We start from the raw sequence: 144179 nt of genomic DNA, 5'->3' as shown, positions 1-144179 counted from the left end.
CCGATCGTGAATGGGATCGATTCAGTCAGTTCACGGTTGGGGCAGTATTTGGACATATTTTTACAGCCGTTAGTCTGCAAATTGCCTGCGTATCTACGAGATACCAAGCAAATTATCCAAATTCTGAATTCAATCAAGTGTACATCTGAAACGATATTGGTGACAGCTGATGTGGGGTCTTTGTACACCATTATAGGGCACGATGCAGCCCTTACATCGGTTGCATGGGCTCTGGATTCTACTGATCTAGATCCCGAGCATGTTCGTTTTCTTTTGGATAGCTTGGAATTCTGTTTACTTAAAAACTACTTTTGGTTTGATAAGCAGTTTTTTCTTCAGCGTTGCGGAGTTGCAATGGGGGCTCGTTTCGCTCCCAGTGTGGCCAATCTTTTTATGGCCCACTGGGAGCGAGATGCGATCTTCCATGACATGCCACCTCAGCTCCGCTGCTATCGTAGATACATGGACGATATAGTACTTATCTGGGAAGGTGACATGTCATCTTTGAATGCCTTTATGCTTAGGCTGAATTCCAACCAGTTGGGTATAGTCTTGACTTGGACCGTTTCTACGGAACAAGTGACCTTCCTAGATTTAGAGATATCCAAATCTGAGTCTAGATTGGTGACAAAAAATCATTTTAAGATGGTAGATAGGAATGGATACATCCCATTAAATAGCTGCCACCATAGGTTGTGGCTGTGTAACATACCTCGTGGCCAATTTGTAAGATTGCGAAGAAACTGCACTAGGGAATCGGATTTCCTGGTGCAGTCTCGCGAGCTGGCCACTAGGTTTGTTGCTAAGGGATACTCCAAACCTTTGATAGAGCAAGAAATAGAGAAAATCAGGATTGCAGATAGAAATCTGATGATACAAGATAATCCTCCCAAAGATGATCTAGTGAACAATAATTTCAAGATGCTATTGGATTTTAATGTCCAACACAAAGCATTTGAAAAAATTGTTGCCAAATATTGGCCGATACTAAGGGGAGATTCAATTCTTGGCCCTGCGCTTCCCTATAAAAAAGCACCGTCTTTGAGAGATAGATTGGCCCCTGGAGTCACTGACCCTCCTGTTATTCCTCGTCCCAGGCTCTTTAATTTTTTGTCAGGGTTCTATGCCTGTGGCAGATGTGCCACATGCAAACATGCAAAACTGAACATTAAAAAACGTAAAACTTTTACTTCTAATGTAACCCACGTAGAATATCCGATAAAGCAGCTAATCACCTGTGCAACAGAGGGTGTAGTCTATATGCTCGAGTGTGATTGTGGGTTACAATATATAGGGCGCACCTCACGTGAGCTGCACGTGAGAGTGGGCGAGCATGTGAGCAACATTAAACGTGGCATCAAGACCCATAGTGTATCTAAACACTTTAGAGACCATCATCAAAGAGACCCCAAATGCCTCAAATTCTGGGGTATAGAGAAGGTCTCTAGACACTGGAGAGGGGGTCACTACATTCGACAATTAAGTCGTCGTGAATCCTATTGGATCTATGAGATGAAGGTTTCAGTGCCGTTGGGATTAAACGTTGAGTTTGATCTCAACTGTTTTATATCTAATCGTTGAGAAATTTATTGGGGATTTTTATATATATATTTTTTATTTTTATATATAAATTTTTTGTGTATAGATTCTAATAATATATCTGTATTTTATCTTAAATGTTTTTATTGAATTATTTAATTACTGCTTGGTTCTTATGATGATGATCATGTGATAATTGAGGTCTGGAAGAGGTAAAGGCGGCTGACGTCTAATTTATATATTATTTATTTGTTTGTTTTTAATTTTATATTGCCTGGCTGATGTACATTAGGATTTATTATCCTTTGTCTGGTGCTTTTTTCTTTAAACACTAGATGGCGCCAGCCTCAGGCTAATTGTATTGTAACTTTTTGGCCCTTAAATATTTTATCTATCTTGTACTCTGCTGTGTGGACACAAGATGGCGCTGGCTAATTAGTCCCTGTGAATGTTGCTATGGCAACCACATGGTATATATTGCGCTGCGGGACGCTCACGGAGATCCCCGCCCCACGCTGATGAAGTCCCGCCCATTTTGGGACGTAACGCGTACGAGGGGGAGGAGCTACGTCGACGTCATCCGCGTTTGCCTCACAGAGACCCAAACAAGCCGTGTACATTGATCCGGACGTTCGTTCCGGTAACTGCTGTTATACCTGCACTCGGTCTATGAGTGCAGGACTATGTGAGTTTTATATCTTATGCTTTTAATTTCATTAAACGTTTTAAGCAGTTAGCACTTAGAATTGTCCTTCTTACTCCTTTTTCGGTCCATGTAATTGCTGTATGGGAGAGTGTTGCCTTGCTTATTGCCCGCTGGTGCCATCTGGTGGATTCTTTGGAATTGAACCAATGTAAAGCTGATTACCTATCTCAGGAGATTTTGCTTCTTGCCTTTTGACCTAGCCACAGGTCGAAGTATTGAGGTGAGAGGCCACCCTTTACTCTTGGTGGAGGTTAACCCTTTCCTGTGGGTCACGGATCTGTTGAAGATTACTGCACTTTTGATCACCATTGATTTTTTGGAGCACTTTTATCACTTTGCACTTTATGGACTTTACCAAACTGATTTATTGATTTATTATTGTATTTACTGTGTTATTTGCGCTGCACTATTTTTTCTACATAACTGGAAACGCGTCGGGTATTGGGGATTACTACCTACTGGAGAGTACCTTTATCATTTCACATGAATTGTCGCATTTAGTTTTTTGTTGTTCTTGTTATATGTACACCCTGTTAGACGTTTGACGCTTTTTAAACCTTGATCATTTATGTCTGATCTGGAATCTTTTTTATGTATGAATACAATTTTTCTACTCATTTCCGCGTGTGTGACCTTTAAAGTCCCATTAAAGGGAAATTTTTTTTTTTGTTCTATATTTGGTCAGTGATCACAAAGGATCCCTGCCACTGTGTTTATATTCCAGCAGTGCTAGGGATCTGTCATTTGCAAATGGAGCATTGCTGCAGGAGGTTCATCAGGTACAGCAGGTAGTGGTATCTTTGGATCAAGAACACTGGGGCTTAGCTCATCATAATCAAAGTGTTTCTACATTGCTGGATAATGTGATTGAAGTTTACATCAGGGGACATTGTTTATTTATTTATTTTTTCAAAACACTTTTTTAGTGGTCTGGATGTATTTATTTAGTTTTCCTTCATTTTGTAAATGGGTAGAAGCGGAACTATGTACCCTGTACTCATTTAAGTGGACTTCCAGATTCTAAGTCATACCTCTACAGACAGGATGTGAGGAAGAGGCCCTTGTCCCCCATCAACATCGTGATAAGGAGCCTTGCAAAAGCGGAGGCCCACGTTGAGGGCATGTGACCTGGTATATTTCAGGAGGCAGAACCACACACAACTTGACATCCAGGCTGCATGCTTGGATACAGGTCTTTTATACATTTTTAGGGGGACCCCATGCTATTATTTTTCCTTTAAGGGACAGTAGACATTGATTTCAAATGTGTACTGTCCTGTTAAAAAAACTTAAAACGTGTTAAATTTTCCTCAAAATTCATAAAATGCGACTAACTATACTACGTATTCACAAAAAAATAGATATGAAATAAAAACACCCTCAATTTGAAAAAAGCCCTTTATTTCCATATGTCTACCAGTTCTGTTTATAAATAGAAGGTGGTAGAAGTGGGAATTTAAACACAGGTGGGAGTGGAAGCAAACTTTAAGGTGGAAGTGATTTGGGTGCCTGTAAAGCTTCCCTAACACTACTACCGTTCACCAAACGTATCCCCCCATACTCATCTGCCCCTACCTGTATCATGGGTTCTGCTGTCCCACCTGTAAACCCAGGAGCAGCATGATGGGTGTCAGCAGGTGGAACACAAGGAGACTGGGTTTAGCTGTCACTTTCCCAGGCTGCTGTAGCTGGGAAAAAGCTAATGAAGCATGGCCTGGAAGTCGGTTGAGGTATTAGGAGTCGAAGAGAGAGCCAGTAAACGGCTAGTGTAAAAGGGGACATCTGCACTGATAATCAGGGCACTGATTATCAGTGGAATATACGGTACAGCGCTCAATAAGATTGAAGAAAAAAATCTGACTGTGAACAGATCTTGTGTATGGCTATAATAGCTAGTGAGTGATGAGAATTATATTTCACAATAACAAATTAAAGTGAAAAAAACAATTATGTGACACAAAAAACATAAAAACATGAATGAATATGAGTGCAAAAAAGGTTAAAGGGAAATAGAGAAGAAAAGTCCCACTACATAGAATAAGTGAAAAACGATGTAAAAAAATCAATCCTCATGGGATAAAGATGTCCTTATGAAGTTATTCAAATGTTCATCCAAAAAAATAGGTAGAAGGATAGAGCTTCATCCACCAGAAAAAGGCACCCAGGAGTAGTATTGCAGTCTCCTTACCCTATTTAAGTGACCACTGTTACAGTGGTCTCAGCAAACATGGGGATTTTAGGTCTCCCTCCTGACCTTCTATGGTATGTCTGAGGCGATGTCCATTTATCTCGAATGATCAGAGAAGAGAGAAGACGACCATAGCATAATACCAAAGTGTAAATTTTAATGGGCTAAAAAGCTATGCACTTACAAGACCATGGAAATCAAATAGCGATGTAAACAGATCCAACTGTGATGGAGGTGCGGCGGCTTCACCTCCTTCTCCTGCCTGTGTGTGCTCCGTGCTTCCTTGTCTGGAACGGCGTGATGACGTTGAATCTGCAAGCCACACCTACGCATTTCGTCACCACGGACATCGTCTAGGATTGGCAGCCAATTAATTAGGGTAAGGAGACTGCAATCATATGGGTGTTTGCTGTTTTTTTCTTTAAGCGGGAATCCAACAGAATGATGTGATTGATGAAGGATTGATGTAATTTTTTTTTAAATAAAGTACTGTGCCAGTGTCTTTATTTACTGTTCACTTTTTTATGAAAAGGTAGGGGTACTATGTATACCTTTCTCATTCTTATGGGGGGAGGTATCTGGGGATTGCTATACATCCCCCACAATCATTGGGCCTCATCAACATGAGGTCAATGCCCTCCCATGGCAAGGAATCCCCCATATTAAAGGGCATGTGGCCTAGTATGAAAAAGAAACAGAGCGGCGCCTTCTAAGCGTAGTAAGTTGATATTTTTAATATATGATAAAATTAAATCACAAAGATGTGTACTCACAAAAGGAGCGTTACATAAGGCATCTAGCATGTAGCATGTCAGTTCATCCGCTTGGGGTCCCAGGGAAGACGTTTATCACTCGGTGTCCTGTAGACTTGAACTAGCGAATTCCCTTGCCTCGAGTGGCTGCGTCGGTGGGGGCCGAACGCCCTCTGAACCTTGGAGAAGGGGAGCTTGTTTCCCGAGTGTGCGGCTGTACGGTGGTCACTTCCGGGTTGGGGTTCAGCGGGGAGGTGCGCGCGTTCTTCAAGCAGGGAGCCACACACTCATCACACCTCATTCTTTAAATAGGGGTCTGGTATGGACTTTAAGGGGGACTCTATGTTTTCTTTGTGCGGGGTTCCCATTTAACCACTTTACGCCCAGGCAATTGACAAAAGACGGCCACAAGGTGGCTCTCAATTGCCGGGAGGACGTCTATGGATGTCCTCGGCTTCAGCCTGCGGAGCGCTCGCTCCCGTGGCATCACTGAAGTGCCGATGCGCATGCCTGGCGGCCGCGATGTCTGCCAAGCACCCGCGATCGGCGGAAACACAGACAAGGACATGGATCTGTGTGTGTAAACACGCAAATTCACGTCCTGTCAGGGAGAGGAGATCGATGCTGTGTCCCTTGTACATAGAGACACAGCATCGGTCACCTCCCCCAGTCAGTCCCCCCCCACACACAGTTAGAAACACTACCAGTTTACACATTTAACCCCTTCCTCGCCCCCTAGTGTTAACCCCTTCACTGCCAGTCACATTTATACAGTAATCAATGCATTTTTATAGCAGTGTTCGCTGTATAAATGTGAATGGTCCCAAAAATGTGTCAAAAGTGTCCGATATGTCCGCCGTAATGTCCCAGTCCCAATAAAAATCGCCGCTATTACTAGTAAAAAATTAATAATTAAAAAAAAAATCCAAATTTTCTCCCCTATTTTGTAGGCGCTATAACTTTTGCGCAAACCAGTCGCTTATTGCAATATTTTTTTTATAAAAATACGTAGAAGAATACTTATCGGCCTAAACTGAGAAAAAAAAAATGTTTTTTAAAAAATAAATTGGGATATTTATTTTAGCAAAAAGTAAAAAATATTGTGTTTTTTTTGTCTCTCTCGACCTCCATTCCAGACCCTTATCAAAGATAAAGGCCTGGTATGTATTTTATGGGGAACTCTTTAAAATGTATACTACACCCTTATTTGAAAAGGGAAACTGCCACTCTAGGTGAGTGCTCTCAGCAATCAGTGACTAAGCGCTGATACCCCTGTGCGAAACGTGTCAGCTATCCACCCCACTGTCTGCTGTGACTTGTAGTGCTGTTTGCATTTTTTACAATTAAAAGCTTTTTAAACTTTTTAAGAATTTCGTTGAAGTGCGGCTGTCTAGTCTTTTCTCCGCTTTACACCCTTATTTGGGTTGAGGTTGGGAGTAAGCAGCCAAAAACTGTTGTTCATAGGAGCACCACTTCACAAGCAGGTTCAGGTCTCCCCCAGTCAAAGGAAGTATGCATTTTAATGTTGCCCTTTAAGTATGTGGATTGATTGGGGATTGTCCAATGAACAGGCTGGAGGAAAGGAGGAGACAGGCTGAATTTCTAGAATAGGAAATAAATATATTAGCTGACTGGATGTATAGTGTGGCACATGTATAGTTAAGCCAACAAATACAAATTACCAGCTCCCAGGATGCACTGTTAGATATCCTTAAGGTGTTTTAAGTTTTAATAGCAGCTCCCCCAACAGCCCCCTAAATACTCAACTGAGCTTGATCTCAGTCCAATGCTATGCACGTCTGCAGAAGCTCTTCTTCCCTATCCCAGCTCTCACAGGCTTGTCTGAGAGCAGCGGGAGCCATCAGTCAAAAGCTGTGAGCGAGGAGCGAGGCCGAGCTGGGCTGTTTGTCTTATTAGACGCAAACAGCCCCACTCAGGATTGCACATGTACAAGGGCCCCCATAGGAAGCTGATTCCCATGAGAGTGACTCAGAGGAAAGCAGGTGTCAGGAGCGTCGTTGAAGGACCCCAGTAGAGGAGGATCAGAGCTGCTCTGTGCAAAACCATTGCACAGAGCAGGTATGACATGTTTATTATTTTTATTAAAAAAAAAAAAGTTAAGGCTTTAAAATCACTTAAACTGCAATAAATATACGTATAGTTACCCTTAGTAGAATGACTTATATTTAGTAATATTAGGTTGTTTCAGACACTGATGCTGTGCTTATAAAAAACACTGAACAAAACTACTCTTTTAGCCAAAATTTTGCATTATGTAAAAAAAAATTGAAGATTAGTGCAATCCAGAAAATAGAATTTAGCTGGATTAAAAAGCCAGGACATTGAGTGTGTACTAATCCAGTGGCTGCTTTGCTGATCCAAGCCATGTCCCTTCCAGCTATCAGTATCTCTTCTTGCTTTGATTGATAATTACTCATGCTGCGTCAATGACCATCCATCACAGACGTCTCCCTGTGACCATGGTTTTCTGTATGATCCAATACTCAAAGCAATTAAGTCTAGAGTGAAGCCAGCTTCATAGGTTTATTGTCTATTCTATATGGAAATAGTAAACTCAAAGTCTATCCTGTTCTCATTAGAGGTCGCAGGCAGGCACTCAATACACTGACACTTCTTTGCCCTTAAGTATACCACACAAAAGTGCTGCCTTAATACTTTTTTATATATATATATATATATATATATATATATATATATATATATATATATATATATATATTTATATTTATTTATTTATTTATTTTTGCGTGTTGGCAGCCTCCATATTACCAAATATTATTTTTAAAGAATTTTGAATGTTATTTTATTCTACTTCACTGCAAGGCCAATAGATGTGAAATGCAGTTTATCCCAGCGTCTGTAAAATTAAGAACATGCAGTTCATACTTGTATGTCTGTTTAATGGGAATAACCAAGGGGTATGCACACTTGTCTGTTTTTATACAGCAAAACTCATGCAGTTTTCAGCAAATCCAATTCTTTCCTATGTGGCTAGTTCACATCTATGCACTGCAGTTTAGTTTGAGAGAGAAAGTAAAACGATATCAGCTTATTCACACCTAGTCATGTGTCTTACAAAACAAGCTGCATGCACATAGAAAAACGTGAATCAAAGTCTGACTGCAAACCTTGCCGAATCTATAGCAGGCCGGTCATACATAGGCCAATCTTTGCAAACAGTCAATTTGATCATCACTTAGGATGTTGTCAATGTATATTAACTCTCAAGGGATATCGAGTATTCATAAGCATTGTAAATACTCATTATCACCTGCAGAGATTTTCCACCCTGTTGGAAAATCTCTTTGATTGATCAACAATTGTCTCTACAACGAATTTGCTGTTTTTGCACCAAATCCTCAGGGTCGGCAAGCTCAGGGAGAAAAATTTAAGTGGATTTCAGAAGTCTTTAGTATTAGTGGTGGACAGTTCTTTCAATACTTGTTTTGTTTGCAAATTCTTCTCATTTATGGATTGCCTTACTGAGGCTACAGTAAATATAATGTAAATATAATGCAAAAGGGATTTTATTGTAGTAATAAAATTATGGAAATAATGGTAAGTCGCTATTAACCTCCTGGGCGGTGTTCCCGAGTCTGACTCGGGGTGAGATTTTTGGGCTAGGATCGGTAACCCCGAGTCAGACTCGGGCTCGCCTCGCTGGATGTACAGGGAGTTTTACTTACCTTGTCCCTGGATCCAGCGATGCCACCGCGCTGTGTGAGCGAGCGGGACCTCGCTCGATTCACACAGTGCCTCCGTGTGACGCCGATCTCCGTTCCCTGCGACGTTACGACGCACGGGGACGGAGAACGGCGCCAAATTCAAAAAAGTAAACAAACACTATACATACAGTATACTGTAATCTTATAGATTACAGTACTGTATGTAAAAAAAACACACCCCCCCCTGTCCCTAGTGGTCTGTCCTGTGTCAAGCATGTCATTTTATATAATAAAAACGTTTCTTTCTCCCTGCAAACTGTAGATTGTCCATAGCAACCAAAAGTGTCCCTTTATGTCAAAAATAGTTTTAGATCAGCTAAAAAACAGCGATAATAAATTATAATCACTTGCAGAATTGTGCGATAGCGATTTGTGGGGAAATTCGTCATAAAAAAAAAAAAATAATGACAGCAACAATTCTGCAACTGAGCAAATTTCAGTAATTTTGATTTGATTACATTATTGAATAATTTTTATTATAATTATATTATTATTTGTTATAATTATTTATAATTATTTATTATATTATAATTTATAATTTTGTTTTTAAAAAAATGTCATACCCGGGATGCCTATTAGAAGCTTGTTTGGTCAGATTTAAGTGAGTTATTTCTAAAAATGACAGACCTACAATATAAAACGCCAAATTTCCTTGCAAATAATGGTACCGCTTTCAGCATGTTTTTTCTGAAAGAATCATACCGCCAGGGAGGTTAACAGTAAAAAATACATGGTTAAATAATAACTTCAGTTAGGAAAAAAAACATGTATTATTAAGTAATTTTTACTGAAGATTTAAGCACCAGAGCATGAAAATTAGCTGTTTTATACACTTCTTTACATAAAGGACTTAAATGTTATTCTTGGGTAATATGTAAAAGTTTAGAACCATAAATATACTGCAATGTAAATAAGAACATTTAATGGAGAAGGATGTGCACTGGATAAACCTATAATGAACAAAAGCAAAATTGTTCTGACCCAATAATAGCATTCAAGTGAAAAAGCAGGGATGTGTGGAGTATTGCCACACCCTCCTTCTCTGTTGTATCATAATCCTGTATATGATTCTTCATCCTGACCTTAACTTCATCATCAGATTTGTCTTTACACTTACCACCATGAGTACATCAGACCCTGAAAGATGCTCTTTCAAAAACAGAACCTACTGGTGGGATCATCAACACCGCAGAAAACCAACACTTCTGGAACTTTTATGCTCCCTCAAAAAAGAGGTCCTGCAAAAATTTGATTTGCTGCAATGTTGATGATGGCCTTTTAATAAACATCTTTTCCAGAGATAAAGTTGGTGAGCTGGTTAAAAAAGTTTTTATGAATGTTTATGGACAGTGGAAAATGAAAGCATGGATTTACTTCTGAGAAGATTGTGTGCAGTTGATGCCTTGTTTGGAGAAATGATCCTTTTGGAAGTTTGTCTAAATAGTGGGAACATCATATGTGTGCTTCTCACCATTAACTACTGGCATGGTAATCTTCGGTCCTTATGCTTTGGTATTTTGGTTGGTATGTGCTGTGCGCATCACATCTTTCTCACTGACATACTGAAGTTCATAATTACTATTATACGTTTTATGGAAATGTACATTTGTACATGTACATGTACAAGCCTAAGAAATTGAAATATTTGGTATGGATATGAGCTTGATAATTCTATAAAATTAAACGTTTACAAGACATGTCTATGTCTAGATAAGCAGGTCCACCCAAAACTATGGTCCATCTAACCAAACTTTGAATACATTACTGTGGCAGCAGGCAGGTTAAATTCCCTGCTTGCATCCAGGATGCAGTGTATATATCCCCTAGGTTCAGGCTTTATGCCAGTTTATACCTCTAGGGGAGTGCTGGGAGTCCTGCTGGGAGGACTTGATGAGCCCAGCTGAATTAGGTGGGCTCATTAGGTCCTCTACAAAAACTCCCAGCATGCAGAGAGATAGGCTCCAACCTGGAACCAGATCTGTGTGGATAGTCTGGAGAGTGTGATGTCTGTGCGGTGAGACCAAGCCTGTGTGGCTATTACTAAGAGACTTAAACAGCAGGGCGTCAGGTACTGGGGCAGCACAAGGCTGTACCCAGTTGTTAGTTAGGGACACCAACGTTTATAGCGAGCAGGTCAAGTTGACCAGGATTTATTTTTGTATTTCTTTTGTTTTCTGTCATATTTTTATTTGTATATAGTTCAAATTAAACCACAGCTTTTTGTTTTCCTCCTACCTCTGTCTGCTGTGCCTAATGTTTTTTTGTGTGCTGAACCCTTCCAGGGGGTCACACACACCTGCTGCCGGGCTAACCCCGCACATTACTTACAATAGTATAAATATTTGCAATGTTCTATTTAGTCATTATGCCTGGCATTGTCTTGTCTTGCTTTGACTCTGGATCATTTTAACCATTGCCTGGATACAAATTATTCTTCTGATTGCTGCTTGTCCTGACTCATGCCTGGATACTAATACTCTGGCATTGACCCTTGCCTGAATTTTAATTGTTAGTTACCATGACTTCTGCCTCGATATAGATACTCTTCTGATTGCCCTGCCATGGCTTTTGCCTAGATATGGATACTACTCTCATCCCTTGCCGCTATAAGTGACTACACTACTATGTGCTGTCAACTCAGACACCTGCTAGATCTCTGACCCACCATTCTTAAGCCCTGGTCATAAATGCACAAAATATCTACCTTCAGCTTTACCAAATGACATTGGGGGAGATTTACAAAAACTGGTACACACAGAATCTAGTACAACTATGCATAGTAACCAATCAGCTTAAAACCTAGAAGCTGATTGGTTTCTACGCACAGCTGCACCAGATTCTGTGTGCACTAGTTTTAGCAAATCATATTCATTGTATTATAACTGTCTCTCTGGGCTTCTGGTGAGTATCCCAAATCTGTGCATATAGCACTGCACCTTAAGGATCCATGCACACTGGAAGCTAAAATAATGTTATAAAAACGCCAGTAGCTTTGCAGTGAGTCTTTCATTGTTTTTTGACATTTTTTTGACATTTTTGCAATAGCGTTTACTAGCGTTTTTCCGCATTAGCGTTTTTTTCAAAAACAAAAACATTAAAAAACGATGGTGAGCCACATTTTTGAGCATTTGTCGCCATTTATCAGCATTTATGAGTGTTTATGAGCATTTGGCGTTTTTTTGTGGTCAGAAAAACGACTCCTGAACGTGATTTTAGGGCAGTTCAGAAAAATCCACTGCTGATAAACGTTCAAAAACATCCATGGGCACATTGGATAACATAGAGTGGACTTTATGGGCTTTTAAATAAAACACCCAAACTCCAAAAAAACAGTCGTTTAGGAGCTACAGTGTGCATGGAGCCTATTGCTGGCCATACACTCCACGAAAAATCATCCGAACGAACTTTCGAAAAACGAACGTTCAGTAGTGAGCACAAACGATAGTGCCATCATGTAATGACCGATAAATCGTTCAGTGGACATAAATAACATTTTTTTTTTTTTACATACTGTATACCTAGTGCAGAAAGTTCGGACGGGAAACACATTAACCTTCCGATTTATCGTTCATTCGGCAGAAAATTTCCAAACTTGTCCTTCATTTTTTCGGCTCAAAAACGTCCCAACGATTATCGATTTTGTGCCCATTACCTGTACGAAAAACGAACGAACTGTTGGAACGACCGATTTTCGCCCGATTTTTCGTATAGTGTATGGCCAGCATTTGTCCTAGGGACATTTAAGTACTAGCCTTAACGAAAGGTGGCTGCTATAGGTGAAACTACACTTTTCTGCAGAATAGAATGTGAACCAGTGAACTTTACAGATACAAAATGTAATCAAGTGCTTGCTAATTGACATAGGTATCACTTTACAAATGCTTTGGGATCCGCAGGTTCACCTTGAATTTACTTTACCTTAATAAATAAAATAAACAGGGACAACACCAGACTATTGTAACTACTGACCTTAAGTCTTAAAACTAAAAGTAAGATTAATATTACAAAAAAAAAAAGAACATGGTTTTGTCTTACCAATACACATATATTTTAAATACAGTGCAAATAATAATTGTAGACGGTGGACCAGCAAGAAAAGGTATTTTTTCCCTTACTTCCAGGTTTTAGCTGTAAAGAGAACAGCTGACAGCCTTTAGGTCAAATCAAGCAATAATGAAGTACTTTCTGGTGACTCGAGCACAGCTCAAAGAAAAAACAAAATGAAGGAAAATGTCAAGCACATTCTTTGTAAACCCTTAAAAATCTTGCCAGAAATTCATTGTGTCTCCAAACAACTGTACATAACACTTGGCTGCAGTGGAATAGGGATGTTTAATAAAACATCAAAGGTCTTTAAAAACACAAAGCTGAGAAAACAAATACAGTCAAGGCTATTAAGGATCAATATTATTCACATGGCAGAGAGAGAGAGAGAGAGAGAAAGAAAGAGTGAACATTGTTTAAAAAAGACTTTCGTCAATTAAAATTCCAAGTGGTAAATTACATTGTAACAAAACGTCCACGGATGGATGCCTTTAAGTGTGGTCGACACATGCTAGGTGAATGTTTCTATTGACTTACAAGCTGAATGCGTGTGTCAAAATGCAGTCCAGTATTTTGGTAATAATAGCTAGCAGTCATAGCTGTAAATTATTTATAGGGACTATTCAGTGTGAACAGGTTAGTGTACATATCGTCTTCTGCTTGACTGGCCTGATTCCTGATCACTCATACTTTCAACTCCTCCGAGACTTGCTGTTATCACTGCAATCCCTAAAAAGTAACACAACTACCGTCACTGTGACAACTCAGGATGGCCTCGCAATTTGTTCACTTTTTTCAAGGTTCATTGAAAATATGCTTGTCTTTTTTCTTTCAACAAACCTGTTGTTTTCTTCATATGTTTACATGATATAAGAAATGCTGAGAGCTATTCCTACTATTGAGTTGATGTTAAAATATTACTCCATTTCCTCAGCTCTAACTGGCAGCAGATGTCATTGTTGTTGATTCTAACAGAAAGTGACAGCTGGCTAATGGTGTGTTACCTAAAACTGAGAACTAGTGAAAGGGTTCTGATGAGATTGATTGCTGTTTTCTGGATAATAATCAGATAAATATTTGAGTGTGGGGCAATATTTACATCATATATATCATCCAATGATGCAATTTGTTGTGTTAAAAAATACAATAGCAAATGTTCTACCTTTTGAGGCCCATTAGGCGGCATTTGTAAAATTGGAATAAATGTTAAAAGCTTACATTTTTCATGTAATAAATATATAAGAGAGAATGTTGCAATGCAAGGCCTCGTACACACGATAGGTTAAACAGAGGACAACGGTCTGATGGACCGTTTTCATCGGTCAAAACCGATCGTGTGTGGGCCCCATCGGTTATTTAACCATCGGTTAAAAAAAAGCCAACTTGTTTTAAATTTAACCAATGGATTCCTAACCGATGGCAAAAAAAACGATCGTTAGTAGGCACAACCATCAGTTAAAAATCCACGCATGCTCAGAATCAAGTCGACGCATGCTTGGAAGCATTGAACTTTTTTAGCACGTCGTTGTGTTTTACGTCACCGCATTCTGACACGATTGTTTTTTTAACCGATGGTGTGTAGGCGCAACGGACCATCAGTCAGCTTCATCGGTTAACCGATGAAAACGGTCCATCGGTCCGTTCTCATCGGATGGACTGATCGTGTGTACGCGGCATAAAACTAGTTTCACTCTAGGTGTTGCCATGTCAAATTACTGCGGATGCAGATTCCAGACAGAGGGTGGTGATGAGACATGTGGCTCCTTGCAGATCCTTTGCAGATGACAGTTTGCTTTCTACAAATCTTTTTTTTTTTTAATCAACAATTTTTATTAAAAAATAAAAAAGCAAGTTTTACAAATGGTATAAAGCTTAAGGCTGGGTGCACTCTATTGCAAATTGGATGTGGTTTTCTCTGCATCCAATTTGCATGTCCAGTTCTGTATGGAGTTGGTTCACACATCTCTGAAGCGGCTCTGGGGCAAATTGCCCAAGAGTCCTTCGCGTCTTCTGGTCCCTTTCAGTTCCAAATTCAGCCAAAAATTTGGGCTGAAATCAAACCAGAAACAGTGAAGAGGGACGCACTGGACACCTGCTGGGAGCTGCTCCATGCTTCAGTGTGAACCCAGCCTTAGGCAATAAGCAGTATATATTACATTAGTGTAGAGAGCCTCAAACAGGGAAACAGGGCAACATGGTTACATTAATTCAGAACAGCATTTAAACTCACCCACTTGCTATATTGTGGTCTCCAATGTAAAGCATTTACTGAAGAATAGCACCGGGTCCATCTAAAGAACCAAAGTAATATTTTAGCTTTTGAATACATATGAAGTTTACCACAGCTCAATTTAAAGCTATTCTCAGAGGCTAACCACAGCTGTAATGACTTGTACTGCAAAATATTGCTATGATGATTTGAATATTCAAACAATAATGTGGACTGATTAAAAAAAAGGTATAATATCCACTTATAAGAACCAATTAGAACATAAAAAAACAAGAGGGGAAAGATGAGAGCGAAATAAAGAAAGAACAGACTACATAGCCCTAATTCTGCATAGCTGAAACCTAGCTATTAATAGAATCTAAAAAAGGTGTAGAGTCACGAAGACGCTACACTTCCCAGATAGCATTATGTTTTTCCAGCTGAATTTTTTTTTAATAAGGACACTTACCTGACCAGGGAGCCCGCGATGTCGGCCGCCCGAAGCCAATCCGTCCATCAGATCTGGAACCGGCACCACCATTTGAACTAAGGGAAACAGGCAGTGGAGCCTTTTTTATGTATTTTAAGGAGCCCATTTATGTGATTTTCTTTTTTAGGGTGGACCTCCGCTTTAAGTCTAGCTGTAAGCAATTCCATAAATTCCATATCCTTGATTCTTGCTTACAGAGCAGTTGGGGACAGAGGTTCCCTCCTCTTCCAGTTAAGTGCAATGAGGCACTTTGCTACTGTAATAACATGTCTTCACAGCTTTTTTGGAAGGTTTGAGGATGAAAAAGCCAGTAGGAATAGCTTAGGCATAAATGTAAGCCTAAGGCTTCATTTCCACCGGCGTTTTTTCAAGCCACTTGTATTAGCCTTTTTTACAGCTTAAAAACGCCTGTCCATGTTTATTTTGTAAAAAAAAAAAAATTGTTTTTTTGTGAGCTGGAGCTCAAAAACGCAGCGGTAGCGTTTTTTAGCGTTTTCGCACGTTTTTGAGCGTTTTTGAGCATTTTTTAACGTCTGGCGTTTTTACAGCTCTACTCTGGAGCTTCAGAACGCCCTGGTCCTGCGTTTTTTTTACAGCTCAAAAACGCCTATGCCATTTGAAGCTCAAAAACGCCTATGTGGGCATGATGCCATAGAATAACATGGACAGGCGTTTTTAAGCTGTAAAAAACGCTCAGAAAAGTGGCTGTAAAAACATCAGTGGAAATGAAGCCTAAATGTAAGCGCTAAATCGAACTATATTTACAAAGGTTTATGCACCATCTTCCAATATGACCCAATTTGTGGGCACAACCATAATATGTGATATAGAGTACCACAGGCTTGCTGGCAGCGCCAACAACAGCTGATTTTACTTGGATGAATTGTGTGAAGAAGATCTGGGGTGAAGTACCAGAAAACAGAAGTTTATAAGTATTCTCTTTATATAGGGCGCAAAGAGAACTCTTTTGCTTTCTACAACTCTATAAGACACCACTGCTATTAACTTCTGATGCTGATAAAATTGTATAGTTTGGTTCTTGTAGAGATGAAGTGGAGATTCTGCATTTTTATCTGAATTGTAGTTGTTCACTCCTGTGGTTAACACTAGATATGGTGCAAGTGTGAAATACAGCTCCAACCAAGGCTGTATATTTTGATGTTTTAGAATAGGGAAGGGTTAGAGACTTCACCAGCTTTTTTTTTATCAACTGTGTCCTTATTAAGGAAATTTACAGAAATTTCCCATTACTTCCTGCCAAGACAGAAATCTCTAGTAAACACAAGCAAATTTTTTTTTTAGTAAAATGGGAGTAGGAATTTTTACTGTTTTTATTGCTCTCTGTAGATTCCTGCCCTAGTATCAACTGTTCTCCTAATTTCTTGCCCTGTTGTCACAGGAAATTAGGTAACATTTCCTTAATGGATTCACAGACAGAAATAAAAACCTCAGAAATATAACTCTTCTCTACTCTATTTCAGGACTAAACAAATGTGACTGAAATTAGGTTTTAATCTCTTCAATAAGGATTTTGCTTTTTCTCATTCCATGCTCTAAGTTTAATTACTCTAACCCACTGAGGATTAAAAACTCTAATAAAGGCACTCCATCTATAAAAATAGACACCTCAGGGTTTTAAATGAGTCGTATATTGTAAAATTGTCTCCTCTCTGTTTCTCTTTACAAATGTTAATAGAAGATGGCTCAGAAAGTGGACATTTCTCTCACAAAGGAGTCAATTTATAGGTCACTATTTTACATTCACAGAAGGTCAGTGACAAAACATTTTCCAATAATGAAAATATCCCAAATGTGTGCTTTACCTGCTGCGAGGATATCATATTTTGTCAAAAGTGAAAACATTTCCTAATTATTGACTTTCATTGAGCAATTGCAGCAAAAGACAGGCATATTCCCTACCACTTCTCTTCACACCCAGACTTTATTAAAGTCTATGGGACCCAAACTTGAAAAATCAAAATTCCCCATATTGAAGGTTTTTGACTATAAAAAAGGATATGGGAGCCCGGATACTGCCCCTGGGAACATGTACCAATGCAACATTTCTTTGTTTTAAATATTGTTTTTAAAGGAGAAGTGATTTTAATTATGCTTAACCACTTCCCATCCTGCCTATATTCATATGACATCCACAAGGTGGCTCTGCCATCCCAGGTGGACGTCATATGATTTTCTCGCGCCTCCCGGCCGATAGGGGGCACGCGCCCCCGCCACATCACTTGGGTGCCAATGCGCGTGCCTGCCGGCCACCATGTCTGCCAGGTACGCGCAATCGGCAGTAAACACCGAGATCCACATCCTGTCAGGGAGAGGAAACCAATGGTGTGTCCCTTGTACATAGGGACACCGATCAGTCACCTCCCCCAGTCAGTCCCCTCCCCCTACAGTTAGAATAACTCCCATTTAACCCCTTGATCGCCCCGTAGTGTTAACCCCTTCCCTGCCAGTCACATTTATACAGTAATCAGTGCATATGTATAGCACTGTTCGCTGTATAAATGTGAATGGTCCCAAAATAGTGGCCGATTTGTCCGCCGCATTTTTGCAGATAACCGCCATTACTAGTAAAAAAAAAAAATTCATAAATCTATCCCCTATTTTGTAGGCGCTATAACTTTTGTGCAAACCAATCACTATACGCTTATTGGGATTTTTTTTTACCAAAAATATGTAGAATAATACATATCGGCCTAAACTGAGGAATATACATATATATATATATATATATATATATATATATATATATATATATATATATATATATATATATATATATATATATATATATAAATATAAATATAAATATAGTGACTGGGGGGTTCCCTTAGTATGCCTTTAAAGTGGCACATATGTACTGTGTATAGAACCTGCTGCAGTAAAATTGACATATATAAAGAAAAAAAAATATGTTTAAATAGCATTCTTTATTTTGTAAACAATGGCTAAGGGGAGCCAGTCCGTATGATGAGGCCACATTTTAGTGCATGTGCCTGTGTATAGCTGAGTCCTCAACAATGATTGAGTCATCAACTGTTAGCGGGCTTCCCCACTGACCGCTGAATGAAAAATGAAAACATTGCTGGCAATACAAAAATGTGAAAAAAAAGGCGTGGGGGTGCCCCCAATCCATACCTGGCTCTTTGGATCTTTGGGGCCCTCCCTACCCTAAAGCATCTTGAACCCATTTTGATGGGGACAAGGACCTCATGTCTGCAGGCAGGAGGCTTAACAGAAATTTTTCCCGGGTCCGGCGGTGCAGCTGGTGTCATGATTGATAATGGATCTACATCGGGGGACATTGTTTTTTTATTTTTAATAATGAAATGATCAACAACTGTGTCTGTGTTTTTTTTGACAATGTACCCCATACTCATTCACATGGGGAGGCCAGGATCTGGGAGTCCTTTGTTAAAAGTGGCTTCCCGATTCCCTGTCCACAGACCCCCACAAACGCTGCTCAGGGTTGTTGGGAAGAGGCCCTTGTGCCCATCAACAAGGTGGTTTTGGGAGGGAGGGCAGAGCACCCCTGCCCAAAAGCACCCCTCCATGTTGATGACCTGTGGCCTGGTATGGTTTAGGAGGAGGGGCACTCACTCGTGCCCCCCCTTTCCTGGCCTGTCAGGCGGCATGCTCGGATAAGGGTCTGGTATCGATTTGGGGGGGGTGTTGTTTTCATTTTAATTTTGGCGTGGGGTGCCTGAAATCTGACTTGTATCTTAGGCAGACTTCTGGGAAAATTGGTGAGATAATCACACAAGCAGGAAATTATGTTTCTGGGGGTGGGCAGTACCCATTCTGTGTACAGAACAACTCCAGGTAGCTATATTGCAATGCATTCTCAAAATATTGCAGTGGCTGCAGATTGAAAAGGAAAGGTCATTTTTAATAACATTCAATTACAATATGACTTGTGTCACAATTGTATACGCTGTATTATGTTTTCTTTATTTGCTTTTTTTCCCCCCACGAAAGTGGAGTTACCCTTTAACCACCTGCTTACTGGGCACTTAAACCCCCCTCCTGCCCAGACCAATTTTCAGCTTTCAGCGTTGATGCACTTTGAATGACAACTGCACGGTCATACAACACTGTACCCAAATTAAATTGTTATAATTTTTTCCCAAAAATAGAGCTTTCTTTTGGTGGTATTTGATCACCTCTTGTTAAAAAAAGAAGACTGAATTTAAAAAAATATATATATTTTTTAATATTTTGTTACAAAATTTAGCAAACAGGTAATTTTTGTCCTTCATTGATGTACGCTGATGAGGCTGCACTGATGGGCACTGATGGGCTGCACCAATAGGCACTGATGGTCTGCACTAATGGGCATGATGAGCTACACATAACCGATGGGTTGCACATCAGTGCCCATCAGTGCAGCCCATCGTGCCTATCAGTGCAGCCCATCAGTGCCCATCAGTGCAGCCCCTTACTCAGATCTGTGATCACCCAAGTCTCAGTGACTCAAGTGATCACAGCACGCGCCGCGCGCCCTGCAGGGACACGTGAGGAGCGCGCAAAGGGGAGGATGTCTATTGACATCCTCCCGGCAATTGGGGTCCGCGCTGTGGCGTCATTCGGCTATAGCGCGGGCCCCTAGTACTTAAGGTAGGACCCTCCTACAGAACAATAGTAATCTTCAATACAGTATAGCTCAAATTTAATATAGTTATAAAGCGCTGTAGCATATGGGAAAAAGCAAAATGCAGCAAAGCTTGTAAAGCTAAGAAGAACAGGTAACTATGGACTGCTAAACCCTGATGGTATTGTATGAAGAATGGTCTGTATATAGTGGGGTTGATTTACTTGCACTGGAGAGTGCAAAATCTGGTGCAGCTATGCATAGAAGCCAATCATCTTCCATTTTTTTCGTCAAAGCTTAATTGAACATACTGAAGTTAGAAGCTGATTGGCTACCATCAGTAGTGTATTTAGGTTTTGTGCTGCCCTAGGCCTGACTAAACTCGTGCACCCCCTGATTTAAATATGACCCACCCCTTTATGTCAAAACCACACCCCTTTCTGTTTAAGACCCACCCTGAATTTTTTGAGTGCTGGCTGAGAACCGGGGGGGGGGGGCAATGAATTCCCTTAATTTGCATAGATATTTCTCTCACTTCCTGTTTGGCTATGGGGCAGGAAGTGAAAGGAAATCTCTGCAATGGGACAAACATAGTAAAAAACTGGCAGGGGCTATAACCCTCCCTTACTCTATCCAAAATGAAAAAGAAAGGTGTTGCCTATAGTTCTACTTTGATGGAGAGGACTAAGAAGGTATAACCATGCCAATGGTGCAGCAGAAAACATATAGCACAGTGAGAAAGGTTTGTGGTCCAGGATGATAGGACAGTCAAAATTAGCACCCCCCCTCCACCACAGTTGCGGAATGCCAGTCGCCCGCATAATGGAATCAGTGCGGCCACTTTATGGGGTGCTAGCCTAATTTGCTTTTCAGACCAGTCCACCCCATAAAACTGACACTACACTAACAGTGTAGCGCAAGCCGGCGGGGACTCTTTCCGTGCTGCCCCCTGCAAAGTGCTGCCCTAGGCCTGGGCCTTGTTGGCCTAGGCCAGGATACAGCATTGGCTACCATGCACATCTGCACCAGATTTTGCACTCTCCAGTTTTAATAAAGCAACCCCAGTGTTCTCAGGAGCAAAATAGTTATGTACTTGAGAGTGTAGATGTTACAGTTCTGATATTAAATCAGGTGTCAAGAGGTCATTGATCATCTCTGAGGAACTTTCTGGAATAACATAAAGGTTAGGGAGAAAAAAACATGTGACATGAGAAAGAAAGGAAATAAGGGAGGCGAGTAAAAAGGGGCAGGTTTGTGTAGGAGCCGGTTTTAAAAACAATTGACCATTCTCCTCTGTTCAGATAAGGAGTACATGTAACCTTATGTATACAAGTGTTAGGTTGCTTGATTATATATGCAGATACATATTCAATTCCAACTTGTCATATAAGGCGGAATTGTGCTTGAGTATTTTGAGAATTTCAGATATGTTTCATTATTGTTTCACCTCTAACAAAGAAACAGAGATTTTCTTTCATGCCTTTACTATAATATCCCTTACAAATAAAAAAACAACCAAAGAAAAAAAACTGAAGCTTCCTACTTTTTCTGTAATTTGGTAGATCAGAGGTCTTGTTTCCATTTTAAACATACAAGTGGGCATTGTGTGTTGAGCCATAAATTAAGAATATCTAAATCTATAATTTTTTTTTTTAGTTTTGCACAGAACAGAGAAAAACTATAACCCCAGTTAGGGACTAGCTTTTTTTTCTGTCTGTGTCACCACTTGGGAAATTCACCATTTGTCTCGATGACCACTATCACTGGAACAGAAAACAATGGTAAATTCACCTAAACAGGAAAAGAGGAGGAATCTTCTAACTGAGAACATATTTTGGTGAGGACTTCTCCTCATTTATCGTGGTGTTTCCAGGACTTGTAGTAATGGAAAAACTCTGCAAAAACTCTGCAAAAACTCTGCAAATGGGCACCAGAACTCTATGCAACCCAAAACGTAAAAAAATGGCTTTAGATATACTGTAGTGGCTAAAACTGTCCATAGATGGATAGAAATTTGTCAGGGCTTAGGCCCCGTACACACGACCAGTTTCCTCGGCAGAATTCAGCTTCCGACCGAGTTTCTGGCTGAATTCTGCCGAGAAACCCGGCCGTGTGTACACTTTCGGCCGAGGAAGCCGACGAGGAGCTCGACAAGGAAATAGAGAACATGTTCTCTATTTCCTCGTTGTTCTATGGGAGCTCTCGCCCCGCCAAGCTCCTCGGCGGCTTCAGGGCTGAACTGGCCGAGGAACTCGATGTGTTTGGCACGTCGAGTTCCTCGGCCGTGTGTACGGGGCCTCAGTTGAATGATGATCCATGTATGGCCCCTCTGGTACTGATCAAGGTCTGTACGACCGCCCTGCTGGTAAAATTATTTTTGATTAGTGCTCCAAGATATAGTCTGCAGCGCTGATCAGTGGATCAATGTATTCTGATGGGCGATGAAGCCTCCCCACTGTCAGAATACAATAACACAGCAGGGAGAATTCCCCAACTCAACTCAAATGTGTAATTTAAGAAATAGGGTCATCTAATGCCAGCTTAAATTCAGAAAATAAATCAACTCAACACTACTGAGTATATGCAAGCTGTCCTACTATTGATTTTAAGTTATTAAATAAAACAAACTTTTGCATAGTGTTAACTTATTTGAGGATTCAGAAGCATAAATTTGATAAGTAAAATCGCATAAATACTCATGTGTTTATAAGGTCCACAATGATAACAGTTAATAACAGACTTCAATGGTATATAGTTAGTCATAGAGGAAATGTCATAAATTATTATGAATGCATTAGATTAAATTTGTTTGCTCGAAAACATTACCCTATCACCACTCCATACTGCATATTATATTAGGGGATTAACAAAATAGAGGATTGTCAATATCAGGGTGTCTATAGTAATATGGTTACTATTCTGTATTTCCAAAAAGAACCATAGTTCGATTTTCAGTGGGAAAAAAAAGGGAATAAAGCTTTCGAGGTAAATGTGCTGTATTTATCCATCTGATTTAAGTGGGTCCAGGTGCTATGGAAGTCATTTGAAGATGATAAATGTTTTAAAAGCCATTGCTTGCAGTTGGGTATGTGCCATTTAGGATTATGATTTATTAACAAAAAAGGTATTTTTCCTATACCGTTTTCTACCAGAGGCTGACAAAGGTAAATTTGTAACAAAGTATCAAAGTGAAGATCACTTGCTTAGCCCAGAAGATTTTGATAAGTGGATATGCCGTTTGGAGTATTAGCATTAGGGAAAGGTCGGAGGATGTAGAAGTTGTGGTTGAGAGAAGGCCAAAGTACAATATAAGTGTAGCCTCTATCTGCATTTGTTCTTTAAGGAAATACAGTAAAACAATTATGTTATGTTAATATGCTTTAAAAAGAATTACAGTTTTGAACAGCACACACCATAAACAAGTGAAAAGCAGCAACAAAACACTCACAGTATATACAATGTACGGCATGCGCTTCCATAAGACACCTAAAAGAAGTTGGATTTTTCTATCCAAAAATATCAAATAAAAACTGTCTATAAAGCAACACCAATAACTAATTCTTCTCTCTATCGAGCAGGTAGGCATTCTATTCTTTTTTTTCTTTACTATGTTTTACTATACTTTTTTTTAATTTTTTTTATATATATTTTTTTTATTAGATCAGTATGGTTCTTCTCCTAATTCTATAAGGAATTTTCAGGTTTATATACTAATTTACTGAATTTAAGTCAGGGGGTTAGACTTTGATTTAATATGTTTGTATAATATTGTGTACGTGTTTGAGATTATAATAACATTTGAGCTAGGCATCGTAGGATGTCAATAATGTCATATTTCTTTTCTTACTTAGAAGTGTGTAGAAGATACTGGTAAGGAGAGAGGGGACCTCTCATTCTTCCTTGGACACAGCGTGATCCCTTTAGGGGTGTCGAAGGGGGAGTGGGGCTCTAACTTTTCTTAGATTAGTAATGTTTATACTATGAAATGATATTGACTCAGTCAATATTGTATTTTATTTTTCTTAATTGATTCTTTCTTGATAGTTCTTAATTGATACAGAAGTAACTAACAGCATTTGGAACCTTCTTATGATTCCTCTATGAATTATATTGTAATGACTATTATACAATGATTATATTGTAATGACCTTTTTTTATGAAAATAAAAACTTGAATGAAAAAAATAAAAATGTCTATAAAAGCATCAGGCTAATGTTGTCAGTTCAAACCCCTGCCTCTATATTCAACCTTCTCCCAATGCAGTTTTGCTAGTTTACAAAAACAGGGGTAGAAAAGAACTTGGCAGAAAGGGAAGTGATAGCCACAGGTGATATCTGGTAGATGGATATTTGCTCCAGTTGGCAGCATTGTACAAGGCAGGACCAGATTAAAGGCAGCTGCCATCTTTGGCTCTTTATATATTCTGTGGGCCCTTAAAGAAGTGCCAATGTCACATAGCGGTTAATTGAGCCCTTGCTTGGAGCACACTAATCTAGCATGTTGACAGGGGCAGATGTCTGAAAGAGAACATGCAGCTTTCTAGAATGGCAGCTAAGGCCAAAAGAAGTACTTTTCCAGTTAGCTTATGTGTAAGAGGATTAAAGAGTGCATAATTATGAAAAAGTATCAAACTTAAAAAAAAAAAAACTTTTGGAGAATGTACAATCATATTTACTTCAAGTAGATAATTTACTGTACAAACTGTGCAATGTTTTGTTATCTTTAATCATTACTTATACGTATGAGTGTTTTACAGTTCAGTCTGCCGTGGTACTGTGATTTACAGTAAATGGTTGGAAGGGAAGCGCTGCTTTTAGGGTCAATTTTTTTAAATGCTGTTTCTTCTCCAACAGCCAACAGCCACCTGTTCCCAAATGCCCCATTATCCAACTCTCCAATGGGGTGTCTTGGTGGCTTATTGGAACATCATGAGAAGTGAGATTGCATGTGTATGTGTAGCCCATAGTGAAATGTGTATAAGGCCTCGTACACACGACCGAGTTTCTCGGCAAAAAACAGCAAGAAACTTGCTGGGAGACATTTTTTTGCCGAGGAAAGCGGTCGTGTGTACATTTTCGTTGAGGAAACTGTCGAGAAACTCGATGAGCCAAAAAGAGAACAAGTTCTCTATTTCCTCGACGGGAATGGAGAAAATTGGCTTGTCGAGTTCCTCGACAGCCTAACAAGGAACTTGACGAGGAAAACGATGTGTTTCGCTCGTCGAGTTTCTCGGTCGTGTGTATGAGGCTTAAAGGGGTGGTAAAGACAAAAATATTTTCCTCTTAAATTAAAGTCTGACAGTAGCTGAAAAAGTAAAAAGTAATGTTTTGCATTATAACTAGTTTGTTACCTGTTGAAATCGAGCCGTTTAATTTCACCTCCAGCACTCCTGAATCATTATTCTCACTGACTTCCTGGTTTGCGATGCGCATTCATTCTTGCTACATCACGGCCTAATGGGAACTACAGTTCCCATTAGGCTTAGCCTCCATGCCTGTGAGGGATAAGAGAGCATCTTCACGCAGGGCTGTAGTCATAGGGAGGGGGTGAGCACATTCTGCTTTCCACCATGCAAAACGGCTCAGATGCTGGTGGAAAGCAAGAAGAGGAGTGACAGGAAATGGCATTTTCAAACCTGGATTACTGTATTTTGGAGGTCAAAAGGAAAAACGAGGTAAGTGATATTTAAATGCTCTAGCTTACAGCAATCAATTGATCTAATAAAAAACAAACCTTTAGTGTTCCTTTAAGGCCCAAACTGCTGGGTCAGGAAGGATATAAATGATATTTTTTCTCTTATAGTTCTACTTTGCATTACGCTTGTGTATCTTGTGGTTCTTTATGTATTTTGGCTGATGCTTTAGGATCATGGGACTTATTTTGATGACTGAATGTTTGCATGAAATTTCCACTTTAAATGAATTCTGGTGGGAATTAAATCATGTATTTCATGCATTTAGAGGAAGGGCGCGTGTTTAATGCTTTGGGGAATATTCATATTTGATAGAGAGCTCTAAGAAAATTATTGTAAATTGTAGTATAAAATAAATAAAAATAAGTAAAAGAAAATTACAGTATATAAATTATATAAATTAGTATTTGTAAAACCACAAATGATGAGAAACCGAAGAAGAGACGACATTAAAGAATGAAATCATGAGCAAGTCTCTTGCTGTGGTGAACTCTGAAGTGGTTTTAGAAAAATAAAATAAAAAATTGTAGTATACAACATTATACATCCTTGCTTTTGTTTGATTGCAGGTATGTATGTGGGATAAACATGTTCAAAAATGATTATAATATCAATATAATGGTGTACCAGATACTATACACAAGACCTACCTGCAAAGCTCCCACTAAAAGATACACCCTTATTTTTTAAATTCGGATACGTCAATAATTAATGAAAACATATTACAATAAATATATTAACCACTTACTTACTGGGCACATACACCCCCTTCCTGCCCAGGACAATTTTCTGCTTTCAGCGCACTGTTAGGCACTGATAAGGTGGCACTGATGGGCAATTAAAGATGACACTGATAGGTGGCACTGATGGGTGGCACTGATGGGCATTCATAGGCACTGGCACTGATAGGCACAGGTAGGTGACACTGACAGGCAGCAGTGATATTTGGCACTGATGGGCACTGATTAGCAGCACTGATGGGCTCTGATAGGTGGCACTGGTGGGCATTGATATGTGGCACTTAGAGGTGGCACTGATAATGAGGCACAGATTGGCGGAACTGATGTGCACTGATAGGTGGCACTAATGGGCGCTGATAGGTGGCACTGATAGGCAGCACTGATAGTTGACACTGATGGGAACTGATAGGCACAGGTAGGTGACACTGATAGGCAGCACTGACAGGTGGCACTGATGATGAGGCACTAATGGGCACTGATTGGTGGCACTGGTGGGCACTGGTAGGTGGCAATGGTAGGCAGCACTGATATGCACTGGTAGGTGGCACTGGTAGGCCCTGGCAGGTGGCACTGGTGGGCACAGATGAGGCGGCAGTGGCTCTTCATGTGTGGGACCGATGTCCATCTGATAGAAGCCGGGTGATCAGCTTTTTTTTTCCCTCACGCTGTAAGTGTGAGGAAAAAAAGACGATTACCGATCTTCTGTTTACATCACGTGGTCAGCTGTCATTTGCTGACTGCTGATCACATGGTAAGGGGCTGGGATTGGACCCATACCACAATCTGTGATCAGCCGAGTCTCGTTGACTCAGTGATCACAGAGCACGCGGGTAGTGCAGGCAGCTCATGCACGGGAGGACTTTCATGGACGCCCTCCCAGCTATTAAGGCCCGCGCTGTAGCTGTCGTACGGCTATAGCATGGGCGGGAGGTGGTTAAGGTATAAATATAAAATAAGATGATGATTCCCACTTGGCTGCTTTCACACTGCTATGTTGCAAAAACACATATGCATTTTTGCTGTCTCTTTGCCGCCTTTTTGCTGCTGTATTTTGCATTTTTGGTACTTTCTTACTGCATTAGCATTGCCTTTTTAATCTGGATACGTAACAGAACAAAGCACTTCCCACATGTATGTTGCGTTTTTGATGCCTTTTTGCTGCTGTTTCTATTCATTTCAATCGAGAGGTGTGTTTTTGGTTCATTTTTTTTTAAAACACCAAACATGCACCAAAAATGCAGCAAGCAGGATTTTTAAGGGCCCTTTCAAACTGATCAATTTTTGATCAGTTTTTCAGCTAGAAAAAAAGAAAAATGCATGAAAATGTATACCTTTAAATACCTTGCATTTCAGTTGTGTTTTTAAAAGTACTGCTTGCTGAATTTCTGTGCATATGCAGTGCAGTTAAAAAAGGCACCAAAAATCTCTTCATTGAAATAAATGAAAAAAAAAATGCAATGTACTTATGGAAAGTGCATTGTCCAGTCAAATATCTAAGGGAAAAATGCAACGCAAAAGTATAAAAAATGAAACGCATCATGGCAAAAATGGAGCAGTAAGAAAACAGCCCAAAATGCAACTGAAATGCAAAGGACCGGTATGAAGAGTTTCATAGGATTTAAAGGCATGCATTTTCTTCTTTTTTTTTACAGAAAAACTGATCAAAAACGGATCAATGTGAAAGGCTGTGTTTGGGCTGGATGAAGGTGAATCAGTTAGGATCTCTGATTCATAATATAACAAATGAATCCGAAACTAGTTTTTTTCGGTATGTTATGATTAGGAGATTCTGATGAATCCACCTCCATCTAACCCAGAGTGCAGAAGTATTATAACAAATTAACACTTTAAGATGCATTTATTCGCCTTCCAAAATTCGAATTTGAATCACATCAAATATTATAACCAAATCCGAATAAACAAACCAAATGTCAATATACCAAACAAATTCTGAAAGTGAATCATTCTAACATAATGAATTTTAAATTTGACTAAACAAAATTATTTACTTAAAAGAGAAGTAGGGTTTTTTTTTTTTTATTCCTACTTACCTAGGTGGATGCAACATCGGTTTAATGCTGCATTTGTCCCCCGGTGCCTCTAACACTGAGAACCGAGCAACTGAACACCACCGATCACTCGGTTCTCACAGCTCCCCGAGCTTTCTGCTCTGCCCCCTCCTCGCACACTAGAGCACTGAGCTGTGGAAGGGGCGGCTCGCTGAGAGGCTGAGCCGGGTATCGGTCCAGGGATCTGGCGGATCCCGACCCATGGTCGTTATGACGCGGTTCCTGGACAGACTGCTGTGACTTCAGCAGACAGCGGACTTCAGCCTGCTCTCTGCTGAAAACAGGTCACAGGAATGGAAAACTAATTGCAAAAAGTGGATCACAGGAGTGCAAAACTAATTTCACTCCTGTGATCCACAGGAGAAGTACAGCCAAATGAGCTTTGGCTGTACTTCTCCTTTAACAAACTAATTTGAAACAAAACTAAACACATTTTTCTGCCGTGCCCATCTCTAGTGGTCACTGTCACTTAATAAAGTGAACTATGACTTTGGTTAGACGAGATGCCATATTTTCATGGCTCAATCAGGTTCATCCAACATCATCACTAACAGAAGGGACATTCACACCTATGCATGTGTTGACATGTGTTGCATTTAAGTGTTTCTAAAGGCAGAGGGTTCTTGATGCATTAATTCAGCATACAGCTTTCTCCCTCAGCCCCACTTATACTTACCTGAGCCTGATCTCAATCCAGCAATGTGCAGGATAGCAGAGGCTCTCTCAACAATTTTCCTCATCATTGGCTCAGACACAGCAGCGGAAGCCACTGATATTACACTAAACTTGTAGGCAAATGGGAACACCAGAACATTTGCTAAATGAAAGAGTGGGTTCAATATTAAAGTTGGCAGTACCTCAATCCAAGACAGGGCTTCTGTGAACAGAGGGGATTCGCTTCCTGGGAAATTAACCATTAAACTGATCAAAGTAGAACTATTGCAACCAGCATATAACATTTACTATAAGTAAATAGATGCACACCAATTTAGAAATAATACAAGCCTTATATCCGGTAGGAGTCCCGGTGAAACTGTGCACATATACCCAAGTATATATAGTTATTATTAGAGATAACTCCAGATGAATGTTACAGCAAAGTCCAGTTGCAGGGACCCTTAAGGATCCAGCCTGGAACAGAGCTTCTCACTGTGGCAGGGACTGTGGTATGGCACTGGAGCTCGGAGTCACTCTGCACTTTAGTCCCTCCCTAATATTTTCCCATCCAAATCTGTTTGTCCCAAGGATTCAGATATACACTGAGCAGCTGCAGCTGAATAGTTGCATACCAGTCACTTATGGTTTGGGGTTTAACAGCATGGGCAGGCCATGTGACTGAGACCTTCTGTCTCTCTCTCTCCACTTCCTCCTTCTGGGGCTTCAAAGCCAACATTTTATGTTTGCACAGGAAGTGCAAACATAAAATATTTATAGACTTTTACAAATTCAGACAGCAAGGTAATAGATCCCTACATTATATTTAAAAATGTAAACATTTCTGACACCAAAATTACTTAGACGATTTTACAATTCAAATATATAAATACACACAGATATTGTAGAGATATGCAGAGAGGTAAGGTGATATGCTAAACATGACTAACTGATCTGTAATAGAAATAGGGCACACCATGCAGTATTGTATATTGAGTATTCACATACATATACATAAAACATAGGGCATCAATGTACCTTGTTCTGAAATTTAGAGAACTATAGAATCACATCACATAAAAGCATAGAAGGAGTTTTAATAAAACTGGAGCAGTCAAATATGGAGCAGCTGTGCATGGCAACCAATCAGCTTCTGGCTTTCCTTTTTAAAGCTTAACTGAACATGCTAAAGTTAAAAGTTTATTGATTGCCATGCAAATTGGTTGTTCATTCCTTGTGATAGAATTAAAGCTGCAACAACAATAAATTAAAGGTAAAGTGTAAAAAACGCATTGAAATAAAGTAGATAATAATAAAAAAAAAATGTAAGTGCCCTCCCCATGCTCACACACAAAGGGGAACATGCACTGGATTCAAGTGTAAACGGCAATCACAGCACACATGTGAGGTATTGCCACGAACGTTAGAGCGAGAGCAACTATTCTAGCACCAGACCTCTGGTCAATGCAATTTTAAAGTGTGACATGTTGGATATGTACAGTATTTACTCGTCAATCTTTATATTTTATTAGAAAAAAGTGGGTATTATATTGCATTTGTGTGCACTCAAAATTCAATGAAGTGTATTTTTTACAGAAAATTTGCATTTGACAAATATCCTGCAATATAAAAATTGCAAAAACTACAATTTTATTCTCCAGCTCCTCTGCTCAATAAATATATAATGTTTGAAGGTTCTAAGTAATTTTCTAGCAAAATAATGTAGATGTTTACATGTATGAGAGAAATGTCAGAATTGGCCCAGTTTCAAAGTGGTTAAACACATCTAAATCCATCACCAGCTCCATTTCTGGGATTGGGGGACCAGTAATACAGTGCTAAAGTTGTGCCCATGCTGACCATTCATGTTGGTGTCATCACCTGAGGACTCACTCCTGGATCCTGAGAGGAGCCCAGCACTGAACAACTAATAGCAAGTATCCACATCATGCAGGTGTTGATATGGACACCCAAATCACCCCACCTCCTGTGCTCAGAAGAAAAAAGAAGACTTAATATTGGAACATCACATGACTATTGATTTGGCTAAAAAGGGGCAATTAGATAAGGTTTTTTATGTTGTATGCCAGAGATTGAATAAAGGGCATTTTAAGATCAGCTTGGTGTACAGCTTTAAAGATTTTGCAGAATGGGTATATTGAATATATCATATATCTGTTATCTTATTTTTTGTGTTATTTTGTGTATAAAAGTCAATTCACAAACATTATCACATATGTTATTGCTCTTGTAAAAAGCTCAACTTTTAGCTGAATAACAGTTCAATTGCGGAGAACAGAAATCGTCAGCGAGGCAATAAACAGATTTTTATTGAGTGACAGTTACATGTTCGGCTAAAGTATTCTACACCAATGTGATATTTATTTTGGTAATACAACATTTCTAAAAGGCGAATACTGTTATGCGCTAAAATGATGAATGCATGTAAAGTAGTTCATGATGCGTTGTGCATTGATTCTTTTGAATATTAAACCTAGGGGGACTCCATGGGTTTCATAAAAAGAGTGTGGTGCAATGTTTCTACAAGGTAACAAGCAAAGACACGGTAGCAATGATCAAAAGTTAAGGAGACTTGGCTGTAGCTCAACATTGAGTCTTGATTAGTGCCTCTCCCTTTATTATGTGTCAGGAAAGGTTCCACCTGCTGGTAATACTATCTGATATTTGGCGTGCAGTACTGATATCCACCAGCAGGTGTCTTCTGGCAGTTTGGAACTGTCAGGAGAGCCTTTCCCTGCTGGTGTTATGTGATCTTTGGGCCGCAGTACTGGCATTCACCAGCGGGTGGATCCTGGCAGTATGGAGCAGATATCTCCTCCTGTAGTTAGGAATCACCTGAACCTGATAGCAGGTAATGGTATAAAAACCTGACAAGTTCAAACACACTTTGCCTTGGCTTCGTCTTGTGCCCTGATCTGAACCTTGATCCTGAACCTGAACCTGACTCTGAGGCCCCGTACACACGACCGAGAAACTCAACAGAATCCATCAAGAAACTTGGTGGGAGAGCTTTTTTGCCGATTAAACCGGTCGTGTGTACGTTTTTCATCGAGGAAACTGTCGAGGAACTCGACAAGCAAAATAGAGAGCAAGTTCTCTTTTTCCTCGACGGGAGTCTCAATTTGCTCGTCGTGTTCCTCGTCAGGCTGGTTTTCGACGAGAAACACGTTGGTGTGTATGTTTAGAAACCCATGCACCGTCGGTAAAAGTACTGTTTGTAATGGAAATAGCACATTTGTCACGCTGTAACAGACTGAAAAGTGCAAATGTCTCTTACCAAACTTTTACCTAACACACAGTAACATGAGATTAGCAAAAGCAGCCCCAAGGGTTGGTAAAGTGGAATCCAACCTTCCCCTGCCATCGTATGTGTTGAAGTGACCGCGTTTTGAGAACGAAGAGATTTGGTCTTGACTGTGTGTACGCAAAGACAGCTTGTCAAGTTTCTCGACAAGCCTAACAAGGAACTCATCGAGGAAAACGATGTGTCTCGCCCGACGAGTTCCTCGGTCGTGTATGAGGCCTGACTCTGACTCTGATCTTGACTCTGATCCCAAACCTATTTGTACCTGTTCCTGTCAGTCCTGTATCCATTGATCCCTGCTCTGTCGTCTGATCCCTTCTACCCTCTCCCTGTCTGTTGCTCCTTGTCCCCCATCTGCTGATCTCCTCTTATGACCCTGGCTTAGCTGAGACTATGATTTCGGTATCCCCTTTTGGCTATATATATATTCGTCTGATTGTTGTTATTTTGGGGTGTTGTCTTATATTGGTTTGTTGTGCACTGTGTGATATTGGAGGTGGTTGCATTTACATATTATTCACATTTCTTAATAAATTATTACTTTCTTTGCCTATATACGTCTGGTTCACTTATGCAGTACACATAGTTCTGATCACATCTGATTCATGACATTATGTTTTCACTGCCTGCTTTTATTCCCTTACCTCATTTTTGAAAGGCTGATCCAGCATAGTGACTGATGCTACGACACAGAAATACACCAAAACAGGGAAATATCAAGAGGGCTGGATTTCATAAGCATCCCATTTCAAAATCTAGACTGTGGTTAAGAAAGGAGGATTAAAACTTCTCTGAATAATTATTTACTATTTCAAAGCTCATATATTGCTCCACAAAATGAGGGCCTGCAGATGAAAAGTAAGCCCATCTACTAAAGTGCCTATTTATGTTGTAGACTATTTATGTTGTAGACTAAATTGAGCCTCTATGCATATTAGGCTCGATTTTCTAAAGAAAATAAACAACAGGGACAATTTGGCTGGGCACTTAAAGAGGACGTACCTGTACGTGCCATTCTCCTGACGTATATGTGCAGGAGGTGGTCCTTAAGCGGTTAAAGGCTTAGTCTACCTTTATGGTCATGTTTCATAGTTAGGGTGTAACATGAAACGTTGTCACATTTCCCCACAACCCACCCTCAAACTGCCCCACCACTTACCAAAATCACATTGCTATTTCTCCATATATATATGTATATATATATATATATATATATATATATATATTTAGCTCTGTCCACACAGCCACGTTATCCATTTATAGGGATCTGTAAATGGGAAGACAAGTCCCATTCGCCACCATGGCAGAGGGACTCACACATTGTATTACTTTTCCCAGCTTTATAGAAGAATGTACATTTGTATGGGCCTGGGGCAGGGGAAAAACAAAGTCGGAGCCTGTGCATTGTAACCATGATGCAATGATTACAGTTGCAATGTACTGAAATCTTAAATGCAAAAATGTGTAATAAAAGTCAATATTTTTATTTTATTAATGTGGGTGCATTTATTACGTTTTTGTAAAAGGTGGACTATGCCTTCCTTACTGGGCTAATTCTGACAATTCTCTAATATATGTAAAAATGTGTGTTTTTTTGCTGGAATATTACTGAAGCCTCGTACACACGACCGAGAAACTCGACAAGCGAAACACATCGTTTTGCTCGTCGAGTTCCTTGTTAGGCTGTCGAGGATCTCGGCGAGCCAAATTTCCCCATTCCCATCGAGGAAAAAGAAGACATGCTCTCTTTTTGGCGCGACGAGATCCTTGACAGTTTCCTCGTCGAAAAGTGAAAATCAGGGCAGGTGAAAATCAGGGCAAAATCGCGGGTGCGCGGTATATGCCGATACCCGCTTTCCCGCCACGAGTTTGAATACTGCGCCGGCATATACCGAGCGCAGTACACTCGTGTATCTTCGGGCAGTCTCGGCACTTCTCGCGCTGACGTCCTGAGCGTACAAGACGTCAGCGCGAGCCTGCCCGACGATACACGAGTGTACTGCGCTCGGTATATGTCGGCGCAGTATTCAAACTTGGCACGGGAAACGAGCGGAGAGGACGCGAGGACGCCGCGAGGACGCCGCGAGGACGCCGGACCCAATGAAGAGGACACCCGAAGCCGCAGACGGACCCCGGACCCGACAAAGAGGACCCCCGGAAGCCGCAGAAGGACCCGTACCTGACGAAGAGGACACCCGAAGCCGCAGACGGACGCGGGACCCGACGAGGCCGCCGATGGACGCCGCGCAAGACACCAAAACTGTAAAACTTTTTTTCCACAGGATTCGGGGCAACATTAGGGGTGCGCGGGAATATACGCGGGAGCGCGTTATACCGCGATAAATACGGTAGTTGGTAAATTAGTAAATACATGAAAACACATTTATTGATTTATATATAGAGGTAGAATCATAACACAATGCAATGTAAAACTAGTTATGTTGAGAGCTTATTATTATTTAAGAACCTCAGCCTACTGCAAAAGATTATTCATAATTATAAAAAAATCATATATATGGTCAGACATATTTATGTATATATAGGTTGGATCATAGCACACTGTAACATATAATAATAATGTTAAGAGCTGATTGTAATAGTAGATATAAATCAACAGATTGCAATAAAATATTCATGGTTACAAAGAATTCATGTATATGGTCAGACATATAAATGTATGATTGTAGTAAAAAAGAAAAGAAGACGCTTGATGCGTTCTGTGGAATTCGCTTCACTTCCTCAGAAGTTTTCCTACACTAACCGGCTTGTATACAATTTTGAGGCAATTTTTAGGCATTTTGCCAAGGCACACCTGAAGAAACCTTTAGGCACCCTAGTAGAAAAAGGCTGCCCTAGAAAAAAAAATGACGGTCATTACAATTTTTTATGTAAAACGGTATTCGCAAAATAAAATTATGTTCATTGCAATTTTTTATGTCAAACGGTATTCGCTCAGCGATTTTCAGCTGTTCACATGTAATCAGATCCAGGGCAGATCATCCAAAGGAAATGGCTGCAAGACCAATTACATGCAAATTGGTTAAAAATGGCCAAAGCTGTCCTTAGGAAATCCAGCTGAATCTCCCACAAATCATTGTCAGCCCCAAATGCATGTGTGAATGAGACCTATATTCTGCTGCCCTACGGTATAACCTGCCTTGCCTTTCCACAGATCCTTGCTCGATTATTTATAATATATCTTTCTATCACTGAATTATTATTTGCAGTATATTACTATAACTATACAAATCTCCTCCATTTATTAGAAATATACAGCACACAAACAATATTTAAGTGTATACTGAATATTCTTTAGTATGTCACTATTGAGGTAAATAACATCTAAAATGTAAGACTTACCAGCCTGTCAGTATTATTGGATGCTCCCATTGACTTTATTGACATGACCTGAGTTCAGACTTGGTACCTTTGTTCTGTTGGTCCAAGCTGCACTCTTCTGTCAGCCTCTGCAATTCTAATACATCCAGAAGGGTTAAGAGGCCTGTCAGGGACTGTATTTCTGTCAGTTAAAGAAGATGCTCCATGACCCTGCATCTGAGTGATCTCAGCAAATCAATTAAATCATTGAAGTAAACAGATCTGTCCCTTCGGCTGTGTAGAAACTTGATATTCCTTCCTGTTTTTACTGACACAGTGAATGGAGAAATTATACCTCCTGACATTTTGCCATCTCATTGACTGAACTAACGACTATTTTAAAGAGAGAACAGAAAAATATAAAAGATGCTAATTTTAATGATTCAATTTATGAAAAGAAAATAAAAGTTCTGCCAGTGCTTGCACATTTTATCTAAATAAACACAATATAGAGTAACAGAGAATAAGCATGGAGCTGTTGGTTAATTTTATATTCTGGATCTTTACATTGTAAGCACAAAGTTATGTGATCTTTCAGCCCTGCCTCTAACAAGAAATGTCAGTAATATTTATAAAATAATGCTAAAGTGAAAGTTACTTTGTTTAGGTTTTTACTAAATGGCATCTTAAAGGAGAAGTACAGCCAAAGCTTATTTAGCTGAATTCTCCTGTGGATCACAGGAGCCCAGTTCTCTCTGGACTCCTGTGACCTGTTTTCAGCAGAAAGCGCTCGGGCAAAATCGTTACAACAAAGATGGGATCCATCCACATGCTTGGACCAGCAACCCGCTCAGCCTTTCAGTGAGTGTGGGGGGCAAGGCGGACAGTGGTGACTGACAGTGACCAGCTCTCTGCTCAGGGAGCCCTGAGAACTGAGCGATAATCAGTGTTTTTAAGTTCTCAGTCTGAGGCCCCATACACACCATAGAATCTATCCGCAGATAAATCCCATCAAATGGGTTTCTGCAGATAGATTCTATGGTGTGTACACTCCGTCGGATATTTATCCGCAGATAAATCTCCCCTGGGATGGATTTCCAGCAGATGGATATTTGCTGACATGCTCAACAAATCCATCTGCTGGAATCCATTCCAACGGATGGATCCGCTCGTCTGTACAGACTTACCGGATCCATCCGTCCAAAGGGATTCCCCGCACGCGTCATAATGATTTGACGCATGCGTGGAATTCCTTATATGACAGCGTCGCGCCCGTCGCCGCGTCATAATAGCGGCGACGGCGCGACACGTCATCGGCAGAGGATTTCAGCGGGGATTTCAATGCGATGGTGTGTACACGCCATCGCATAGAAATCTTCTGAAATCCTCGAGAGGATTTATCCGCGGATACGGTCCGCTGGACCGTATCTGCGGATAAATCCTCTCGTGTGTATGGGGCCTCAGAGTTGGTGGGAGACAGATGCAACAAATCAGACTGATGCTGAATCCACCTAGGTAGATATGAAAGAAAAAAAAAAAAAGAAATATACTTCTCTTTTAAGAAATAGTAAATCATGCTTTATACAGTATATAGTGTTTTTGGGAGGGGATTTAGGTGAACCAAACCTAGCTGGTTCAAGATTGACTCATCAAACAAATTGGCCCAAATGGGCCAGTTTGTTCACCTGAATCTCCAACTGAGGTCATGGAAACAGTCGGGGGTTCTTGGGTAACGTCAGTGATCGAATACCATCAATGACAGTTTCCTGGCACTGTGTTTACATTACCGAATATCCAGGGATCTGTTTTTTAGCAATAGAATTATGTTGGTTTAACATTGTTGGGAAGTAGGTCATCAAGATTGATGAGGATTACATTGCTGGATATTGTGATTACCGTTGATCACATTACTGGATATGATTGATGCTAGATTATAAAAAGGATGTGGGGAATTATAGAGAAACCTTGAAGTCCCCCTTTTTGATAAGGGGGACCTATATATCTGTCTCCTTCTAGGCTAATAGGTAAAGGGGTACAGTAATACCCCTTAGCCACTTTCAAAGTGTTAAATGTCCCCAATCAACTTTCATTGTTAATCCCGTCATTCAGTGATGTAAATTTATCATCAATTATGGCACCCATGTCAGTCATAATGACCCTACGCCTGTGGATGTTCACTCTTCAGATCCCTGGTGCTGAGGTAATGTATACAGCAACAAGGATTCCAGGTGACATCAGTGACCACACATATTCATGAGCACATTTTTTTTCGTCTAACTCTTTGTAATAATGGGTAAAGGGTACTAATGTACCATACATTTATTGCCCAGAAGAGCATGGATATTTGTGGACCAAACTATTATAAATTGAGCTTCTATGAAACAAAAAATAAATAAATTGAGCTTCCATATACCATTATAGACCCCCCCCCCAAAAAAAAACCATTGAATTATTTAAAGGATCTGTGCATTTTTTATGTCACCCTTTAAGCCACAAGAAAAGACTACCCAAAAAACGGTATATATTTTTATTTTTTGCATTGGCACATATGCCCCATGACAATACCAATTCCCTCAACAATAGCTATTAATTAACTATTAACTTTGAAAAAGGCCAGAAAAACAGCTAGCTTTGTCGACTATAGACTTTGGATTCAAGACTTTTTGCTGGATTTGTTGAGCCCAAACCTAACCTTGCCAGGTTCACTCACTCCTAGTGGTTTTGTGTATATTTTCTTTTTTTATTGGGTAAGGATGGATTTTTTTTCTATATTCTGATACATTTAAAATTTTAAATGTGAATATTTTTTTTTTTATTATTTAATGCCAGCAGGTATAGATAGACAATTCCAATTTACCACTTGACCTCTGGAAAGTTTCACCCCTTCATGATCAGAACTTTTTTTCTATTCAGCACTCTGCTACTTTAACTGGAAATTGCTTGGTCATGCAACACTGTTTTCACACAAATATAAAGCTTTCTTTTGGTGATATTTGATCATCACAGTTTTTTTTTATTATATGAAAAAAAGGCAGCTATATATATATATATATATATATATATATATATATATATATATTCTACTTTCTGTTATAAAACATATCCAATAAATTAAAATGTAAAAACCACAGCGTTATGAAACAAAAAAAAAACATGACTTCATGCTTTTAGGCAAAAATGTATTCTGCTACATGTCCTTGGAAAACAACAGTCCCATGTTAATTGGTTTGTGAGAATGTTATAGCGTCTACAAATTATAGTATATACTGTATACTGGAATTTACTCAGCTATGATGCTATACTAGTAATGGTGGTGAGCAGGGACTTATAGCGGGACTATAGTAAAGTAACGGACAACCTGGCGCTACCAGACCCTCACTGGGAGGTAACAAACTAACTGAAACTGACATTATAGTGAAAAAATATATAGTAAAATGTGCTGCACTAAGTGTGATATACATAAATTAAATACAACTCAACATAAGTGCTCCAATTTACATGATCCTGCATATGCAAAACAAATCATATATGTGCTAAACTATATATATATATATATATATATATATATATATATATATATATATACAGTGGGGATCGAAAGTTTGGGCACCCCAGGTAAAAATTTGTATTAATGTGCATAACGAAGCCAAGGAAAGATGGAAAAATCTCCAAAAGGCATCAACCTTGCCCCAACAATCAGCACCATGGGTTCTTCTAAGCAGTTGTCTAGAAAACTGAAACTGAAAATAGCTGACGCTCACAAAGCTGGAGAAGGCTATAAGAAGATAGCAAAGCATTTTCAGATGTCAATATCCTCTGTTCGGAATGTAATTAAGAAATGGCTGTCATCAGGAACAGTGGAAGTTAAAGCAAGATCTGGAAGACCAATAAAAATATCAGACAGAACAGCTCGCAGCATTGTGAGAAAAGCAATTCAAAACCCACGTTTGACTGCACGATCCCTCCAGAAAGATCTGGCAGACACTGGAGTTGTGGTACACTATTCCACTATAAAGAGATACTTGTACAAATATAGTCTTCATGGAAGAGTCATCAGAAGAAAACCTCTTCTACGTCCTCACCACAAAAATCAGCATTTGAACTTTGCAAATGAACATATAGACAAGCCTGATGCATTTTGGAAACAAGTTCTGTGGACCGACGAGGTTAAAATATAACTTTTTGGCCGGAATGAGCAAAGGTACGTTTGGAGAAGAAAGGGCACAGAATTTAATGAAAAGAACCTCTGTCCAACTGTTAAGCATGGGGGTGGATCAATCATGTTTTGGGGTTGTATTGCAGCCAGTGGCACAGGGAACATTTCACGAGTAGAAGGAAAAATGGATTCAATAAAATTTCAGCAAATTTTGGATAGTAACTTGATGCCATCTGTGAAAAAGCTGAAGTTAAAGAGAGGGTGGCATCTACAAATGGATAATGATCCTAAACACACCTCAAAATACACAGGGGATTACATCAAGAGGCGTAAACTCAGGCCCCATACACACGAGAGGATTTATCCGCGGATACGGTCCAGCGGACCGTATCCGCGGATAAATCCTCTCGAGGATTTCAGCAGATTTCTATGCGATGGCGTGTACACACCATCGCATTGAAATCCTTGCCGAAATCCTCTGGCGATGACGTGTCGCGCCGTCGCCGCGATTATGACGCGGCGACGGGCGCGACGCTGTCATATAAGGAATTCCACGCATGCGTCAAATCATTACGACGCGTGCGGGGAATCCCTTTGGACGGATGGATCCGGTGAGTCTGTACAGATGAGCGGATCCATCCGTTGGGATGGACTTCAGCAGATGGATTTGTTGAGCATGTCAGCAAATATTCAATCTGCTGGAAATCCATCCCAGGGGAGATTTATCCGCGGATAAATATCCGCCGGAGTGTACACACCATAGAATCTATCCGCTGAAACCCATTCGATGGGATTTATCTGCGGATAGATTCTATGGTGTGTATGGGGCCTGAAGGTTTTGCCACGGCCTTCACAATCTCCTGACCTCAACATAATTGAAAATCTATGGATAGACCTTAAACGAGCAGTGCGTGACAGACAGCCCAGAAATCTCAAAGAACTGGAAGATTTTAGTAAGGAAGAATGGGCAAAGATACCTCAAACAAGAATTGAAAGACTCTTGGCTGGCTATAAAAAGTGTTTACAAGCTGTGATACTTGCCAAAGGGGGCAGTACAAGATATTAACTCTGCAGGGTGCCCAAACTTTTGCAGACACCATTTTTTTGTTTTCTGTAATTTTGAAAGTGTAAATGATGGAAATAAAATCAAACTTTTTTTGACATATTATAAGAATGTCTAATCTGTAATTTGATGCCTTTTGGAGATTTTTCCATCTTTCCTTGGCTTCGTTATGCACATTAATAACATTTTTTACCTGGGGTGCCCAAACTTTCGATCCCCACTGTATATATATATATATATATATATATATATATATATATATATATATATATATATATATATATATATATATATATATATATATACCCCTATACCCCTGTGATATGTTTTGATGAATGGACTGTAATATAATTATGTTATCATACTTTTGTAATATATTATTTTTTTCTGATTCAGCCTGTAATTCAATCTATACATCCATATCAGCTTTGTAAATAGGGATGGATCCTAAAGAAGCATAGTGAAACAAGTTGATCCAGCATTCCTGCTTGACAAGATCTGTATGATATAAACTGATGTGGTTTGAAATATCCCAGCATGTTTTACTATAACTGTGGCTATGATTTATTGATGTGGCCTAACTTGATGTGCTGCACGGTTTATATTGTGCGTTTTTAATCTTTGCAATAAAGAGTTTGAATTTTATTGGAATGGTCGTTTCTTGTTCCTATTGAGGCACATGTAAAGTCCCTTTTTTAGCTATTCCTTTCCCCTACGAGGGTGCACTAGGAATATAATTCTGTTTTGTCGTTTATAACAGGGATGGTGCCTCCATAGGAGTGTGTTTCAACTTCATCCACAATATAAATGTATTAAGTACTCCATTCCTTGTCATGCTCAGATGCAGATGTGGGCTCTTTTTCTTCTTTTTCCACAATCTCCTGGGCTCCCACAAGCTGCTGAATTCTTGGACATGCGCAGAGGATATAGATTTCCTTGTTTCCCACCCTCAGCAGCTCAGAAGGGCAGCACCCGAGGAGACAAAAATGGCTGACCTGCAGTCATGTGTACATTTCCCCACTGTTGGTCCTGACATGTGACCATCCGTTATGGAGTCCAATAATGCAAAGCTTTGACACAGATCCAGCCACTGCAGAGTGCACTGCATCAATTGTTTACAGAATATTGTTTCTCAGGTGGGTTGGTCCTGTGCCTGCAGAATAAACTCCTTGTCACTCACCAGTGGAACCAATCATGCAATCTCTCTAGTCACTCACCTGGACTACCAGACCTAGCCTACCAAACTGTGAGTGAGATGCTGTCCACTGGCAAAGATCAAGTAGCAGTTTTTACTTTACTATACAGTTTACTGAAGTAATGTTTATGCTCTATATTCTGTTGCTATAGTGCAGTGGTCTCCAAATTGTGGCACTTTATCCAGCCCTAGGGGCACTATTCCTTCCACTGATATAAGGCACTGTTCCTCCCACCGACCACCACTGATCTATTGACACAAAAGATGGGGCACTGTTCTTCCCACTGACACCAATGATGGGGCACTATTCCTTCCACTGACACCAACAATAGGGGACTATTCCTTTCACTGACACCAATGGGGCACTATTCTTCCCATTTCTACCAATTATAGGACATTATACTTCCTTCTACTGATCACAGGTGCTACGTATTGTTCTTTGCTCCTATTGAACACCAAGTGAGAGGCATTGTTTATTCCTACTGACACTGGGGCCCCTAAGGTCTAAAGGACAGTAAACTGACCCTTTGCTTGGAAAGTTTGGAGACCCTACTATAGCGTTTCAAATTAACTGCACCGTATTGCCACCGTATGTCCTTACTGCGTAACAGAGACATTGCTTTTACAGTAGAAGCCTCTGTTTGCACGGCTACATAATCTGTTCAACATGGTTCTATACTAAATACATACTCTTTGCTCTTCTGACACTATTTGTATAGGACTGGTAAGCTGCAATATATTATATTTGTGTTATTGTGTTTAGAATCACTTTAAGAAAACAATTAATTTATTACACTCATGTGACCAATGTGCTGACAAACCCAGTGTTTAATAAAACGGTCTGCAATGGGTGTCAGTTCATTGCTCACAACAGTGTGTTTGCCCATTTTGGATCGCACGGTACAGAAGTACCATACAATTCCATTGCTCTTCATTACATGTACTACGTTTGCTGCAGTCCAGTGTGATTTCAGCCATTCAAATAAATCTTAAATATTTCAATAAAAAAATGTTTCTTTCAATTACAACCATTTTATATGATATATGTATTTAGCTCAACTAAAATTTAATTCAATAAAAATGTAATTTTAAAGACTGAAGTAGCCGGTGGAAAATAGCAAATTGTTCATAAGTAACATGCAGAAATTTAAAAAAATGACAAAAAAGTAACTAAAAGGTAAATCAATTAAAGGTTAAGGGTCAAATAGGCATCTGCTCTTCCGTGATTTTGATTTATAGGTAAAACCATCAAGTAATACGAAATAGAGAAATCTAAAGATAAAGATACTTTATGTGCATTTAATGCATATTTTCTATTTTGCCTTCAAATTGAGAACTCACAACAAAATGTCTATAATATTTTCCCATTATTCAGACAGTGTTTAAATCTTTTTTACAACTGATAATGAGACCTACCAGCGCAGTATAGCCAGGGTCTTATTATGGCAAACAAAGCTCCAAGTCCCCTTATAAATAAAAAGAACTAAGTAAGATTTTCAATGCTGGAGTTATCAGAAAAGAGCATTTAAAGTGGTAATCTGTTTTTATTTAATTTTTTTTTTAAAGGATAAGTTTACCTTTGGTAACATGTATAGCATGTAAGATGTTACCAAAAAGCACCTGCCTGCACACTTCCATTCCCCCACTGTGACAGCGGATGGGGGATCTTCTCCATTCTACTGTCACAACTTTAACCACTTCCCGACAGGCTCCTGTACATACTGTGGCAATATGGCTCTCCTGCGCGAATAGCCATATATGTACGGCGGCTCCACAAAGAGCCATAGCAGGCGCACGCACGTGCCCGCCTCACAACGGGGAGTCCGATGCGTGATCACATCCGTCCACCCGCAATCACGGGCACAAGAGCTAGAACAGAGATTTGTGTGTGTAAACATACAAATCCCTGTTCTGACAGGGGAGGAGAAACTGATTGTCTGTTCCTACTAAGTAATAATAATGATCTGGCTCCTCCTCTTGTCAGTCCCATCACCTCACAGTTAGAAACACACCTAACCCCTTGATCGCCCCCTAGTGTTAACCCTTTCCCTCCCAGTGACATTTAAACAGCGATCAGTGCATATTTATAGCACTGATCGCTGTATAAATGTCAATGGTCCCAAAAAAGTGTCAAAACTGTCCTGCTAAAAATCACAGATCGCCGACATTACTAGTAAAAAATACATAAATAAAATGCCATAAAAATGCCATAAATCTATTTTGTACATGCTATAACTTGTGCGCAAATCAATCAATATACGCTTATTGCGATTTTATTTACCAAAAATATGTAGAAGAATATATATTGGCCTCAACTGATGAAGAAATTTGTTTTTTAAAAAAAAAATTGGGGATATTTACTATAGCAAAAAGTTAAAAAATATTGTTTGTTTTTTTTCAAAATGTACGCTTTTTTCGTTTATAGCCCAAAAAATAAAAACCGCAGAGGTGATCAAATACCACCAAAGGAAAGCTATAATTGTGGAAAAAAATGAATTTTGTTTGGGTACAGCGTTGCACAACTGTGCAATTGTCAGTTAAAACGACGCAGTACCATATCGCAAAAAAATTCTCTGGCCATTAAGGGGGTAAAACCTTCCGAGGCTGAAGTGGTTGAAATATTGCAGCCATGAGAGACTCCACAATTCTACCTGAACATTCCCTGCACAGATTTGTCAGCTTCCCCTAATCGGCCAGCTATAAGGTAAAAATAGCTGAAATAATATATTATCTTTTGAGAAGAGGCATTTGGGGGGCAGTAAGATCACCCTGTATAATACATAAATAGTCCATCTGGAAGAAAATAAGTTTACATTCTGTATATTAAAAGGCTTTTTCACAGGCAGGAACTGAGTCTGGCCACCTAGATGCATTCCTAAATGCACAGACTATAACTAGCTATTAACATTTATAAGTAATAACAGAGATCAAGGGAATATCTAATTGCCTGAGAGGATCAGGAATGATTTTATTTTTACCTGTTGGAGCAAACTGGACCAGGCTTTATATGGGTTTTCTGCCTCCCTCTGGATCAACTGTGGAGATAAAGGGGGGAGGGGGTACATATTTCCCCAGTACTGACTTTCTTATTATTAACACATATTTAATGATTTTGAAAATAAAGAAAATATGCCCTGCATTTCTGACAATTTTACAAAACTAAGAGACATGTCATGCATTTTACTGAAATGGAATCATATCAACTGCACCAGGGCACTGTCAACCCTTTGTAACCCTATTTCCCCCCAGTGAACTGACAAAGGGGCTCTTTGTGCAAAAACGGTTAAAATTTAAATGAAGGTGGTGGGGTAAAATATATCACTAAATAGAAAAAATGTAAAACTTCCGCCCAACTCCAACCCACTCCTCCAAATCTGTAAATGTAAAAAAAAAAGAATTAATAACTGGGGGGGATTGTAATTTGCGCATCTCTATCAGCTGAAAATTGTGCTAGATCCATTCTTAGGCCAATACAATGCCATGAAAGAAAAAGATATGTATAAATATATATATGTTTACATATTTTTTTCTTTGCAAATGTAATACAATTATTGCTGATAAATTTTTTGGAAGATTTCTTACTACTAATTGAGACATGTCTTCATTTGATATACTTATTATATAGCCAGCACCAGCCACAAAAAATCATCTCTATTTTTTTTTTTTAAACAATGTTTATTTTCACTTACTTTAATGAAAGTATTATCCCATTATTATTTGTACATTGGTATGCAATTACATTGTAATAAAGACCTTTTATTAAAGAATATGGCTCTTAATAACCATAGAAAAGTCTCTGTATACGCACAGGCTACTGCAACATCACATTTCCCTTTAAGCGCTTTGTCAGGCTGACCATGCCCTTTATTTATCTGCAGCACAACATGCTTATTCTACTCCTATTCACTCTGCAAATTTATGATGCCCTATTAATCTTCGGCCCTGCTGACTATCCCTGTTACAAAGTGTCAGCAGACTTTTGTACCTTGCTAATGTACAAAGGGCTTCCTATGAGTAATATCAGCATTTTGCCTTTTAATTGCACATATAATTTTTAGGTCTTACAGCTAATAAGGGAATTGAGACCACAGTTCATCACTGTCTCCAATGGTACTCCAGGGGTGTAGGGACTGTTGAAGCTCATACCAGAATATAACTGCACTTGTTTCTCTTACATAGGCTACAATGCCAGATGAAGTGAGCTGTATTCCGTACATTAAGTTCCATTGGAATTTCACTGGAATACATAAATAATCTATTTGAATTTACTAACCCTTTTAGAGGACTTTGCGGGGTAAATCAACTAAATTACATCCTGATATAAATTCTTCATGAATTAAAAAAAGCCTATGGCAACATTTTTATTCTTCAATGTCAAAACTGTTTATGAAATGAAAGTTAATTTTTTTTAGGTCTCTGCATGATCAAGGAGACTTGTAATACTGTACTTAAATGTCAATTTTATGCAAAAGTAACAGCTAAAGCACTGGGGTAAAATCTGTGGGAACTTGTGGCAAGGCTGGTCCTTACTTGCAACTGATTTTACATTATATATATTGGTATGCTGCCAGGTGTTTTCTTAGGCCTGGGGCTGTGACAGTTCATGCAACAACGACCTTGAAAATCCATTAGGGAGTCCCACAATGGGAGTTTCTCAACATAGGAGTGACCCCTGCTGTCTTGCCAGTCTCTTAAATGTAAAAGTTCATGAATTTTACATTTAAGGTTCTAAAAAGATAGAGTAGGCCCAAGGACATCACTTTTGTCATAGGTTGTATTTCCTGTAATCTGTATATGAGCAATATATGACATGTGAGCTCAATGGAGAGCCTGTCATAAGAAAGAGCCTCAGGGCTGGTGGAACCCCATCACCATGGCTTCAGAGATTGTGGAATGCTCATCAAATCATTACACAAAAAATGACAGAAAGGAAGAATAAATAGACCACATGCTTCCCACTGAGCTATGATTAATATAGAACTTTGAAAAAAATTATAAAAAATGTTCATCTGCACTTACAGTTGCTCTTAGTCCCCCTCCGAAGTCTCCTTTGGAGGGGGCTATGTCTGACCTCCTTATTAACTTTGGCTCCTTGGTTTAACTTTTTGGTGCTTGGCTCTCTGTTGGAATTGAAAGTCTCACTAACAACTGTTGAACCTGCCAATGAAGTCCAGCTAATGGAGTTTTCTTTGGTAGGGTGATAATAATGCTGCACTGCTCCCAAACTCAGGGTAGCATTGTTATCCTCACATAGTGTTATGTACCTGGTGGAGATCGAGCAGTAGAGGTGGCTCCTCTTGTACCTCCTGTCCAACGCCCCTGGTAGAAATTGCCAGGGAGTAGAGGACACAGAGTGGCACGAGGGCCGATGTAGTAGATGACTTTGGCTGGGCCTTGGCAGAGACCTGATGGCTGGAGATCACTGGGCAGTTACTGAAGACAGGAACTCTTTGTTGCTGGAACAGCAGGTGGAGGTGTAAGCGTAACAGAAGCCAGGGGGTCGTCAACAGCCGAGCAGAGCAGGTACTGAGACATGAGGCAGAGTCTAAGTCAGGATAAAGACCGGGTCTGGTACACAGTTGGGCAGCAAGGTACAGGAACATAAGGCAGAAGCAGCGTCAACACAAGCTGAGGTCACAGGTAGGCAGGCAGAGATCCAAGACAGGTACAGATGAAGCCGGGTCAAACACAAGGAACAGGAACAGGTCTGGTAACAGGAAACAAGCTAAAAGACCACTCAGCAAGGTGTGTATGCCATTGCCTGGTTTAAATAGGTGCACAGGCGCCAATGCGCGCATGAGTGTGCGTGCACGTGCACCAATGCATGCCGGCTCGCACTCATGCATGCGCCATTGCATGCTCTTTCTTGTACACATCCTGATATGCCCATGCCTGTGTGCCAATGCGCACTTGGTACCCGGGTTTCTCTTACACATAGGCTATGCCTGCATGCAATACAGTGTGATGAGACGTAATTGCAGGAAGTGTGAGTATTAATATTTTTATTATATCACAGGATTTATATAGCGCCAACAGTTTGCACAGTGCTTTACTAAGGGAAAACAGTACAGTTACACTACAGTTCAATACAGGAGGAATCAGAGGGCCCTGCTCGTTAGAGCTCACAATTTAGAACCAGCATTCTCACTGCTTCGTCAAAAGCTTGTATCTCACCAAACAGTAGCTGGCAACGCCTAGCACTAACTGCTTTCTGGTTTGATAGCGCTGCCACCGCTGCTAAAATCCTCCCATTGGGCTGCAATGTCTGGAAGAGTGATCAGGCACAAATAAAAGATGATTTAGTGTACTTAGATGAGTTAATGGAAGTTTTGTTTTACATATGTGGATTGTGCATAACATACCTGGATTTGGGATCTGTTTAGAGTCACACAGAATCTTTTAGATTAAACACCCCTAAATGTTTTAAAAAAGGGCTAGTTCACTGTCCACCACACTGTTTGGAGACCAGACTGTGATCGGTGGGAATAAAAAATCCCCATGTGTCAGTGGTTGCTGACCGCAATACATATACATACAAAGGTTAGCTTATATAAGGGGAAGAAAGAGAATTCCTCTCCAAATATAGGGATTTTTACGTGAGGTGTGTTGCTCTTAGTATCGAAGGTAGGCGCACAAAACACAAGGTTTTTAGATATCAAAAATAATTTAATTATATAAATATAAAGTTTCACATTTCATAAAATAAGTTAGCAAAATGAAATATACATGATCACGACCAAATTCACATGATTTATACAAAAAAGGAAATAGGGGTTATAATTAGAAGAAAAGCAGATGCGATATTGCCAACTAGTTTCGCACTAGATGTGCTTCATCAGGGCTTGCATGATACTTCTGTTCCTTAATTACATGTGATGGTCTGTGTATGACATAAAGGTTCATCATTAATGCAGGTATGATCAATTAAATGTCTTTAAACTTTGTAAATAAGTGTTCAACACATGTACAAATAATAGAATATAATGCGCTTACCAATTATGTTTAAAAAGCTCAAAGAACCTGGCAGAGCAAAAAGAGCTGCCAAGAAAAATAGCGAAGGCGAACCTGATGCGGACAGGAGATATTGACTGCTGCACTTTCAATCAGTGGAGGCCAGATCCACTTGATTTTAGCAGGTGCGGACAATGAGATGTATAGAGGGGGTTCACCACAGTTAAGGAGGAAGAGATACAGGTATTTGTACGTTGTATCTATTTCTCTCCTAAAGAAGAGGAAACAAAATTAAAAATGAAAGTATGAAAAAAATGATGAATGAAGAAGTGAAAGAATAATAATAATACAGCAGATTCAGGAGGTATCCATATATATTTATAGACATTTTTAAGTAAAGTAAATATCTTGTATTAAATGGACATAGACAGAGTAAATATCTATGTATTAAATGAGTATGGATAAAGTCTAGAAAATATATATAAATCTAGAGAATATTACCTCAATAGTAGTGAAGTTTGAATATAGGGTTAATACTACCAATAGAGTCCAGTGAAGTTCATACTGAATTCATAGTAAGTTCTATAAGTAAATAAAGTACAGAATGTGTATGCATATAGGTATATAAATGAATTCAATTTAATTTAAAGGACATGAATTCAGTAAAAATGACTATTGCATTGCAACGTAGTACCCGTCTATTAGAGAAGGATATAATAGAAAGGGAAGAGAGTTTACCTTAGATGGTTAATAACATGGAGTATATAGTAATATATGCTGTTGTCCTAGGGGGATATAATATCCCAGTAGCATTATAATCAAAGACAATGCTGTCAGAATAGTCCAAGGGCAGTTATATGTGTTTCAATTCCGATTCTATAAATAGACAGGATAATAGATAGGTTAAGTTCGTGCATATGGCAAGGAAAGCCTGCGTAGAGCACTAAATCTTAAAAAGATGGACTGGAAAGTAATTACCTTAGTTGAGTCGTGACAACATAAGGCTAAGTGAAGCAGCGTCCCACGTGTGGTGTGATGTCCTCCCTCAAGCCGTCCAAGTCAGCGTCTGACATACACTGTGTCAGCGCTGGCCTTAAGAGCAACATCTCCACCGGAAGTGAAAAGAGTCAAAATTGACCCCTGGCATCATATCCGGTCCACGTGTCCCAAGACACTTGCGCGCGCATCCTATGCGCTCCAGCGTGATGACGTAAGCTGGAGCGCATAGGGAGGAGACATGTACTGACAGTCTCAGACCGGCCAGAAACGAAAAAGTGGCCGGATGTGCGCGCGCGCGTCCCATCTGTTGTTAATGATAGGGACGGGAGGCGTCAAAGAAAGCACGCCCCCTGTGTTGGGACCTGTGATTGGCCACACCAAGGCTGTGCAGAGTCCGACCTCCCCCCGCATCAGGAAATCCTCCACATGTTAGATCGAATAGTTCAGAGCTCAGAAAACGCAAAAAGAAAGTTTTAATAAACACTAATAATAAGTTATACGCAATAAAACGTGTGTTTAACTATAAAGAGGTATATTAGAATATACTACTGATTTCTCTCAGCTAGACATCCAATGGTTTATTTTTACATTGTCTTATCTGGGGGAAGGTTAATGGAAAAGACATCTACAGTAGTAAGTATTTTTTAGAAAGTTTTCACATTTTCCAATTATTAATTCATAAAGCAGAATATAACAGAGCAAAATGAAACAAAACAAAATACAATCCAAGCAAGATAAAACAAAAACAAAACAAAACAAAACAAAGCAAGAAACAAAAGCACAAAAGATATATATCAGCCAGTAATAGAGGGCGAAGCAATCTAGCCATAGATTGTAAGGTTCATATCATATATTTATTAATAATGATTCATTAGATATATATAGGGCTGGTATATAAAGCAAAGACATAATTAGCCCCGACAGGGTGACCTATATTAAAGTATATATACGGTTTATAAATTGTATCTCTGTGATTTGAGCCAATGGTAAATGAATATATAAGGTGTATTCTAATAGAGTTTGATGATGATCAATCACGGCCATGACATTTCCCTATAAAAAAGGTTTGAATGACAGGGATGTGTTGAGCCCTGGTACATAGGTGGCTCGTTGGTCAAAAATCCAACGAGCCTCACGTTGGAGGATTTTTTTATCAAAATCCCCTCCTCTTTCCGGAGGGGAGATCACTTCTAATGCAAAGAAAGTGATGAAAGATGGATCATAGCTGTGGTGCAACCCCACATGTTTACAGATAGGTGTATAGAGCAAACCTGCCTCTAGATAATAAAGATGATCCTTGATTCTTCTAGAGAATGCCCTTTTCGTCTTTCCTATATAGAAAGCGCCGCAGCGACACTTTGCAAGATATACAATGCCTATAGTGGTGCAATTAGCATGTTTCTTGGATTTAAGAAAACCTCCTCTAGGGAGGGGACAGCCGTCCCCTTCTTCGATCCAGGGGCAGACATCACAGTGTCCACATTTGTAGGTACCCGGTATCTCAGGCTCCTGTGAAGTGGGAGCGTCAGGTACCAGGTGACTATGTGTAAGGCCATCTTTGATGGACCTACATCTTCTATAAACAATTTCGGGTCTTTGTGAAATATATTTTGAAATGATAGGGTCCTCAGCAAGGAAGTGCCAATTATGGTTAATCAATTGGCGAAAGATGTTCTGATCAGAACTGAAAGTGGTTATTAATTTAGTTGTTGGATTGGACTCTTTTTCCCTTTGCTTAAATAGTAATGTATCTCTTGTGTTTATCTTCGACTTTGCATATGCCTGTTTGAGAACTTTTTTACTATATCCTCTCGATAAGAGGCGTGAATAAAGGGCAGACGCTTCTTTTTCAAAATCTTCCTCCTTTGCACAATTGCGCCGAAGTCTTAGGTACTGACTGTAGGGGATGCTTCGCACCAAGGATTTTGGGTGAGAGCTGGAGTAATGTAAAATAGTGTTTCCTGCCGTTTCTTTCCTATACAAATTAGTGAATAGAGTACCATCATCATTTACTGAGATTTTTAAATCAAGAAAGGGGATACTTTTGGTATCCGACTGGATGGTGAATTTTAAATTATAATCGTTAACAGATAAATATTCCATAAATTTGGACAAAAGGTCCGCACCGCCAGTCCAGATGACCAAAACATCGTCAATATACCTCCGCCATAATAAAATATGGCGGAGGTATATCACGGCGGAGTCATCTGAAAAAATGGCTCTCTCCCACCCCCCCAGGTACAGGGTGGCATACGATGGGGCACAAGAAGTCCCCATCGCCACACCCTGCACCTGGAGGTAGGTTGAGCCATTAAAGACAAAAACATTATTAGTCAATATATGCTCAAGCAAGGCCGTAACGAAATTACAAAGTTTCCAGTTATTGTGGTCTTGTTCACGCAAAAACTGGGAAATGACCTGAATCCCTTTTGTGTGAGGGATACTAGAGTAAAGGGCCTCTACGTCTATTGCTGCCAAAATTGATCCTGGGGGTACACTCATACCTTCGACTATTTGCTCTATACACCTATCTGTAAACATGTGGGGTTGCACCACAGCTATGATCCATCTTTCATCACTTTCTTTGCATTAGAAGTGATCTCCCCTCCGGAAAGAGGAGGGGATTTTGATAAAAAAATCCTCCAACGTGAGGCTCGTTGGATTTTTGACCAACGAGCCACCTATGTACCAGGGCTCAACACATCCCTGTCATTCAAACCTTTTTTATAGGGAAATGTCATGGCCGTGATTGATCATCATCAAACTCTATTAGAATACACCTTATATATTCATTTACCATTGGCTCAAATCACAGAGATACAATTTATAAACCGTATATATACTTTAATATAGGTCGCCCTGTCGGGGCTAATTATGTCTTTGCTTTATATACCAGCCCTATATATATCTAATGAATCATTATTAATAAATATATGATATGAACCTTACAATCTATGGCTAGATTGCTTCGCCCTCTATTACTGGCTGATATATATCTTTTGTGCTTTTGTTTCTTGCTTTGTTTTGTTTTGTTTTGTTTTTGTTTTATCTTGCTTGGATTGTATTTTGTTTTGTTTCATTTTGCTCTGTTATATTCTGCTTTATGAATTAATAATTGGAAAATGTGAAAACTTTCTAAAAAATACTTACTACTGTAGATGTCTTTTCCATTAACCTTCCCCCAGATAAGACAATGTAAAAATAAACCATTGGATGTCTAGCTGAGAGAAATCAGTAGTATATTCTAATATACCTCTTTATAGTTAAACACACGTTTTATTGCGTATAACTTATTATTAGTGTTTATTAAAACTTTCTTTTTGCGTTTTCTGAGCTCTGAACTATTCGATCTAACATGTGGAGGATTTCCTGATGCGGGGGGAGGTCGGACTCTGCACAGCCTTGGTGTGGCCAATCACAGGTCCCAACACAGGGGGCGTGCTTTCTTTGACGCCTCCCGTCCCTATCATTAACAACAGATGGGACGCGCGCGCACATCCGGCCACTTTTTCGTTTCTGGCCGGTCTGAGACTGTCAGTACATGTCTCCTCCCTATGCGCTCCAGCTTACGTCATCACGCTGGAGCGCATAGGATGCGCGCGCAAGTGTCTTGGGACACGTGGACCGGATATGATGCCAGGGGTCAATTTTGACTCTTTTCACTTCCGGTGGAGATGTTGCTCTTAAGGCCAGCGCTGACACAGTGTATGTCAGACGCTGACTTGGACGGCTTGAGGGAGGACATCACACCACACGTGGGACGCTGCTTCACTTAGCCTTATGTTGTCACGACTCAACTAAGGTAATTACTTTCCAGTCCATCTTTTTAAGATTTAGTGCTCTACGCAGGCTTTCCTTGCCATATGCACGAACTTAACCTATCTATTATCCTGTCTATTTATAGAATCGGAATTGAAACACATATAACTGCCCTTGGACTATTCTGACAGCATTGTCTTTGATTATAATGCTACTGGGATATTATATCCCCCTAGGACAACAGCATATATTACTATATACTCCATGTTATTAACCATCTAAGGTAAACTCTCTTCCCTTTCTATTATATCCTTCTCTAATAGACGGGTACTACGTTGCAATGCAATAGTCATTTTTACTGAATTCATGTCCTTTAAATTAAATTGAATTCATTTATATACCTATATGCATACACATTCTGTACTTTATTTACTTATAGAACTTACTATGAATTCAGTATGAACTTCACTGGACTCTATTGGTAGTATTAACCCTATATTCAAACTTCACTACTATTGAGGTAATATTCTCTAGATTTATATATATTTTCTAGACTTTATCCATACTCATTTAATACATAGATATTTACTCTGTCTATGTCCATTTAATACAAGATATTTACTTTACTTAAAAATGTCTATAAATATATATGGATACCTCCTGAATCTGCTGTATTATTATTATTCTTTCACTTCTTCATTCATCATTTTTTTCATACTTTCATTTTTAATTTTGTTTCCTCTTCTTTAGGAGAGAAATAGATACAACGTACAAATACCTGTATCTCTTCCTCCTTAACTGTGGTGAACCCCCTCTATACATCTCATTGTCCGCACCTGCTAAAATCAAGTGGATCTGGCCTCCACTGATTGAAAGTGCAGCAGTCAATATCTCCTGTCCGCATCAGGTTCGCCTTCGCTATTTTTCTTGGCAGCTCTTTTTGCTCTGCCAGGTTCTTTGAGCTTTTTAAACATAATTGGTAAGCGCATTATATTCTATTATTTGTACATGTGTTGAACACTTATTTACAAAGTTTAAAGACATTTAATTGATCATACCTGCATTAATGATGAACCTTTATGTCATACACAGACCATCACATGTAATTAAGGAACAGAAGTATCATGCAAGCCCTGATGAAGCACATCTAGTGCGAAACTAGTTGGCAATATCGCATCTGCTTTTCTTCTAATTATAACCCCTATTTCCTTTTTTGTATAAATCATGTGAATTTGGTCGTGATCATGTATATTTCATTTTGCTAACTTATTTTATGAAATGTGAAACTTTATATTTATATAATTAAATTATTTTTGATATCTAAAAACCTTGTGTTTTGTGCGCCTACCTTCGATACTAAGAGCAACACACCTCACGTAAAAATCCCTATATTTGGAGAGGAATTCTCTTTCTTCCCCTTATATAAGCTAACCTTTTTATTTTCTACAATTTTGATGGGATTGTGAGTGACTGCTGCTCAAGAGGAAGTCATTCATTCACCTACATACTTGTTTCTCCAATACATATACATACGTTGTGGTTTGCAAGTGGTTAACCAGGGTTATGGCTGAAGCCGTGATCAGTTATAATCCCAGTATATATATTTTTTTCAGCTGGCAGCTGGGTTTCTAATGAAAAAGCTCTTCACCAGTTTTTCTTGGACTTACCGTTTCCACCAGTGAACCTGAAAAAAGACTTAACGGTATGGTCAGCTGGTCACAAAATTGTAGAAGAGATTTAGAAGAGATTTGGGGTCTTTTTGACCCCCGATCTCTCCATAAAGAGGACCTGTCATCCTTATTTATATTACAAGGGATGTTTACAATCAAAACAATAAAAAAATTAAAGGGACTGTGTAAAATTAAAACATTTAAAAAATAAGAGCCCCCCATTCCTCCATGCTTGCGCACGAAAGCGAACACATATGTAAATAGTGTTTGCAACCACACATATGCGGTATCGCCACACACGTTAGGCCTCGTACACATGGCCGAGAAACTCGACGGGCAAAACACACTGTTTTGCTCGTCGAGTTCTATGTGAAGCCACCGAGGATCTCGGCGAGCCAAATTTTCCCATTGCCGTCGGGGAAAAAGAAGACATGCTTTCTTTTTGGCCCGACGAGATCCTTGTCGGTTTCCTCGTCGAAAAGTGTACACACGAACGGTTTCCTCTGCAAAAAAACCCCCAGCAAGCTTCTTGCTGGTTTTTGCCGAGAAACTCGGCCGTGTGTACGAGGCCTTAGACTTGAGCACAAATTCTAGTGCTAGACCTACTCTGTAACTCTATTTTCTAGCAAAAAATACTGATTTAAACAAAAATTCTGAAAAGGCTTGATCTTCAAATGGTTAAACCCTACATAATTGGAAGTAAAAATGCCCCTGTATTGGTGGTAATTGGGAGTACAATTGGCAATGGAGGTCAAAGTGAGTGAAAAAAATGCTCTTTTTCTTGGCAGTAAGTAAAAGTAAAAAACACCACTATGACATGGTCAGTGGGAATAAAATGGTAAAGTGGTAGTAATAGATTAACCACATTTAGCCATTGCAGATAGAATAGTAAAAGACCCCAGCCCCTCTGCTATAGGCAAGTATAAAGAAGCAGGCGACATCCTTTGGTGACCATCACATTTGAAAATAGGAGAGGTATCTAAGTTCCCTGCATGCCATGGGGTGGGGGGTATGTTCTGAAGACCACAGAAAAAAGAAATATGATAGGACACGTTTGTGTGTAGCTTCTAGCCTTGGTAATAGTTTAACAATGGTTTCTCCTTTCCATCTGCCAGATGTTTTGCCTGCAGAGCTAAAAGGCCAGAGTAACATAAGTTAGGCACATCCCTTTATATAATGGACAATTTCTGAATATTACTAAGGCCCCGATGTTTGGAGATGCCAGAAACATCTGAGACTGAATTTATTGCCCAGTACTTGCTAATTGAATTAAGCTTTTTGAATGTACACATTATGTTAAAAATATATATATATATATATTTATTATAAGCATTTATAAGCCATTATACCCCATTCTTATTTTTAAGCTAGTGATATATTGAACTTACTTGCACAACCGTGAGTTTAGTGCGCTTAAAGAGACCCTGTCTATATATCTAAAAGTGTGTTTTTTAAAGTTCAAGTACTACAACTGTATTTATAGCTATTATTGCTGATTTTGATTTCGGGAGATTTGTGCAGCGGCAGCATTGCAGCCAAGTTGTCTGTATAAAATATCTCATCTGTGCAGAGAGCTTACTCGTGGAACTGTTTATTCACAAATTTCAAAAATAGAATCAGTTTTCATCAATAGAGTATTTTCTATTTCTCGTGTCATCTCTCAGTATTGCTTAGCAGTGTGCATTTTTTTTTATTGGTACATTTTTTTTATCTTCTCTATATGGCTAGTATGTTGGGTTGTCTCTGTTCCAAGATTGGAAGTCACTAAAAATGTATTCTGTTCATGTATTTAGTCGGTATCATCCTGTTTTTTCTACTGGTGATTTGAAACACGAAAGATGTAAAAGCCTTGTATTCCTATTAAATTTGATTCATAAAATATATAGATTAGAATAACCAGCACAATAAAAACCTGTACTTTCTTCCCATTATTTAGAAACAAAGAATATAAACATATGTATTTTTTTAATTCATGGATTCTTGTGATATGCATCAGAAAATATTACTGGATTTAAGAAGATATCATTTGGGAGCTGAATTGTGTTTTCTAAATGTTATATTAGTTTGCCTTATTTGAAAATGCAAGGTAGACTATGAAAAGGCCAAGAGGCTGCAATGTAACTGCTAATGTAAATGGACCCATATTGTCTCACTGTATTTTTATGATTTATGGAAACAATACTTAAGTGGCAGAGAGGTGGCTACCACTGCTATTTAAGGACCATTTAAAGGCAAAACCTTGTAAGGTTTGCTTGTGTTTGCTTTCCCATGTGGTCTCCCTACAACACATTCTAATCCTAGTGTGAGTTGATTGTATCACTTTAAACTGCTCCATGGAGGCTTGTAATTGGTATAGCAGCTTCAAATTAGAATGCTGTGTTCTTAGAAAAAGCAAGGGTCATTTCATGTCTTCATTGCTTATTAAGATTCAGAACTCTAGAAAATATCTATGTATTTTTCATGTAAAGTATTTATATTTATCGGTGAGTTTATGTGTACAATTATGTATCTGGTGTTCTCAATTTCAACCACATTTTTTAAAAGGTTTACTTTAAAACTAATTGTGTGCCTAAGTAATAATTAGGTGTTTGAATTAAATGTAGAATATTTATATGGTTCTTACATACATTTATAAGATTTGATTTTTAAATAGATGACAGATCTTTATCCTGAAACAGTTTTACAAGAATTTGCATTGAACAAAATACTAAAATATAGATCTGGGGCATGCCATTTTCATTGATAAATCAATTGTTTATTAATAATTCATGACTGCCCTGATTCATGAAAAAGGTGGAAAGCCCAATGACCATTATCAAAGGGCAGTAACCAATGGTGACAGCTGGATCACAGTTTACTCTAGTCAGATTTGCAAATGATAAATTCAGGGTTTTTCTTAATACTGTACTTCGTACAGTGGGAAATTTTTATTAAAGGTTAGACACATTCATTGACACAGTCACCTAATTATAAGCTACAGTTAGGTCCATATATATTTGGACCCAGGCACAATTTTAGTTTTTTTCAGGTATTTACCAAAACATATTCAAGCTCTATTTATATAATGGACATGCACTGAAAGTGCACACTCTCGAATTTCATTAGAGGGTATGTGCACCCAAATCAGAGAAAGGGTTTTGGAATTACAGCTCTTAAGAATAGCCATCCTCCTTTTTCAAGGGGCCAAAAGTAATCGGACAACTGAATCAAAAGCTGTTTCGTGGCCAGGTGTAGGCTACGCCTTCGTTATTTCTTCATCAATTAAGCAGGTAAAAGTTCTGGAGTTGATTCTAAGTGTGGTATTTGCATATGGAATCTATTGCTGTGAACCTATATCATGCATTCAAAAGAGATGCCCATGCAAATGTACTAGGCCATTGTAAGGCTTCAAAAATGAAACAAATCTGTCAGAGAGATAGCAGCAACATTAGGAGTGGTCAAATCAACTATTAGATGAAACTAATGCTGGCCATACACCATGCGAAAAATTGGCCAAACCCATTTCCGAAAAATAAACATTCGGCCGTGAGCGCAAACAATAGTGCCATGATGTATCGACTGATAAATCGTTCAGTGGACATAAATGAATGCATTTTCTTTTTTTTTTTACATATACCTAATGCAGACAGTTCGGACGGGAAACACATTAACCTTTCAATTTATTGTTTGTTCAGTAGAAAATTTCCAAACTTGTCCTTTGTTTTTTCGGCTCCAAAAAGTCCCACCGATTATCAATTTTGTGCCCATTAACTGGCGGAAAAATGAACAAACTGTCTAAATGACCGATTTTCGGACAATTTTTCGTATAGTGTATGGCCAGCATTAGAATAATCTGTACCAAAATGACAGGAAGAAAAAAGTGTAGAGAAGGCTTGTCACAGCTCATGATCCAAAGCACACATCTGTAAAACATGGTGGAGGCAGTGTGATGGCATGGGCATGCATGGCTTCCAGGGGCACTGGTTTATTGGTGTTTTTTGATGATTTGACAGAAGACAGAAGCAACCAGATGAATTCTGCAGGATTTAGAGATATACTGTCAGCCCAGATTCAGCCAAATGCAGCAAAGTTAATTGGACTGCGCTTCACAGTATAGATGGACAATGATCCAAAACACACTGCAAAAGCAACCCAGGAGCTCTTGAAGGAAAATATGTGGAATATTCTGCAATGGTCGAGTAAATCACCTGATCTCAACCCAATTGAGCATGCATTTTAATTGCTAAAGGCAAAACTAAGGGGAGACAGATCCACAAGCAAAGAACAACTGAAGGCATCTATAGTTAGAGCCTAGCAAAGCATCAGAAAGGAGGAAACCCAGTCTTTGGTAATGTCCATGGGTTCCAAACTTCAGGCAGTCATTGACAGTAAAAGATTCTAAACAAATTAAAAAAATTGTACTTGATATTAATTAAAGCTAAAAGTCTGCACTTTGAAATCATTTGCATTGTTTTATTTAATTTATTCTGGTGGCATACAGAGCTAAAAGTATGAAAATCATGCCTGTGTCCAAGTATAAATGGACCTAACTGTAGATTAAGCTTTAATTCACAGAAGGAAAAAGATAAATTTGTTGACATTCAGCAGCACCAATAAATAGTAAATGTTACAGTAAATGCTTAATAAAAAAAATTAAGAATTTCCAATGGAGAATGTGGAATCTGTTTTAACAAAGATTCGGCACTTTGATGGTTAAACAAATACTCTTTATCGGATACATGTTCATCATATTATAAGCAGGTGACTGGGGAATTTTCTCTGAATGTCTATGGCATAAGCATTTTGTAGTACCTTATTGAATATGTTCTTCATGGCCTTGGATATGGGTCCTGTGTTGTCCAAATCATTTTCTAGGTACTTTTTATTTTTAGCAAATGAAGCTAACTCATGACCAGAACCGAATAAACAAAACTAGGTTTTTGGGAAATATATTATACATAGGTCATCCAGTTGTTAGGTTTTGTGTTTACATTTTTGTTTTAAGATATACTAAAAGACCAAACAGTGACCTGTTTGAAGAATGGTGGGTCACTAAAAGTTCATGCACAATTGCACAAAATATAAATCAGTGTCAATGAAACTGCCTCTATAAAAAGCATCTACTGCATCAATAACATGATTTTCTCCACATCATTATTAGTAGCTCTATAATAGTCATAATGAGCCTGATCTTTGCACTGATTTAATAAAGTAAGAGTAAAAAAAATGGGGACGCATAAGCACAAATCAAATGGTGTCACATTTCTGTTCCAGATAATAGCGATCCTCTTAACATATTGGCTATTCCAACAGAGTAACAGTCATACGAGGTCGTTCTGAGGGTGTCTCTTTGAATCTTTTTTGGTTATATGGTAGAGTTAAATTTATATCATCATACTAGGCTAGACTGGCCCAAAAATCATGTATTATATGATGAATATATCCCCTAATTAAAATAACACTTGTACACTACGGGCTCCATTTAACTGCTTATAATAAATTAACCAACTATCCAATTAAATCTCTTGAATATTTTTAGATACTGTATTTATGTTCACTTCACTCAACTCTCTATTTTAGCAATAGCGAACCTAATGATAGAGAGTGGTTGTTCACAAAGTATTAACAGTTAGCATTTGTAGTTCTTGCACTTGCTATGCAAGAGTAAAACTTTTAGCATTGCTTCTAGATTACGGTACACATTTTAACATATATTTAACCAATTCAGCCCCAGCGTTTTTTAGCAGGACTGCGACATTGCACAAATCGGACACTTTTGACACTTTTTTGGGACCAGTGATATTTATACAGTGGTCAGTGCTAAAAATAGCCACTGATTACTGTATAAATGGCACTGGCAGCAGGCAGGGAAGGGGTTAACACTAGGGGGTGATCAAGGAGTTAGGTGTTCCCTAGGTAGATGTTTTTAACTGTGGGGGGAGTGTACTGACAGGGAGTAGAGAGAGATCGCTGTTCCTGATCACTAGGAACAGCAGATCTCTCTCTCCTCCCCTGTCAGAACATGGATCTGTTTGTTTACATTGACAGATCCCCGTTCTGGCTCTCTGTGGAGCGATCGCGGTTGGCCGGCGCACATCGCGGCCACTGGCCACGTGCAGCGTCTCTGGCGACATGCCTATTGTTCTCAAAGTGCCCGACGTGCAGCTACGGCGATTTGCGAAGCTGTGCAAACCTGCCACAGTATAATGACAGCGTCTGGTGGGCATGTGGTTAATTTAAGTAAAAATTTGTCATAGATATAGTCTAACATATGTCCCAGATGGTCAAAGGTTGGGTGTTTTTTAAGATTAACATGCGATTACATGTGATTACCTCCCGCTTCTTTTCCTTTTTTTTTTTTCTTTCCTTTTTATGTTTGGCTTAATGATTCTTATTTAAAATATAGAAAATAGGTATATTATTTTTCTATCTATTCTTGATAGAATTCTCTGCTTGTTTTCATCAGTTATGTGAACGGAAAGAAATACATATTTCCATGACTTTTGCTGTTCCATGTATATTTTTAATTCACTTCATTTGTTCTGTTATTGTCTTGATGTATCAATAGATGCTTATTGCTTTATTGTACAACTTATTTTAAAAATACCAATAAAATCTTTAAACGAAAAACCTAATATATGTTTTTGTGTGCCTTACTAGACCATTTCATTTTGATCAATCCTAAATTAGAGCCCTTTAAAAAAATGCATACATTCCTACATGTAGAGGGCCTATTATTTTTTAGCTGGGTGGTGCTTCATTAGGAGGACTCCAAAATTCTGCATACCACAAATGTCAAAAGAGGTCTGCTGACCGGCTCCTGATCAGCGCTCTCAGCCAATGGCTGAGAGCCCTGACCGGAGCGTTCTGTTAGTACATCGGCTCTGACCTAAGCTGTCAGTTTTTTTTTAGTTCAGCCCACTGGGTTGAATGGAAAGAAACTAGCAGCGCGTTTTAGGCTTTATTGGAAACTGTTGCAGGAAAAGAATAGGGAGATGTATTAGGAAAGATTAGGTCAGTTAGGAAACTGTACTTTAATTATTTTAATTCAGTGTTTTTTGCTTTTGCCTTATCCATTACAACCCTTTTCTGCCACCCTTTTTGAAGAACAAAATGGTGTTTGTTTGTTTTTTGGGGCAGTATTTTTTTTCTGTTTTTTTTTTATTAATACTATGTTGGTAAGACATTTATTTTAGGTTAAGGTTTATGTCCTGGCCATACAAACAGAATTTCTGGATAAGGGTCTGGTTGAAATATTAAGACAACCCCATGCCATTTTCCCACTTTTTATTTGAATTATGACATTAATTACAACATTCAGACTTAAATAAATTATATAGAGGTGACTCTACTGTATATAAGCCAAGTACATGTACAATAAAAAAATTAATTTAACAGACATATGTGCTGCCAGTGTACACAATCACTCTGAACTGATAATTATATTTAACATCATATACAGCCCTTAGCATGTTATTTCATGTTTTTGTGTACTTTCAATGTTGCTCTTGAAGCCACAAAAAAAAACTCTCCTTGCTGTATGGTATTTTTTTTTTGCATTGATGTGTATTCTTCATGGCGTTGCCTAGATCCCAACGCCATTTTTTTGATAATAGCTTGCTATTAGCCTTGAAAAAAAAAACTGAATTTAGTATCAAGATTCACTTTCCATAGGGTTTTATGCTAAGCTCAGTTTACATAACCTCCCGTGAACCAAACATGGGTAGATTTGCTCATCCCTACTCCTCACTGGATCCCACCAGGTGATGGTGAGAAATTAGCAAGGGCTTCCGTTTAGAGGACCCACTGTCATTCTGGGAAGTCAGCTAGTAAGTGAGCCTTTGGCTTACTGAGTGAATTGTTCTAATATGAAAAGCAATACAGAAGGTTTTGAGAGATCTATCTATCTATCTATCTATCTATCTATCTATCTATCTATCTATCTATCTATCTATCTATCTATCTATCTATCTATCCATCCTTGCTCACATAGGTGTAGGCAATCCAGCCACTAAAAATACATAAACCAACAGGAAATCTGCAAGGGAAATATGTAAACTGTTATATTGCTGACCTCACTTCCTAAAAATGCTAGCCGTCTGTTTCTGTATGCTGATCAATGTCCTCGTGTTTTGAGTCACTGTCCTAGTACCAGCATTATTTTACAGTATTTACTTCATTTTTACTGCACTTTCTGCATGTTTAATCGGTAACTCTTAAAGAATTGAAGGCAGAGAAAGTTGTACAACAAGGTTTTTCTATATGGGGGTCAACAATGGCAGCTTACACATTTATATATATATATATATATATATATATATATATATATATATTCATTTGAAAGTAACCACTTAGTAATAGATTTCATACCTTTGGTATTTTGTTAAATAGAGCCTATGCTATTGAACAAAAAAGATAATGCAGCATTATGAACCATTTCCAGGTACTCTAAACCGATATCTGTGACCTCAATTTTTTATATACATTTAATATACTGTACTTTTGCCACAGAATTTAACGCGCGTAATTGGAGGTTTTTGATGTGTACAAATTTGCAGCACATACTGTATGCAGTCTCTAGATGCTATCTACAGAAAAACTCAAAATATTTGTCTTTTGAGCTGCAAAAGCTGTGTCATTATTGATTTTCTTTAGCTTATGAAGTATGCAAAAATGTCTTAAAGTGCACACAGTCCCCAGAGCTTCAGGTGTAGGGATCCTGAGTTTAGCCTTAAAGGAAGAGCTATGATCAAACAAAGAAGAAAGGGTAAAAACAAGAAATAAAAGATGCAATTGATCGGTAGATGCAGCAAATTGCTATGAAACCAAGTTATTTTTGAAAGATCTTTATAATCTGATAATTGTTCATAAAAAACAATTGTAAAAATTATGATAGTGTATGAACCATGGTAAATAGTATTCCAACTTGCATTGTGGAAGGCTTTGCTAGTTCATAAATCCAGATGCAAAAATGCAGCTGGGTGCCTAAACCAAATGTGTAGCTTATGCGCTAAATGTAAAGTATCTTTCGTAAAAGAGATCAGAACTTTATAGAGAAAGGCCCCAAACACAGCACATCTAGGAACACCATTAGTAAACAGGTGAAAGCAGCCTTAGCTAGTTCCATCCAAAGCCACACTGGATGGATTTAAAGGTGTTTAAGCAGAAGTTACGTTTTATGAGGTCATATAACTTGACATTAAATATAGAAATTTCCAAAAGCACAGCTAAATTCAGAACTTTCCCCCATTTTTGGACAGACTGTAGAAGTGTTAAAACCTCTGTAATGTTTTTTACTGCACAGAAGGTGATGAGAAATCACCCAATGGAGACATGTGATGCAATGGCAATCGGATTTTCCTTCACTTTAGCTAGTTTCATAATTTTTGTGGTTGTGTCTGTACAAAATCTCTAAAACAGGACACAATAAAAAGAGTTCTGGCTTTTGTTTTACTTGAGTGATGAAAAATGTATTGGCCAACATGAACTAGTAGAGAATGTCTATTGATTTATACAAATTTTGTTTATTTATAGTCAGAACTAAAAACATTTTGAAGAATATTTTTACATAGTCCTTCATCACAAAATATTACAAATGTATTTTTTTTATTTTCACATACAGTCACAAGGTGGCATTGTTTTCCATGCTCTCATTGGCTCATCTGTGGAAAAAAGTCTTGATGTTTACAGAGATCAATAGTTCATGTTGAAATATACAGATATAAGTAAATGAGTCAGGGCAATGGTATATTTCCCTCTCCCTCCCCATTACTGCCTGCCTGCATACTGACACTATGTAAACTATTTTAGTCACTCAAAGGAGATTTTGTGTAGGTAAGAAGACTTACATACTGTATTAGTTCTTAATTTAAGCTATTACCGTATTTGCCGACGTATAAGACGACCCCCTAATTTTCCAGCCAAAATGTTGGTTTTGGGATATACTCACCGTATAAGACTACCCCCTTCCTACTAGTCATGCCTCGCCTCACAGTGCCACCATTACATGCCAGACTGTGCCACTACATGCCAGACTGTGCCCCATTACATGCCAGACTGTACCCCATTACATGCCAGACTGTGCCCCATTACATGCCAGACTGTGTCCCATTACATGCCAGACTGTACCCCATTACATGCCAGACTGTGCCCCATTACATGCCAGACTGTGTCCCATTACATGCCAGACTGTGTCCCATTACATGCCAGACTGTGCCCCATTACATTACATTACCCCTCCAGTGTGCTGTTCTCCCCGTCCACGCTCCGCTCCGTGTCCCCCCTCGCTGTGCCCTTACCTTATCCTAAGGTAGACATGCATTAGACATGCAGAATCGCGGCCGTACTGTACGTTTTTTCAAAAGCTGCGCCTCCTACATCTTCTGTTCCGTGATAGGCAGAACAGTCAGCTTCCCAGGAGGCACTGTGTTCAGTGTTCGCCTATCACGGAGGCCCTCTCGTCCGAGGACGAGAGGGCCTCCGTGATAGGTGGACACTAAACACAGGACGAGAGGGCCTCCGTGATAGGCGGACACTGAACACAGTGCCTCCTGGGAAGCTGAGTGTTCCGCCTATCATGGAACAGAAGACGTAGGAGGCGCGGCTTTTGAAAAAACATACGGCCGCGATTCTGCATGTCTTTAGGATAAGGTAAGGTTAGGTTACCGGCGTATAAGACGACCCCCGACTTTCAAGAAGATTTTAAGGGGTTAGAAAGTCGTCTTATACGCCGGAAAATACGGTAATACAGCTTGCATTGTCAAGGCAGTGAACTTGCTTCCACTGATATTAGGGTTTAACGCCCCTATAACTGGGAGTCCACCTCTCCCTTCTGACTAAGTGCAGTCAAAGTCAAAAACTCCTATGGATAATTTTACTAGAATATGTACATGTGTTCATACACAGAGATGCTGAGGTTGGAACACATTTGACCATTCACCTCTTTTCACCTGTTTGTTTTTTGTTTTTGTTTTTTTAGCTGAGAAGTCAAAAAACTTCATTAAACCTGACAGTTCCTTTTTATCCTAATTTTAAAATTACAATGAGCTTATAGACATAATGAACAATGGAGTACTGGACAAATGGGTGAGGGGGGCATCTCAGTGTTTGTTTGAATGTGCTGGTATGTACTAAATTATGAGAGTGGTAATTAAAGTAGATCTAATCCCAAACACTGAATTATTTTATGACTAAGTTCTAACATATTAAAGCCATCACATCTGCAGCTTTAGTTGAAATAATATCTGCTATCCCTTTATTATGTGCATGTGCGTGAAACACATTGGGAGGGGCCTACGTGCTAACATCATCACTATCGTGTCCACATGTTCAGAACGGCGGCCATTGCTGTAAGTCTGGCCAGCTTGTTTTTACATTTTGTTTTGCTATAGCAATCCTTTGTATTTTTACATAAAATACTGCACCATATAAGCACCTTTTTGGTCTCCCGATGGTGATCGGATGACCCCCCTCTTATGGTAAACAAGAGAAATTGGGAAGGTACAAACATATTTACATCAATGTGATTTAGACTTACATATATTTTTGGCTTTTTTCTATCTTTTTTTTGTATTATTGTTTTTATATGTCACAAAGTGCTGCACTTGTATTGATTTTATTTATGTATAAGGGATGTATGGTCACCTTGTGTGCTAGCAGATATACTGCTTAGGGTGCTCACTATACTATTTCTTAGTTAAAAGTTAAAAACTTTTATTTCATTTTGGATAGAACAAGAAAGAATTATAACCCTTGCTAGTTTGTTCCCCCATCTGTGTCTTATTGGAGAGAATTACCTTCACTTTGTGTCCTATAGCCAAAACAGGAGGTGAGAGGCAATCCCTGCAAATTAAAGTAATCCATTGGTGCTCCCTAGATCACAAAATGTGAGATTTTCTTTTACTTTCACTTCTGATGATAAACAGGAGGTAGCAATAAATACATAATTTCTCTCTATTCTGTCCAAAACTAAAAAAATAACCTTTTGCCTTTAGTTATAATTGAAAGCGGAGGTCCGCCGACAATACAATTTTTTTTTAAACAATTTAGATCCTTAGATATGGTCATGTTACACGCACATGTTTGGTAACAGATATCCCCCGATGTCTGGTTTGGTAGCAAAATCTGTATCTGGCAGGTTTCATCTTGCTTGTGGGCATGTGAAGCCCACAAGCATAAACTTCCTAGATGCGGTGAATGCTGAGCTACCAGCATAACAATGTAAGCAATGCAATAATGCAATGGAGCTAAACCTTCCTATCTCTTCCTGACCATGAACAAAAATATTTTGTGTTCTAATAAATGGGACAAATCACAGGTAAAAACGTATGTCATCTGTATCTACAGTAACACTAGCTGTTTTTAATTTATGATTAGTAAACCAAATGTTTTTATGTTGTAATTCAATTGTTAAGTATTAGTATATTTTAACAACATTTACTGGTAAAAGTTTTATAGCAAATTCACATTTGTTGCTTATATTTGCTGTACATATTGCACTAGGTAATTTGTGGGAAGTGTGTTTAATAATAATGGCAAATGTTAGCTGATGACTCAGTGAACATGTGGTGAATGTAAAATAAATGTAATAGAAAATAATTTTTAAAATATATTTTAAAAGTATTGAAAATCAGTAGCCCATAGCCAAATTTTAGAAATTTCAGTGGTCCATAAGGATTACCTAACAAACTGTTTCTGAGATCCTTAATATCTTTATTATTTTATCTATTATAACAATTATCTTACTACCCGGCCAGCAACAAGATTGATATGTGTATATGGGTAATAGTTTTACAAGCTTCACTTGCATAGATGATTTTTAATTAAAAGTAGACCTGATCTCAAACAGTGAAGATATGGGGAGCATCTAGAAATGTTATTACTGCTTAAGATATGTACCTTTTTTTTCTTGTATTTCCTATATTTATGCAATCATGTGCTTACAATCTCATAGCTGTATATCCACAGTGTGAGGGCTTAAAGGGGTTGTAAAGCTTTGTGTTTTTTCACTTAATGCATCCTATGCATTAAGATGAAAAAACACCTTGCACTCTCAGGCCTCCCAGCCCCCCCGTTTTACTTACCTGAGCCACAAAACTCCATGGGCGCAATCCCGTGATGGTTTCCCCCAGATTGAGGCTGCTCCTCATTGGAGATTGATAGCAGTGCAGCCATTGGCTCCTGCTGCTGTCACTCAAATCAATGATGTAGTGCACCGGGGGACAGGGCCGAGTGATACAGTGGTTATGGCCGCCACTGTATCACACGGGAGCGCATCCGCAAGCTAACCCCCTTGGAAGTGTGGGAAGAGGGTGTGAAGGGGGTTAGCTGATGTGGGGAGGAGCCGAGACAGCCACCGAGGGACCCCAGAAGACGAACTAACTAACTGCACAGTGGAGGTAAGTATGGTATGTTTGTTATTTTTTTTTAATTAACACTTACAACCACTTTAAGAGCTGTGCCTGTGACTGCTAGTCTCAGTCATTATGGAGTGAGATTTGGTGATATCCCTGCTGTTTTGCTCATTGTTATCCTTGCTGGAGAGAAAGCTGCAGTTCAATCTTCCTGCATCGGAGCCATCCATTCTGTAGATCTGGGTTCACTCCATCAGGAAGCAATTCTTACATAAAGAAACATTGCTCTGTCGTTCCCAAGATGGTCTCCTCAACACAGAGACTTGGGGGTTGATTTACTAAAACTGGAGATTGCAAAAAGCTTTGCATTGAAGCCAATCGGCTTTCAGATTTTATTGTCAAAGCCTAATTAAACAGGCTGAAGTTTGAAGCTGATTGGCTACCATGTACAGCTGCACAGCTGCATGTACAGATTTTGCACTCTCCGGTTTTATTAAATCAACCCCACCATAAAGAGTGACAAAGAGCTGTCAGTGAAACTAGGGAGCATGAAATGAATATGCTCCCAGTACAAAGAAGGTACACCCGGCTGTAGGCATATATGTAGCTGCTCATCCTTCCACAAAGACCTTCATGGCGGGAACACAAGACAGAATTTAAAGGAAATCTGCAGATTTAAATTGATTGGAAATCATATTAACACGTTAAATTTTACATGGGATTTTAGTGATTGGGTATATATATATATACTTAAAAAAATCACATGTAATAATGTATTGATTTATAGCATGCACTATTAAAAGGCCAATTAATATTATATTTCCATACGCATATAAACATATACACATTATTGAGAATTTAATTTGCTTATTGTAGAAAGGTAGGCGCATTCCCTTTAGACCCCTCCTTGCAATTCTCCTGCCAATCCCCCTACACACACATACACAGAACATTATTAACAAAGTAAGTATAATTTGATGGTCTAGGCAAACTGTCGATATCTTTTTCATCTGCCAGTGATCCGTGTATGAAGAATTGACCCTGGAGGCAGCTTTGTATAGGTCTGCAGGGTTTAACTTCAGAGAAATTAATAAAGAGATGCTAACGGTGCCCTCACTCCACCTGGTAATGTTAAGATGACAGTCATAGCCCCGAGGCGTACTAATTACAAGCATTTAGCACACAGTATTTAGCATACACCTGCCTTGAACTGGGATAGGATCATATGAGATACAGCTGGCTGAGGTACTCAGCAAATTATTTTACACTTCCCTATTCCAGATTCCTAGAGTGGTCATAAAAAAACATGGTATAAGTATTATATACTAACACACTCAGGTAAAAGGAATTCTCCCTATGCAAAATGTTACATTCATTTCTTTATTTAATTTAATAATTACTAATTTGCTATCGTCTATCTATCTATATCTATCTATCTATCTATCTATCTATCTATCTATCTATCTATCTATCTATCTATCTATCTATCTATCTATCTATCTATCTATCTAAAAAAAAAAATAGACTGCATTTAGATTAATCCAGCAACTGTGAAATAGATGTTTAAATGCAAATATTACAAAATAAATTGAAAAAATAAATAAAAAAATTTATGTTTTATTGTCTGTTTAGAACCTGCCAAGACGTTTTATTACCCAATTAGCAAATGATCCATTGAAATTGTGATCTCTGTTATGATAAAACAAAACTCTGTAATTATGTTTTTGATGTGATGTTGTTTAACCACTTCAGCACCGGAGGATTTGGTTGCCAAATGACCGGGCCTCTTTTTGCGATTCGGCATGGCATCGCTTTAACTGACAATTGCGCGGTCGTGCGACATGGCTCCCAAACAAAATTGACGTTCTTTTTTTCCCACAAATAGAGCTTTCTTTTGGTGGTATTTGATCACCTCTGCGGTTTTTATTTTTTGTGCTATAAACAAAAATAGAGCGAAGATTTCGAAAAAAAAATGTTTTACTTTTTTCTATAATAAATATCCCCAAAAATATATATAAAAACATATTTTTTTCTCAGTTTAGGCCGATACGTATTTATCTACATATTTTTAGTAAAAAAAAATCCAATAAGCGTTTATTGATTGGTTTGCGCAAAAGTTATAGCGTCTACAAAATAGAGGATAGTTTTATGGCATTTTTATTAATATTTTTTTTTTACTAGTAATGGCGGCGATCAGCGATTTTTATCATGACTGCGACATTATGGCGGACATATCGGACACTTTTGACGCTATTTTGGGACCATTCACATTTATACAGTGATCAGTGCTATAAAAATGCACTGATTACTGTATAAATGTGACTGGCAGGGAAGGAGTTAACCACTAGGGGGCTAGGAAGGGGTTAAGTGTGTCCTAGGAAGTGATTCTAACTCTGTGGGGCTGGGCTTACTGTGATATGATAGTGATCACTGCTCCCGATGACAGGAAGCAGACGATCAGTGTCCTGTCATTATGCAGGACAGGGAGATTCCTTGTTTACACAGGCATCCCTCCATTCTACCGCTCCGTAACATGATCGCGGGACACCAGCAGACATCGAGTCTACAGGCCCTGTGAGCATGGTCACAGAGCTCGTGGCAGGGGAGCGTGAGTGCCATCGGTGTACCCAAACCTAAAGGGACGTACGCCCATTTGAAAAAAATTGATAATCAGCCTGAAAGAAGCTGTGATTAAGAGATAAAGTTCTGGTCAAACGTTGCACCCATACTATGTCAGTAAAGGTGAACCATGAATTGCCTTTTTGACATATTTGACCCATGGTTTGTATGATACAACAGTGCTGCCTGTGTGTGTGTTTTACATTTTGCAATGTCTGTTTAGGGCTATGCTGAAAGGATATGCATTGGCTTATTTGGGAAAAATAATGAGTTGACAATGTTTTCTCTACTCTCTGGCAACTACTTTTCTTGACAGTTGATGAGTTTTTAAACAACATACTGTACATGCCTCATAGAATAAGATCAGCCAAAATAAAATACTGTCATTCTACAGCTAGAAGTACATTTAAGTGACCTAATCAAGATAATCAGATTTAAAAAAAATCCTGCTCATGCACATTTTCATAATTCTGAGCATAGGCTCACTGCAGAATGGACATTATCACGCATGTACGAACGTATTAGCACGCACACAAGACGGATAATGACATCAGAGACACACTGGATATGTTGCGGTGACCATTTTGTAAAGGGTTTGTATCAGGGGTCAAGTCCTGGGAAAAAAAGTGCGGGAACTCACCCAAGATTCCCCACCTCAAAAATACATATATATATATATCAGGAACGGCCCAAGACATTGTGCTGCCTGGGCCCAGGAATGAAGTGCTGCCCCACCCCCCCAAAAAAAAAAAAAAATATTGCCCACCAAAAGGCCCCCACATTAATTATTTTAAATCATTGCAATTAAAACCCAAATGAAATTTATCAATAAGTCAGATTTACATGCAACAGTGATGGTGGGGTTCAGACACAGCCAGGGGTGGTGGGGGTTTATACACAGCCACGGGTGGTAGGTTAAACACAGCCAGGAGTGGTATTGAGGGGCGTTAAACACAGGCAGGGGTGGTAGGGAGGGGGTTAGACACAGGCAGGGGTGGTAGGGGGGTTAGACACAGCCAGGGGTGGTAGGGGGGTTAGACACAGCCAGGGGTGGTAGGGGGTTGTACACAGCCAGGGGTGGGGCGTCACTAGGGTTGGTGTCACCTGGTGCGGTAAGAAATGGTGTCCCCCCCCCCCCCCCCCATTGTATTTTTTCCCATATCACACTGCATATAATGCCAATAGTAGTGCCGTTAACAACTATAAAGCAATTAGCACATTTAACTAACAATATGATATGAAAAAAAATAGAACTCCCCAGGAAATAACAACCCCCCATCCGGATCAGTACCCGTTTCAGCAATAATAGCTGCCAGTACAGTGTCAGTTTCTGCAAAAATAATTGTCAGCATTGGTGTCCATTTCTACAATGATTCAAAGCATTGGTGCAGTAGCTACAATAATAGCCCTGGCATTGATGGTCAGTGGCATTAATGCTTTTTTAAAGCCCTGCAGCACAAGGAGTTAATTTACACTGCAATGGATCACTAATGCAGTAGTGGCCAGTGGCTGTGTTAATTAACTCCCTTGTGCTGTATTAGTGGTCAGTGTTAGTTACCCCTTTTTATTGCAGCTTGAATGGGTTCATTAACACTGACACTGACCACTAATACAGCACAAGGGGGTTAATTAACTTCTACTGGGCACTACTGCATTAGAGATCAATGGCAGTATTCATTAACTCCTTGTGCTGAATTAAACATTAACAAGTCCTGTGCACTGGAAAAGAGTCACTGCAACATATATTTTCCTCTGTCTGCCATTACTTACTTACCTAATGCCAGCAACATGCACATTCCCGCGCGGTGCCTCTCTCTCTTCCTGTCCAGCCTCTGAATGACATCATGTCAGAGGCGGGGACTAGAAATAATCTGTCGGGTGCAGTGGAATGGATATCTACTTTGCTGAGTGTAGGAGTGCAGGGATCGTTCCAGCACTCGGCACCTCGCTGCAGCTTTGTGCAGGGTCTGACTTTGGCAGTGATCTATCTCTTACTGTGTACCGATGTACATGCCATGTTCATCTGCCATCGGGCACAGTTAAGCCTGCACTGCACGCACTGTCATCTCTTCATGCTCCCCCCCCCTCTGCCTTGGTGTCACCCGGGTGCAACCCCAGCCCCCCCCCGCTAGCAGGCCAGGCTGGACTCTGATCGGCTCGGGCGGCTCGGCTAGTCCTGCAAAGGGAACGCGCGTTCCTGCTGTAAAAATAGTGCAGGGACGTCGTTCCCACGCGTTCCCGCAGGACTCGAGCCCTGGTTTGTATACAGTATGTTTATGATGATGGACTGTCTGGCATCCCGCCTGGGTGCTACTACCAAGATACAGCTTCCTCCACTCTGGAACCAGGTATTATAGATGAATATTTCAAGAACTAGATGACACTAGATTAGGTGCAAACTGGAACTGACTATATTGTAAATTCACCCAGAATATATACCACACACAATCAGATAAAAGCTTGATCACATTATCCTAAACAATGACAATTTTAAACAGTAATATCATCAGTACATCATATGCCCTGTACACACGATCGGTCAATGCGATGAAAACGGTCTGATGGATTTTTCCATCAGTGATCCGATGAAGCTGACTGATGGTCAGTGGTGCCTACACACCATCGGTTAAAAAAAACGATTGTGTCAGAACGCGGTCACGTAAACCACGTACAATGGCACTATAAAGGGGAAGTTCAAATGCAATGGCGCCACCCTTGGGGCTGCTTTTGCTGATTCTGTGTTACTGCGTGTTAGTAAAAGTTTGGTTAGAGCCGATTCGCGCTTTTCTGTCTGTTAAAGCGTGATGAATGTGCTAGCCCCATAACGAACGCTAGTTTTAAAAAACAACAAGAAACCGCGCTGGTGTCCCTCCAACCCCAGGCAGCAGCTGGCGTGCGAAAACACAAGACAAAATGGACAAAAGAAAAGCCGCGCCACAAACAGTCTATTGAGTCACAATCAATAAAGATGTAATTTGGTCCGTAGTTGATTAGATGGCACTTGTACGGTCACAGGTTATTCAGATACAAACCTTGCAATGGCAACCCTACGTTCCACACCACCCAGTGACACATTTGCATGAAGTGACCCTCCACCGGAAAAAGGAAAGCCGCTTACCAGAAGGCAAGCGGTTAGGGCAGATGGCTATAACCCAGCCTAGGCCTTTAATCCTCGGATGTTTCCACCAGAAAGCCCTCGGTCCTCTGAGCGTGATGTAACTCAGCTCCACCGTTTAACACTTCCAATGAGCAATGCACACACCACCAAACTGCAAAGCAGAACTATCACACTGACTGTCATCTTTCATGCGCTTCACCAAGACGCTAGTTTTACCAGAACGAGCTCTCCCGTCCCCTAATTTAGTTTGAGCATGCGTGGATTTTTGACCGATGGACGTGCCTACAGATGATTGTTTTTTTTCTATCGGTTAGGTATCCATCAGATAATTTAAAACAAGTTCCATTTTTTTTAACCGATGGATAAATAACTGATGGGGCCCACACACGATCGGTTTGGTTGGATGAAAACGGTCCATCAGACCGTTCTCATCAGAAAAACCAAGAAAAATGAAGTTCAATAGGCAGTGCGGCTCTTCTGCTTGATTCCAAACATGTATGGATTTTTGTGCGTCGGAATTGGCTACACACGATCGGAATTTCCGACAAGAACTTTTGTTGTCGGAAAAATTGAGTACCAACTCTCAAACATTTGTTGTCGGAAATTCCGACCGTTGGTACGCGGCATTAGTGTGTACCTGGCTTGATAGTTAACAGTGATCTAATTAAGAGCTAAGCTAATTAACAACTAGTCACATAGACAAGCCTAGATGACTCAGGTCAGTGTCCACCTAGACAGTTTGGCACCAATTCCCCAGAAATAAGAACCCAGGCTGTCCAAACCTCATTAAACAGCTTTCACTTAATAAGTGAAATCTGTCCACTAGACAAGTCACCATAACACAAAACCTTATATAATGTTCCAGCAGTCTGAAATAGTGGAATTTATTTATCTTTAGATTTTGTGCCTTTATGCGGCTGGTGAAGTGGGAGACTGGTAAGGTGCATTATCTTCAGGGCAAGGTGCGGTGCACTTAAGGTGGATGAAATATACTTTACAGTGGTTTGCACTTTTTCAATTTTTTTTTTTTTTTTTAAGTGATACTACTATTTTAAAAACAAATTACATTAACCACTTCAGACCCGCACTATAGCCGAATGACGGTTACAGCGCGGACCTGAAAATCCAACTGGACAATTGACGTCCGCCCCTTTGCGCGTTCCCCGCGCGCGCTCCAGAGCGCGCAGCGGGGAAACTCTGTGTTGGCTGTGTCCCTTGGACACAGCCAATTACAGATCGCCGCGAACGGCCAATCAGAGTGGCCGTTTGCGATGCGATCTGTGCGGCCAATGAGAGATGATCTCATATGTAAACATATGAGATCATCTCTCATTGCCGTTTTACACAGAGACAGCGTCCTGTCTCTGGAGAGGAGACCGATCTTGTCCCTGTTTTTGATTATTGTTTGTAAAGCCACAGGAAGTCCTTTTGGTATGTGCCAAGATTTTACATTTTTATTTGGGATAGTGTTCTCTCATTATTTGCATGGAATCATGATTTACTAAACAGTGTTATTGATTACATTCTCTGGAAAAATCCTGCCTTGGTTTCAAATAAAAAAAGATACCAAATGTAATTTAAAATACTGAAAGGACAGCTCATATAAACGGGATGACAGGTCTGATGTTGTTTCTGAAAAAGACTGAAAAAGTTCCTCATCATCTTGTTTATAGGAGAAATATGATAACATTTCAAGATACTGTATGTCAACCGAAACTCAATTTTCATTGCTAACATTGTGTCAGGGGTCTAGAAGAGTTTATAGACCATGCTCTTATATGACCTCATTAGTCAACAATGACACATACAGCACATAGTAAAGTTTTAGTAGACACATCACCTTTTTTAAGGGCATCATTGAACCTGAAGTGTTAATTTGACAATGAAAGACTAATTAATTCTCATGTTTACACTTAGTTGCTAGAAAAAAGCTATTCATGACCCAATACTTCACACAAGATGATAATCAAACTGTACATGGAATACACATAAGAGCCAATCACTAATTTTGCTTGTATATGTGCTTAAATATACAATGCATACTGGTACACACATATAGGTACACATGTTTGTGAAGAGGAAGGGTGCATATATATGTACTGGATACATACAACCCTCTCTCTCATAAATAGTTCAATGTGACAGTGTCATTGTCCCCAAAAATGATGGTTAACAAAATCTAAAGATGCCTATAGTCAAAAAGATCACTGAGCTATTTAATAGGCTGATATGTATGTGAGAAGACTGAAAGTACATATCTATGCACTGGTAACATGCACACCTTAGATTTTTTAGACTAGGCATCAGTCATTTCTTTTTTAGTTAATTCTGAACAACATGTAATGTTTGGTTTCACCATAATATTTTGAATACTTTTTTTTTATTGTGGAAAAGCGTTGTATACAGGAAGCAATACAGCCACAATAATCATTTAAGGATTTTGTGTGTTGCTAAGTGAGTAGATTAACCTCCATATTTCATTCATAAGTGCAACAGGATCATGCAAAGCACAGTAGGGAAGAGTTATGTATAGTAATAACTGCTGAGGAGATTCACACAGGACACTGTAGCTAAGCAAATAACCTATTTTATATAACAACATACAATACAGACCCAGAATAATACTGTTGACTGTAGGGCATGTGTAGGTAATATACAATACCAAGTCCTGTTTTAAATAGATGAAAACTGCAAAGCTAAAATGAACCAAGCTAACAAAAAGGAATCTAGAGCAGCGTGTCACATGGATGTGCACCATTGGCATGGATGATGTATAGTTAGTTTGCTCTCAAGGCCTCCATTAGGGTCAATGGTCGGCAGTCTTCCCCTTTTAAGCTTTTTTGTTGCACCAGGCAGAGGTGCCCTCTGTCGCCCCTGCTTTTTGCCATCGCTATTCAACCATTAGCCTGTCTTTTACAGGCTGCTCGGGATGTAGCTGGCCTGGTCAGAGGAAATTTGGATGAAAGTACATCCCTTACATTTATGTAAATATTTTATTATATTTTTTAATGCGACAACACTGAAGAAATTACACCTTGCTACAATGTAAAGTAGTGAGTGTGCAGCTTGTATAACAGTGTAGTTTCCTCAAAATAACTCAACACACATCCATTAATGTCTAAACTGCTGGCAACCAAAGTGAGTACACCCCCTAAGTGAAAATGTCCAAATTGGGCCCAATTAGCCATTTTCCCTCCCAGCGTCATGAGACTCGTTCATGTTACAAGGTTTCAGTTCTCCTTTTTCGCATCCCAATTGCAGCATGTGGTGCAGTGGGACTTTGAGGCTCCGGTTAGCACCTCATAACATTTAAAATCTTGCTTATTTCAGGGATGATCACTTCTGCATGCCCTCAAGGGCATATCAGGGAGCTCTGTTCCATATGCCCACCTGTGGTTAATGCTCAAGGTTTGGGACACTGTTAAGAAACTTTTGAGGATGTTCCCTCACTAAATAACCCTTATATGACAGGCTCCCTGAGTTATCCACACTGCAGGGCTTTCAGGGGTTGAAGAGGGCATGAGTCTGTATGCTTGCACAATTATATAATAACAGCCTTACCTAAATCGTTTGAGAAGCTGATACTGCCAATACCAAAATTTACCAATATTTGCAGCTATGTTCTGCTCTATATGCCCTATATGCTCAGTTTTCTTCTTCCCCATTTTTTTCCCTCTGTGCCAGTATTGGAGAGAATGATACATGCAACTTCCAACAAAGGCCTTATCTCAGCTACCTCCTCAGCGATTTTAGAGAACTTTACTCATAAACTCCCTTTGCCTTCCAAAGTGGGAACACAATATTGGGCCTATCCCGAATAAGGTTTGGGAAAAGATTCTTTGGGCTCTCCCCTTGCTTCACTCACCCCTTCACATAGGCTAACCCACATATTTATCCTACATAGGGTGTATAGGACCCCTGAATTTTTGTGCACTATAGGCTTGAGAGTGGACTAGATGCAGTAATTTGGGGTCCCTGATACATTTAGTATGGCCTTTCCCTAAACTCCAGAGGTATTGGACAGAGGTTGGGGGTACGCTTGCTATGGGGCACTTGACAGGGGGCTGAGGTCAGGAGTGCGGGCTGGGGATCCTAGAAAAGGAGGAAACCGGGCTGCTCTGTCCAAAGCCATTAGACAGAGCAGGTAAGTATACCATGTTTGTTAGCTTAAAGGAAAAAAATGTGACAGCTTTCTTAAGAAAACTAATGATAGACTTTGCACACCTTTTGCTTTGATGAACCGGAAATGTAATTAATAGATTTAAACTGAAAGTTCAGATGGGCTTTAAAAGATTACCTGATGACCCTGCCATGATGGTCCTTACTCAAGTACTTATTGATATTGGGTGATGTTTCAGTTGTGCTCATGACATTCATTGCACAGACATGGTCCACCCTTGTCATTATCAGTAAACTAGTGTAAAGCAATGATGTGCAGCTGACGTGGTGTGTCCATGTAGGCAGGAAGCAGCTGATAAAGGCTGTAGGAGATCAGGTCGGCCATACACGGAGCAAAAGGAGAGAAATTAAAGTGGAAGTAAACCCTCCTATCCTTTTCAACCAAGGGAGCTGCCATCTTGACCTCTGTTTAATTTGTAACTTCCATGATGCTGCACATGTGATCAGTTATAACACCAGCTATTGGATGGTTTGACAGTTTGGTTGAGAGCACAAGCAAATGTGACAGCTAGCATTTCCGGCATGCCGGCAATGTTAACTGTTTTTGAAACTATCAAATCAATGGGTTTAATACTTGATTCCCTGATCAACACAGACAGTGTTGCTATGGGAAACCCTACTGCCCAGCCATTGTCTGTTCCGGGTGGAGGGACAAAGTGGTACCTTTCGGGCAGAAGACAGTGATTATTGCTAGCAGCCACTAGCGATAATCATAGGAGAATCCAGAATGCTGGTTGTACCCAAGTTGATCGATTGATCAACTTGGTACATTCAGCCTGCTTATTTAAGGTTCAAATCTTGGCTGATTCAAAACATGTACGGCCAGCCTAATGCCGCATACAGACGGTTGTTTTTTATGATGAAAAAAAACGACGTTTTAAAAAACGTCATTTAAAATGATAGTGTGTGGGGCAAAACGTCGTTTTATGTCTTCAAAAAAACGACAATTTTTTTTCGAACATGCTTGAATTTTTTGTGTCGTTTTTCAAAACGTCGTTTTTTACTTCACAGAAATTGACCGTGTGTAGCAAAAAACGACGTTTAAAACGACGTTTTTACACCCGCGCATGCCCAGAAGCTAGTTATGAAACAAGCTTCAATGGAAAAAAGTGGTGAAACGTAACCTTGCTTTGCTAGAGCATTGTGAAAAAACGATGGTGTGTAGGCAACTTCGTCTTTGAAAATGATGTTTCAAAAACGTCGTTTTATTTCATGATTTAAAACGTCGTTTTTTTTCATCACAAAAAACGACCGTCTGTATGCGGCATAAGATGCAAAAAGACAAAGATAAAAAGAGAAAAATAGTATTTTATGAAAAAAATTATTTAAATGGCAACTGTTTATAATATACAGTACTTTAACAAATCAAATCATCCTCCAGTTACAGATTTAGATCTATTGTAAAAATCGACATAACCATGCTCATTCCTATCAAGGGGGAAAGAGAGCAGAGTGTGAGAGAAAGAGTGTTAGAAAGGCAGGCATTGCACAGTGTTTTTGCATCATACTGTAAAGAACAGCTTATATTGCGTGTTTGTGCATTGTAGCACCTGTGTGAAAAAATAAATAAAAAAAGGGAATTAAGTTCCATTGGTTAACTGTGGTCTATCTCAAACCATTAAACTATTTGCATTACAGGTATTGCAAAAAATAAAAATAAATGAAGAGATGTCAAAACAATAGGTAACAAACATGTTTTGATTTTAAAACATGCCTCTTACTCCTCAACATTCAGTGCATAAATTTGCCAAATAGCATAATTCCCATTATCATCAGTACTACCCAAAGTAACATATTCACAGTGTTATATGAGCTGAACTATCAGAATTTACTGTTGTTGCAGGCTACTGTTATTACATTTATATGGACATAGATATTTTATGCTTGTGTTAAGAATCACACATAAAATATGCAAATCCTTGGTGTAAAGTTGCATTATGTTCTCCATAAAACAGAAATTTGAACACTTTGGTAGAGTTTCTAAAAATTACCACTAAAAAGGATGGAAATGCTTCCACGAGACACAAATACTCTCATAAGTCACAAGCAATCTCATTTGCAGCGTTGGTATCATGAGATGTATAAACATAACACTACATTTTAAATGGGATGGTGTAATTAAAACTTTATTAAAGCACATGCTACTGGTACCAAGGAAGCACTTCAGTAAATAATAGCATCTATCTCATAAGACTGCCTCTTAAGTAAAGATGTTTACAGTAGATCAGAAATGTATGTAAAAAGCATATAATTGGATAATTGTACAGCATCAATTACACTACTGTCAGAATGAAGGCAAGGCATTCAAGCAAGAAAAATGTGTATAAAATATGTATTTGTTTTTGTAATTTTGGGAATTTGAAATGGTAGATAAAAAATGTAATTGGGGATTATAACACCAGATGGTGACCCAAAGTTTAGTTTTTACTCCCTTGGCTGGTAGATGTAATAATCTTACACTGTTAAAGGCAAAACGTATATTCAAATAGGGGGGTAATGTTTTACCCCCTATTGTTAAAAAAATATTTTTGTAACATTAGTTTCCTGCTTATGAGGGATCATCATCTACCTAAAGAAGGATATCATAGAATGTTATAACTAAAGAAGGATATCATAACTAAAATAGGCATCTAGTGTAAAGTGCTAACAGGGTACATGACATTCTTGTCATCTGTTGATAAACAGAAATTGTCACAATTTACATGCATACATACATGCCGCTAGATACTGCCCAGTATGTTGATCCCCTGGTGCACTGCTTGGACAACCCTTGCTGTCTCCCCCACCATTCACAGAACTCATTTCATTATTGTCCCTGGATGCAATGTGTTCTGTGAATGGGGAGATCCTGTTATTCATTCACTCATCCACCATTTACAGAATGTGTTGCATTGAGGGACAATAATAGTATGACTTCTGTGAATTTCTGAGTGGACAGAAAGGGGCAGGTGAGCGACACAAGCCCTTCACACAGGGCTGTCTTGATGCATGGGCATGCCTTGGCACTGCTCAGGGGCCCCAGGTGCATGGGGGACCCATGATAGTCTTGCATTACATCATACTTTCCGGGACAGTCACACTTTTTACTAAGCTGTCCCAGGATGGCTGTATCCTGAGCAGCATTCCAGAAGCTGTATTGTACTCTCCAGGTCCCAGTATTGTACCCTCCTAACCCCTCTATACTGTGCCCTCTTGATCCCAGTACTGTGCCCTCCTGACCCCCTCTGTATTGTGCCTTCCTGATACCAGTATTGTGCCCTCCTGAAACCTCTGTACTGTGCTCTTTTGACCCCTCTATACTGTGCCCTCCTGACCCTCCCTGTATTGTGCCCTTCTGACCCCCCTGTACTGCGCCCTTCTGATCCCAGTAGTGTGCCCTTCTCACCCCTCTGTACTGTGCCCTCCTGACCCCTCTGTACTGTGCTCTCCTGATCCCAGGATTGTGGTCTCCTGACCCCTCTGTACTTTGCCCTTCTGACCCCTCTGTACTGTGCCCTCTGAACCTCTCTGTGCTGTGCGCTCCTGATCCCAGTATTGTGCCCTCCTGACCCCTCTGTCCTGTGCTCTCCTGATCCCAGTATTTTGGTCTCCTGACCCCTCTGTACTGTGATCTCCTGACTCCCCTGTACTGTGCCCTCCTTATCCCAGTATGGTGCCCTCCTGACCCCTCTGTACTGTGTTCTCCTGATTCCAGTATTGTGCCCTCCTGACCCCTCTGTATTGTGCCTTCCTGACCCCTCTTAGCTGTGCGCTCCTGATTCCAGTGTTGTGCCCTCCTGACCCCACTGTACTGTGCCCTCCTGACCCTCTGTGCTTTGCCCTTCTGATTCCACTCCTGTACTGTACCCTTTGTGTTGATTGGTATTTGATTCATGGCATGTTTAAAATCTATTTTGTTGAAAGTACGAATAAATATATGTTTTAATTGTATCAACTATTTATACTTAAATTCTTGAGAATAGCTGCATAAATGGGGGCAGACTGGTAGGGGCCTCAGTGCATTACTTTGCCCAGGGGCCCATGATGCTATTAAGATAGCCCTGCCTTCACACACGCTGTTCTGTTAACCCCATGCAGCACTACAATATCACCAGTTTGGGTACCATCTGGCAGCATGAAGGAAAGAGTCTCACATGAAGTAGGAGTCTGAAGGACACACAAAACAGAATTGTGAATAACTAATCTGTTTGGTGCTGTACCCCCCGCCCCCCCCCCCCTAAACATAAAAAAGGAATACTAAACTCCAGCTTTAAAAGGAAAATAAACACTTTAAAAAATTGAATGTGCTTTTACATACAACCAGCAATTATGTAACCTTGTTGGGATATCAGTCTCTTATCATTCCTGACACCCTAAATCTGAAAGGGACAGGTGCAGTACTAGGTACCAATTAGGTTCTGCTGCATGCACATGTACTGACAGGCGATATGGAAAAGGGAACAGAGAGCAGAGCCAACGACTTATCTGTGTTTTTGCTTCTTCAATAGACTACAACAGGGTAGTAGATACCACTATATTTCTTAGCTTTGACAGAGAAAGAGCTGATCAAAAACAGTGTATATGGACCTGGGATTGATCAATGGGTTTGGTTTACTCAAACTGGAGAGTGCAAAATCTGGTGCAGCTGTGCATGGTAGCCAATCAGCTTCTAACTTCAATTAAGCTGTGACAGAAAACCTGAAAGCTGATTGGTTTCTATACAGAGCTGCGCCAGATTTTGCACTCTCCAGTTTTAGTAAATCAACCCCAATGTGTCTAATGGTACCAACATCCAAGTATAAACAATACTTAGAAGAAAAAGAGTATAACAAAAATGTGTCGTTTTTACTAGACATGTGCACACTGAAATATTTTGTTTCGTAATTTCGTTTTCGTCCGAAAAATACATTTATTTAGTTACTCCCGAAATTTGTTTTTATTTAGTTTGTTAAAAAAATGCATTCGTCCCAAAATCCAAATTAAGGTCGAATCTGTCATTGAAGGCTTATGATGTCTGTTGAATGTTCTAAGAAGAAGAAAAAAAAAGAAGATTCGTCAGAATCTTTAAAAAAAAATTGTTTGACTCTTCATGTCTCTCTATGTCGAATCTTTATGTCTCTCTATGTCGAATCTTTATGTCTCTCTATGTCGAATCTTTATGTCTCTCTATGTCGAATATCCATGTCTCTCTATGTCAAATCTTGTCTCTCTATGTCAAATCTTTTCTCTCTATGTCCAATCTTTTCTCTCTATGTCGACTCTTCTTCATGTCTCTATAATGTCGAATCTTTTCTCTCTATGTCGAATCTTTTCTCTTTATGTAGAATAATATTGGACTAATGGAGTTAAGGTTAGGCACAATTAAGGTTGAATCTGTCATTGAAGGCTTATGGTGTCTGTCGAATGTTCTAAGAAGAAGAAGAAGAAGAAGAAGAAGAAGAAGAAAAAAAAAAAAGAAGATTCAACAGAATCTTAAAAAAAAAAAAAAAAACTCTTCATGTCTCTCTATGTCGAATCTTCATGTCTCTCTATGTCGAATCTTTTCTCTCTATGTCGAATCTTTTCTCTCTATGTTGAATCTTTTCTCTCTATGTCGAATCTTTTCTCTTTATGTAGAATAATATTGGACTAATAGAGTTAAGGTTAGGCACATTCGACCGCAACGAAAACGAAAATAAGGCATTTGTTTATGTCGGATATTTTGTTTTTCGTTTTCTGTGCTTTCGTTATCGTTTGTTAAAACGATAACGAAAATACCTGAAATTCGGAGGAAAATGCATTCGGACAAAAACGAATGCATATGTCTAGTTTTTACATGCACATGAACTTTAATGGCATCCCAGTCTTAGTCCGTAGGTTTTAATAATGAGTTGGCCCACCCGTTGCAGCTATAACAGCTTCAACTCTTCTGGGAAGGCTGTCCACAAGGTTTGGGAATGTTTGACCATTCTTCCAGAAGCACATTTGTGTTTTCAGGTCCCTGGCAGCACCTACTCTTGTTTCTGCCTTGTTAATGCTAATCTCTACATGAATACATATGATTGTTTTTTTTATAATTTGTACACATGATAAAATGAGACATTTATATTTTAATTAGTCTGTATTTTTGTAGGTATTATAGATAATTATTTATAGCTTCTTTTTGTATTGTATCTTAGATTGTTTACCCACTATTAACTCCTGAAGAAGTTGAAAATCAAGGAAACAAAGACTGGACTGCTCATCTTTCTCCAATAATGCTGAATTTGCTATGATATAGACTCTTAAAAGATAGTGGATTCCATTTACGAAACGGTATCTACCTCTGTAAGATCAGCGGTAAAATATTTCATACCTCATAAAAACATGTATTTGCAATTCCCCCCAAAAAAACTACTTTAATACAGCATGTGCTATTTCTTGAAGTGATGCAGTATTTAAGAAGTGAAAACCAGCAGTATTTTAATGTGGGCAACTGCCGACATCCTTAACAACCAGGGAATAGCTGGCTGTTAAGGAGCCAGCACCCACAGGTCCTTAACAACTATGACTCAGAATGTAAACTAAAGAAGAGCAGGCAAAAAAACAAACAGTGTGGGGCCCCCCAATCCATACCAGGCCCTTGTGCCTGATATGGATTTTAAAGGGGGACCCCATGGCACATTTTTTTTTAAATGGCATGAAGTCCTCCCCAAAATCCCTGCAAGACCCTCATCCGATCATGCAGCTTGGCAGGCAAGGAAAAGGGGGGAGGAGCAAGGCCCCCCAAACCATACTGGGTCACATGTCCTAAACATGGGTAGAGCTTTGGGGGGGACTACTTCCAAAGTACTTTGTACCCATGTTGATGAGGACAAGGGCTTGGGGTGACTTATCGGAATCTGGAAGCAAGGGTTTTGGAAAAGAGACTCTTGTCCTTATCAACACGGGGAGAAGGTGCTTCAGGGGGTAGTCTTTCCCAAAGCACCCCCCCATGTTAAGGACATGTGGCCTAGTATAGTTCAAGAGAGGGGGCACCTCCTCACCCACCTTTTCCTGGCCTGCCGGGCTGTATGCTCAGATAAGGGCCTGGTATGGATTGGGGGAGACCTTGTGCTGTTTTTTTATTAATGTTTTTTATGCCATGACTGTTTTTGGTACCTTTAAAGTCCCTTACTTTTTTCTCTTATAGCTGACATAGAAAGATGTCACCCTCCTAAATGTGCTGTCCACATTTAGGAGGGTGAATTAATTTGTGTGTATCAATCACAAAAGGGACTGGCCATAATTAAAAACCCTTTGATATATAAGACAAGGAACGTATTTAAAACTCCTTTGGCAGAAACTACAACCCAAATATGCATATTTCAATTGAGTATTTATCCACTTGCCTGGTGTTCTGGTTCAAAGTTCTTAGAGGAATTGTGCACTGTGGATATACGGCCACAATGAGAGATGACAGATCTGCCTGGCCATAAAATGATCACTGAGAATTTTATACATTGTCCCTTTTTAATGTATTCTGTGAAATGAGCATTCTTGTTTCTATGGACAGAGATAATCAATCCTTGATGGGTCATGGAGGTTATGTTTGAAAATGTCTGTCACTGATACTGCAGACTTTTGATGCCCATGGGACCCTAAGGAATCATGTAGGCAAATAGTTCTGTGTAGAACTGAAAATGTTTTCAACCATTAAAAGAGAACACTGTGCATAAATTAATATATGTTGCATCGATATGTCCTTACATGAATGCTAAATATCTATAGACAAAGATGGAAAAAAAAAACTGTGAATGCCAACATGACCTAAAACTTTAATGCAAACACACATGAGTGCAATAATTAAAACTTTAACCAGACACACATAAAATCCACTTTACATAATCAGGAGATGGTGTATTTTAAAGTTAGAGAATATGAGCTCATTAGCTGTGTTGTATATGTTTCATGTTATAGTGAATGGAGCTTATTGTGCAGGGTGTGTGATGTGCTTGTATGTTAAAAATCAAGCATATTTATATTGCTGATCTACAAACACTCTACTTGTAATAATTACTGTATTTATTTGCGTATAACACTCACTTTTTTACCCTGAAAATAGAGGGTAAACTGTGTCTGCGTGTTATACGCAGGGGGCTATGGAACGTTTTTTTCCTGAAACTTCCCTCTTAAAGTTTGGCTGCGTGTTATACACCTGTGTGTGTTATACGCCGATAAATACGGTAATAATATACATATTGCTCCATTTTATTTTCTAAGTGTGGAGAAATATGAGAATCCTGTCATTTAGCTAAAATATATATATATATATATATATATATATATACAGTACAGACCGAAAGTTTGGACACACCTTCTCATTCAAAGAGTTTTCTTTATTTTCATGACTATGAAAATTGTAGATTCACACCGAAGGCATCAAAACTATGAATTAACACATGTGGAATTATACATAACAAAAAAGTGTGAAACAACTGAAAATATATTTCATATTCTAGGTTCTTCGAAGTTGCCACCTTTTGCAGCAGACACATCTCTAGAACTGTTACGAGGAGACTGTGTGAATCAGGCCTTCATGGTAGAATATCTGCTAGGAAACCACTGCTAAAGAAAGGCAATAAGCAGAAGAGACTTGTTTGGGCTAAAGAACACAAGGAATGGACATTAGACCAGTGGAAATCTGTGCTTTGGTCTGATGAGTCCAAACTTGAGATCTTTGGTTCCAACCCCCGTGTCTTTGTGCGACGCAGAAAAGGTGAACGGATGGACTCTACATGCCTGGTTCCCACCGTGAAGCATGGAGGAGGAGGAGGTGTGATGGCGTGTCCAAACTTTTGGTCTGTACTATATATATATATATATATATATATATATATATATATATATATATATATATATACATATATATTTCTTAAGTACACAAATAGAGAGCCTGTAAAACAGATTCCTGCACCACAATATTTATTTGTTTGTGTATTCTTGTAATTCCCTGTCCCTGCCAGAAAGCACAGTCAGGTCCCTGATCTACATTACAGTATTAACACAGCTTAGTATTAATAATAACACACCCACTGCCTGCTGATAAAACATGAAGGAGCAGTAGCAGCCTGGTGAGGTCATTCTTCTGCTCACTCTGTTTTCTTTACTTGTCAGCATGTTCACTACCAGCACATGATCATCACTTTCAGCAGAAAGAAAGGTTACTTGTATATTTTCATATTATTTTAGTCAACTCGGGACAAGCTAAACAAAAAAATAGTTTATGAAAAAACCTACATGAACCTACATGCTCCAGTCATGGAAATCCCGAAGATTCACAACATACAATCATCCTACATTCTACTTCAAGCCAGTAAAAATCCAGCAGATTCACAACATACAATCATCCTACATTCTACTTCATACCAGTAAAAAAAGGTAATATTTTTAAAACGTTTAAAAAAACTTAAATTGAATTAACTAAAAATCAAAGCTGCATACAATTTAATTTAAAGTAGAACCAAGGGCATTTTTTGTGTAATTTGTGTCCCACTGGGTGATTTCCCTTCCCTTCCTTTCATATAGCCAATAGGAAGTGAGAGAAAATCCCCCAAAGTGAGTGAATCACTGGTTGTCACCAGGGTCAACAAAACTAGTGTTCCCACTGGAAAATTTCCCTTATATTAATGTTTGGGTATCAACCCAAAATTGAGAAATATAGCAGTAAACTAGATAAACAGAAAAGATAAATCTCCCTAATGGGGAACAGACCACAGTAAGGACCTGACAGGTGTTCTAATCCCCCCCAAAAATTGCCTTTAGATATACTTTAAAAGACAGGTTCACTTTAAATCCCCACCACTACCACAAGCACTCAAATCTATACAAAATGAAACCCCCATTCCCTTTACACCCAGCTCATTCTGATAGCTTTTGTTTTATAACAAATTTACAGCTTTACTGCATAAACTTTGTTTAACCACTTAAGAATGTAAGTAGTTCTATCCGTACTGTTACAGTAAGGCCCCATTTAGTTCTACCCGTACCGTTACAGTAAGGCCACATTTAGTTCTACCCGTACCGTTACAGTAAGCTCCCATTTAGTTCTACCTGTACCATTACAGTAAGGCCCCATTTAGTTCTACCCATACCATTACAGTAAGGCCCCATTTTTTTCTACCTGTACCATTACAGTAAGGACCCATTTAGTTCTACCCGTACTATTACAGTAAGGCCCCATTTAGTTCTACCCGTACCATTACAGTAAGGCCCCATTTAGTTCTACCCGTACCATTACATTAAGCCCTATTTAGTTCTGCCCGTACCGTTGCAGGAAGGCCCCATTTTATTCTACCTGTACCGTTACAGTAAGGCCCCATTTAGTTCTACCCGTACCATAACAGGAAAGCCCCATTTATTTCTACCTGTACCATTACAGTAAGACCCCATTTATTTCTACCCGTATCGTTACAGTAAGGCTCCATTTAGTTCTACTCGTACCATTACAGTAAGGCCCCATTTAGTTCCCACCTGTACCGTTACAGTAAAGCCCTATTTAGTTCTACCCGTACCATTGCAGGAAGGCCCCATTTCATTTTACCCGTACCGTTACAGTAAGGCCCCATTCAGTTCTACCCGTACCATAACAGGAAAGCCTCATTTAGTTCTAGCTGTTCCATTACAGTAAGGCTTTACCTTACTGTAATGTACCATTACAGTAAGGCCCCATTTAGTTCTACCCATACCGTTACAGTAAGGCCCCATTTAGTTCTACCCATACCATTATAGTAAGGCCCCATTTAGTTCTACTCGTACCATTACAATAAGGCCCCATTTAGTTCTACCCGTACCATTACAGTAAGGCACCATTTAGTTCTACCCGTACCATTACAATAAGGCCCCATTTAGTTCTACCTGTACCATTACAGTAAGGCACCATTTAGTTCTACCCGTACCATTACAATAAGGCCCCATTTAGTTCTACCCGTACCGTTACAGTAAGGTCCCATTTAGTTCTACCCGTACCGTTACAGTAAGGCTCCATTGAGTTCTACCCGTACCGTTACAGTAAGGCCCCATTTAGTTCTACCAGAAGTTACTGTGCAGGCAGTGTGGGACAAGACTTTTGTAGCAAGATGTAAACACTAGGAGAAGTTGCTGCAGTTGGAAGGAGGTAAGTAGGCTCCTGGGTGATGATGGGAGGGTGAGGTTTAACTTCAATTAGGTTAAGATGCTAGGGAGAGGGGCTGGGGATTTTTTTTTTTTATGTGAACCTATCCTTTATCCTTTTCTGCTAAAGAAAGCATAGCGATGCAACTTAAAGGGCATTAGCTCATATTTATTTGACTGATAAATACACTGATAAATGCAACCATTACCAAAAAAATTTAATTGTAGGCTACTAGTTTCAATTAATAGGAGTATGTACATATTTTCATAGTTTTTGTGAACATGCCACAATTTATGAATTGTGTTTTCCAAAAACAATATAACTGAATACAATATTTGGAGCTGCTCTGTATTTTAGTAGAGTTGTGCTTTACCTCATTTAAACAGTGATATTTTAATTTTAATTTTATTTTTTATACAGAAGGTTAGCTGAATATATGTGTATCAAATATCCTGGGTTACTGATAGTAGCTTAAGGGGAACTATTATTGTCTTAACATTGAGATTAAGAAATACAACAACTGTTGAAAAGCTAGGCCTTTTAGTCAAGGATGGATTATCACTTGATCCTTCTTTAAGCATTTTTATACAAGAGCACATTATCCTTGGAACCACCCTGGGCTCCATGCCTCATCATTAACCCGAGCGTTAGATAAATCAAAGACAGTCTAAGAGACAAAGATAAGCAAACTGCAGGCCAGCAAGACGATGATGTATAGATCCAGGAGGCTAATAGGAAAGTATTGACAGGAAAATGGTGTGCTTATCCAGCAATCACTGCATATTGCAGTGAGAGCTCCCAAAAGCAGATGGGATACACTTTGGGGAATGCATAACCGTGAGATACTGTAGTTAGGCAGAAATGGATACTAGCCTCTTAAATTGTGAAAACTTTTTTTTTCCTAAATGCACATTTTCAAAGACGATATCTATGTTTTATACATGTGGCTAAATGCTCTGGAGATAAATAACCTCTTAACATATTTCATTTTTCAGGAACTGTCCTTCACTGGTCCTCTCTGTACTTACATATGCTTCATAGTTTAGGAATACGGGATGCTTTATGAGGTATTTGTGGCTGCTCAGAATTGTAGAACTTTGTAAGTTGGATTTATCACTGGAAATAATTACCAATGAAATTTCTTGCTGATATAATACTTAAAATCTTGATAAAACTGTGTTTGCAAAGCAATAAATATAACTATAACACTAGGAAATATACTGTGGTCATCACTTTCAATAAGGAGCTAGAGTCAGCTCTTGTTCTGCAAGAAAAAAAAATACAACAAAAAAATACAATATAAGTCCAGTAATGAATATAAAACACACTTACAAGGGACATAAACATGTAAAAGTTTGTTTAAGATATCATCAGAACAGAAGATATTTTCATGGATTTTTCAAACTCAAAATGACTTTCTGTCTGTGAAAACATACAGCCAGATTCACGTAGAGCGGCGTATGTTTAAGCGGGCGTAGCGCATCTCATAATTTAAAATTTCACGTCGTTTGCGTAAGTCGTCCGTGAATGGCGCTGGACGCCATTTACGTTAACGTCGAAACCAATGACGTCCTTGCGACATCATTTGCGACGTCATTTAGCACAATGCACGTCGGGTAATTTTACGGACGGAGCATGCGCAGTACGTTCGGCGCGGGAACGCGCCTAATTTAAATGGTGCCCGCCCCATTTGAATTAGGCGGGCTTGCGCCGAGCGGATTTACGTTACACCGCCGCAAGTTTACAGGTAAGTGCTTTGTGAATCAGGCACTTACGCTGTAAACCTGCGACGGTGTAACGTAAATGGGATACGTTACGCTGCCGATGCGTAACGTATTTCTATGTGAATCTGGCCCATAGTGTCTACAAAATAGGGGATAGAATTATGGCATTTTTTTTTTTTTTACTAGTAATGGAGGCGATCTGTGACATTATGGCAGACAGATCAGACGCTATTAAAATGCACTGATCACTGTAAAAATGTCACTGGCAAAGAAGGGTGCAATCAAGGGGTTAACTGTGTTCCCTCTCTGTGTTTGAACTGAAAGGGGGATGGGACGTACTAGGGGAGATGACAGATCGCTGTGCATACTATGTATGAACACATGATCAGTAATTTCTACCCTGTGTCACGAGTGATCGCAGGTACTCGGCGGTCATCGCGCTCGCCGGGCACTCGCATTGGCTCCAGCAGCACGCGTGCGCACCGATGTAACATAACGTTGTTTCACCTAGCTGTACCATATTTCTGCAGTAAAACTGTGTCGGCTGGTCAGCAAGTGGTTAAAGTCTTTGGGACACAAACATGAAAAATCAAAAGTGTTAATTTTAATGTCTTATATCCAAGTTATTGCCATAAAAAGTGAATGGGGACTCGGGGACTCCCCCAGGGGACATGTATCAATGCAGAATAAATAAATAAACTATAGTTTTTTCAGGAGCAGTGATTTTAATAATTCTTAAAGTGAAACAATAAAAATGAAATAGCCCTTTAAATATTGTGCCTGGGGGTCCCCTTAGTCTGCCTGCAAAGTGGCGCATATTTGTATTGTGTAGAACAGTACCGCAGCAATAATGAAAATGGGAAAAATGTATTTTAAACTTGCTTGCAGCTGTAATGTAGTGCCGACTCCTGGCAATATGGATTAAAGATCAATGAAAAAACTGTGTTGTGTCCCCCCCCCCCCTCCCCAGTCCATACTAGGCCATGTGGGTCTGGTATGGATATTAAGGGGAACTCCACAAAAAAAAATTGGCGTGGGCCTCCACCCAAAGTCCATACCAGACCCTTCTCCGAGCATGCAGCCTGGAGGTCAGAATAGGGGGTACGAGTGAGCGCCCCCCTTCCCCTTCTAAACCACTCTGATCTATATTATATATACTATACAGACTGCACTACATACTCTGAAATGTATTATATATACTATACTGATGGCACTATATTCTCTCCACGGTATTATACTGTATATACTACACTGACTGCACTATATGCTCTGAACTGTATAATATATACTATACGTACTGCACTTTATACTCCAAACTGTATTATATGTACTATATGGACTGCACTATATACGCTGAATGTATTATATATACTATTCAGACTGCACTATATAATCTGAACTGTATTAAATATGAAATATGGACTGCACTATATACTCTGAACTGTATAATGTATACTAAGCGAACTACACTATATACTCTGAACTGTATACTAAGCGGATTGCACTATATACTCTGGATTGTTTTATATATATTCTAAATGGACTGCACTATATACTCTGAACTGTATAATATATACTAGACTGCACTATATACTCTGAACTGTTTTATATATTCTAAATGGACTAAACTATATACTCTGAACTGTATAATATATACTATGCAGACTGCACTATATACTCTGAACTGTTTTATATATTCTATATGGACTGCACTAAATACTCTGAACTGTATAATATATACCATATGGACTGCACTATATACTCTGAACTGTATTATATATACTTAACAGACTGCGCTATATACTTTGAACTGTATAATATATACATAATATGGACTGCACTATATGCTTTGAACTGTATTATATATACTATACGGACCTCACTATATAATCTGAACTGTATTATATATTCTATACGGACTGCACTATATACTCTGAACTGTATTATATATACTATACAGACTGCACTATATACTTTGAACTTTAATATATATATATATACTCTACACTGACTGCACTGTATATATATATATATATATATATATATATTTATATATACCACACTGCGTGCACGTCACTAACTAACCTAGCCTGCCTAATCTATCTCAAGTTCTCCACGTTATTACATTACATATGGCTGCCATGTAAGCAGCCTTATATAGTGTGAGGCGTTGACATAGTCCCTGAGCCATTATTAGTCAAAGGCACCCTGCCTTTGACCAATCATGGCTCCGACTTGCGGGGCGACTCGTGTATGGAGAATCTTAAGGGGGACCCCGTGAAAATGTAAAAAAAAAATTGCGTAAGGTTCCCCCCAGGATGATACCAGACCCTTCTCTGAGCACGTAGCCCGGCAGGTCAGGAAAGGGGGCGAGCGCCCCCCTTCTAGACCATACCAGGCCACATGCCTTCAACATGGGGGGATTGGTGCTCTGCACCCCCCACCCCAAAGCACCTTGTCCCCATGTTGATAAGGACAAGGGCCTCTTCCCGACAACCCTGGCCGTTGGTTGTTGGGGTCTGCGGGGTTCCCTTTTAAGATTCTCCGCACACGAGTCGCCCCGCAAGTCAGATCATCTTGATCCAACTTCTGGTGCGGCCTCTATTCAAATCAATGGGCTCCCAAAGGGAACCATTGATTTGGAATAGAGAAAGAAACGATGGACGAGGCTTAACACAACGTTAAGCCTTGTTAAATCGCGTTTAACACCCTTTGCTGGTGTCTGACGTCTTTACAGCTATAACTCTGGAGCTTCAAAACACACTGGTCCTGGTTTTTTTTTGCAGCTTAAAAACGACTCAGCCATTTACAGCTCAAAAACGTCATGGTGGGCATGAGGCCATAGGCTAACATGGAGAGCCATTTTAAACTGCAAAAAACGCTCATAAAAGTGGCTGTAAAAACGTCCATGGGCATGAGGCCTAACGGTACCCACATCCTATAACATCATATTTCAGAATTTTCTTGGTACTGTATGAGACATCACAATCAGTTAAAATCACAAATTTTATTACACAGTGAACATTACAAAACATCTTGTATAAAACACAAATAATCTAAAAGAACCCTCTATGTGGCTGTACTATATCCACCCACGAATAACACTTGCCCCAAGAATGTTAGCCCAAGGAACAAATGTGCATGCAGTCACACAATCTCGACATGTTTTGTGGTAAACCTCTTCAGGAGAAAATTCAGGGAAGTCGAATTCGATAACAGTGAAAAATATATGTACAGTAGCATATTACCAATAACATTAATTATTATATATTTAATGGAAAAATAGGCATGAATAGAAAATTGCTGGGACATACTGTCAAAGTCAGCACTTACCCCATAGGCCTAGTGGGGTCAGCCTACAGCCACCGTGAAGGCATCAAGGCAGTCATCTGCCAGGCGAGCAAGGGAATGGGTTCATAGGCCACAGAGGTTCTATGTATGTATAACAATAGTAATTAGAATAACTAGGATAAATGGTATGTAATGTTCAACAATGTGCAATAACATTTTGTGATTTTAACTGATTGTGATGTCTCATACGGTACCAAGAAAATCCTGTTGCCCCACCCTCTATTTGTTCTGTTATTTATAAAACAGTGGGTGTTACCTTCCCTACAAATTCACCTGACATTCACTGAACTAATTGAAGACATGGTTATTTGGACTCCTAGCTTGTTCATCATGTGTTTGGATCAGTGGTAATAAAAATAAAACAATATATACACAGAACACATCCTTTATATGTTAATCTTACCGCATACTTACCTACAAATTTCAGCAACATCTAAAATTGACCCCTCACTGTTCTATTCCACACAGAAATCCCAACAGGGGAACACGAGCACCCTTCTACCTCATTTCCCAAACTCTGGTTGTGAGAAGGGGGTGATCCCACCACTCTGACAGTTTTAAGTGATCAGAAAACATTGGGGAGGTAACTTTTCTGAGTTTCCTTTGTCATCTCTAAATAATTAATATTAGCCCAAAGAAATTAAGAAATGAACACCCTAGAAACTCTTCGGTCTGTTTTCCTTCGGTCCAAAATTTTAAAACATGCTTCAAAACCGAACCGATGGACCGCTGCCCCATCGGACAAACCGATGGTTAGTACAGAAAAGCATCGGTTCAAAACCCCCGCATGCTCAGAATCAAGTCGACGCATGCTTGGAAGCATTGAACTTCTTTTTTTTCAGCATGTCGTATGTTTTACGTCACCGCGTTCTGACCCGATCGGATTTTGAACTGATGGTGTGTACACACATCAGACCATCAGGCCACTTCAGCGGTGAACTGATGAAAACGGTCCGTCGGACCATTCTCATCGGTTTTGTCCGACCGTGTGTACGGGGCCTCAGATATACAGAGTAAACGAAGCATAATATTTCTGTATCATTCATCAGGGTAATATTGGAAACAAATAAAAAAGACTGTTAGATGCCTGGCTACAGAAACATTTAGGCCTGATTCACACTGTTACGATTTAAATTGTGACTCGAGTCACACAGAATCGCATGGAAATCACATTGATTTCAATGGTACCTACTCACACGAATACAACGCAACTGCGATGCCACTTTAGTGAAGATACTTGTGCTACTTTGGTGCGATGCAGTACAGTTTTTTGTCCCTTTAATGGGAATGCATCAAAATCGGGAATGTGCATGGGTTTTTGATGCGATTCTGGTGTTTGTTTTTATTCCTCATGATTTAACTCCTCATCCTCCATCCCCCTGCAGAAATCGCACTAGTATGATAATCACATTAAAAATGCATCAAAAATGGACCAGGTCACATTGCAGTTGCACTACATAATAACATTAAAAATAAGATGAAACCACAGCTGCACCAGTGTGAACCAGGCCTTAGAGATTATGATTTCTGCCAAAATGTTCTTGTCGGACCGAAACCTTTGCATACTTTATATTAAAGGAGAAGTACAGCCAGAGCTCCATTGGCTGCACTTCTCCTGTGGATCATAGTAGTGCAATTCATTCTGCATTCCTGTGACCCATATTTTTAGCAGACAGCTTTCGGGCTGACATCACAGAGCCAGTCCAAACTCACAACCATATGGTCGGGATCCTCCCACATGTTTGGACCTGCACCCGACTCAGCCTCTCAGCAAATTACTGAGAGCCTGAGCTGGCTGCTCCCGCCCACTCCACAGACCAGCGGTTCAGAGCAGAGAGCTGCTGACTGACAGTCAACAATTCTCTGCTCGTGAGCTCTAAGAACTGAGCGATCGGTGGTGTTTGATCGCTCGGTTCTCAGTCTTAGGCCTCGTACACATGACCGAACATGTCTGCTGAAACTGGTCCGCAGACAAGTTTCAGCGGACATGTTCGGTCGTCTGGACCGGACAATTTTCCGGCGGATCGGACAGGTTTCCAGCGGACAAATGCTTCTTAGCATGCTAAGAAACATGTCCGCTGGAAGCCTGTCCGTCGGACATGTTCGGTCGTCTGTACGACTTACCGGACATGTCCGCTCGGTCGAAAGCCCTCGCATGCGTCAAAGTGATTTGACGCATGCGTGGAAGCATTGACCTTTTAGGGTCGTGCACGTCGCCGCGTCATCGTCGCGGCCACGTCACCGCATATCCTGTACGCGGGGATCTTGGTTTGAGGGTGTGTACAACCATCAGACCAAAATCCGGCAGCGGACATGTCCGATGAAAACGGTCCGGCGGACCGTTTTCATTGGACAGTCCGTCCGCGTGTATGAGGCCTTTGAGCTGATGAGGGACAGATGCAGCATTGGACCGATGCTGCATCCACCTAGGTAAGTATGATTCCAAAAATAAAAACATTACCATACAGTACTCCTCCTTAAAGTCAGTAATTAAGTAGTATCAGCCCTAAAAATTTTACTAGAACCAGCAAAAGTGGCAATACTAGCGATACAAATATGTGTGTTTCATATAAGTTGCATGTTTATAGGAGCAATTTTACATGTTGCATTTCATTTACTAAAAAAGTAGGGCACTTAGCAAAGAAAATGTTCCTTTAACTTAGTAAATAAATTGAAGCGGGGCTCACTTCAACCAGCAAAATTTATTTTTTTGTATTTGATTGACTGTTCACATGATCATACATTACTGGGAATACAAAGTGAAAACAGGTCCGCCTTATATACTAACATTTTGAAAACATGCACCCTAAATTGAACATTCACATTGTAACGTGTGCAGCCTATTAGCAACGTGAATGTCCTAAATCAATCCAGCGTGCTACTGCAAGGATAAAATACAGTCATGTAAACATTTGTCTTTCTATAACTTTACTGGCTAATGGGGCTAAAACACCCAGAGGAGGTTATTAATTTCACATCAGGATCTTCCCAATACTCTGTGCCATATGTCACAAGGGAATAAAGTCATTTGTAATCATTTGTATTACAGTCGAGAGGTCAGTGGGAACTCTCACAGGACACTTCATAAAAATAAATTATAAACCTTAAATACTTTATGCACCTTAAATCTCATTAAAATATACAATATGTATACATGCTAATAATAAGAAAAGTCCTCAATTTTAGGTCTTACTTATAAAAAACAAAAAAACAAAGAAGGTGACTCTGGCATTTAAACATTTTTGTAAAGAGTATAATGGTTTGTAGACATACGATCAAAATACATTTTTAAAAGGCTAAAAAAAAAAATGAAAAGTTTTAAAATGTACAAGTCATTTTTACAATTCAGTGATCTGTAAATTAAACATATAGCTTCAAGGGAAACAAAGGTGTATTTTAACCATGTACATATTTTGATACAGTATTGGCAAGGTATGGAAGCTTGGGGTCTATAACCAGTGCAGTCATTTTGTCAAGGATGTGTTCATGCATGTATAGTACTACTGATACTCAAGACCATGGGAACCTATGCTGTAGATTTTAGAGTCTGGGCAGAATAAATTAAACCCCACGGGGCAAAGTATGACTATTAGGTGGACCAGCATTTAGGAGACTGGATTGTACAGAGATTCTCAACTTGAGGATTCGACAGATAGGGGCTGATTTGCTAAAACTGTAGAGTGCAAAATCTGGTGCAGCTGTGCTTGGTAGCCAATTACCTTCTAACTTCAGCTTGTTCAGTTAACCACTTTAGCCCCAAGCCTGTTTTTCAGATTCGGTGTTTACGAGACTAAAACATTTTCTTTTGCTATAAAATTACTTAAAACCCCCAAACATTATATATATATTTTTTTCTAACACCCTATAGAATAAAATGGCAGTCATTGCAATACTTTTTGTCACACCGTATTTGCGCAGCGGTCTTACAAGCGCACTTTTTTTGGAAAAAAATCACTTTTTTAAATAAAAAAATAAGACAACAATAAATTTGGCCCAATTTTTTTACATATTGTGAAAGATAATGTTACGCCAAGTAAAATGATACCCAATATGTCACGCTTACAAATTGCGCCCGCTCGTGGCATGGCGTCAAACTTTTACCCTTAAAAATCTCGATAGGCGACGTTTAAAAAATTCTACAGGTTGCATTTTTTGAGTTACAGAGTAACTTTTTGTTGGGGGTTTTCGTATTTATTTTTATTTATTTTACAATTTTTAACACTGAAATAAAAAAAAATTATCACTTTTATTCCTATTACAAGGAATGTAAACATCCCTTATAATAGAAAAAGCATGACAGGTCCTCTTAAATATGAGATCTGGGGTCAAAAAGACCTCAGATCTCATATTTAGGCTTAAATGCAAAAAAAAAAAAAAAAAAATGTGAAACTGTAATTTTTTCAAATGACAAAAAAAAAAATTTTGCTTTAAGAGGCTGGGCGGGACTGACGTTTTGACGTCACTTCAGCCCAGCAGAGCTATGGGGACGGGTGAAGGAGATTTTTCCTTCACTCGTAACCCCGCTCAGCTGCCGAACGGTCCCGATCTCCTCCGCCGCTACCGACGGCTACGGTAAGCGGCGGAGGGCGTGGGAGAGCGGCGGGAGGGGGGGCCCTCTCCCGCCACCGATAACGGCGATCTCGCGGCGAATCCACCGCGGAGATCGCCGTTATCATTTACACGGCCGCCCACTGAAGAGATGAATATCTCGGTTGTGGCAGCAGCTGCTGCCGTTACCGAGATATTCATCTTTAAAGTGCCGACGTAGAATGACGGTGGGCGGTCGGTAACTAGTTAAGCTTTGACAATAAAATCTCAAAGTTGATTGTTTTTTATGCTTCGACTGATTGTACAGTTGTTTACATACCCTGGCAGAATTTATGATTTCTTGGCCATTTTTCAGAGAATAACACACAAATGTTTCTTTCACTGATGGTTAGTGTTTGGCTGAAGCCATTTATGATAACAGAAACTACCCACATGACCCTGATCAAAAATGTAAATACCTCAGTTCTTAATAGTGTGTATTGCCCCCTTTAACATCAATGACAGCTTGAAGACTTTTGTGATATTTGTGGATGAGGCTCTTTATCTTCTCAGATGGTGAAGCTGCCATTCCTCTTGGCAAAAAGCCTCCAGTTCCTGTAAATTCTTGGGCTGTTTTGTATGAACTGCACGTTTGAGATCTTTCCACTTCAGAATCTTCACTTTATTCTGCTGTAGCCAATGACAGGTAGACTTGGCCTTGTGTTTTGGATAATTGTCATGTTGGAATGTCCAAGTACGTCCCATGCGCAGCTTCCTGGCTAAGGAATGCAAATATTTTTTGATAACATACTGTATTCATCTTGCCATCAATTTTGACCAAATTTCCTGTGCCTTTGTAGCTCACACATCTCCAAAACATCAGCGATCCACCTCCGTGTTTCACAGTAGGAATGGTATATCATAGGCCTTGTTGACTCCTCTCCAAATGTAGTGTTTATGGTTGTGGCGACAACACTCAATTTTGGTCTTATCACTTCAAATGACTTTGTGTCAAAAGGTTTGAAGCTTGTCTCTGTGCTGTTTGGCATATTGTAAGCAGGATATTTTGTGGCATTTGCATAGTAATGTCTTTCTTCTGGTGACTCGACCATGCAGTCCATCTTTCTTCAAGTGCCTCCTTATTGTGCATCTTGAAACAGTCACACCACATGTTTTCAGAGAGTCCTGTATTTCACCTGAATTAATTTGTGGGTTTTTCTTTGTATCCCGAACAATTTTCCTGGCAGTTGTGGCCGAAATTTTAGTTGGTCTCAGTAGAAACCCTCATTTTCCACGTCTTGATTAGAGTTTGAACACTTCTGTTTGGCATTCTCAATTCCTTGTATATATTTTTTTATATCCCTTTCCTGTTTTATACAGCTCAACTACCTTTTCCTGCAAGATTCTTTGGCAATCCTTTTGCTTTCTCCATGACTCAAATGTTTGAGAGCTGGTTGGAAATTCCAATCGTCTGTATGCAATTCCGACTCACAAGAATCCTATGCATGCTCGGAATCAATTTGACGCATGCACGGAATCATGGAACTTCATTTTTCTCAGTTCGACGTAGTGTTGTACGTGACCACGTTCTTGACGTTCGGAATTTACGACAAGATTTGTGTGACCATGTGTATGCAAGACAAGTTTGAGCGATCAATCCGTTGAAAAAAAAAAAATCCACGGTTTTGATGTCGGAATGTCCAGTCGTGTGTACGCGGCATTAGAGCCCATTTACATTTGTTCAGTGCGTTAACGTTCATTATGTTGAGAGTTAACGTCTGTTACATTATGGCAGACAATTTATTTTCAACAGGATGTCAATGCACCCCAGCGTGTCCAAAATTAGACATGATCCCTTTTCACCACACATTGCAGCATAATACAATGCAAGTGCAATGGGGAGGATGTGTTAGGGTGTCATTCAAAACTATTGGAACCTCGCAGCACCAACACACAAAACTTTACTGTGTGTTGCAGTAAGGCGCATGTCACTTTGCACAACATGTGCATGCGTTACTGTGTGCAAAAATGTGATTCGGCCCAAATAGTATCATAGCTTTTATCTACAGAGAAGTACATCCATTTGCAGATGCCTTATGCCTCATACACACGTATGGGTTTTCCGTTTTTCCCGACAGGAAAACTGCCGGGAAAAAAAGAGAACCAGCTCTCTTTTTTCGCCACCGGGATTCAAGGCCGTTTTTCTAAGCCGGAAGTTTTCCTATGGGAAAAGACTGCAGTGGAGTATACACATGGCCAGGTTAGCCCACCAAAGCTCTCATGGCAGTTTTCCTGTCGGGAAACCCTGCCGTGTGTAGGGGGACAAAGTAACCGAGCAAAGTTCTTGGTTTTCCCCTTGGGTTTCCTGGCCACCGGGAAACCCGTACATGTGTACTAGGCATCTGATTGGTTGTGTTCTGCCTCCTGATCTGACCACTCTTAGGCCCTGTACACACGGTCGGACAAAACCGATAAAAACTGACTGAAGTTCAGTGTGTGGGCCCCATCGGTCCGTTATCCTTCGGTCGGAAAATTTAGAACCTGCTTTAAAATTGAAACGATGGTTAGTACGCAAAAGCATCGGTTCAAAACCCGCGCATGCTCAGAACTAAGTCGACGCATGCTTGGAAGCATTGAACTTCATTTTTCTCAGCACGTCGTTGTGTTTTACGTCACCGCGTTGGACTCGATCGGTTTTTTAACTGATGGTGTGTAAGCACATCAGACCATCAGTCTGCTTCGTCGGTGAACCGATGAAAACGGTCCTTTGGACCATTCTCATCGGATGGACTGATCGTGTGTACAGGGCCTTAAATGTCCATGGTATCTTTTTTGAAAAGCAAACATCTTATATTTTGGTTTACCTACAGCAATTATTAGTGTTTAAGAAGCACAGCCCAAAAGCTTCAGCAGAGCTTACAATTTTAAAGTAAAGAATAAGCTCTAACTTATTAAAACAAAATGAGAAATAGTTGTTCATTAGCCAAGAGTGTAAAGTTTTTATGACTAACAGCCCAATATGTCAATCTGCGCATTACACACAACATTTTCATATTCTAATGCCAGTTAGTAAATTAACTCAAGTAATGAAAACATTTACATTTTTATTTGTAATTTGCATTGCTTACTGTCAAAAGATTTAATGCCATAAAAATGTCATTTAAATGAGCAAAAATTAAGTATTTTCTGCAAGGCACATTGTTTGTAAAGTGGCACACTATCCAATTTCCCCTAATTCCCTTTGCACTTATTAATTAGTTATTGCAGTCATTTCTCATGTACAGCCAGCAAACTTTTTTACGATTTGTATTATTTTGAGTCTTACTTTGCTTTGAAGTTTTATCAACCCACCTTCACTAGCACAAAGAACCGTTTGATTAATGAGCTTTTTAACTGCTACAAGAAACACTTCTAGGCTAGCTGTTACTCAGCGTGGCTTTAGTGAATCTATTCAGTCACTGGTGGTCTTGTAAGTTTAGCACATTTTTCTTTATCTGCCTGGCCCTCTGGCCCACAGCTGTGCCTCCTGATGGCCTGATGGACTGGATCGCACACCCTGGGACGCAGGCAGGGTGCATTCATTACTCATCGGTGACAATAACTGATCAAGTAAGATGTAGAACTCAATTTCACTAGAAAGACCTATAATGTGGAAGTCAGGAGGTTATCACTGAGGGACCTGCACCTTGCTCTCTTAGCCTTTCTTATCGAGAGCTTTACAGCTACACCTTGTATAGCTGAGAGCTGCAGATTTAGGCAGCAGATTAGCATACATCTTACTATGTGAGGATCATTTTAATTAAAATGTAAAACTGTATAAAGCTCATAAGGAATAATTAGAAATCAGTATCTTGCCTAAAATAATAGTGGTAAATGCAGAACAGCACCTTCATGGGCTGACTGGGCAAAATTGATAAGGAAACTGATTTCCAATGTTGCCTTTACATGATGTTGCTTTACATATAGTTAAATATTTGTACGGTATATAGGTATATAGGTTTGCTCGGGCTGAAATTATTCAGGCATTCATGTACAGATTCTATATTTCTCTTAGTTTTATGTTCAAATCTCAGTGGTAAGCATAACCTGGAAAATAGCTTAAAATTCTATTTCAATTGCACAATATGTCTGAACCACATTTTTCTATCTGTTCAGATAAGAGCATTTTTTTATGTTTCCCATAATGTGATAAACATAACTTAAATTACATCTAAATTCTAAACTTTTTCTATGTTGTAATGGGTTAAAACCCCTGTCAGTTATTTTTCCTTATTCCTATTATTATTATTCCATTTGTGGACACAACAAGAAGTGAAAAGCAGGGCTTTTTTTTAACCACTTGCCTACTGAGCACTTTCACCCCCTTCCTGCCCAGGCCAATTTATAGCTTTCAGCGCTGTCACAATTTGAATGACAATTGAGCGGTCATGCTACACTGTAACCATGTGAAATTGTCAGTCAATTTTGTAAATAAGTAATTTTTCTCCTTCACTGATGTGCGCTGATGAGTCGGCACTGATGGGCACTGATAGGATGCACTAATGGGCACTGATGAGGTGGCACTTATGGGCACCAACGAGGAGGCACTTATGGGCACTATTTGGTGGCACTGATGAGGAGGCACTAATATTCCACACTTATGGGCACTGATAGGTGGCACTGATATGTGGCACTGATGAGCACTGATAGGTGGCACTGGTGGGCACTGATAGGCAGCAAGGATTGGCGGCACTGATGGGAAGTACTGATGGGCAATGATAGGTGGCACTGATGGGCATTGATGGGCAGCAATGATGGGCATTAATGTTCAGCAATGATGGACATTGATGGGCAGCGCTGACTGGCATCCCTGAGTGAGTGAGTAAGTGAGAAACTTGTAAAGCGCAACACATGCGAACTGAATCGCCTCTGGGCGTTGTTTCCATTCCATGGGTAAGGAAACCACCTTGACCTAATGGGCACTGATTGCTGGCACTGGTGGACACTGATTGCTGGCACTGGTGGCGCTGTATTGTAATCAGGGCACTGATGATCAGTGCCCAGATTACATGTCTGGAAGTCCTCTGCAAATAGATGCCACTAATCAGCTCTCCTAGCCACACACTCTGGTAGTGTGAACCGATAAGAGTTGATTATCGACATCTCCATGTTTACATGTGACCGACTGTGATTGGACACAACCGATCACATGGTTAAAGAGCCGCGGCTCTTTACAGTATTGCTAGGAAATGGCACGGTAGCGATAGCTGCTCTACGTACCCCTGCAGGTGCACGAGTGCGGCCATCCTGGGACGTTGTCATATGACATTGTCTCAGAACGAGAGCCGCACCGCCCCTCCATCATATGCCGAGGGGTGGGCGGGCGACAAGCGGTTAAGCGGGAACGTGGGGAACACAATTCCAGCACCTCCAGCACTGAATGTATGTAATGGCAAGCGGTGCTGGAGTGTGCTGCAGGGTCTGTTGATGCTGGCTGCTGGGGGATAAATTGTAGTTGGAGGGGATCTATTTTTGCAGGGGGGGGGTCTGTTGCTGTTGGAGGATCTATTGTTGCTGGTGGATTAGTTGTTGCTGGGAGAGATCTAGTCTGTTGAGGGAGGGGTCTGTTGTTCATAGTTGGTGGGAGATTTGTTGTTGCTGCAGGGGGTCTATTGTTGCTGGGGAGGAGGTTTTTTTTGTTGCTGGGGGGATTTATTGTTGCTAGCTGCAGGGGATCTATTTTACTGCTTTTTTTTATCATTAACAATTTCCATACAAATTATTTAGTACCATAAATGTAACATGCTTCTTTATTCTCTAAGAGGGGTGGCTCTGGGAGGTTGGTAGGGAGTGGCACTAAAGGACGGTGCTTAGAGGTGGGTAGGGTTGGAGACAAGGAAAGGATGAGTTCCTATTCTCTGAGAAAAAATTCCTGGTGAAAAGTAATCTTTGTTTTGACTTGAGATAGACTTTATCAGCACAAGGTGGCACTACCAGGTAATGTCTCAAAGAATACTTTGCCAAGAGAAACTTTGTGGGAACCATCCACATTAAAGTGTTATCATCAGTCTGATTGATTACTTTTTTCACAACCAGCAACTGTACATTCACAAATGGAAATAATAACGGACACTATCCCATGTCCCACCAACACCAGTGGAGATTAACAAAAGTCAGTTTGCACACACTAGGGAATTGACTGAGTTTCGTGCGCCACAATAATGGTGCAGGAAACTGTCAGGAGCGGCGTGTGCCACATTAACTAAGCCGATAGACCTGTTTTAGGTCTATCTGCACCACACATGCCAGTTTTCATTTCAGAGGGAATTAGGAAATAGAAACTAGCACAGGGTCTGTCCCTAAATAACGCAGAAATGTGTCCGTTTTCCATATAAAAAACTGCAGCAGATTTAGCCAGGTGTGAGCTGTTGTACCATATGTGAGCTGTCAGTAGACCGCTCACATCCCTCTGTTTGCCCATTAAATGATTACACTACACAAGCAGAGCATTTAAGGTTAACAAACTTCTTCCTCCCTCCAGATCTGAGGTGAGCAGGGGTAGGAAAATGCAGAGATATCCTCTCCTGTTCTCTGTGCTGTATCTGTCAAACACAGGAGAACAGAGAACTGATCACTTCTAATTAATAAAGGGGACTGTGCTGTATTTGTTACGAGCCGCTTCTGCTCCATTTTTTGTGTTTAGAAGAGTTATGAGTTATTCTTTCCATAATCTGTACTCCTTAGCATACTAATGCCACTATGTTCTCATTTGTATTACAGTAAAACCTTGGATTGCAAGCAAAATTTGTTCCAGAAACGTGCTTGTAATCCAAAGCACTTGTATATCAAAGCAAATTTACCCATAAGAAACAATTGAAACTCAAATGATTCGTTTCACAACCATTTATTCATAAGTCCTTCAGTTTGTAATCCATATAAAAAGATTATAGCAATGTGATAGGTTGTGTAACCATAAAGGGGCAGATCCACAAAGAAATTACGCCGGCGTATCTATTGATACGCCGCGTAATTTCAAATTTTGCACGTCGTATCTTTGTTTTGTATCCTCAAAACAAGATACGACAGCATCTCGGCTAGATCCGACAGGCGTACGTCTTAGTACGCCGTCGGATCTAAGGTGCAATTTTTTCGGTGGCCGCTAGGTGGCGTTTCCGTCAAATTCCGCGTTGAGTATGCAAATTAGCTAGTTATGGCGATCCACGAACGTACGACCGGCCGGCGCATTTTTTTACGTCGTTTGCGTTCGGCTTTTTCCGGCGTATAGTTAAAGCTGCTGTTATGAGGCGTACTCAATGTTAAGTATGGCCGTCGTTCCCGCGTACAATTTTTTATTTTTTACGTCGTTTGCGTAAGTCGTTCGCGAATAGGGATTTGCTTCTTGGGAAAGTAATGCTTTCTAACTCATGTGAGGTTCTCCATCTATTTCTATAGGTAAGCAGAGATGTCAAATATGCTCAATGCAGCTTACCTGTAGTAGGACACTGCTCCACAGTGGTACTAAGCTGTGAGTAATTGGGGCATTATGATAGATTCAAATAAGTACAATGTGCTTTCTAAAAAAAACACAGTGTGAAAATATAAGATATGACCAAATTATAAATATCATTATTATTATAAACCCAAGAAAATTGTGCCAGCCAATATACAAATATGTGCAAAAAAATAATAATATATCATTTAAATAAATGTGTTGCTGTCATGTGCTTCCACATCAAAAGTATATAATGCAATCAAAGTGCTGCACAACAAAATCATTCAAAAGGCTTGTATATGTGCAAAGAAATTATCTACAGTATCTCACAAAAGTGAGTACACCCCTCACATTTTTGTAAATATTTTATTATATCTCTTCATGTGACAACACTGAAGAAATGACACTTTGCTACAATATAAAGTAGTGAGTGTACAGCTTGTATAACAGTGTAAATTTGCTGTCCCCTCAAAATAACTCAACACACAGCTATTAACCACTTAAGGACCGCCTTCTGCACATATACGTCGGCAGAATGGCACGGCTGGGCACAAGCACGTACAGGTACGTCCTCTTTAAGTGCCCAGCCTCTTTAAGTGCCCAACCCGTGACCCGTTTCAAAGCTCCGTGACCGCGGGACTCGCGGACCCTATCGCCGCTGGAGTCCCACGATCGGTCCCCGGAGCTGAAGAACGGGGAGAGCTGTGTGTAAACACAGCTTCCCCGTTCTTCACTGTGGCGCCGTCATTGATCGTGTGTTCCCTTTTATAGGGAAACACAATAAATGACGTCACACCTACAGCCACACCCCCCTACAGTTAGAAACACAGATGAGGTCATACATAACCCCTTCAGCGCCCCCTTGTGGTTAACTCCCAAACTGCAATTGTAATTTTCACAGTAAACAATGCATTTTTAATGCATTTTTTGCTGTGAAAATGACAATGGTCCCAAAAATGTGTCAAAATTGTCCGAAGTGTCCGCCATAATGTCGCAGTCATGAAAAAAATCACTGATCGCCGCCATTAGTAGTAAAATAAAAATAATTAATAAAAATACACTAAAACTATTCCCTATTTTGTAAACGCTATAAATCTTGTGCAAACCAATCGATAAACGCTTATTGCGATTTTTTTTACCAAAAATAAGTAGAAGAATATGTATCGGCCTAAACTGGGTAAAAATGTTTTATTTTAAATATTTTTGGGGGATATTTATTATAGCAAAAAGTAAAAAAATATTGGATTTTTTTCAAAATTGTCGCTCTATTTTTGTTTATAGCGCAAAAAATAAAAACCGCAGAGGTGATCAAATACCACCAAAAGAAAGCTCTATTTGTGGGAAAAAAAGGACGTCAATTTTGTTTGGGAGCCATGTCGCACGACCGCGCAATTGTCAGTTAAAGCGACGCAGTGCCGAATTGCAAAAACTGGCCAGGTCCTTTAGCTGCCTAAAGGCCCGGGACTTAAGTGGTTAATGTCTAAACTGCTGGCAACAAAAGTGAGAACACCCCTAAGTCAAAATGTCCTGATTGAGCCCAATTAGCCATTTTCCCTCCCCGCTGTCATGTCTGGTCACTGGAAGTTCAACATGGCACCTCATGGCAAAGATCTCTCTGAGGATGTGAATAAAAGAAAAAGAAAAATTGAGGGGTGGACTCACTTTTGTGAGACACTGGGCCTGATTCTCAAAAGAGATACGCAGACTTAACTGCTGTTCAGCCTGCGTATCCCTGTGCCTAACTTTGGAAACGATTCTCAAAAGGCTTTTTCCAAAGTTAGGCAGAAAATCTGACATGTGTAAGACACTTACACGGTCAGATTTTAGGATGCAGTACCGCATCCGCCACTGGGGGCATTTCTCATTGAAATGCAGCTTTGCGTATGCAAATGAGGACTTAAGCAGATTTTCAAAGCATTTCATCACTGTGATTTCTGCCTAAGTTCCGAATTTGCCTGCGCAAAACTAGGGCTGGTTTTATAATGTGGAAAGTTAGTCACACATTGTAAAGGCCCATTCCAGCGACGGCATTTGGTATGCATTCCCGAGGGAGAACTCCACGGCAATTTTAAAATTCAAAACCGGCATGGGTTCCCCCCCAGGAGCATACCAGGCCCTTAGGTCTGGTATGGGTTGTAAGGAGACCCCCCCACGCCGAAAAATTGACGTAGGGGGTCCCCCTACAATCCATACCAGACCCGTATCCAAAGCACGCTACCCGGCCGGTCAGGAAGGGAGTGGGGACGAGCGAGCGCCCCCCCCCCTCCTGAGCCGTGCCAGGCCGCATGCCCTCAACATGGGGGGGTTGGGTGCTCTGGGGCAGGGGGGCGCACTGCGGGCCCCCCCACCCCAGAGCACCCTGTCCCCATGTTGATGAGGACAGGACCTCTTCCCGACAACCCTTGCCGTTGGTTGTCGGGGTCTGCGGGCGGGGGCTTATCGGGATTTTGGGAGTCCCCTTTAATAAGGGGGCCCCCAGATACCGGCCCCCCACCCTAAGTGAATGGATATGGGGTACATCGTACCCCTATCCATTCACCTGGAGGCAAAAAGTAAAAGTTAGTAAACACACAACACAAGGCTTTTTAAAATAATTTATTATTCTGCTCCGGATGCCCCCCCTGTCTTCTTTATTAGCTCTATTTCCAGGGGGGGCTTCTTCTTCCACTCTCCGGGGGTCTTCTTCCACTCTCCGGGGGGGGGGTTTCTTCTTCCGCTCTCCGGGGGGGGGCTTCTCCGCTCTCCGGGGGGCTTCTTCCATCTTCTCCCCTCTTCCGCTGTTGACTCGGCGAACCCCGGTTCTTCTGCAGCTGTCTGGTGCCTTCTTCTTCAGCGCTGGCTGCCTGCTATGTTTGTGTGTTAGCTCAATTAGTAACAGGCAGCCGGCGCGGTCTTCTGTGACGTCAGGGTCTTCTGTTCTTCTCCCCTCTTCCGATGTTGCCTCGTCGCTTCTTGTCGCTGTAATGATGGAAGCGCGCCTTGCATCCCATTTATATAGGCATCACCGTCCCATCATGCTCCGGCAGGTACCCACGTGGTGGGTGCCTACCCACGTGCACCCACCACGTGGGTACCTACCGAAGCATGATGGGACGGTGATGCCTATATAAATGTGATGCATGGCGCGCTTCCATCATTACAGCGACAAGAAGCGACGAGGCAACATCGGAAGAGGGGAGAAGAACAGAAGACCCTGACGTCACAGAAGACCGCGCCGGCTGCCTGTTACTAATTGAGCTAACACACAAACATAGCAGGCAGCCAGCGCTGAAGAAGAAGGCACCGGACAGCTGCAGAAGAACCGGGGTTCGCCGAGTCAACAGCGGAAGAGGGGAGAAGATGGAAGAAGCCCCCCGGAGAGCGGAGAAGCCCCCCCCCGGAGAGCGGAAGAAGAAACCCCCCCCGGAGAGTGGAAGAAGACCCCCGGAGAGTGGAAGAAGAAGCCCCCCCTGGAAATAGAGCTAATAAAGAAGACAGGGGGGGCATCCGGAGCAGAATAATAAATTATTTTAAAAAGCCTTGTGTTGTGTGTTTACTAACTTTTACTTTTTGCCTCCAGGTGAATGGATAGGGGTACGATGTACCCCATATCCATTCACTTAGGGTGGGGGGCCGGTATCTGGGGGCCCCCTTATTAAAGGGGACTCCCAGATTCCGATAAGCCCCCGCCCGCAGACCCCGACAACCAACGGCAAGGGTTGTCGGGAAGAGGTCCTGTCCTCATCAACATGGGGACAGGGTGCTCTGGGGTGGGGGGGCCCGCAGTGCGCCCCCCTGCCCCAGAGCACCCAACCCCCCCATGTTGAGGGCATGCGGCCTGGCACGGCTCAGGAGGGGGGGGGCGCTCGCTCGTCCCCACTCCCTTCCTGACCGGCCGGGTAGCGTGCTTTGGATACGGGTCTGGTATGGATTGTAGGGGGACCCCCTACGTCAATTTTTCGGCGTGGGGGGGTCTCCTTACAACCCATACCAGACCTAAGGGCCTGGTATGCTCCTGGGGGGGGAACCCATGCCGTTTTTTTCTTTGAAAATTGGCATGGAGTTCTCCCTCTCAGGAATGCATGCTGAGCGACGCTGTAATTTTTTTTTATAATTATTTGTTTTCCCGGCGCGTCTTTTTTTTTTCACCCGTCGCAACTTTAGTGTCCCGTCGAAATTCTCAAAGCCGCCCGGCGTTAATTACGTTTACGTTAATTACGTTTGCACGTCGGGAAAATGACGTCACACGCATGCGCAGTACGGCCGGCGCGGGAGCGCGCCTCATTTAAATTTTAAACGCCCCCAGGAGAGGAGGACCGCCTTACGACGGCGGCACTTAAGTTACACGGCCTGAAATTTCTAGGTAAGTGCTTTGACGATCGGGCACTTAGGTAGAAATTTTAAGTCAGTGTAACTTAACTGCTGAAATTTAAGTTAGGCAGGCTTTTTGAGAATTTGGCCCACTGTGTGTATATATATATATATATATATATATATATATATATATATATATATATATATATATATATATTTTTTTTTTTGCAACAAAATAAATATACAATATAAATGAAAATTATGAATCTAATGGAAATGAATGTGACCCACTAGAAAAAGTAAAAAAAAAGCCCTTTAAATAATTTTTTCACTCCTGATGTGAATATTTCAATTGACATGGTTCAAACAAAATGTCCACATAATATGTGTATCATGCGTGATTCAACGTGAAGATATCCTCATGCTGCACTGCAATGTATCACCACCTTCCAATGCTTCCGCTAACATTGACCCACATTAAGGTAAGGTCCATAGGTGTGCGCAGCCTATTGCATTAGGGTGTGCACCCCAAAGCTCAAACATATTTGCATGTGTATATACAGTATACTGATGGTATCAGCAGAGCGGCGGACGGTGTCAGTAGGGCAGAGGACAGTGTCAGTAGTTTTTTACTTTTTTTTTATTTTTTTAAGAGCCCCATTAGGGAGCTTTGGTGAAATATTGGGGGTATATTTCTGTGCATTACTGCATGTTTAACGCACTATATTCCAGTGTGTTACTGCACGTTTAATGCAGCATATTTCTGTGCATTAGTGCATGTTTAAAGTAGTATATTTTGGTGTGTTATGTGCCGTTTAATGCTGTATTTTTCTGTGCGTTACTGCCAGTTTAATGTAGTATTTTTCGGTACAATGTGTACCACACAGGGTGATTAGGGTGTGCCCAGGCACACCCTGTGCGCACGCCTATGGTAAGGTCAAATTAAACATCCCCAGCCTGTGACATAACCATTTCGCTCTTCACCAGAAAAGACAACTCACCACTCAATAACACATTGCCCAACCAATTCAATGAAGGAAAGAAAAAAAATCTCTCATAGTGTAATATACCAAAACATGTAACATTTATTAGAACATAAAAGAATACTACTCACAATAAAAGTGCACTAAATCAGTTTCCCCCTTAAGGATAAACATCCATCCAACAAACAGAATGTAAGATGACCAGCCTCGGACTTCTAGTGGTTTACGGACTACGTGATACGATTATTTCCCATCATTAGAATCAATAAAAGAATGGTGCCCCATCATTGGTGTTAGTCACCCCCAATCATATTTCTTAGTGGATAGAATGTTGCCCTATTATTGTGGAAGGAAGAGTGGCTTACTGTTGGTATCAGTGGGATGAATAGTGCCCATTGTTGATGTAAGTTGTAAAGCCTGGTACACACTGAGGCCTCGTACACACGACCGAGAAACTCGACGGGCGAAACACACCGTTTTGCTCGTCGAGTTCCTTGTGAAGCCGTCGAGAAACTCGACAAGCCAATTTTCTCCATTTCCGTCAAGGAAATAGAGAACATGCTTTCTTTTTGGCTCGTCGAGTTTCTCGACAGTTTCCTCAACGAAAATGTACACACGACCGGTTTCCTCGGCAAAAAAATATCTCCCAGCAAGTTTTTTGCTGGTTTTTGCTGAGATACTCGGTCGTGTGTACGAGGCCTGACAGTTTTTTCATTCAACCCAGTGGGCTAAATGAAAAAAGAACTGAGGGGCTTGTTGTACTAACAATGTGATGTTAGTGCAGCAATTTCCCTGCTGAGTTATTGTGTTCTGACAGGATGACTGCCCCCACCAGAACACACCAGTCAGTGCTCACAGCCATTAGTTGTGAGCTTTGATCAAGTGCTGGTTGGCTGCTGTATTTCAAGCATGCTCGTTCAACAGAAAACGGACATTTAGCCACATTCTAAGTTGGACAGGCCGAAGGTCTAAAAATAAAAATGTTGCCACCTCATCTAAGGACTAGTAATCTGCAATATATAAAAGTTTGTTTTTGGGTTTACATTAACTACACAGTAAATTCTCACTGGAACTACTGCTATCTGTTGCATTTTTTTAAATTATGGCCAGTGCTTCATAGGCTTATTTTAACAGATACAGCCTCAGACTGCATTCTGACAGGTCTCCAGGCTGTTTGTATATATCATGATATGACTCACCTTCCTATTACATGTGTAAACCTCAAAGAAATTGTTTCATCAGTGTTTGAAGGAATCTTGTGCTAACTATATAGAAGCTGCCATTGCTGAACTGATTTTTTTTTAAATATGTGGACTTCAAGGCTGTCATCTGGATTCTTGGCTTCACTAACATGCCAGTCTCTAATTCAGAACAAGCAAGTTACAAGTTAGATCTGAAGCCTGCACCTTCAAGAATAAGTTCAGTATTGATATTCTCCCTATATCTATCCGCACTTAATAGAGAACTTTGGAAAACACTCAAAATTCTACAATACATATGGATAGTGAATATCTGTTTTACCTATTTTTTCGGATACTCTTGGGAATGGAAGAACAGTGTTCAACAAATGAGATATATCCATGTAGTAGGAAATGAAACAAGAAAACAAATTAGCTAAAGCATTTCCATGTGGCAGTTAAAGTATAACTAAAGGCAAAACCTTTTTTCTAGGTTCAGGGATTGGCGCGGGGATAGAACTACTGTCGGGCTATGATTACTGTTAAGTCTCCACCAGAACAGGAATGGAGCAGAAATCTTCCAATGAGGGCACTTGTTGTCATGATAACTGTCTAAGAAAGGATTTTCCTCAAATTCGCATGATATCTTCTCACTTTCTGTTCAGTCTACAAGACAGGAAGTGAAGTGTAATATCTCCAATATTTAATATCTTCTATATTTAAAAGAGGCCTGGGGGCCAGCCTCCTTCCCACAGACAAGGACCCACTACTAAAGAACAACCTTTTCCCAAAGAGGGTTGTCATGAACACTGGCTGTAGGGACCTTTTCTGTCCACGTCCATATGTTATTTGTTATTTTTTAAAGGGCCGTTTCCTTGTGTTTGCACAACACCATCTTATCAGGGTTTAGTAGCTGTGGAACTCTTGCTGGGCTACAGTAGGGACTGCTCCCAGGTACCTTTTATCAGCTGTCGCTCCAGCCCCTGACCTCAGAGGACATTGCTTTTTGCACTGTATTATCTTGGAGCTTGGAGTTATAGAATAGTACCCTGGGATTGCCGCCACTGCCTTAGGATCTCCCCTAAATGACTGACAGTATACTGTATGTGTGTCTGTTTCCATGTAATCCTATGTAGGTACCAGACTGTTTGGGGCAGGGCATTGTTTAGGATAATGTGATCAAGCTCTTATCTGATTTTGTGCGGTATAAATTCAGTGTGAATTTTCAATAAAAGGTGTTCCTGTTTGTACCTAAACTAGTGGCGTCCCATTCTTGGGTGCAATTTCCAGCTATAATATCTTGTTCCTGTGTTCCAGTAGGGAGGAAGCAGCTTTCTAGCTGAAAAACCCAGTTTGGGTGTCAGCAGTCTGTCACATCCAGGATTGAAAAATAACATACAGTCATACTCACCAAGATAGCTGCAGCACCGATCCCAGCTGCAGCTGATCCCCGCAACCTGTAGACCAACAACTGCTCAATCAAAGATTGTTCATTTCTCAGGGCCAGATCCACAAAAGGGATACGCAGGCGTATCTGCTGATACGCCATCGTATCCCTGTTTCTATCTATGCGGCTGATTCATAGAATCAGTTACGCATAGATATCCCTAAGATCCGACATGTGTAATGGACTTACACTGTCGGATCTTAGGATGCAGTACCGCGGCCGCCGCTGGGGGCATTTCTCGTCGAAATCCAGCGTCGGGTATGCAAATTAGCACTTACGGAGATCCACAAAGCTTTTTCCCTTTGTTAAGTCTCCGTAAGTGTTAGTTTGCCGTCGCAAAGATAGGGCTGCTTTTACAAAGTGTAAAGTTAGTACACCATGTAAAAGTATACCTGTCTTTCCCGCGTCGCTGTCAAATTTCTTTTAAAAAAAAAAAATTCCCGCCGCATCTCTTTTTTACCCGTCGCGATTCACAAAACTCGGCGCAACGTAACGTAACGCAAAGCACGTCGGAAAAATGGCGTCGGGAGCATGCGCAGTACGTCCGGCACGGGAGCGCGCCTAATTTAAATGGGACTCGCCCCATTTGAATTGGCCCGCCTTGCACCGGACGGATTTAAGTTACACCGCTGCAAATTTCCAGGTAAGTGCTTTGTGGATCGGACACTAACTTGTGTAATTTGCGGCGGTGTAACTTAAATCACAAAAGTTACGTTGTGCCTGCTGGTTGTGGATCTGGCCCTTAGTCTTTAGTGAGCAGAGAGTCGGTGACTGTCAATCACCAGTTTTCTGCTCCACCCTTCTAAGTGCTCACTGGAGCACGGGGCTGTGGATGGGGTGGGAGTGGCTGGATCAGTCTCCCAATGGCTCACTGAGAGTCTGGATCAATCCAGCGCCTGGACCAGCTGAGTGACATCAGCGGGCCACAGGAATGCCAATCTAACTGCACTCCTGTGATCCAAAATTAAGGACAAAAAGAGCTTTGACCCTACTTTTCCTTTAACACATCCCTACTATGTCCCAATTTTTGTTTAGCTTTAGATATGCTTTAATGCTCCCTCATTAGCAATTAGAGAAGTACCATTAGCTGGGAAATCGCATTTGTATGTTAAATGCTTTAAGTAAGCAGGTCAGGTACTCTTGCAAATTCTAAAAAAAATTATAAATATTAAATAAACCTGAGTGCACATACTATAACATTATGTGGGACTGGTCATTAATGGGCAGGCATGTCACTGAGAACAGGCACTGAGATGTCTGGCCAGTCTCAGTTGCACCACCATACTGCCTGAAACTACATTGATAATCCCCTCTGATTCAGCCAACAAGTGAGTGCAGATCACATGCTACAATTTCTTTTTCAATATAAAAGGAAATGGCTGACACCTTCTCTTTTCAGATAAACCATAAAATCTGAGTGTGTTATAATGAGTGGTACAGGAATATAAGTGCTTGCTGGCCCCTAGAGAACCCCCTCCTCCACCCCATTTCATCATTGCAATGGATTCGTACACTCAAAGTCTAGGAAGATATAACAGACACAAATTATTGCAACTCTGTAATCATTTATACATCATCAAATGTGGGGAGAATTTTTTTATTACAGGTACTTATATAGCACCATCAATTTATGCAGTGCTTTACAAATATATTATAAATTCACATCGGTCCCTGCCCTTGTGGATCTTACAATATAAGGTCCCTAAACTCATAATCATACATAGTAGGGCCATTTAGACAGGAGCCAATTAACCCGACAGCATGTCTTAGGAGTGTGGTAGCAAACCCACACAGGCACAGCAAGAACATGCAAACTCTGTTCAGGTATAGCAATGTTTGGGATTCAAACCAACAACCTTAGTTCTGCTATGTGGAAGTGTTAACCACTTAGCCACTGTGCTACCCTAAATACATTTTACCATTAATAGGAATAGTCTGTGGTGTCCACAACCACTACTTTGTGTTTTTCTTAACAGTGAAATGTAGGAACATTTTACAAAAATGTAAAAAACATTCACCAGGAGAAAGGAAAGCTCTACTTGTGTTCCTAAACTGATATAACAAATAAAACCAATTCCACAAGTGTAACGTTTATTCCTGAGCAAAAGAAAAAAAACACCTACCCCCATTTACCCCAACACTTTTAAGACAATTCAAACTTACCCCAGTCCACTATGACCCTCTGTGGTACTGGCACCTCTTCCAGTAGTAGAAACTTATGATCGCAAGCTACATCTAGGCCAACAACTGATGCCTGATCTACATCTAGGCCACCAACTGATCCACCATCTTGAAGTCTACAAGACCCTGTGAGAACCCCTTCATAGGAGTTTTCTTAGAGAACCAATGTGTAGTGTCCACATCACCAGCGAGTGAGGAAGGCATTGAGTAAGGAAAAAGTTTGCAAAGCAGCAGAACAAGGGGTAAAAGTTTGCATATACATGCCTCCCTCTGACCCCCTTATCCTGCATGATAAAACCAATCAGATCAAACATATCAGAGCAGTGGTCCTGAGGGCAGGAATGAGTGCTGAAGCTTGGCAACTGATTAAAGTTTTGCCTGTGACAACATCATCAGTGTTTGCCTTTTCCTTTGAATTATACTGAGATATGAAATGGTCATATTTATATTTTGACAATCATTCCTACATTCCTGCTATTCTTTAAATTGCCAAAATAGTTTGTGTAGTTTGATTTCCTGCTTCTCACATCTATTCACCACACACAGCTGATTGAGCTAGAGCAAGTACACACTTGCCCTTACATTTTCTAGCTCATATGGAGCTGAGTCTGTTAATTTTATTTAGATGGAGGCATTTGGCAAATAGTGCTGAGATTTCTTATCACAAAGCCCAGTATACTCTGCAAAGTGTTATGGAAGCTCCCTCTATTAAATGTTTATCTGTGGGACAAATGGCTAGGGATGAGCTCATGGTTCAGTCTGAACACAAGTTGTCTATTTGGATGTTCAGACGTTTACCTGTCAACATTTACCTGTTTGGCTGGAGCTGAATGTCATGTATAATAGTATTATTACTACAGCTGAAAGTTTGGTATTGCAGTCAGCTAGGACAGGGGTGACCACTAATGGAAGTGTGCCATTTCCCTTAACAACTGTGGAAGTCAGTTTTTTTACACTGGAAGCCCCCCTTATTTCTTTTGGAAATTTTTTCCTATGCCTGTTTGACTTTCCATAACAGAGGGTCCACTGTGTGGGGTAAGAGTACGGCCTTACTTTATGTTGGTGATTCACCTGGTGAAGAATACCATTTGGAGTTCACAGCACCCAGCACTTTATTCAGCATATGTTTCAAGGAATTGGACTTACCGTATTTATCGGCGTATACAGCGCACTTTTTTGCCCTGAAAGTGAGGGCAAAATCGTGTGTGCGCGATATACGCCGAGTTTGAACACTGCGCCGGCATATACCGAGCGCAGTACACTCATGTATAGTCGGGAAGGCTCGGCTCCTCTCGCGTTCACGTCCTGGACGTACAGGACGTGAGCGTGAGAGTAGCCGAGTCTGCCCGACTAGTGTACTGCACTCGGTATATGCCGGCGCAGTATTCAAACTCGGTGAGGGAAAGCAGGGATCGAGCCCAGAGGACGCCGCAGAAGGACGCCGGACCCGACAAAGAGGACACCCGAAGCCGCAGACGGACGCCGGACCCGACGAGGCCGCCGATGGACGCCACGCAAGACACCAAAACTGTAAGTACTAAAATGTTTTTTTACAGGAATGTCGGGTCCACTTTAGGGGTGCGCCCTATACGGCGGAGCGCGCAATACCCCGATAAATACGGTATATTATGTCCACTTAGCGCAGCTTACTTTGTATCTTATATTAAACATGACAGCTTCTAGCTGTCAAAGATTGTTAAGGACTCCAGCAGGTGCAGTCCTTAACAAACAGTGACATCACTTGCCCCATTCACTTACATGGTTGGGAATCCCAAGCCATGAAAACAAAGGGGTGGGATCCCAGTGACATCATTGACTATAAATGGTCCAGTCCATATATGGTAAATTATTCCACTGGGAGACACTGCCACCTGCTATATAACAGCTGTCATCCATGTGACTTTTTATTCAGTGGGTGACAAGCGATTGAGCTGGATGCGTCTTTGTGACGGCATGTTTTTTTACTTTTGGTGGGCCATCGGTTGTCGGACATAGTTCTTGATGTGGATCTGCATCATTGGATGACATGATTGATGATGGATGTACAATGAGGGACTTTTGGGGATTTCGATTTTTTAATAATGGACAAGTGGGTATCTTTATTTGCAGCCTGCAACTTTTTTTCATGAATGACTAGGGATAATATGTACCCTATACTCATTCACATGGGGTGTTATCTGGGTATACTCTTATTGTTAAAGGGGGCTTCCAGATTCCAATAAGCCCCCTGTATGCAGACTCCCACAGGCAGCGGGCGAGGGTTGTGAGGAAAAGGGTCTTGTCCTCATCAATACATGAAAAGGATGATTTGCCAGGGGGTTACCCCTTGGCAAGGTACCCCCCCCATGTTGAGGGCATGTGGCCTGTTATGGTTCAGGAGGTGGCAGGGCACACACTTGTCACTCTGTCTTTCCTGGCCAGCGTCTGGTATGGATCTTTAGGAGTACCTCACACATTTTCTTTTTGTTTATTTTGCATGTAGTCCCTCTTGAAATATAAGACCTGTTATTTTTTCATGTGAAGTAAACCATACCAGACTTAAAGCGGGAGTTCACCCGAAAAAAAAAATTAACATTAGATTTAGGCTAATTAAGGGGAGCAGAAACAGGTATTTTTTTAAAAATTTATGCTGTACTTACCGTTGTAGAGATACATCGCATACAGCGTGTCACCAGTTGCTGAAAGAAGCCGAACGTCGGTGCGGCTCTATACGGCGCCTGCGCACCGATGTTCGGCTACTTTTTAGAAACTTGTGACGCGCTGTATGCGACGGTCGGAAGGCTGTCAATCAAATAGGAACGCCCAGTCCCGCAGCCCATACCCGGAAGCGGCAGGAGAACATCTATCTCTACAACGGTAAGTACGGCATTGATTTAAAAAAAAAATACCCGTTTCTGCTCCCCTTAATTAGCCTAAATCTAATGTTAAAAATGTATATTTTGGGTGAACCTCCACTTTAAAAGAACTGGTGTGCATATTGGGGGGGGCACGCATTTTTCATCATTCTTTGCTGTAAAATGTGCTACAGCAAAGATGACATTTGCAAAGAAAGAGAAATGAAAATTGCCAGCAAAAAAAAAAAAAAATCATTGCCAGCTTTAAAAAAATAAAATAAAAAAATCTTTGCATTCATACATGGTCCTCGAGACAATTCCCAGACAACCCCCATCCTTGTCTATTAGCCCAGAAAATGGGCATTTTTAATGCAGATTGGGCACCTATTGATTTCAATAAGGGTTCAGGTTTGGCATCCAAACTCTCAAGTTTGCGGAACCCTTGCTTAATCAAACCCAGTGCAATTTGGCTTATCACTACAAATGACTATACATGTTATGAAAAACTGAAATAAAACACCAACTTATCAATTTGTTAAAAGTAAAAAAAAAAATAATAATTTATTGAACATGCACCTTTATACTCCCCTTTTAAGGATTATAGTAAACATTATTTAAACTTCCAGTTGAAGGGCAAAAGAAAAAAAAAAACAGTTGATTCTTATAATATATGTGAAATCTTTTTCTGAGTAGCTAGTTTCTCATTATATGTGCGCTGCTACAGTTTAATGACAGTAGCAGTATGAAAATAAAAAGTTAAAGTGAATTCTGCATATTGTTTTAGTCTGCTTTACTAGACTGTGATCTTCCTCAGTATATGACAGTTTCAGTTTCAGCTAGAGAAGACAAAATAAACCCTGATCCACAGTACTCTGCCATACATAACTTTCATAGTTTGATTTAAATCCTTATATTTTTATTCATAAAACTGTATTTGTTTTTTTGTTTTTTTGTACTGTATATGTAACTCTTTTTGCTGTTATAAATATGTTCAAAAAGTACCCACTGAAGAACCATCCACTTTTCAAAAGTAAAAAATATAATATGAATAAAAATACTAACAAACAATTAGATACATATTTACTTGATTTTTCAAGGAACCCTGTACCAAAAGAATTTGGAAGCTGCCATTGCTGTCCTCTCCTGACAATAAAAGTTGCTTGCAGGGCTTTTTTTCCGCAGAGAATACAGTAGGTGCAAGAATTCCCCCCTTCGGAGTCACTTCTTATCTCCATCCAATACCCACCCCCAAGAACTGTTCCTTGGTTCCACCCTCTTCCCACTTTCCAGTAGCGTCCTTTTTAGAGAATACAGAGCCAAGTTACATTTTGTGGTGCCAAGTATTTTGTATGGAATTTGTTAATGATAACAAGAAAAGTATTAAAAATCTCCCACAGCCAGCAGTAATAGACCTCTCCCAGCAGCAATAGATTAGACCAGAAACAATAGACCCCCAGCAACAATGGACTCCCACAACAAAATATTACCCCAGCAGCAACAAAAGATCTCCCAACAGCTAGCAGCAATTGACCCTCAAGCAACAATAGATCCACCACCAGTGACAATAGGCCTCCCAGCAATAATAGACTGCCACACACAAATAGATCTGCTCCAGCAACAATAGATCCCCCAGCAACCAGCATTAATGGACTCTCCAGCACACCCCTGTACTCCTTGCAATTACATACATGCAGTGCTGGAGGGGCCGAAAGTGCGTTCCCCCATGTTCCAGCTGAAAAAAGTCCTGGTTGTTTGGCTGTCGTGGTGATGCAATGGCCTCCTTACTTTCTGAAACACTGACCTGGAACAGGCATGCAGTTCTGATTTCAGTCTCACTTTCCAATCTACATGCTTGTGCAATGTTAGTAAATTAAAACATATTTAGATAAGAATGATAGCCAGTCAATACACAATTGTCAGGTCACCTGAGGCCAGGTGACAGATGCACGCTGTTGGGGTCAGGAGTGCACCGCTAAAGTAGTGGACCTATACTGTATACATACACATGTATAAACATACTCCTTGGGTGCGCCTATGCATGAAAACATTTGATTGCGAAACACATGTTACATATTGCTGTGCACGCTGGAGAGAAAGCAATACTTATAACACCAGGCCCCCTCTGAAACGCTAAACTGATTACCTATAGGGAGTTTTTAAAGTGTGGCCCATTGGAAAATATAGGGTACTCAAGTTTGTCACCATTTCACTGGCACACGCAAATTTAAGGTTTGACATGTTGGGTATCTATTTACTTAGTGAAACTTCAGCTTTTATATTTTACATTGGGGTAATGTATTGTGTTTGTAAGCCCTAAAACTTATTTTAGTATATTATTTTCTGACATTTTGTGTTTATGATTTTTGCATGTTGAAGTGCCAAAATAGGCCCAGTATGGAAGTGGTTAACAAGGGGGCTCCCAGATCCCATCCCCCATGTGAATAAGTGTGGGGTACATTGTACCCTACCCATTCACCTCCAAAAAAAGGCAGTGTAGTGTAAATAAAAACAAGATATGGTTTTGACAAGTCATTTATTAAAAATCTTCTTCTCCCTTCAGTCTTCTCCTTTTAGTGTTCTTCCTGCTGTGATGTCACAAAGGGCAGGGATTTAAATAAATGGGCTGAAAGTTGGATCAGTTAAGACGTCTTTCATAGGGAACCATTTACTTTAAATAGAGGCAGAGAAACGCTGCTAAAAGCTAATGCAGCTAAAAGCTAATGCAGCTAAACGCGCATTAATGCCAATGCAAAAAGCTACTAAAAGCATTTTTACAGTCGCTTTTTCCTGTTGTTGGCAGTGGCTTTGCAGCTTGTTTTTTACTAACACCCTGTGTACATGAGGCCTTATGCCACCTACACACGACCGTTTTTCATGACGAGAAAAATGCATTTTTTTTATTTGGTCGTGAAAAACGGTCATGTGTAGGCTCCAGAGCATTTTTCGCGATGACAAAAATGGGCATTAAAAATTTAGAACCTGCTCTATTTTTTTCCATCGTTTTTCACGTCGTCGCTTTTCTCGTCGTGAAAAACGGTCGTGTGTAGGCTTTAACAACAAGGAAAAAAAACGTGCATGCTCAGAAGCAAGTTATGAGAAGGGAAATTTGCATAATCAGCCCAAAGGGTGGCGCCATTTGAATGGAACTTCCCCTTTATAATGCCGTCGTATGTGTTGTACGTCACCGCGCTTTGCTTGAGCATTTTTTATCACGATCGTGTGTATGCAAGGCAGGCTTGAGAGGATTTTTTTTCCATCACATGAATAACGGTTGTGTGTACGCGGCATAAGACTGTGAGACTTGAAGCAGATGTTAATATTAGCATCTCCTGCTATAATCTGTTATGTGTGTCCTTTGCCCCCACGTGTGCCTTCATCATTTTTTTCTTTCTGTCTGCTCATCTCTTGGAGATGTGATTAATATTGTGTTCACTTTACCTTGTTATTATTATTTAAGGTACTTATATAGCGCCATCAATTTATGCAGCGCTTTACATATATATTGTACATTCACATCAGTCCCTACCCTCTAGGACAGGCGTCTCAAACTGGTGGCCCTCCAGATGTTGTGAAACTACAAGTCCCATCATGCCTCTGCCTGTGGGAGTCATGGTTGTAACTGTCAGCCTTGCAATGCCTCATGGGACTTGTAGTTTCGCAACAGCTGGAGGGCCGCCAGTTTGAGACCCCTGCTCTAGGAGCTTACAATCTAATGTCCCTAACTCACATTCATATACTAGGGTCTGTTTAGACAGAAGCCAATTAACCTACCAGCATGTTTTTGGAGTGTGGGAGGAAACCAGAGTACCCGGAGGAAACCCACGTAGGCACAGGGAGAACATGCAAACTCCAAGCAGGTAGTGTCGTGGTTGGGATTTGAACCAGCAACCCTTTTTACTGCTAGGCAAGAGTGCTACCCACTACACCACTGTGCAGCCTGTTATAAAACTAAGTTGTTCCTTATATGTGCTGTCAACAGTTTGCATTGGTTAGGATATTGTGATCAAACTCTTATCTGATCTTGCATGGTATTTATTCTGTGTGAATTGACAATAAAGAGCTCCAGTTTGCACCTAAGCTAGTGCCGTCTAGATCTTGGGTGCAATATTCAGCTATAATACCTGGTTCCTGGGTCCAGACTAGAGGAAGCTGTATACTGACAGAAGCAAGTCAGGTGCTGAATAGTCCATCAAAGCTACCTTCTGAAAATATCTGGATGTTACCCCTGACCCTCTGATGCTTCGTACACACAACCGTTTTTCTCGGCAGGAAAAAAAACAACGTTTTTCCCGACCGGATTACTTTCAAGCCTGCCTTGCATACACACGTTCGGGCCAAATACCGCCCGTCCAAAGCGTGGTGACGTACAACACGTACGACAGGACTATAAGGGGGACGTTCCATTCAAACGCGCCACCCTTTGGGCTGCTTTTGCTGATCCTCCTGTTAGTAAAAGTTTGGTGAGAGACGATTCGCGCTTTTCATGAGCTGCATTAAACGATGCAATAATTTGCAGCGTGACAAATGTGATATCTCCATTACGAACGCTAATTTTACCAGAAAGAGCGCTCCCATCTCATACTTGATTCTGGGCATGCACGTTTTTTTTCCCCTCGGAAAAGCATACACGCGACCGGTTTTCCCGACAGGAAAAAAGAAAGCTGGTTCTCTTTTTTTTTTCCAGCAGTTTTCTCATTGGGAAAACTGTGATGGAGCATACACACGGCTGGTTTTCCTGGCCAAAAGCTCTCATGGCAGTTTTCCCGAAGGGGAAAACCGGTCGTGTGTACGAGGCATGACATTAATACTGTGTATAAAAACAAATGTGTGCATCAGAAAAGTCATACGTCCTTATCTGCATACTTCTTCTAGGGTAAGGACTCCAAGTATTGAAACAGAAGGATCAGTATGACAGACAGATAGCTAGCATTTTCAGTCTCTCTCATAAAATGTTTTTTTTTTTTTTAAGGTGTTATGCAGTTGCATGTTGGAGTATTGCAAACCCACAATACTACCAAAACCGGAGCTCAGATTCAAGCCAATCTAGAATAGTTCTCCACATCAACCAATCAGATAATTTACTTTTATTGAACAAAGGAATCTGGTTGATGTAATCAACTGCTCTTCTTCGCTCTGCTTTTTAGTATGTATATTGAGACCTCTTCAAAATTTAGAGATATACAGTATATGCTGCATTGCTGAATTACTAATCTACAGAAAGAGCATCATTGTTCTAGCATTTTAAGATTCATCCTAACTACCAGCAAGACATAACAGTGAACTGCGACAAACAAATGCAGCTATAGTATGGCTTGGGGCTTGATCAAGCATATCATCTGCTTTTACATGGTGTCCAACTGTGCCACTGTGCCAAAAAAAGGAAAGACGTGCTCGGTATGGATATATATATATATATATATGTATATATATATATATATATATATATATATATATATATATATATATATATATTTTTTTTTTTTTTTTCTTTCTTTTTTTTTATGATTTAACTCATAAGATAATTCATCAGAACCCTAGCCAAAAGAAAAAAAATTCAAGCTTAATGAACAAACCAAAATAGTCACTTAAACACTTTTGTTGATCAAGTTTGCAGTTTATTATTAAGAATGGTAATTCACCTTACCCAAAAAATTATGAATGAACAATTGCCACACCAATATCCTTGAAGACTATTATGTATATGTGGATTTGATTAGATACATTTTCCATTTGAATTAAAAATGCTGGGATCAGCTACAGGCCCCCTTTTCTTCTCTTTAAACAAAGGATTATCCTCACTCAAAGGAGGCTGTCTACTTCTTTTATTGTTTTATGACACACAAGGGAGAAATGCTTTTGAGGCATTACCTCTGAATTTAGCAGGGAGGAGAGTTTACTGCTATATAATCATTAGTCAATGCAGTAGCTGAAACCTTAAACAAAAGAAAACAAACTACAAACAGCCAAGCATCCCCTAAAGGCACATCAAAACACTAGAGAGAGGAGACATGGATTTCAAACACGACTGTCCAAGCATGTGCTAAATATCGCTGCTCCTGACTTTGAACAACACACTGAGGAATACAACATCACCTCCTGTACTTTGAAATAATACTGTGGAGCAGGAAAAAAGAATGTAGCAACATCAACTAATGCACTTTACTTCTTCTTTGCATTCAAATGGCAACAATTACATTTTTTTTTTTTTTTTGTCCAAAACAATTCCTAGTTAAATGCATGCTAATAGCTATGTTATATTTTATGTTACAGGAAGACTAATCTTTCATGCCATGCAGGCTCCTTTGAGCCTGTGATCATAGAATTTTTATTTCAGCTAGACGTATATGTTTTTAAAAGTGTATTAAAGGAATAGCTAGGGAGACGGTATAATAGAAATAGTAGTTATCTTTATTAACCCAATCCATAGGGGTGGATTTCAATAGCTGGAGCCCGTAGGCATTGAGACTTGCAGGTCTGAGGTCCACCTCATTCACTAAGCATACACCATCTATAGAGAACATTTACTGGTCCTTTCTCACAGTAGAATATCATTGTGACACGTTGTTCATGAATTCATCAGTAGAGTTTTCAGTCTTCAGAGACAAGCCATCTCTCAGCCCACCCCTAGGCCAAACATAACCATTCCTAACGCTAAATCCAACCCTACTAAAGCACTACTGACAGCTGCGTTGGGTCTTTTTCAGAAACTGATTTCTGTTAAGTTGGGATCATAAGACACACATCACATAATTCAGATAATCAAAGACCGTTCAGAGAAGTAACTGCCTAGCATGTTGCGAAATTTCCAGCAAGGTTCGTTAAACAAAATGAAAAAAAAAAAATGTAAACTCTTTCTTAAAATGTAATTTTAATTCATTCTGGCCCATATCTTTTATTTTTAGCATGCATCCAAGGTCAATTGCAAATTCTGTTGCAAAAAATGAAAGCAAAGTAATAGATTATTAAAAGTATATGAATAAAATAAAATAAAATGACAGCAGAGAAAGCAAAGTAAGAAACAGATGAGGCTATTCTTATGCTATTTTTCCTTTCGCTGTGCAGTTTTGTGTTACATTTTCGACTGTAAAGCTTTGTACACACTAGTAGTTTTCTTTCATTCAACCCAGCGGTCTGAACGAAAAAAAAACTGGAGAGCTCAGGAGGAGTTAGTACAGTGATCTTGCCTGCTGAGCTATTGTGTTCTAACAGGGTACACCCCTTGACCAGAACATAACGGTTGTCTGAGAGCACCAATCGGATGCTGATCGGCAGAGCTTTTTGAGTCATGCCCGAACGAGCGGTTTCTGTCGGACTGGCTGCCATATACACAGGCAGAATGTCAGCCAGCTTCTATTGAATTGGCTGATACCGAGAAACATTTTCCCCCTGCGTACTAGGATTAAAGTGTTTGTAACCCTAAAAAAATCATGCTACTGCCTCTTTAAAGCAGTTTGTTACATCTGTGAATATTGGATTATTGAGCCCTGCCTGTGTTGTGCAATACCTGGTTGATCCTGCCTGTGCACCTCCTTCTGAGAGTAAGCTGACCAGGAAAGCATGGCTGCTGATCCATTCTAGCATGGTCAGTTTATGCCCTGTGTCATGCTGCTGTCATGGCATTCTTCTGTTTCTGTGAAGAATGCCAAACCCCTCAAGCCATGCCCAATCCAGCCGCTACTCCCTTCTTCTCGATCGCCAATCGGCTGGGGAAAAGGGGAAGTGATGTTGCTGCTGGTGTTCTATCAGATTACCGCTACCCATCAGATTGTGCAACGGAAGTGACGTTCCGACAAAAAAATACTCACTGTGCATGCTCGATGCATTCCACTATGCGTTCTATGGCGTGATGCATTCCACAAACTTTATGATCTGACGGGTAGCGGTATTCTGAACAACCATGCGGACATCTTAGTACACACAGCTACGTCTTGAATGAGTCATTTTAGCAATAAAGTGAGTGTGAGTGTATATGAATCAATATCACAGATATCAATATACTTTATTAATTTATATACACTTACTTTATTGCTAAAATTACTCATTCAAGACGTAGCTGGGTGTACTGAGATGTCCGCATTGTGTCAATTCCAGTGCGGAGTTAGAACCACCTCTAGGGGGTGACAGTGTCCCCTGTGAGAGGAGAATATGTCTTCAATGCAGGAGGGGCAGTGTTCTATCAGAATACTGTTCATATCACAAAGTGTGTGGAACGCATCGAGCCTTGGAATGCATGGTGGAATACATTGTGCATGCACAGCAAGTATTTTTTGGTCGGAAAGTCACTTCTGATGGGTAGCGGTAATCTGATAGAACAAGAAGTCTAACTGCATTTCATTGCTATAAAAATGCAGACGCTGAGCGGCAACGTCATTTCCTGCAATGACGTCATGCCCCACTCTCTTGGCATGCCCACCAGCAGAGTGATCACGTAACCTGCAGTTTAGCAAAGAATAACACTAAAGCCTTGAAGGTCATGTAAATGAAACCTGCATTTAGAATACTGTAGCATTTATCGTTGGAATCTTGTTCCTGTCGTTAGTTGACCTAAAGAGAAAGTAAAGTCCTTCTCTTTAATTGTACCTAGAGGTAAGCCTATAATAAGGCTTACCTGTAGGTACTGTAAATATCTTCAAAACTTGCACCGGCAGCTACCGTCACGGATCCGGCCAATCATAACCCCGGAGCCCTCAAGCCCAGAAGTAACTCTGGGAAACATGTCGGGCCTTTCAGCGGTGTGCCGGTCCAGGGCATTTTTCTAAGTTAAGTATTTCATAATGAGCGATGCATACCAGCTCATTGTGCTTTTGTCTTGCATGTTTTTTTTTTTTGTAGGTTTACAACCACTTTAACAACCAACTTGCAGCGACATCCATCTCCTGCACCTATCAGCAGCTTTCCAAAAGCCATTGCCTGGGTTTTCATCAGTAGCTGGGTCTGTGGTTGTCCATTCAGATGTAATGGTATAACAAATTAATTACTGCGCTGTTCCTAAAAAGAAAAAAAATTTGAATAGATGGTACTGCTGCAACTTTTTGTGATAAACACACAATCAGGTAAAACAAAATATATAAGCTGAGCTCAATAAAGTGATATGTCACTTTGAAACGACACGTGAAAAGATGTCAGAAGCAGGGAAACTAATGAACCCTCTATGCCCCAGATATTAAACCACAAGTTAATAAAACATAAATGGTGAACATAAAAAATAAGTGAATACACAATGCTCAAGGAGTGAAAAAATTAAGAGGCTATGTAGACCCTCTAAGTGTCCAAATCACGCTATTAAATTGTTAAAAAGAGAGTTCCAAATGGAGTTCAAAAATAACATTTCCTAGGTATAAATTTCTCAACCAGAAGATCCTCTGTGACACAAATTTAAAACTATTTATTATATAAAAACAGTATTGCACTTACAATTAGTCATGTAAATGTTAGCGCTTCAAGTAGTAAACGAGCCGACCGGCTCTCGATCAATGCCGTTGCTTCCCGGGACTAGCACAGTTTGTGGTGATGTCAGCACGCTGCTCCTCCCTACACCGTTTTTTCACAGATGACGTCTTCCATGTAATGGTATGCTGAGTGACATTGTTTTTCTATTATTTAATGAAAACGAATTATCAACTTAAAGTGGACCTGTCCTTTGCTCAGCATGTGAGTCAATGTCATTAATAACATGATAGCAGCAGTGCCTAGGAACTGATCAATCTCTTTTATGTGGAGGGAGAGAGCCCTTAGCTAAATTTAAGCTTCAAATTGCTGTTTGGAGTTTATACAGGGTTTCTACTCTTTGCTTTCACCAGCTAAATGGTCTAACAGGGAAGCACATTGAAGTTAAGTGTGTGCTGCTGAGGAGGGGGGTAGTTAAAAGAACCTGTTATATTGACCTGCATGGGCAAAACAAATGTTTATTTTAACATTTTACAGTTGCCATTTCATTTCTCTGCATAATGCCACCTGTTTTTGCTATTATGCAAATCTGTATTTTACCTCATTGCTTCCATGCATGCACAGTGCTCTCTGCATTTTATCCCCTTCATTAATACTGTGGTGATGATCATTATGTATCCCCATGAGAAGTTGGTCCATGACTCCCAGTTACATTATATGTTCATTTTAAACCATTTTAAACCAAATTATATTTAATTTGCCCACTACACCTTAATTAATTTCCTCAACATATTCTCAGATCTCAAGTGCAGACAAGTGGTACCTTCCACTACCCTTCCACTACACTGGGCCTTACTTCACCTGGCATCTTTGGAATGGTCACTGAGGCTGGCCACAGAAGATATTGATTGGTTGAGCATATGCACCAATCAACAGAAAAACATGACCATTATCCTATTTTAGTCAGGCTTGGTGAATGTGCAACATTTCCAAAGACACAGGGAGAAAAACAATGTCCGTCCCTTAGGAAGCCAAGGCAGCAAAAAGAGTCTGCATGCAATAAATGCAATAATCACAGCCAAACCTACAATGGCAACCTTTAAATTTGGACTGCACAAAGCTGTTATTACTTTAATGCTATTCATAGCTAAAAAAATTAAAAATAAAAAAACAATACAATAATTATACATTTAATACCTAGTGCTTAATATGACTAAGAATGTAGAAAGCATGATCAGGAGTCTGGCATGCCCATGCGCAGCTTTCCGCAAATGATATATTAAAGTGGCCATAATAAACCTTTTCTAATACAAATAGCACGCAATTAGTTCTACCAATACGCATTTGTTTTCACATCATGTATAAATACTGTATTCATATTTTTTGGAGGGGACAAATTTTCATGAACCTGCACTCTTTCCTTCGTACTGAGATGGCAATAGTAACATTTGACATATGGAAATTCCCTCTGATTACTTTCTACCTTGGTTCCCTTCATTGTCGCAAATAAGTTGAAAAGGCAATCAAATTTACATAAGATGGCCATACACTGAATTTTGTCCAGTTCCTGATAACTAAGTCAAAAATGACTTTGGCAGCCCTGTCGGATCCCTACTGCCCAACATGATTTGATAAAAAAAAATCAAAGTAGCCAGATAGAAAAGTGTCTACAGAACAGTGGCTGCATCCAATCAGATGTATCTGCACTTACGATATTCTGATAGTGTCTGGTGCTGGTTGTCTGAATACATATAGTCATGGCAGGAGATTTATCTGACCGTGCTGTATGATGTGGATAGAGGAATCTGTTACATTTTTCTTATTCAGCCCGCAGGCTGAAGTATAAATATCTAATAGTGTATGGTCAGCTTTAGTCCAGTGAACTTCAAATACCAAATTATGTGCAGAAGAAGGAAAAAATAAGAATTGTGTTTTTATTATTTTTTTGCACAATATTGGAAAAGTAAGCACAGCTTCAGTGTAAAGGTTCTTTTGTTTTAGTATCATAGAAGACATAAGAGTGAAATTGTATATGTTCTGTATTAGGCACTGATAAGAGGACTTTGAAGCTGAACCCCAGGCAAACAGCTAAATATTCATATGAAATACAAAAAATGTGTAATTCTTTATATACAGTACTGAAGTTTGCACAACTCACACAGCATAGGCATGTCTAGCAACGAGGGACAACGAATGAATCTTTATTGCAGTTAGATAAAACACACAGGTCTCACTCAACCTGTGAATGGGCAGTGAAAGCAAAAGCAGCCCATTAATGAGCTCCTCTCTCTGTTACCATACTCTATAATGCTCTTTGTAAAGCAGCCCATAGATTATGCAATTATGTTTCCTTACACCATGGGTGTCACAGTCAGACAGTGTTGATGGGGGAAACCCTCCCGCAGTGCTGTTGTGTTCTGTAAGCAAGGAACCCTTCCTGTCAGCAAAATACAATGATAACTGCTGGCATCTATAGCCCCCGGTACAAACAAATGGAAACTGCCCCTACCTAAAGCTGGCCTTAACAGCAAAAAGCACATGGAAGGGTGGTGCATGTCAAACAACAACAAAGAAAAATTTCCAGCTCAACTTACCAGCCAGCCTGCAACAAACCAAATTGTCCTGTCTAACAGTTCATGTTAGGGGGTTTAGTTTGCACACATTTGCAAATAAATGCGAAAGCTGCAAAGGCCATATCCACGGCACCCCAGTAGTATCTGTGTACACCCAGCAAATAGCACATGCATCACCCTTCTATGTGCTCCTTGCTGTTAAGACCAGTTACAGGTGGGGGCAGTAGCCATTTGTTTGTACCATTGATTACAGACGGCCCCTACTTACAAACATCCGACTTACAAACGACTCCTACTTACAAACGTAAGGAGACAACAGGAAGTGAGAGGAAATCTACCCCTAGGAAGGAAAATTCTCTCCTGTAAGAGTTAATGTGGGAAAAATGTGTCTCCATTGATGCTTTATCACCAATCCTTGTTTCCCTAATATCTCCAAATTTTCAAAATCCAGTTGTCATTGGGACAGAAAGTGAGGTGAAATCTTCTGAACAGGGGCACAGACAGCTAAACTGTTACAAAAAATGTTACAGGGGTGATAACCCTTCCCTATGCTATCCAAAAAGCTTAAAAAAAAATTTTGGGCTGGCACTACACTTATAAAATGTACCTGTTTCAACTTACAGACAGATTCAACTTAAGAACAAGCCTACAGTCCCTATCTTGTTTGAAACCTGGGGACCGCCTGTATTTGGTGAGGAGGCACACTTGACACCTTCATTGTCATTGTGTTTTTTGCTGGGTGTCCAGTACGCCCCCTATCCCTTTACTCCCTCCAGGCATACTTGCCCTCAATCTATCCATTATTATATGTGCTCCTACTATGGAGGCTCTCAAAATCCAAAGCATTAGGACTGCAGATAATACTGGTGTGCCATAACGTGGCCTCTGCAGCTTATGCATGTATTTGAAAATACGTGGACACTAAACCCCTGTTTTTAATGTGAACTGTTAGACAGGACAATTCAGTTTGTTGCAGACTGGCTGGTAAGTTGAGTTGTGAATTTTTCTTTGTAGTTGCTTACATGCTTTAGCTCAGGGATCCTCAAACTACGGCCCTCCAGCTGTGGTGGAACTACACATCCCATAAGGCATTGTAACACACTGACATTCACAGACATGACTAGGCATGATGGGAATTGTAGTTCCTGAACAACTGGAGGGCCGTAGTTTGAAGACCCATGCTTTAGCTACTGGCAGTGATCGAATGCAAAAAATCTGATAGGCTGGTTGTACTAAAGTCGATCGATGGATCGACTTTAGTACAACCAGCCTACTCATAGATGGATCAAATCTCGGCCATTACCTGCTGAACTGGCCCATTCATTTATTTTCGGCTTTAGCATATAAGCGTCATAACACAACTGACTAGCATCTTGTGCTGCTTCTTCCTTCTCCAACATGAACTCTGCTACACAGGGCATTGCAAGAGGTTAGAATCAAGAGAAATTCAGGAACTTACATGGCTTGCTTTAAAAAACATACATACATACATATACATTTAATGATGTATTATTAACTACTGAGTTGCAATAATTTGTGCCTTTCATACCTGTCTCGAGTTCAGTTTTAACTTTAAATTTTAAACACAAGCTGACTAGAGAACCACATAGTAATGTACAAGCTGAACATCTTTGTTGACTTTTCTTAATGTTCATAATAATCAATAGACATGTGCATTAGTTTTCGCCTGAATTTTTTTTCGTCCGAATTTCAGGTATTTTCGTTATCGTTTGGTAAAAGCACAGAAAACGGAAACCGAAAGATCCGACATAAATAAATGCTTTATTTTCGTTTTCGTTGTGGTCGAATGTGCCTAACCTTAACTCTATTAGTCCAATATTATTCTACATAAAGAGAAAAGATTCAACATTATAGAGACATGAAGAAGATTCGACATAGAGAGAGAAGATTCGACATAGAGAGAAAAGATTCGACATAGAGAGACAGGAAGATTCGACATAGAGAGACAGTTTCGTTGCTCCATCAAATCTTTTTATTTTTTTTAAAGATTCTGTCGAATCTTTTTTTTTTTTTTCATTAGAACAATCGACAGACACCATAAGCCTTCAAGATTCGACCTTAATTAATTTGGATTTTCGGATGAATGCATTTTTTTAACGAAAAACAAAATAAATAAAACCGAATTTCGGGAGTAACTAAATAAATGTATTTTCGGATGAAAACGAAATTACGAAACAAAATAGTTCAGTGTGCACATGTCTAATAATCAAGGCAAAATTTATTATTTTTAATAGTTCTAGTCTTTTAGGTTGTGCTGCATAAAAACAGTGAGAAGAAGCTGGCCCTGTTTAACTTGCTATTGTTATTTTTCAGGAGTTAAAAACCGTTGTTCTCAATGGCTTAATAAAGCACCTGTCCTGGAACTAGCTGGCATATTGGTTTTTGAATCCTGACACAATATTCTAACTCTTGATGAAGTTCTTACAATGCCAGAGGAACTTCCTAACTAAGCCACAGAGTCAATTCAACCTAGTGAAACTGGACCCAGTAGACAGGGTTATCAGAGTTGTGTGTAGAGATAATTACAGCACTAAAGAGAGCATATGGGCTGTCAAGTCTGGCACATGGCCTGCACCAGCTGTTACCTGGGTGCCTTGGAAAGCCTATTGAACAGCATTTTGGGCACAGAATAGCTACATGCAAGCATTCCAAGATTTCTTCTGGGACCTCTTCATAATAAATTTATTTTCTATATTGGGGAGCTTTAAACTCTATCATATAATTGAGTAAACTCTGTGTTTTTGTGTTTCGCAATTAGGATCATGTTCTCTGGAAGTACAGAATAATAATGTTTAATGTATCTTCCATAACTGCACACAGAGAGAATCTACTGGAAAGCTCTATTTGCCAAAAATAAATTGGAAATACATCTATATGCCCATTTTAAGCACTAAGATGTTAACCAATATAGATGTAACTTAATATTTCAACATGTGCAAGAGGACAAGAGGAAACAGCAAACGTCAATGACTGATATATACTTTCCCAGCCTAGAAGGCAGATGTTCTGTAAAGCAGACATTTCTATTCTGTAGTGGCACTTGTGCTTGGCAGTTACTTCTAGTGTTTCACATAGATGTAACATAGTAAATACCCTTCCTTTTACCGAAAAAAAAAAAAATGCAAAATAAAAGATAAAAATAACAAACCATGTCACATAATACAATTGTACAAGTGCTGTATTCTCGAAAATGGGTAAGATAGAGATGTTGTTGAAAGCAATATAGGTTTGTATGTGTAATATACCCACTTTAAATGCCATATAAAAATTAGGGGAAAAGAAAATGTGAAAGAAGTGAACTGTTGGCAGTAGTGACCTACCGGACTGTTTGTTTGAATCCTTAAATGATCAAAGTGGACAACTCACTTTACTCAAATGTTCTTTTCTGCTTTTATAAACAGTTCCTTAATTTGTGTATGTGGTACTCTGGCAACACTATTTGACATTAGTCTGAACATACAGGGGTTGATTTACTAAAACTGGAGAGTGCAAAATCGGGTGCAGCTGTGCATGGTTGCCAGTCTGGTTCTTATTTCAGCTTGTTCAATTAAGCTTTGACAAAAAAAATGGAAGCTGATTAGTTTCTATGCAGAGCAGCACCAGATTTTGCACTCTCCAGTTTTAGTAAATCAACCCCATAGTAATATACTGTCAGTAAAATTATACCCCACCCACCTTAGTGGTACAGTCCACCCACTGGGGGTCAAAGCTCCAATCCCATATTAATTAGCCTAACTACAGCAACAATTTTCAAGGTGGGTGTGGCTGTTTCTACCCGTTTTTACCCGTCAGTCAGCATACATACATCTTTTACAATCGGCACAATATCTCGGCACAATATCTATCTACACATGAAAGGCTGCTAGCTTGTGTAAGGCAGGCCATGTATGGTGTGATTTATTTCCCTGCAACCATGGGTTACAGGAAAGAAATTTGCTTGATTCCCTCATCAACACAGTCAGTGATGGGGGAATTGGAGCTATTGTGTTCTCCCGGCAGGGGGGCGCGTGGAGCTATCCCTGCTGGGAGAACACAGTGATTATTGCTAGCTGCTATATCATGGCAAAAATATGACATGCAGGTTGTACCCAAGTTGATTCACAAATATTCAGCCTACCCATAGATGGTTTGAAGTTCGGCCAGGCCCTGCTGAACCAGTTGAGATTTGAATCATCTATGGCCGGCTTAAAGAGGAGGTCCGCCCCAAAAAATAATAATTAAAAACCAGCAGCTACACATACCGCAGCTGCTGGCTTTTAATAATAAGACACTTACCTGTCCTGGAGTTCAGAGATGTTGACACGGCAGCTGATGTTTCCATCAGCTGTCGGGTGCTGCCGCCACCATTGCGGGTAATGGTACCCGGCAGTGTAGCCTTTCGGCTTCATGCTAGGAACTTCTCTCTCCTACTGGCCTGGTGACAGGAGAAGTAGGAGGGAGGCGGAGGGTTCCCCAGCCCGCGGCTGAGGCTCCTGGAAGCGGGAAAGAATACATGTCAAAGACAAGTATCCTGTCCTCCCTCCCCCCGAAAGGTGCCAATTGTGGCACTGGAGGGGGGGAGGAATCAGATGAGCGGAAGTTACACTTTTGGATGGAACTCTACTTTAAAGTATGAGTTTACAAGGAATGATGTGCCTCTGCTATGCTGAAATAGGTATATTAGAATTTGGCTAAAAGTTGAGTGGCCCTTGATGAAAAGCCCCTTTAGCTTTCAGCAGGAGTAAATAACAAATCTTTTACAGACTTCTCACTTGTAATTTTGAATGTTTTTTTTAAGACATTTTCTGGGTTTTCATAATTTACATATATCCTAAAAACCCAGTTCCAATGATCAAAAACAAAATTACAGTACATGATGATATGATGCAGTCTGTTATCAGCAATAACACAGGCATCTTCATTGGCCAACAAAGGATGATGTAACTCCTGCATATGCACAAAGGTCAGTCATCCCGGCACACAGGGACCACATGCGCAGCTCAATTTACACACCACAAAAGATTGCGAGCAGGCGGGTAGGTGTATTTATTGCAGAAGAGAGACTGCTTGTCTTTTATGTGATAAATAGCCTGCCCGCTCACAAGTTTTTGTAAAATGCCTTCAATTTCATTTTACTACACTGAGTTGTCCAGTAAAAGTGGCAGTTAGTGAGTTTCGACAAACAATTCTACATAAACAGCTGTGCCGCTATTTGCAAATCAATACTTACCAAGCATAAATGTGATAACAGAAAAAATATCCATATAAAATCACAACCTTTTCTGTGTTTTCTTTAATAACCACACATGTGAGCCAGTGTTTCCAGGCAGCAGGTAAAAACAGATTGCATTTTCTCCTGCCCGTAAATGCCTGTAGCAGGAGAAAAGTGCCAGTAAAAAATGTCTCTGTTCGGCTCGGAACTGCGCATGCGCAGTTCCCAGAGATGCCCAAGTCGATCAGATCGGACCCTGTATCCGCTTGGCGCCGGCGCTCGGGGCCCGGGGGGCGGGTCTGGCAGAGGATGTAAGGCACGCCTACTAGAGGGAGAGAGTGATCATGTCATGGCGCATTTCCACCAGTGCCACACCATGCCAGGAGCCGAGCAGGCGGAACAGTGTGTGCCTTTGCAGGGCACAGTTTTCTGAAAATGTAAGTGTTTTATGGAGCATTTATTTATTTCTCATGCCTCGTAGAATAGTATCTGCTGATTGCATGGCTCTGGTAAGAGATAAAAGGTACTGGCATGAGTAGGTTGGGAGAGACTCTGGTTTTACTGCATTAAAAGCAGTTACCAGACGAGCGCAGTACCTGGTGAGATTTTAAAGTATCTCTGGCTACCAGCCGTATCCTGTTCGCAGCCTCTAACTACCTCTGGTATCCTGTCTGCAGTTTCTAACCACCTCCTGTATCCTGTCTGTAGCCTCTTACCACCTCTGGTATCCTCTCTGCAGTTTCTAACAACCTCCTGTATCCTGTCCGAAGCCTTGAACTATTACTTGTATCATGTTTACAATCTCTGACCATCTCCTGTATCATGTTCACAGTCCCTGACCGATTTCTTTATCATGTCTGCAGTATCTGACCATTTCCTGTATCATGTCCACAGTCCCTGACCTCCTCCATTATCATGTCCGCAATCTCTGTATTATGTCCACAGTCTCTGACCATCCCCTGTATCATGTCCCAAATCTCTGATCATCTCCTGCCCATCTCCTGCATCATGTCCGCAGCCTCTGACCATCTCTTGCACCATGTCTCCAGTCTCTGCCAGTCTCCTGTACCATGTCTGCAGTCTCTGACCATCTCCTGTACCATTTCTGCATTCTCTGACCGTCTCCTGTATCATGTCTGCAATCTCTGACCATCTCTCATCTTGTATCATGTCTGCAATCTGTCAGGGGGAGCCTAGAGAGGAGTCAAGAGTGAGGGCACTGCCGGGATGGGGGTCATGGGAGGAGTCAGATGTGTGTGGACTGTGGGGAGGAGACTATTGGATAAGACCAGAGCCGTCAAGCTAGAGCCCAGGAGAGGACCGCCTGACCAAGCCCTGCAGAGTGCACCTGAAAGGAGGTCAGTGACAGAACTGCAAGGCCAGCGTGAGGTGGGACTGAATACAATAATGTATGCACTGATACAGGCATACCCAACTTTTAAGTACACAATGGGGTTGATTTACTAAAGCTGGAAAGTGCAAAAACAGGCTCACTTCTGCATAGAAACCAATGAGCTTCCAGGTTTTATTAACAGGCTTAATTGAACAAGTTGGGGTTAAAAGCTCATTGGTTTCTATGCAGAAGTGAGCCTGTTTTTGCACTTTCCAGCTTTAGTAAATCAACCCCATTGTGCACTTAAAAGTGGGGTATGCCTGTATAAGAGTTCCCCTCATATAAGCAACCCTCCCCTTGCCTTAAGTGTATTCACTGTGTGAAAGGTGGTTTCTGGTCACCAGAGTTCCCCCCCATCAGAGTTCCCTGGGTTACCCGTTTACATCAGAGTCTGCAGGATTCCCCTTTACAGTGCAAGGGGGAACTCAGTCCGGGATGTAAAGGGGAACTCTGATGTAAAAGACAATTCTGCAGACCCCTATGTAAGTGGGGACTCTGATGTAAAGGGGAACGCAGTGGACTCTGATATAAGGTGGTCTCTGGTCACCGGAGCCCCTCTTACATCAGAGTTCCCCCTTAGATTATGATCTGCAGTATTCCCCTTCAGATCAGAGTTCTCTTGCACTGTAACGAGGAGTCATGCAGACTCTGATATATGGGGGGACTCTGTGCTGGCTTGGTTATATTAAACTGACCTTCATGTAAATGGATAAATATGTTTTTTTACTTTTATTTTAACTTAAACACATTGCTAGTATCACTAGCTACATGTTTATAGCTAACATATTGATATTTTGACCGCCTTGCACTGAAAATACCCATTTTATGTACTTTTTTGCAGTGTTAGTAAAAAATTCAGCTCTGTCAGTAAATTTTCAATATTTTTGCCAGTAAAAAAATTGGTTCTGTTTGTAAATTATGGCGTCCTGCCAGTCAATTTTTACTTCAGGGGATGGCAACACTGATGTAAACGCTGTGATTTTGTAATACATCCCCTTCACTTATTCACCTCTGTGAGTGCCACCACCATTTGTGCTCCCCTCATCCACTTAAGCCCCGGACCATTAGGCTGGCCAAAGACCAGGCCACTTTTTGCGATTTGGCACTGCGTCGCTTTAACTGACAATTGCGCGGTCGTGCGGTGTGGTTCCCAAACAAAATTGACGTCCTTTTTTCTCACAAATAGAGCTTTCTTTTGGTGGTATTTTATAACCTCTGTGGTTTTTATTTTTTGCGCTATAAACAAAAATAGAGCGACAATGTTGAAAAAAAATCAATGTTTTTTACTTTTTGCTATAATAAATATCCCCCAAAAAAATATAAAAAAAAAATCCTCAGTTTAGGCCGATACATATTCTTTATATATTTGGTAAAAAAAATCTCAATAAGCGTTTATCAATAGGTTTGCGCAAAAGTTATAGCGTCTACAAAATAGGAGATAGTTTTACGCCATTTTTATGAATAATATTTTTTTCACCAGTAATGGCGGGGATCGGCGATTTTTATCATGACTGTGACATTACGGTGGACACATCAGACACTTTTGGCACCATTTTGGGACCATTGTCATTTTTACAGCGATCAGTGCTATAAAAATGCACTGATAACTGTAAAAATTACACTGGCAGTGAAGGGGTTAACCTGTATGGGGCACTGAAGGGGTTAAGTGTGACCTAGAGAGTGCTTCTAACTGTTAGGGGGTGTGGCTTGCTGTGACATGATGTTCTCGATGACAGGGAACAGACGATCAGTGACATGTCACTAGGAAGAACGGGGAGATGTTGTGGTTACACTAACATCTCCCCATTCTTCATCTCTGTGACCTGATCACGGGACACCGGCAGACATCGAGTCCGTGGGTCCCGCGGGCATGGTCATGGAGCTTGCGACAGGGTCGTGAACGTGCCACCGGCAGCGTGATCACGCGGCTGGCAAATTAAAGGGTACATATATATATATACGTCCATTTGCCCAGCCGTGCCATTCTGTCAATGTAAATAGGCGTGTGGCGGTCCTTAAGCGGTTAAATGGGATCTTCCATCCTCCAGGACTTATTTTCCATCAATTCAATTCACAGGTATGGTCATTTAAATAGTGTTCTCTTTCAGTTTCATCCTCTGCTTACCACTCCTCAAGGTAATATACCATAGTGGTTTATCTTAAATAGCAATTTTTGTTTCCAACCCACCCTATAAAAAAAAACTCACAATATAATATGTGCCCCAGCACATCCATAGATACAGCTTAAAAAACAATGCAGCTGATATTCTAGCTGACAACACAGATACTGAAGTTCCTGTATGGACTTGTTGATATAATCCAAAGAACTGACGCATTTCGTCACAGGACACATGACTTCTTCAGGAGGAAGAATTGGATGATGACCCCTGCTCTTTTTTAGCTCTGAATATCAGCACCTTGTTGTTGATGACCAAGACACTTGTATGAATCATACCTCTCATATTCCCATTAATACTCATAATTTTCACCACTACTGAGAAAAAACACCATTTAATGGAACCATCCAAGCGGTGGAAAATGTAGGATTCCTTGAGGAAGGAGGAGATGGGGACATAAGCACTAAACGACCTTAAGGTATGGCAATAAGGTGAGAACACAACTGGTGGTTGTAGTGATAGAGGTGGATAAGTGAAGTGGATGTATTACAAAATCATGTGTGGATTATTAAAGAAAAAGTGAGTTACTAAATGGACAAAAAAAGGTTTTGAGTAGGTTTAGTATGTATTGCCCTTCCAGTCTCAACCCACAACTTTTCTACCACTTTCACACAGAAATCTATGTCACATTGGGGGAAGATATACTGTATGAGGCTTTATGAAAGTGTGGGGTCTAACACTACAGGACATCCACGTTGAGACACTAATTTGCATTGCATGCTGAACAACCCTTTATATAGTGCATGTCTATAAACTCCAGTGCTGTTCCATTATGGCAGCATTATAATTTCCTTTTAAACAGTAGTATAGTGTTAATGTACAAGCAAAAATTTACACAAACTTGTTGCCATTGTGTATACAGTTGTTTAAAAGGATATCATTTATTATGAATCCAGACCAGTAAACTAAAATACGTATTATACAGAATACTACAGGGTGGATGAATGTCACAATCACCCCCATCCATTCACAGAATGCCTCATAGTCTTTTTTTTTTGCCCTGTTTGCTGCAATTCCAAAATTAAAACGGAATCCCTCTATATTAGACTTATCTATTTATTTATTTTTTACCACATTTGTAAAGTACTCCAGTGTTTGCATGTGAGTGCATATGAAATACATATGTGTACTTCCTGTTTCCAAACATCACGTGAGCGCATGCTCATATGCTTATGTCCCTGCACATAGCCTAGTGCAGCATCAATTCTTATTGGTTTAGTTTACTTTAAAAACCCTGCGCTGTTAGATGTTTATTGTCCATGTTGGAACACAGTACTTTAACATTGGTACACCTCAAAATGTTCTCTTGTATAGAATGGACTGGCCTTGGCTCCTTCCCTTATGCTAACATTTTTATTTGCTAAAGTGGGTAGTCTTCTTTTGCTGACTGCCTTCATTCAACCTGGATTTTCCTAAATACTATCTTGGATTTTAATTGCAATTAAGATTTGCATTCAGCTTTGACTTATGATCATTCCTGCTCCTGTTCTGTCAGGGTGCTGAATCAATAATTTTGTTACCTCGTACTCCAATGTTCAAGTCCTGGGAGCATCCAGGAACTGGTAATTATGGGAAGGCTACTGCTAATGATGAAGACTACAATTAGTTAGGGTATTGCATCTGAACTCAGAATTGTAGTTTAATAGGCCCATGATTAAACTGACTTCTTCAAACAAATAAGCAGAATCAGGCTCCAGACATGTTCATCCAGCATTTTAAGGCTCATTTTGTCAGGCATTAAGGATTCTTTATTGTGTTACAGTATAGCTGGTGTAGATATTAAGGAGATATGGAGAGTGTGATAATCTAACTTTAAAACTGCCACTGTATAGTATCAGGTACCCAAGTTCACACTTGAGTCCCCATGAGTTGAAGTCCCCATGGATGATTTACTGCTGCAATCCCAGGGTTAGTAAAGGCAAAGGGGTTTATTTACTAAAGGCAAATCCATTGTGCACTACAAGTGCACTGCAAATGCACTTAGAAGTGCAGTCACTGTAGAACTGTGGGGAAGATCTGAAATGGGAGAACCTCTGCCGATTTCTATCATCCAAACATGTGCAAGCAAAAATGTTTTTTTTTTAAATTTATCTTGCCTGTTCCCCTCAGATCTACAGCGACTACACTTTCCAATGCACTTGCAGTGCACTTATAGTGCACAATGGATTTGCCTTTGGTAAATAAACCCCTTTGCCTTTACAAACCCTGGGATTGCAGCAGTGAATCATCCTTGGGGACTTCAACTCATGGGGTGATGACAGTCTTTTTGTCAGGAAAGGTTCCATCCGCTGGTGAAATCTATCATTTGGCATGCAGTACTGGGGTCCACCAGCAGGTGTCTCCTGGCAGTTTTGAACTGTATGGGGAACTTCTCCCTGCTGGTGTTATGTCATCCTTGGGCCGCAGTACTGGCGTCCACCAGCGGATGGATCCTGGCAGAGTGGAGCAGACAGCACCTTTTGCGCTCAGGTGTGACTTGAGGCCAATTACAGGCATTCCTATAAATACCCGGCAAGTGCAAACATACCTTGCCCTGGTATCGTCCTTGTGCCCTGATCTGTACCTGCTGCCTGATTATCGGAACCTGTTCCTGAAATCTGCTACCTGAGTTCCTGATCCTGTCTCCCTGTCCTGACCATCCATCCTCTCCCTGTCCTATGTTCCTTACCCCATCTGCTGATCTCCCTGTGTATGACCTTGGCCTGGCTAACGTTTATGCTTCTGGAATATCCCTTTGTCCATCTGCCGATCTGCTGTGTATAACCCTGGCCTGGCTATTGTTTATGATTCTGGCATTTCCCATTTGTTGTACATATCTGTCTGTTGTTATTTGTGGGTCTCTGTCTGTTGGTTGGTTTGTTGCACTGTGTCATATTGGAGGTGGTTGTATTTATATTATTCACTTACCTAAATAAATCATTATATTTTCACTTATATGTGTTTGGTGTTCCTCTGTTGCTAGCCACACAGTTCTGGTCACACCTGGTACATACCACTTTCATTGTGTGAACTTGGGTACTTGATACTATACTGTGGCAGTTTTAATGTTGGTTTGTCATACTCTCAATATCTCCTTAATATCTACACCAGCTACAGTATACTGTAACACAAAAGAATCATTAATGCCTGACAAATTGAGCCTAAAATGCTGGATGAACATGTCTGGAGCCTGATTTCCTAATCCAACTTTAGAACAGTTATATGTTCTCTTGCTGGCATTATCCTAAGGCATATCAAACTT

At 40.1% G+C, this 144179-nt stretch overlaps 1 long non-coding RNA gene across 1 annotated transcript; it reads right to left on the bottom strand.

Annotated features, from left to right (window-relative positions):
* Positions 1–13244: 13244 nt before the first annotated feature.
* On the bottom strand, positions 13245–15268 carry LOC120928573. Its single transcript, XR_005747233.1, has 2 exons — positions 15206–15268; positions 13245–13704 (listed from the first exon to the last, which is right to left on the bottom strand). It is a non-coding gene; the product is annotated as an uncharacterized LOC120928573 (long non-coding RNA).
* Positions 15269–144179: the final 128911 nt, after the last annotated feature.

The sequence above is a fragment of the Rana temporaria genome, chromosome 2, assembly GCF_905171775.1.
Source record: "Rana temporaria chromosome 2, aRanTem1.1, whole genome shotgun sequence".
Classification (NCBI taxonomy): Eukaryota; Metazoa; Chordata; class Amphibia; order Anura; family Ranidae; genus Rana; species Rana temporaria.
The sequence above is the reverse complement of the archived record's forward strand: the minus strand, read 5'-3'. Positions and strand labels throughout refer to the sequence as shown.